Below are 144,179 nucleotides of genomic sequence, written 5' to 3'. Positions count from 1 at the left end.
CAAACCTTGAATATCCCTGCTCTGAGCTAGTTTATCTTCCCTCACAGAACTGGACTCCACAGAGGTATCAGGGACCTGGCTGGGGTGGTTTTAACAGATTAGCATTGGGGATGGTGCCCCTAGCTTATAGGAGAGGGGCAGGGTGAGGGCACTTCCTCTCCTTCTCAGGGCTGTGCTGGCTGAATTCACTGGGGAAGTAGGCTCTGGTTCCTTGTAATGCAGCTGAAGGGCCCAGGACATGTTTATTTGTCTTCCAAACAGAAACCCACCTGGAGACATAATTGCAATGCCTCTGCTCTGCCAAGTTTCCTGGCACCTCCTTCTTGCCACACCAAGTAGGTAGTGATAAAAATAAAAAATCAGCCCTGCTTGGCTTTCCAATCTTTCAGTGTATCTGGCCCCTGCTGGGCAGGGTTTCTGCTGAGGCTCCAACCAATCCAAATGTCCAAGTCCTCAGTGCTGTCAGATCAAGCCATATGAGCACAGATTTCAAACCCAGAGCCATTCCCCCTTGCTTGGAGTCACAGCAAGGAGGGGCAGACCCAGATGTTCTGTAGGTGGGTGGAGGGGCACCACCCATGTGTTAGAGTAGGCAAGACCGATCCTCTTTCCCAGTCCACCCTATCCAGCCCCTGACCTGCTCTCTGCCCAAAGTTCTTCCAGAAAATAAAGGGTCCCTCAGATTCAGTGCTGGGTGGACAGGTGAAACCCCTCCACCGATCCCTGAGTTGTGCCACCTGGTCTCTCTGACAGACACAGATCTGGGCAAGCCCCAAGTTGATGTTTTAACAAAGAACTCTTTGCCTGGGTTGGTGCAGTCTGAGTCTCCCACGTGGCCTGAAACACCACTGATCCCCACCTCCAGATCTTATGCTGGCTCCCCTTGCTGTCTCTGTTTCTCTGGTCTGAGAATCCCAGAAGGAGGCTCCACTGCCTCGCCTTCCCTCTGGCTTCGCAGCCATGCAGGTTCACAAGTTGGCTCACCCTCTCCATATTTCCTCCTGTCCCTTCTCCATACTCCCTGCTCACAAAATTTCAGGTTAACCACACTTCAACTGGTTTTTCAAGCCAAATGCACTGCAGCTCAGCTGCAGGTCCAGTCTTATGTTGGGAGCAAGCAGAGGAAGCTTCCAGCTACACAGCAGCCATCTTGGAATCTCCTTAATTCATTTCTTGGTCGCCCTTCTAATTTATACTGTTTTCACTCACTGTTCCTAGCATTTTGAACTTTAACAGAGAAGTATGAATAAGCAGGGGACTTTTAGGTAAGTGGCTATGAAACAACTAAAAGCAAAATTCTAACAAGGCAGAAAGCACAAAAATGTAAACTTTTTCTTCTGGCACAGGACATTTGCTATGGGTAAATGGAGGAACTGTTGAATGAAGGATTTCTAAAAAATGGGGAAAGTCAATAGAACTCAGCCTTGAAGTGAGCTCTTTCTTGCTTAAAACTAAGGATAAGTGAAAAAATAGGCTTTTTTTTTTCTCAGCAGACATTTGACAGAGAACCATCACAATGGTAAAGAATTATTCCCCACTGATCTTCATTGCTCAAATATGTTAAGATTCTAATCAGTTTATTAGGAGTTCAGAATAAAACCATTACTGAAGTAAAATTGGCATTCAAGAGCAGAAACTATGTTATAACCTATTTTCTCCCCTTTCTTCTCAGTGAATCCACTTAGCCCAAGATCCATTTCCAGAGGGCAGTCACAAGTTTTATTTCATGAATAAGAAAACAGATGAACTCCGAGAAGCTATCACATAGGCTTATCAAGGGCTTATAAAGTGGTTTACTGTAAATAGAAGAGCTGAGACACTTAAACTTCTTTGAACTAGGAATACAGAGATAATGAGGCAGTTGACTTTTCTTTGATGAGAGTTGAATCTTTCAAAATGCTGGGTAGGAGAGGGAATTTAGGGTGGACAAAATAAGCCATATGTAAACTAATTTGAATATGGACAGAAGCAGAAGATATGCAGTACAGAAAATATATAGAATAGAGGGTATAGAATCCTGTTGATACCAAAACAGGAAAAAAAAAAGCAGAACCCTGGAAAAGCTGAGTTGTACCAGTCAATCAACCCAAGAATACTAGTTAACACAGACTCCTGCTGCTGAAGTCTTTAGAGGATCCCTAGACTCAGAGTCCCTTACAGTCTAGTGCCAATGACACCTGCTCTGATTATAGCTTCTGGTTACCCACTATGCCCATTATCATGCTCCCTGAGTTTTTGTCTCCCTTATCACTCCATGTGTGTCCTTAGTAAATGGTTTGTTTAGTTGAACCATTTACTTCAGTGAGTTTCTAAAACTTGCAACCAAAAAACATAGTATTTTGTATTTTAGCCATGTTTTTGACCACATTAAAATATTAAATAGTATCACAGATTTAGCCCCTGAGCTCTCCTCACCCCTTTCTGGTAAACAAAGAAGGATGCTTCTGCTGGCTTCTAAAAAGCAACATAACAAACTTTTAACTAGAAATCCATGACAACTTTTTTCACTTTTTGCAAAGAAAAATCTTCATTTTGCCATTATTCTGAAAATTAGGCTCCATGGTTTCAAGTTTCTCTGTGAATTTTCTCAACTCTTGTTTTAGCTGGCTCATATATCATGTTACAATGGCTCAGAGACCCACTTTTCACAATGCCATCTTTCCTCATACAGTAGAGCAACACAGTGAGATCAAGTGCTGTTTTAGAACAGTAAACTTTAAAAGAAATGTGGGGTTTTTTGCCCTGCCAGGCATGGTTCAACAGTTGAGCATTGACCTAGGATCCAGGAGATCATGGTTCGATTCCTGGTCAGGGCACATGTCTGGGTTGTGAGCTCCATTCCCAGTCAGGGGCATGCAGGAGGCAGCTGATCAATGACTCTCTCATCATTGATATTTCTATTTCTCTCTCCTTCTCTTTCCCTCTATCTGAAATCAATAAAGTTGTATTTAAAAAATAATAAAATAAAATAAATATATTTTTAATTAATTAATTACTTAATTTATTTTTATTTTTGAAAGTATTACAGGTATCCCTCCCTTTTTCCTCCATTGACCCCTTCTACTTCACACTCACCCCTGCCTCAAGCCTTCACCACACTATTTGTCTGAGTCCATGGGTTATACATATATGTATATAAATTCTTGGTTAATCTTTCTCCACCCACCCACCCCAGCCTTCCTCTGAGATTTGTCAATCTGTTCCATGCTTCTGTGTCACTGAATCTATTTTGTTCATCAGTTTATTTTGTTCTTTAGACTACACCTAAAAGAAATGTCTTATATTTTTCTTATTATAAAAGTTACATATGCTTATTGGAAAAAAAATGAAGACAGAAAGAGTAAAAAGAAATAAAATCACCTATAATATCAAGAAAAAATCAATTAAAATTTATGTATGTTTTATCTTCATTTCTTGTACATGGTAAGAAATAGTTGAGCCCGGCTGGGCGTGGCTCAGCGGTTGAGCGTTGACCTAGGATCCAAGCGATCGGGGTTCGGTTCCCGGTCAGGGCACATGCCCGGGTTGCGGGCTTGATCAGTGACTCTCTCATCATTGATGTTTCTATCTCTCTCTCTCCCTCTCCTTTCCTCTCTCTGAAATCAATAAAGATATATTTAAAAAAAAAAAAAAGAAACAGTTGAGATCATATGGCACATACATTACTGAAACCTCATACTTGGTTTAGCACTATAATGTAAACATCTTACCATACTTTAAAAATAGTCTTAGTAAACATCATTTTCAAAAGTTGCATGATATTTCATCAAACGGAATTTCATCACATGCTTTACAACTAATAATTCCAGTGTTGAACGTTTGTTTATAATATTGGGCTAATATAAATAATTATGTAATGGGTATTTAGTACATGTCATGGATGATTGTATTCAGATGTATTTCTGAATGCGTGATCATTGGGAAAGTTGTTGTAGCATTTGTCAGCCCTTTAAAGGCTTTTCACAAATGTAGAGATGTTTGAGATGAAACATGTGTCCTCTGGAATCTATGAACTATCATGAATATTTGTTAGCTGGATAGATATCATGAAACCTAGATATCAGACATTCTGATGGTCAAGTTTGTTTCTTTGCTTACTAGCATTATGGTTTAGAAATATTACACAGGAGACTTCTGGTTAAGAAAATTGAGTAGGTAGACACTACGCTTATCTCCTCCCATGATCACATCAAAATTGTAACTAAATTACAAAACAACCATCATTAACAACCACCTGAAGACTAGATGAACAGAAATCCTATAACTAAGGATATAAGGAAGTCAGAGCAAGATGGGCAGGAGATGCAGTGAGACAGAACAGGGAGGTCCTACATCCATAATGTGGTGGTTAAGAAATGGGAAGAATATCTTGGCTGAAGATAACCCCCTGAGGAGCAAGGGATCCCAGCTCCACACCAGGCAGGCATTCCAGCCCAAGACTCCAATACAGGGAAAAGGAATTCCCAAAACATCTGGGAGTGAAAATCAGTGAGGATTATGGTTGAGTGAGATGTGGGACTTCTGGAGACCAAGCACTTCAAATCTTAAAGGAATGGTGCACACTCTCCAGCTCTGAGCTACAGTGCTGAAGTGGCAGCTCAAAAAACACCAAGAATTACAAGGAGGAGCTGAACTGACTGGCTTCAAGGTGAGGGCAGGAGGAGGGTCATCTGGGATAGAAACACTGGTAAATAGCAGATGCCATTTTTCCTTTATTGAGTCTTCTCCTTACCCAGCTGGCAGGCACAGAAGGTTGCCAAATCTGAGTCTCCATTAACTTAGCTAACACTGTTCACCCCACCCTGGTGATATTCTGAGAAACAGCCTCACCAAAATCATACACCTGGCCAAAACCTCTTTCAGTATATTTTTCACTCAAGTGGCCTGCCTCAACTCATGCTGTGGATTTTCCTAAAATCTCTCAAAGGTCTATAAATCTCAAGTAAACATCTTTTGGCCTTGGCATGCCTCTTACTCTTGCTAAGTGGCCCCAAGCTCTATGCTAGGGGCTGTCAGACTTGATATGTAGCTTAGCCTCTCTGAGGTACTCACAAGATTAGCACAGGCAGAAACCAACAACAGATCACTTTTTAGTTCTGATTAGGTGGCCCTGGGCTGGGCACAGGCAGCAGCTGAACTTGGCCTGCACCAGAGCCCTTTTTAAGAGGCCCCAGAAACCAACACATCCCAGTGTCAGGCTTCAGACAACACTAGAGCACCACCCAACCAACTCCCCAAAATGACACACACATAGGGTAGACACAGCAGGCCCCAGACCTTTGCTAAAATTAATCTTGCTCAGTGAGATCAGCACCTGCATAACAATTCATCTACTTTAGTCATGGCCATCCCTCATAGCCAAGTAATCTGAAGATCAATACTACCCACTAACATACCAACAAAAATGGAGACTCTAATTCAACAGGAAAGCACACAAAATCCACACAAGGGACACCCCTGGAGTACCCAGCTCAACTAACTAGTGAGATTGTGCCACTTGGACCCCCCCCACCAGAGCACCTACTATATAAGGCCAAGACTGTGAGAAATAGCAGATCTACCTAATACATAGAAATATACACAGGGAGGCATACAAAATGGGAAGGTAAAGTAATCTCTCCCAAATGAAAGAACAGGACAAGGCTCCAGAAAACCACAACTAAACAAAATGAAGACCAGCAATCTACTAGGTGCAGATTTCAAAACACTGGTTATAAGGATGCTCAATGAACTTAGGGGAACAATATATATACTCAGTGAGACTTCAAATGGATGAAAACCATAAAAAGGAGATAGAAAACATTTAAGAAACAAAAATAAAAAATATAATAATTAAAATAAAGAAGACATTAGATGGAATCAAAAGGAGACTAGATGAAGCAGAGAATCAAATCAGCAATCTGGAACACCAAGTAGCAAAGAATATCCAATCAGAACAGCAAAAATAAAAATAAAAGTAAAAGATAGTTTGAGGGGCCTCTGGGAAAACATCAAGCATACCAACATTTGCACTATACATGTAACAAAAGAATAAAGAGAGAGGAAGGGTTTGAAAATATGTTTGAAAAAATAATGACTGAAAACTTTCTTAAGCTGATGAAGATGTATAAGCCTAGGAAATACAGTATCTCAAACAAGACAAGTCCAAAGAGGCCCACACTGAGACACAACATGATTAAAATGCCAAAAATGAAAGACAAAGAGAGAATCTTAAAAGGAGCAGTAGTAAATCAGTTAGTTATGTTAGCTTATTTCTTAACAGTAAGAAAGGGTTGGCACAAAATATTTAAAGTGATAAAAAACAAAGATTTATAACCAGGTTTACTCTACTTAACAAGCTTATCTTGTTGTTGTTGTTAATCTTCACCTGGGGATACTTTTTTCATGGAATTTTTAGAGAGTGGAAAGGAAGGAGAGAGACAGAGAGAGAGAGAAAAAAAAAACATAGATGTGAGAAAGACACATCAATTGGTAACTTTCTGCACACACTCAGACTTGGGCCAGGGATTGAGTCTGCAACCAAGGTACGTGCCCTTGCCAAGAATCAAACCCAAGGCCCTTCAGTCTACAGGCTGATGCTCTAACCACTGAACAAAACTGGCTAAGGCAGCAAGGCTATCTTTTAGAATAAAAAAAGAATGAAGAGTTTCCCTGACAAAAAGAAAAAGAAAAAAACAACTAAACCAGTATTACAAGAAGTGCTAAAAGGACTACTTTAAGAAGAAAAGAAAAGATGAAAAGATAAGAAAATAGAGGAAAGAAAAAAATTATCACAGGAAGAGGAAAACATAATAAAAGCAGTGGGTCAAGCAACACTAAAGCTAGTAAATAGGTTAAAATGCAAAAGTAGGAAAATCACTTGTAAATGAAACAATAAATTAAGGGATACACACAAGCACAGACACAAATAAATAATAACAAATACATAAACATGGATAGAGTAAGTAAAAATGGTGTTCAAATTTAAAATGGTGTTCAACTTAAAATAGACTGCTTTAAAAATAGTTTGGTATATAGGAAACATATAGTAATTACAAGCAAAATATATACAACAGATATACAAGAAATAAAGATAAAAAGAATTCAGTACAACACTATAGAAAGTCATCAACATGCAGGAGAAGGGAGCAAGAGAATAAACAAGGAACAGAGAACTATAAAGCAATCAGAAAACAATTTTAAAATGGCAGCGAATACATACCAAACAAAAATTACTTCAAGTATAAATAAATCATCCAATCAAAAGACATAGGGTGGCTGAATGGATAAGAAACAAGACCCACACATATGCTGACTACAAAAGACCCACTTCAGATTGAAAGACACACAGAGATAGGAAGTAAAGAGGTAGAAAAATATATTTCGTGCCAATGGGAACAATAAGAAGTGGTGTAGCAATACTTATATAAGACAAAATATACTATTAAACAAAGGCTATAACAAGACACTGGGAAGAGCGTTTAATAATGATAAGGGATCAATTCAGCAAGAGGATATAATGCTCATAAACATTTACATACCCAATATAGGAAGAAATCAACCGTGATACAGTAATACTAGGGATATTTAATACCTCATTGAAATAAATGGATATACCATCCAAACAGAAAATAAACAAAGAAATAGAGGCTTTAAATGACATATTAGATATTATAGAATTAATATTTTTAAACATTTCACCCCATAGCAGCAGAATATATATTTTTTTCAAGTACACATGGAGCAATGTCCAGATTACACCACATGTTAGACCATATAACAAGTATCAATAAATTTAACAAGTTTGAAATCATATCAAGCACCTTCTCCAATCACAATGGTATGAAACTATAAATCGATTAACAGGAAGAGAACTGAAAAATAAACAACTGAAGGTTAAATTACATGCTACTAAACAATGAATGGGTTAACAACAGATCAAGGAAGAAATCAAAAGATACCTTGAGACAAGTGAAAATAAAAACACAACACAAAATCTATGGGACCCAGCCAAGCAGTTCTATGAGAGAAAATCACAGCAATACAGGCCTACCTCAAGAAACAAGAAAAATCTCAAATAAAAATCTAATCTTACGCCTAAGAGAACTAGAAAAAGTCGAACAAACTAGCCCCAAATGGTTAGAAGAAAAGAAATAATAAAGATCAGTGTGGAAATGAACAAAATAGAGTCCAAAAATCAGTATAAAAGATTAATAAAACCAAGAGCTAGCTCTTTGAAAAAATAAACAAAATTGATTAACCATTGAACATATTCATCAAGAAAAATAAGAGAGAAGACCCCCCCAAAAAAAATTTAGAAATAGAAGAGAAGTGATAACTAGTATAACAAATATACAAAGGATTATAAGTAAATACTATGAAAAATTATATACCAACAAATAGGACAACCTAGAAGAAGTAGATAAATTTCTAGAAACCTACCATCTTCCAAGGCTGTATCAAGAAGAAACAGAAAATCTGAACAAAACAACAACTACGATTGAAATCAAATCAGCACTCAGAAAACTCTGAACAAACAAAAGCCCTGTACCAGGTGTTTTCACAGGTGAATTTTATCAAACACCTAAAGAAAATTTAATATCCGTCTATCTTAAACTATTCCAAGAAATTGAAGAGAAGACAAGGCTCTCAAGCTCACTTTACAAGGCCAACTTTACCCTAATATCTAAACCAGACAAAGACACACAAAAACAAACAAAATTAAAGGCCAATATCCCTGAACATAGATGCAAAATTCCTCAAAAAATATAAGCAAAATGAATTGACCAACATTAAAAAGATATTACACCAAGGGTGTGTCAGTATCCACAAATCAATTAATGTTATATATCCTGTGAACAATATAAAATATAAAAATTATATGATCATAATAGATTAAGAAAGAGCATTTAACAAAGTTCAACATCCATTTATAATGAAAACTATCAGTAAAGAGGGGATAGAGGGAACATACATTTACATAATAAAGGACATATATAACAAAATCACAGCTAACATCTCACTCAACAGTGAAACGCTGAAAGCTTTTTCTTTAATATCAGAAACAAGACAAACATGTCCACCATTATCACTGTTCCTCAATATAGTATTGGAAGTCCTTGCCGTAGCAATTAGACAAGAAAAAGAAATAAAAGGCATACAAATTGGAAAGAAAGAAGTAAAACTGTCATTATTTTCAGATGACATTATACTATATAAAGAGAGCCCTAAAGATTCAACCAAAAAACTATTAGAATAAATAAATTCAATAAACTACCAGAATACAAAATTAATTTTCAGAAATAGGTCATATGTTGATACACAAATAACAAACCATTTGAAAGAGAAATTAAGGAAACAATCACATTTGCAATTGCATTAAAAATTACCTAGCAATAAACTTAACCAAGGAAGTAAAATACCTGTACTCAGAAAATTTTGAGACATCAAAGAAAGAAACAGAAGAGGATACAAATTAATAGAAGCATATATTGCACTCATGGATAGGAAGACTTTATATTTTTAAAATGTCCATACATGCCCGGCCAGGTGTGGGTCAGCGGTTGAGCGTCGACCTAGGATCCAGGCGATCGGGGTTGGATTCCCGGTCAGGGCACATACCTGGGTTGCGGGCTCGATCATTGATTCTCTCATCATTGATGTTTCTATCTCTCCCTCTCCTTTCCTCTCTCTGAAATCAATAAAGATATATATATTTAAAAAATGTCCATACTACTCAAAACAATTTAAAGATTCAATTCAATCCTTATCAAAATATCACTGCTATTTTTCACAGGACACAAATAAATAACTTAAAGATCATATAGAACCACAAAAGACCCCCAAATACACAAAGCAATCTTGAGAAAGAAAGACAAAATTGGAGATATCATGTTACCTGATATCAAACTATACTACAAGGCTAAAGTAATCAAAACAGAATGATATTGTCATAAAAACAGATACATAGATCAATGGAACAGAGTAGAGAACCCAAAAATAAATGCATATGTTTATGGTCAATTAATCTATCTCAAAGGAAGCAAAAATATACAATGTGGTAAACACAATCTCTTCAGTAAACAGTTTTGGGGAAGCTGGACAGACACATGCAAAAAAAACCCAAAAAACGTGAATCATTTTCTTACACCATACACAAAAATAAACTCAAAATGGATTAAAAAATTAAATGTAGAACCTGAAATCATAAAGCTCTTAGAATAAAGCACAGGCAGTAAACACTTTGACATCATTCATAATAGCATATATATGTGTATATATATATATTTTAATCCTCACCCGAGGACATTTTTTTCCATTGCTTATCAGAGAGAGTGGGAGGGAGAGAGCAAGAATGAGAGTGAGAGAGAGAGAGAGCGAGAGAGAGAGAGAAAGAAGCATCGATGTAAGAGAGACACATCAATTGGTTGCCTCCCACACCAGGACTGGAGATCAAGCCTGCAACCAAGATACATGCACTTGGCCAGAATTGAACACAGGACCCTTCAGTCCAGGGGTTGATGCTCTAACTACTGAGCCAAACTGGCTAAGGCCATAATAATAATGTTTTATGTGTTTCCTCTGGAAAGAGAAACAAAAGAAAAAAAGTAATGGAACAATATAAAACTAAAGAGTTTTTGTGCAATAAAGGAAACCATCAATAAAACCAAAAGGCAACCTACCAATGGGAGAAGATATTTGCCAATCATACATTCAATAAAGGGTTAATATCCAAAACATATAATAAACTCATACAACTTAACACCAAAAAGACAAACAATTGATTTAAACATGGGCAAAGGTGCCTGGCCAGGCATGGCTCAGCAGTTGAGCCTTGACCTATGATACAGGAGATTGAAGTTTGACTCCCAGTCAGGGCACATGCTCAGGTTGCAGGCTCAATCCCCAGCAGGGGGCATGCAGGAGGCGGCCAATCAATGGCTCTCTCATCATTGATGTTTCTATTTCTCTCTTTCTCTCTCCCGTCCTCTCTCTGAAATCAATGAAGATATATTTAAAATATAAAAAAATAGAAATAAAATAAAATAAAAATGAGCAGAGGACTTGAGTAGACATTTCTTCAAAGACTGCACATAGAAGACCAATACATATATGAAATAATGCTCAACATCACTAATAATCTGAGAAATGCAAATTAACACCACCTTATATGAGAAATCACCTCACACCTATCAGAATGACTATCATCAATAAATTGATGAAAAAATTGTTGGTGAGGATGTGGGGTAAATGGAACCCTTATGTATTGTTGATGGGATTGTAAACTGGTGTAATTACTATGGAAAATAGTATGAGTTTCCTCAAAAAATTAAAACTAGGACTACTTCATGATCCAGCAATTCCACATCTGGGGTTTCATCTGAAGAAATCCAAAACACTGATTTGAAAGATATATATATATACCTCTATGCTTATTGCAGTATTATTTCCAATAGCCACAGTATGGAAGCTACCTAAATGTCCATTGATAGATGATTGATTAAAGAAGATGTGGTACATATAAACAATGGAATATTACTCAGCCATAAAAATAATGAAATCTTACCATTTGATGGATTTAGAAAGTATTATGCTAAGTGAAATAAGTTAGGGGTGGTGGGATGGGTGAAAAAGGAGATAGGATTAAGAATTACAAATTGCCAGTTATAATAATAGTCATAAGATGTAAAGCACAGTATGGGCAATATAGTCAATAATATTTTAATAATTATTTATGGTGCCAGACAGGTACTAGAATTATTGGGATGGTCACTTTGTAAGTTCTATAAATGTCTAATCACTATGCTGCATATCTAAAAATAATATAATATTGTATGTCAGGTGTAATTAAAAAATAAAATAAAATTTATAAGAAAAACCCTCCAAAATGTCACACAGTATTAACCTGATTTTCTCCTCAGAACGTTTGACTAGATGTGTAGTCTTGGCTAACCTTAAATAGGAGTTCATTGGATTAGACCTCTGTGTTTGTCCTGAACAGATTGCTATCAAAAGTAAAAAATGTATCAAAACTATATACATACACATATACATATTTATAAAATACCTTCCTACTTCTTCAAGACCACCTGCTTGGCAGAAGAAGGGGATCTATAATTGAGATGCAAATGCTCATTCCACTCCAATCCCACTTCTGCTTCAACAAGAGGACCTTGCTTTATCTTCTATATATTTGATCTCTAGATAAACTACCTTTTAAAGAAATGTACTTGAAGTTTGGGGAAGGCAAGAATTCAAGAGCACCAATCTTGAGAATAATGGAGGTTTGCAAAAGAGAAACTGAAAAAGTTTAGACTCATTCTGAGTTTTATTATGGTAGCATGACTTTGTTGAAACACATTTTCAAACTATGTAAAAAATGTAACTTTATAAATAATAGGCTGTTTTGATATAAATAGTTGTTGAAATCATTGTGAAAAATACAACTTTTAATGTATGTATCAAAATCAATAAAGAGAAATATAAATGTTACCTGTCATTTAATTTTTTTCAATGCTCATGTTTAAATGACTTTTAAAAGATTCTGTGTTATACATATGGGCCCTTTAAATACATACCTCTAGAAATTCTAGAAATACTGAGCCATTGTGGTACTTGTAGTTCTAGAACTGTTCTTAAAACCAACCAACCAACCAACCAACCAACCAACCAACCAACTAAATCAGTGAATGTAAAATGAAACAAAACAATAAAAAATAGCAACAGCATGCCACAGAAAAAATATCACACAAGCTGAGATAGCTCATTGTTTCATTCAACAAGTCCATATAAAGATCTACTATGTATCATGTGCTCTACTAGATTTTGAGTATGCAATATTAACCAAGGCCCAGTTCCTGTGCTCTTGAATTTACAGCTTAATGAGGAAACAAGCACACCAAAAAGGCAGATACCACAGGGTGAGCCTTAAAATGAAGTCTGTGGAGTGTAATGAGAATTTTTTATAGAAGTCTAAGTCTCTTAGGGAGAAAATGGGAATAGCTATAGAGGAAGAGAAAACTGCGTTGAGGACAGCACCTACTTCATAAACATGTAAATGTTGCCCAGGTCCCTTATTTAGAAGGGCAATGTGCTTGGTTTAAAGTTCTACTGTTGCCATTTTGAAATTATTAATAACATTAAAAGAAGTTCATATTTTCATTTTACACTGGGCCCTGAAAATTGTGTAGCTGCTCATGGCTGAAGCCTTTGTCCAGTGAAATGGGAGAAGGCATTTCAGGCAAATATAATATAGTAGCATATTAAGAAATATGGATTTGAAAGAATAGGAATGTAAATTCTACTAAGCATTGTACAATTTGCAAAATTACATGTTGGGGTGGGGCTGTGGGGGTATATGTGAAAAGAAGGTAAAGAATCTTGAAGAGTCTTGAGTTTGTGGTGAGAGATTAACTTTATCCAATGGGTAATACAAAGTAATTAAAAATTTTGACTGAGAGCAGCAAGATGACATTTTTCTCTTTTAAATATGTTTTTATTGATTTCAGAGAGAAGGAGGGGGGAGAGAGAGAGAGAGAAACATTAATTATGAGAGAGTCATTGATCAGCTGCTTTCTAAATGCCACCCACTGGGGATCAAGCCCACAACCTGGGCATGTGCCCCAACTGGGAATCAAACTGTGACCTTCTGGTTCATAGGTTGATGCTCAACCACTGAGCCATGCCAGCTGGGCACAAGATGACATTTTCATATCTACATTGCCATTTAAGTGGTACAGTGGAGATAAATTGGAGAAGGGCAAATTAAAGGTAGGTGTATTGGTAAGAATTCTTTGGAACAATCACAGAAAATAGAAACCAAATAACAGTAGAGCTAGTCTTTAGAAGGCCTAGGAAGAGCATAGAATGAGCATAGAAAAAATGGAAGAAGATGGACACTGGTTGGACCTAGGAGTTAGAGAAGGAGAGAGAAGAATGATCACTGGATTTCTGACTTGAATCAATGGATAGATTAGGATATGGTCCCTTGAGATGGGAAATAGAAAAGATTAGCAGTTGCGAAATATAGATGATTAGCTCAGTTTTGAAATTATGTTAATTTTGAGGTAACCATGGACATCTAAAGTAGAATGATGTGCTGGTGTTCCATTAGGAATGTTTGAGATACTTCTTGCTACTTGAGGTAGGCCTATAATGCTATAAATATTCCTCCTAGAACTACATTTATTGTGTCACATAGATATTGGATTGTTGTGTTCTCATTTTTATTTCTTTAAAGGTATCTTATTTTCTTCCGTGATCTCATTGCTAACCCATTCATTGTTTAGTAACATGTCATTTTGTCTCCATGCATTTGTGTTTTTTTCAGTTCTTTTCCCCTTGTGGTTGATTTCTAGTTTCATACCATTATGGTCAGAGAAGATACTAGATATGATTGCTATCTTTTAAAATTTATTGCTATGTGTCCTAATTTGTGTTCTATCCTAGAATATGTTTTATGTAAACTTTATTTTTTTCCTTTTTATTGAATTTATTGGAGTGTCACTGGTTAATGAAATTATACAGGTTTCAGATGCACAATTCAACAACACAGTATTGTATTGTGTGTTGACTATCCCACGTCAATTCTCCATCCATCACTATTTGTCCTCCCTATCACCTCTTCGTTCTCCCTCCACCATCTTCTGCCTTGCAATCACCACATTGTGTCTATGAGGTTTTTTTCTTTTGGGCTCCTCCTTCCACCTACCCACCCAACTCCTTCCCCCCTGACAGCTCTCAACCTCCTCTCTATCTATGATTCTACTCTATTTTTCCTGCTAGTTTATTTAGTTCATTAGATTCCACATACAAGTGAAATAATATGGTACTTGTTTTTCTCTAACTGGCTTATTTCACTTAGCATAGTGTTCTCCAGGTTCATCCATACTGTCATAAAAATTAAGATTTTCTCCTTTTTTATGGTTGAGTAGTATTCCACTGTGTAAACCTAACAGATTTTTTATTCACTTATCTACTGATGACACTTGGGCTTCTTCCAAATCTTGGCTGATGTAAATAATGCTTCAATGAACATAGGGGAGTAAATATTATTTCAAATTAGTGTTTCAAGTTTCTTCAAATAAATACCTAGAAGTGGAATCACTGGGTTATAAGGTAATTTCATTTTTAATTGTTTGAGGTAACTCCATACTGCTCTCCGCAGTGGCTGCACCAATCTGCATTCCAAACAACCGTGCATGAGGGCTCCCTTTTCTCCACAACCTTGCCAACTCTTGTTTGTTGATTTATTATTGTTAACCATTCTTACAGGTGTGAGGTGATATCTCATTGTGGTTTTAACTTGCATTTCTCTAATTATTAGTGATGCTGAGCATCTTTTCATATGTTAATTGGCTATCTTTATGTCCTCTTTGAGAAGTGTGTATTCATGTCCTTTGCTCATTTTTAATTGGATAGATTTTTTTTTTTTTTTGGTTTTGAGTTTATTCTTGTGTATGGTGTAAGAAGGTGGTCTAGTTTCATTTTTCGTGCCTATCTGTCCAATATTCCCAATGACATTTTTTGAGTAGGCTCCCTTTAGTCTATTGTATATTTTTGCCTCCTTTGCCAAATATTAATTGACTATAAAGGTGTGGAATTATTTCTGGGCTCTCTTTCCTGTTCCATTGATCTATATGTCTGTTTTTATGCCAGTACCATGCTGTTTTAATTACTATGACCTTGTAGTATAGGTTAATATCAGATAGTATGATTCCTCCAAATGTTTTGTTCTTTCTCTAGAATGCTGTGGCTGTTCAGGATCATTTTTGGTTCCATACAAATTTTTTAGAATATTTGTTTTGGTTCTGTGAATTGTGAAGTTGGTATTTTGATATAACGCACATTGAATCTATAGATTGCTTTGGGTAGTATGGACATTTTGATTATGTTAATTCTTTGTGATCATGAACACAGTATATGCTACCCTTATTTGTACACTTTTCAATTTTTTTCTTCAGTGTCTCATAATTTTCTGAGTACGGGTCTTTTAAATGCTTTGTTGAATTTATTCCTTGGTATTTTTTTTTATGCGATTGTGAATGGGATTATTTTTTTAGTTTCCATTTCTGATAGTTTATGATTGGTGTATAAAAATGCAACTGATTTCTGGATATCTATATTGTATCTTGCTACTTTACTGCATTCATTTATCAGTTTTAGTAGTTTTTTGGTGGAATATTTAAGGTTCTCTATATAAAGTATCATGTTATCTGCAAATAATGACACTTTTACTTCTTCCTTTCCAATTGGATGCCTTTTATTTTTTTCCTGTTTGATTACTGTGTTTAGAACTTTCAGTACTACATTGAGTAAGAGTGGTAAAAACAGATATCCTGTTTTAATGCCTGATCTTAAGGTAAATGCTTGTAGATTTGCCCATTGTGTATGATTTTGGCTGTGGGCTTGCTATATATGGCCTTTATTATACAGAGGTATACTCCCTCTATTTTCACTGTGCTGAGGGTTTTTAGCATAAATGGGTGCTGAATTTTTTCAAATGCTTTTTCTATGTCTATTGATATGATCATGTGATTTTTTTCATTTTGTTTATGTGATGTATCACATTTATTGAGTTGCAGATATTGTACCAGCCTTGCATCCCTGATATAAATCCCACTTGATCATGGTGTATGATTTTTAAAATATATTACTGGATCTTGTTTGCTAATATTTTGTTGAGGATTTTAGCATGTATGTTCATCAGAGGTACTAGCCTATAATTTTCTTTCTTTGTCGTATCTTTATCTTTTTTCAAAATTAGGATAATTCTGGCCTTATAAAATGAGCTTGGAAGTCCTCCCTCTTTTTGAATTTTTGGGACTAGTTTGAGAAAAATGAGTGTTAGTTCTTTGAATGTTTGGTAAAATTTATCTCTGAAACCAATTGGTCCTGGACTTTGGTTTACTGGGAATTTTTTATTATTATTATTGCTTCAATTTCACTAGTTGAAATTTGTCTATTCAGATTCTTTGATTCTTCCTGATTCAGTTTTGGAAGATTGTAGGAATTTATCCATCTTTCCAGGTTGTCCAATTTATTGACTTAGAGTTGTTTGTAATATTTTCTTACAATCCTTTGTATTTCTTTGTTATCAGTGTTATTGTTCTTTCATTTCTGATTTTATGCATTTGCATTATTATTTTTTCTTTTCTTGATGAGTATTTAAAGTTTTATCAATCTTGTTTATCTTTTCAAAGAAACAGCTCTTGGTTTCATTTATCTTTTGTATACTTTTTAGACTCTATTTCTGCTCTGATCATTATTGTTTCCTTCCTTCTACTCACTATTTTGTTTGTGTGTTTGTTTTTATGAAGTTCTTTTAAGTGTGAAGATAGATTGTTTATTTGAGAGTTTTCTTGTTTCTTGTGGTAGGCCTGTAATGCTATGAATTTTCCTCTTAGGAATGCTGTTTTCATACTGTCCCATAGATTTTAGGTGGCTGTGTGTTCATTTTCATTTGTTTCAAAGTGTCTTTTGATTTCTTTCTTGATCTCATTTTTAGACCATTCATTGTTTGGTAACACGTTTTTTAGTCTCCATATTTTTGTGGGTTTTTTTTCCAGTTTATTTTCTTGAGATTTCTTTCTAGTTTCATACTGTTATAGTCAGAGGAGATGCTTGATATGATTTCAGTCTTTCTAACTTTATTGAGAATTGTTTTGTCTCCTAACTTGTAGTCTATCCTAGAAAATCTTACATGTGTACTTTAAAAGAATATATATTCTGCTGCTTTGGGGTGAAGTATTCTGAAGATATCAATTAAATATATTTGATCTAGTGTCTCGTCTTAGACCATTTTCCTTGTTTATTTTATGTCTGGAAGATCTACCCATTGATGTCAAAGGGGTGTTAAAATTTTCTACTATGATTGTATTGCTGTTGATGTCTTCCTTTATGTCCATCAATATTTGCTGTATATATTTAGATGCTTCTATGTTGGATGCATAAATGTTATATCTTCTTGAATTACCCTTATTTTTACCAAAAGTAAAAATATATTTGCAAAATATGTCTAGTTTTGATATATATGGCCTGATTATTTGTAGAAATATAACAAGAATAGTAACTAACCATATAAGCTCTTTTATATCTGCTTTGCTGGCATTTTTTTGTAGAAAATTTTCATATTGAACTTAAAAGACCTCATGAGACAAAAAAAAAAACAACAAAAAAACAAGGACATGCCATCAGGCTTTGCCTGCAGTATCTATAGATTTGGATATGTTCCTCTCTTCTTGAGGTCCCCAAACCATCCTGGGGTTCCTGCACCTGCCAAGAAGTGACATTCTTTACTCACATGGTAAAGTTGCTGAGAACCATGCAAACAAGGTGCTGAGCCAACATTTTTAAAGGTTTTTATTGTCTGTAACAATTCAATCATAATTTCTTAAATCTGTTTGTTCATATCTAAGTCTATGTATGTCTTTCTCAAATATGACATTTCAGTTAAAGCTTGATAATATATAACTTGTTTTTATTTGTATCCTGCTATAAAGAGAACTAAATTTTATTGAGCATATGCAAATAACAATAGTGCTATGAAAATGATAACATTCATTGTGAGTCTGAATTCTGGAGGGATCAAGTAGAGAAAAAAAGACTAATGTTTCAATTCTGCTTATAAGGCAAAATTTACCAAATTGCTCTAAGTCATAGTTAGGTTTAGATAAAATAACTAAAAAATTAAACAAAAAGCAATGTTTCCAACAAAAAGTCATAAAAATTGTAACCATTTCCAGTTTATTTTGTCTTGTATAATTAAACCTTTTATGTTTTAATCCAGTTTTTCCATTAGTTCTCTGGACCTTGCCTGATAATTGAAAGTGATAGGATCAGTGATAATTACAAGAAGTTTGCAAGGCTATCAGTCAAAGCTCATATAATTTGTTCAGTGAAGTGGCTGTCTTGATTACTAGAGATTGTGGAAGGTATATACCAACTGGAAAACACATGTTCTAAGATTTTTTTGCCACTGTGAGGGCATCAGCCTTGTGGCAAAGGAAAGCTTTAACTAATCCAGAAAACATACATATAATAAAAACATACTGATAACACAAACTAAGTGGCAGTTGAATGAATTATAGCTTAAGTGGACTGTGATAAAGGAATACAAAAACAAACAAACAAAATGTGGTTCACCAGGGTGCCATGAATAACAAAATGGCTGTCTTGAGGTTTTTCATAGCCTTAACTAATAACTTAATTTACAGTGAATTACCCATCTTAATTTTTCTGATTCAGGAGCAGATTCTTGCCATTATACAAGGATATCAAGACAGCAACAATTTGGAAATGAGGAGTCATTTTCTCAAAAATAGAATGGAATTTATCCATATGTTGCACAGTCTTATAATCAGGTTCAATCTTTTTTAGGGTGTGCCTCAATTTTGATGACAGACAACTTGTACCAGGACATCTCAGAATTCTAGAAATTTCACATAATTTCTTTAACACTTATATACAACATAAAGAATGCTCACAGTTATTATTTGACAATGCTTTTTATGTAATTTCAACACACCAAAATAAGCCTAATTAGTTTAAATTTTCTCTTTTGTAAGGAGAGAAAACATATCATTTGAAGTGTTCCAATGGCCCTTCTGGAATACCTCAGAGTTATTTCCAGGTCAAGACTCATCCTTTTTAGCAGAAAGAGAAAGCCAAACTCTAATTTGTCATTACTTTATTTTTGATATTTATATTCACTTACATTTATTTGTCTTATTAGGCTTGATCATATACAATATTTCCTTTCTCAATATTTTTTTTTTATAATCTCCTACAGCTCTATGTCCCTTTTAGTACACACTCTTGTTCTGTCACCCACTCATTAATAATCAGACAAAGTTACTTCACTTTCTTTAACAAAATCACATCTTCATATCTCATACTTTATTTGAGCCATATACTCATATTTTTCTTGTATATGCAGTTGTTTCCTTATTATTTTTCATTTCTGATGATTTAATTACATATATTAGGGTTCTTATTATTTAAAACCTTAATTTGTAGTGAAAACTAACAAGTAAACAATTGTGAATTGTCTGTTATAGCATTATTATTTATATTGATACATTTATAAATGCATTTAATAATTTTTAGAAATATACATTTTTTATAGCATAACTTTTCTAAAGTTGCACGAGATATGTTTACTACTCTATCACTAGAAGCAGAAAGTAGATAAACTCATGTTTAGTGGTTAATTATTTTATTTTATTTTATTTTAATTATTTTATTTTTTATTTTATTTTATTTGGAAATGGCCTAGACATTCAATGAATATCCATCATTTAATTTAGCTATCAAAAGTTTAGTTTTAAGTTATCAAAGTGATTTTAAAGGCCATTTTATGTAAACATGTTAATGGCAGAGTTGGACCTCAGTTCTTGAGTTTAGCTAAGAAAGAATTCAGAACCAAGAACTCTAATGAAAGAGAAAATTTATTTAGAAAGTAACAAAAGAGAAAGAAGGGAGCCAGCTGGGCTTTGTGGTCTCAGAAAATAAGTTACAGAGGCAAAAGAAGGGCTCTTGGAGTATAGGAGAAAGCAAGCAATAGTACATGGCTGAAAAAAGGATGGGGGAAAGACTTGAACATTCTCTAGAAAGAGAGAGCATGAACTTAGCCCCTTGCCTTAAGGGTTTTTATCTGTTTTCTAATAGCAGGAATTGAAAGGCAGGTCTCAGGGAAGAATTTCAATAAAATATTCATCAGCTTTCCCTGTGTGTCCTTTCAGGGTTGTGGCTACTGTTGATTGGTTGGTGCTAGGAGAGAGGGTCATTAGTCATTGCTCTTGGTCCTGATGTCAGCCATGGCATTGCTTCATCTAGTTTTGCTGATTTTCTGGGCCTGGATCTGAAATGCAACTGAAGCCTAAATGTTATCTCTAGTTTGCCCAAAACTCCATCTCTGTGGTAAACAAACCTGAGGTTTTGTTCTTAAGATTATTTAATGTAGGTCAGAACCTCATTGTCCTGAGGGCTTAATGCTTAAGGGAGTGGTCATACAGGGCTTGTATGGGAGTCATATGAAACTGTTCCTTGGCCCACTTGTTCATCCTCTAAGGGGGTCTAAAGAAATGTCACCCTGGGAATGAGTTCCTATCTTATAATAGTTGTCTGTAGTTTTGCTCATTGCTGGAAATCTGGGACTTTTTGCCATGGTGAAATTATGTACCTGGCCTATTGTTCCTGCTCTGCTCATGCCTAACTGCCTACTCTATCACAAAGACAATATAATTATTGTTAAAGAGTTAACCTAAAAGAAACTTTTTACTTTACTTACATTTATTTCATTTATTTGCTTTTAACAATTAAGTTTGGATTACCTATGAAAATTTCATCATACTAAATTAATTTTTTTCTGACAAATTTTTCAACAAAGATAACATGAACTTATTTAACTAATACCCCCAGCTGGCTAAAAATGTTATTTAATTCTAAAGATATGCTTATTTAACCAAACCAAACTCAATCCAGATTTAATATCAAATATTTATTAGATCACTTGATTCTAAAGAACACTTGGGTTAGTTTTTGTTATATTTTGGAAAATTTTTATATAAGCACTTATTTAAATCAATTAAACAGAGCTCTTTCTCTCTTCTTAATTAATTAACACTGTCTGCAAATAAAAAGTACTACACAATACACATGAGTATACAGACAGACACAGAGTTATTTGAGCCATGAGACAGGCACTGTACACAAACATCACTACTTCATGAAAGTACAGTTAAAATAAATTAAACTGATTTACTCAGATGGCGAAGATTCTTTTAAAAAAATAATTTCCTGAGAGAAGAAACAAGATGGAAGCATAGGAAACAGCTATACCCACCAATATTCCACAACCACATCAAAATTACAACTAGCCCTGGACGGCCATGGCTCAGCTGTTGAGCATCGACCTAGGACCAGGTGATCAGGGTTTGATTCCCAGTCAGGGCACATGCCTGGGTTGTGGGCTCAATCCCCAGTTGGGGCACGCAGGAAGCAGCCAATCAATGACTCTCTCATCATTGATGTTTCTCTCTCTCTCTCTCTCTCTCTCTCCTTTCCTCTTTCTGAAATCAATAAAGATATATTTTAAAAATATATAACTAAAATACAGAACAACCAACACTCAGAACCTCCTAAAATCTAGCTGAACAGAAGCCATACAAGGAGGGAGGTGAAGAAGCACCAAGACCGTAGGAAGGGCAGAGACATGGGCAGATTGGGGCTGAATCCTGGAGCTGTGGACACAGGCCCACACCTGGTGCCACAGTTTAAGCCTGGGAGGGATATCTCAGTGGTGGAGGTTTCTCGGAAGAGTGAGGGGTCCCAGCCCCACATCAGGCCCCCAGCCCAGTGTTCCAGGGCCAGAAAGAGGTGTCCCCACAGCTTCGAGGTGTGAAAACCAGTGGGGACTGTCGCTGAGGATCTCAGAGGGTGCGGGAGTCTCAGGCTTTCCTCTTTTTTTTTTTTTTTTAATATATCTTTATTGATTTCAGAGAGAGGAAAGGAGAGGGAGAGAGAGAGCTGGAAACATCAATGATGAGAGAGTCATTGATCGGCTGCAGCCCAAAACCCGGGCATGTGCCCTGACCGGAAATCGAACCCTGATCGCCTGGATCCTAGGTCGATGCTTAACCTCTGAGCCACGCCCGGCCAGGCAGGCTTTCCTCTTAAAGGGCCAGTGCACGGACTCACTCAGACACTCTTCCTCTAAGTCCCAGCCCCGGGCAGCAGTTTTGTGAAAGAAACCTGGGACGCTTGGGAAGGAACGAACTTGCCTGAAATTGGGGTGAGAGGTGGAGGGGCAGCTTTCTCCTAGGCAGAAGAGCTGGCTGAGGCCATTGATCCTTTGGCAAGCCTTCCCCCCACTAAACTGGCAGGCAGGCACCATAGTTGAATCACCAGCAGCCAATTCATACCTTTGGCCCTGCCCCAGTGATTTCTGGAGGCCTCCCCACTCCCTACCTGTAAGCTCATCCAAGCCATTTCCAATGGCTTTTCTATGCAAGTGACTTCTCAAGCTTCATGCTTAGGACTTTCCTAAAATCTCTCAAACAAGCAGCAGTGTGCCCCATATATCTTGATAAGTGGCCCCAGGCTTGACACTAGAGGCAGCCTGCATTGATTCATAGCTTGGCCTCTCCTGGACACCTCCAAGCCCAGTACAAGTAGCAGCCAACTACTGTTTGCTGTGGAGCTCATACTGGGTGGCCCTGGGCAAGGCACTCACAGAGGCTGACCTTGCACCTCCCCAGAAGCCCCAGAGATAGCACACCTTGTGGTCAGACTTGACCACACTGGATTACAACCCTACCACATCCATGAGTGACACACTCAAGGGGTGCACTTGGTGAACACCAAAGCTCTACTGAAGTAAATCATGCTCCATAAGGGTGTCTCCAGCACAGCAGCTCTTTAGCTGTAGTTGCACCTGGTCCTCACAAGTGTTTGGCCAGGGGTTCAATTGCTCCCAGTAATGCCAACAGCAACCAAGGCTCAGCTATAACAGGACAGTGCACACAGCCCACACAAGGGAGCACCTAGAAGGCCCAGCTCAGGTGACTGGGGAGGCTGAGCCACTGGACCCTACAGGACACCTACTACACAAAGCCACTCTACAAATTTCAGGAGACATAGCAGCTCTACCTAATACATAATACAAATACCTGGAAGCAGCCAAAATGTGCAGGCAAAGAAACATGGCGCAAAGGAAATAACAGAAGAAATCTCTAGAAGAAGATCCAAATAAAATAGAACCAAGCAACTTAACAGATACAGAGTTCAGAATTTTGTTTATAAAGATGCTCAACCATATTGGTAAGAATATTACAAAAGCAACTGAGAAAATTGATGACATAATAAAGTACCAATTAGAAATGAAGGTTACACTAACTGAAATGAAGAATAATTTATAAGGAATCAACAGTAGAGTAGAGGACGCTGAGAATCAAATCAGCAATTTGGAACATGAGGAAACAAAAAACACCCAACCAGAAGAGCAAAAAGAAAAAAGAATTCAGAAATATGAAGATAATATAAGGAGCCTCTGGGACAACTTCAAGAGGCCCAACATTCATATTATTTTGGTGCCAGAAGGAGAAGAAAGAGAGCAAGAAATTAAAAACCTATTTTAAAAAGTAATTACAGAAAACTTCCCTTACCTGGGGAAAGAAATTGACTTCTAAGTCCAGGAAGCAGAGAGGGTCCCAAACAAGAGGAACCTAAAGAGGCCCACAGCAAGATACATCATAATTAAAATGCCAGAGGTCAAAGACAAGGAGAGAATCTTAAAAGCAGTAAGAGAAAAGCAGTTAGTTCCCTACAAGGGATCACCCATAAGACTCTCGCCTGATTTCTCAACAGAAACTTTGCAGGCCAGAGGGAGTGGCAAAAAATATTCAAAGTGATGAAAAACATGGAACTACAGCCAAGATTGCTCTACCCAGCAAAGCTATCATTTAGAATAGAAGGTCAGATAAAGAGCTTTAGAAATAAGAAAAAGTTAAAGGAGTTCATCACCACCAAACCAGCACTACAGGAAATGTTGAAGGGTCTTCTTTAAGAAGAAGCTAATAAACAGAAGAATCTGATGAACTAAATAGATCAAGAGACATTGATGCATGCAACAGATGATCATATTTTGGATGAAAGAGGGAAGGGGGGTGGAGGGTGGGAAGAGATTAACCAAAGAAGTTATATGTGTATATGCATAACCCATGGACACAATCAATAATGGGGCAAAAGCCTGGGGAGAAGGTGGGAGTGAAGCAGAGGGGGTCAATTGGGGGAAAAAATGGGACACCTGTAGTACTTTCAACAATAAAGATAAATTAAAAAATAAAAAATAAAATAAAAATAAAGTAAAACAATAATAATAAAATAATAATAATAATAATTTTCTCCCTGAAATTTTTATTTTAAAGGATGGTCCAAATAAGAGTTCTTGAAGCAGCCCATGTATTTACATCTCAAAGCTACAGGAAATGCAAGTTCCTCATGGAAAAACTTTGGTTTCTTAAAGCCAGTATTTATGTCTTTTGAGGTGACTAGGGGTGATTTGAGGATGGTAAAAATAATTGGTGAGCTTTAATTTTTCCTGGAGCCACACCTCTGGTCCTATAAATATTAGATTTGTAAAACATTGACAACTGGCTGGTTTTTGATATCTCAAGAATTGGGTTGCCACCTAATAATGATAAAGGACAAATCCATCTACCCATTTTTGGAATGTTTCTTTTTCTGTGGGTACATTTACTATTGGGCTCTGACATTAACTTTTAATTTGGCCAAGTTTCCAATAAAAAATTATTAAATTCTTTCAACTATCTTATCAAGTTTTACCTGAGAATACTAAAAATTTCTGGCAATATAAACAACCCCATGGACGCAAGAAGGCACAAAGGTTTTGAGTCACACCCAAGAATTACCAGAAGAAATTGGTAAGAGACAATGTGAAATTTTACTTCCTCTGTCATTGACCTCCATTTTAGAATCTTCCCTGGGTTTAAAACATTCTAATTATGACTCTTAGGTCAATCTTAGAACTAGGACTAAAAAGCACCCAAGTAACCTCAGGTGGTTTTATATTAAAAATATAACTCTTCAATAGTAGTTTCAGAGTGAAAAGGCAGTTCAGACAGAAGATATTAAAATGGTTACTCAAATAAAGGAGGCTAGCGTAGAGAAGTAGGAGTTAGTAGTCAAGTCTGTCTTCTCATATTTTGTCTTAGGTACGTCTTATCTTTTAAATTTTGTATTAGCCCTTTTAAATAATATTTTAATAAAGCTACTTTGAAATTTTAAAATCTTTTGTAAGCATCTGTATGCCAATTAAAATAAGTATCTCATTCTGTTTGCTCAAATTGGGAACCCTTATGTTCAAGTGCACTTTTTAAATAAATTTTTTCTAATTGGAACATTCCTCAAAATAGCCATTGTAATTTTAGATTGCAATTTTCTTGATAGCTGGCAGCAGTTTGGTAAGACTCTAGCAGTAAATGGAGTTTAGCCTACATTTTTGTCTGGCCATATTTTGGAGTTTCCAAGCGGACATTTACCAAGCTGAATTCTTAGGACATAATATTTTTAGGATGTCTTTTAGTAAGATTTTGCCCATATTTTCCTTTTGTTTTCCTTAACTGCAGGACAATGGTACTTCCAATGTCCTGATTTTTATATTATTTGAAGGCAAATAGAAGGGGTGTCAGAGGATCTTGATTTTTGTTCTAATTTCTGTCCTATCTTATTAAGGGAATCTCAATGACTATTATAACAATATGAGAGTTCTCTAAAAATGTTATGTTTAATTAAGAAGGTTTTCAAATTAAAAGGATCCATCACCTGGTCTTAACAGTAGATTCTATAGCAACTCAAAGTAATAAGACTTTTATGGCTTAAACAAGGTAGCAAAAAAATAGAGAAAGCAAAGTCTTTTGTTGCACCAGCATTAAGAACAATGTAGCTTCAGTTTCCCATAAAAGTGTGAAATGCCTCCAGCTAGAGCCAGAAACACACTAATTCCTGGAACCAAACAGGTGCTATTGAAATAAGATTTTATTCAGAATAACAAGGGACAAATGTTGAGATGACAAATATACAGTATAGGATGGGCCTTTTATGAAAAACTCACCTGAGACTTGTCAAAGATAGCTAGACAAAGAGGACTGATAAACCTTTTTTTGGTTTAACAAAGGCTTGTAACTCCAGTTTTTTCAACTAGCCATCAGATGTTCTTCAGTGAGTGCACTTTCCAGATAGCGGACACCAAAGAAAATATTCTCACTGGTCATAAGGCTAAATAATTTCCTGTATAACAATGTTATCAGATAATTGAATTTCTCTGTCACTAGTGGGAGTGGTGTTCTTGGGGTGCCTCTGGAATGAGCACTTGTGGAGGCCCCCAAGGGATAATGAATAGTTTTTATTGGCATGGAATTATACTTCTTGAGTTGCAAAGACCCATGCCCCTTAACCCAGTCTTGAAAAAGATGCAGCTGGGGCTTCAGTAGAGTCAAAAGTAGAGCCACAGTCCAGAGTTTCAGTTCCATGTTGCAGCCAGCTACAGTTCAGCATCAAAGGGATTCAATCTATTATGCTATTGTGTGGAGTCCAAGAGAGCTAGAGGAACAAAAGCCAAGAGAGAGAAATTCCTTTGTCTAGGAATTTAAATATTTAGATTTTGCGTGTTTGCAGTGTCCATACCTATTCTGGCCACTGACTTCCAGGTGTGACGGAAGGGTAACCATCTTCCCACATCACCCACACCTTACTGGGCTTGCCTCTAAACTGCCTTTGTCCAGTCCTTCCCCCACTGATCTGTGGGTAACACACTTGGAGTGTATTAACTGCAGCTTCCTGGCAAAACTGTATAAATGGCATGCCTATATTATCTTGTCTTCCCTTTATTCCTTTCCAGTTAAATAATAACCAGATTATTACAAATGTAGTGGAAAAGACTCAGGCAGTCCACCGGAGGAGGCGAAGGGAGACCTTTATTAATGCATGTGGTCCCAGAGGAGGCAGTCTCCAAATTCTGGGCCCCTAACGAAGGGCTTGGGTCAGCTTTATAGGGTCAGAGGTCGGGCCTGCTTGTGGCGCGAAAATAGTGGGCAGGGTTACAGAGGTCAGATAAGGTTACATGTACATTCAGGCAGGTAATCTGAGACCTGAAATGGGGAATCTTCCTAAAATGGCTGTGGTTCCTGCCTCACAATAGTATCAACAAGATGAAAGGAGAGGTACCATATATAGAGAGAAAGAATTAACAAAACCCATGAGTACTCATACCAAAAAATAAGAGTCACAGGTCCAAGAAACTAGTTTCACAAATATTTTCTCTTGCCAATCAAAACCTGGAAGAGAGAAAAATATTCACATCACCTTTGCTTTTACCAAATTCTACAGAGATCTGGTAGTATGATGACATGGTAAGAACCATTACCTTCTGCTAGTCTATAACAGACATCCAAGGATCTCATCATCTGTAGCAGCTTCATGGGAAAGCATAAGATTCCAGCCAGTGAGTTTATCCTACTTACAGCATCTACTGTGCATGAAGAATCTTTCCTTTACCCTCAAGGTTCTTTCGGCTGGTCTAATAGCCCAACGGACATGAGACAGGTTAACAAGAGAAAATAACAAAATTTAATACATATATATGTATGGAAATGGTGGGGACTGAAAAATATATGTATTTCCTCCCCCCTCCTAAATTCTGGCTGGGTTAATCATCAAATTAACAGACACAGATTAAAAGGAGAAAATCAAGTTTTTAATACAAGCGCATTAGGAATTCACATAGGCATGAAAATTCCATGAAGACAGTGAAGCAACATTGGGTATATAAGACATTTTTAGACAAAGGAGAAAAGGGAGAAACAGGGTATTAGATTTCAGAAGTAAGAATGTTAAAAAAAGAGAAAAAAAAGAAAAGAAAAAGAACATCAACGGCAGGCAAATTCTTGCTAGGTAACTCAGAAACAAATGGGACATGGGGTATCTAGCTAATAGGCACCAGCCTGAAGCTTTCTTGTTTACCATAGTTAATTTAAATTATGCTAAGAGGATATCCTAAACTCCTTTCTGAAGCAGATTTCTCTGTTTGAATCTTTTGGGAAGAAAAGGGGGTGGGGGGAGAGTAAACCACTTCAAATTTTGTTTCTTAATAAACAGCTTTAAGTTAATATGTCAAACTGACAGCTTCAGTATGGCAACATTTTGATTTATTTCAGTACCCTGCATATACAGAGTCAGAGACCCCACATGTGTGAGAGATTCAGTGATAGAAAGGAAGATTTAAATGTATAAGACTTTGTGAGCTAGAGATGAAATAATGCACCTTGGGGGCTTCAAAGGTCACTGCAGGACAATAGAAAGAGCAGATGTTTAGTAAATAAGAGCTTGTCCTGCCCTATGAATAGGTCAAAGATATTATCTTAGATCATTTCTTATTATGAGTAATTCCCCTTATCTAAGTTCTTCTAGGTAGTTAAGGGAGGGGCAGAAGTTTCTGAGGAGCATGAGTTTAAAATTGCCTTTAGCTCAAAATAATCTGTATACCACAGAGGCACATTTTAGGGGGTGACTTGTTCTGAACTTCCACCACCTGGAACCAAGAATTAAACTTTAATTTTTGAGGTGATGCAGATTCAGATTTGTGAGACCTGAGTTTTATATAATTTTGAGTCATTTTAAAGAAAAAGTGCAAAATTATGACCATAAAATTATTAACATCTCTGTATGTGTTCTACTGTTATATCTTTAATTTAGATGTATTTAGTGAACACAAAATGACTCTGCCTTTTTCTTAGTATCTTTGCCTTATTTGATATTAAAACTGATCACTGTACCTTTGTTTTTCTTATACTAAGTATCTTTGCTTTAATTTGTAATTTTATCTTTGTCAGCTTTTCTTGTATTTATTGGAAAATGTAAAAACTGATAGGCTTTGCTTTGTGCTTTAAACTACTTCTAAAAGAGTTTTGTGTAGCCCCAAAATTAAGTTAATTCAAAACAAGTTTTCAATAGCTGCCATAGTATCTACAGAAATAATATTATAATAATAGCTAACTAACACTGAGTGCTTATGTGTGCCAAGCCTTGAGTTAATCACTTAATGTGTATTACCTTTAAGAAACAAACAAATATCATTTTTCATCCTTTTACTTTCAGACTATGTGTCTTTCTATCTAATGTGTCTCTTGTAGATAACAAATGTATGAATTTGTTTTCTTATTTATTCATCTACTGTCTGGTTATTTTTAAGTAAATTTATTGTGTTTACATTGGTTAAAAATGACATTATATAGGTTTTAAGTGTAAATTTCTGTGATACATGATCTGTATATTGCAACTTGTGCCTACCACCCAAAGTCACATCATCTTCATTCACCATATATTTGGCCTTCTTCACTTTTTACTGCCTACCACACTGCATTCTTCTGGTTACCACCATATTTTTGTCTGTGACTGTGAGTTTTTGTTTGTTTTTCTTGTTTATTCATTTGTTGCTTTCAGTTCTATATTCCTCATATGAGTGAAATCATATGGTTCTTAACTTTTTCTGCCTGACTTTTTTTAGTTAGCATGATATTCTTAAGGTTCATCCATTCGCAAATGGCAGTATTTCATCTTTTCTTATGGCTGAGTAGTATATATGTATCACATTTTTTATCCAATCATCTATCAAAGGAAACTTCAGTTGTTACCATGTCTTAGCCACAGTAAATAATGCTGCAATGAACATAGGGGTGCATATATTTTCAAATAAATATTTTCAAAATTTTCAGGTAGATACTCAGAAGATGGGTTGCTGGGTCATGTGGTAACTCTATTAATTTTCTAAGAAAACTCCATACTCTTTTCATAGTGGTTATACTAGTTTACATTCCCATCAGCAGTGAATGAGGATTCCTTTGTCTCCATAACTTACCAATACTTGTTATTACCTGTTTTGTGATAATAGCCATTCTTCTTTTTTTCTTTTCCAAAAAATGTATTAAACATGTCTTTTATTTTTTTTACTCTGATGCTTTCACATCTTTTTTTGGAGGGGGGGAGGGTGAGAAAAGGGGTTTTATTTTTAGCATGTATTTTCTTTTCTTTTTTTTTTTAATTTTTATTTTTGTTTAAAGTATTACAGATGTCCCTTTTTCTCCCCAATGACCCGCTCCCCCCCATTCCTTCGCCCTCCCCAGTCACTCTCCCCACCATTGTCCGTGACCTTGGGTTGTGCATATATGCATATAAATTCTTTGGTTACTCTCTCCCCCTCCACCCCACCGCCCCCTCCATCTCTCTGACATTCCTCAGTCTCAACCATGCTTCCATGTCATTGAGTCTGTTCTGCTCATCAGTTTATTAAGTTCTTTAGACTCCACGTATAAGCGAGATCATGTGATATTTGTCTTTCACTGCCTGGCTTATTTCACTTAGCATAATATTCTCCAGGACCATCCATACTGTCCCAAAGGGTACGAGCTTCTTCTTTACAGCTGCTTAGTATTCCATGGTGTAAATGTACCAAAGCACTTTAATCCACTCATCTACTGATAGGCACTTGGGCTGTTTCCAGATCTTAGGTACTGTAAACTGTGCTGCTATGAACATCGGGGTACATAGATCTTTTCTGATGAATGTTTCAGGATTCTTAGGATACATTCCTAGGAGTGGAATCACTGGGTCAAATGGCAGCTCCATTTTTAATTTATTGAGGAACCTCCAGACTGTTTTCCATAGTGGCTGCACCAGTCTGCATTCCCACCAACAGTGTACCAGGGTTCCCCTTTCTCCACACCCTTGCCAGCACATGTCATTTGTTGATTTGTTAATGGCAGCCATTCTGACAGGTGTGAAGTGATACCTCATTGTGGTTTTAATTTGCATCTCTCTGATGATTAGCCACATCGAGCATTTTCTCATGTGTCTCTTGGCCATCCATATGTCCTCTTTGGAGAAGTGTCTATTTAAGTCCTTTGCCCATTTCTTAATTGGGTTGTTTGTCTTTCTCTTGCTGAGTGCTATGAGTTCTTTGTACACTTTGGAAAGTAGCCCCTTATCTGATTCATCCTTGGCAAATGTGTTTTCCAAGGCCGTGGGATTCCTTTGTATTTTGAGGCTGTTTTCTTTTGCTGTGCAGAAGTTTTTAGTTTGACGTAGTCCCATATGTTTATTTTTTCCTTTGTTTCTCTTGCCCTAGGAGTTGTATCAGTGAAAAGTCCACTATGTGGGATGTCTGTGACTTTACTGCCTATGTTTTCTTCCAGGATTTTTATGGTTTTGTGGCTTACATTTAAGTCTTTTATCCATTTTGAGTTTATTTTTGTACATGGTGAAAGTTGGTGGTCTAGTTTCATTCTTTTGCATGTATCTGTCCAATTTTCCCAGCACCACTTATTGAAGAGACTGTCCTTACTCCACTGGAAACTCTTGCCTCCTTTGTCAAATATTAACTGACCATAATGGTGTGGGTCTATTTCTGGGGTCTCTGTTCTGTTCCATTGATCTATATGCCTGTTGTTGTACCAATACCAGGCCATTTTGATTACAGTGGCTTTGTAATACAGTTTGAAGTCTGGTAATGTGATCCCTCCCACTCTGTTCTTTTTTCTCAAGATGGCTGCAACTATTCGGGATCTTTTTTGGTTCCATATAAATTTTCAAAATGTTTGTTCTAGGTCTGTGAAATATGCTGTTGGTATTTTCATAGGAATTGCATTAAATCTATAAATTGCTTGGGGTAGTATAGACATTTTAATGATATTAATTCTTCCAATCCATGAGCATGGTATCTTCTTCCACTTGTTTAAATCTTCCTCTATTTCTTTTTTCAGTGTCACGTAGTTTTCTGAGTACAGGTCTTTTACATCTTTGGTTAAGTTTATTCCTGGGTATCTTATTTTTTTAGTTGCAATGGTAAATGGTATTGCTTTTTTAGTTTCTCTCTCTGAATGTTCATTGTTGGTGTATAAGAATGCCATTGATTTCCGGTTGTTGATTTTGTATCCAGCTACCTTGCCAAATTCGTTTATCAAATCTAGTAGTACTTTGATGGAGTCTCTACGGTTTTCTTTGTACAGTATCATGTCATCTGCAAATAATGACAGTTTTACTTCTTCCTTTCCAATTTGAGTACCTTTTATGTTTTCTTCCTGTCTGATGGCTATGGCTAGGACTTCGAGTACTATGTTGAACAAGAGTGGTGAAAGTGGACATCCCTGTCTTGTTCCGGTTTTCAATGGAAATGGTTTTAGTTTTTACCCATTGAGTATGATGTTGGCTGTAGGTCTGTCATATATGGCCTTTATTATGTTGAGGTATGATCCCTCTATTCCAACTTTGCTGAGAGTTTTTATCTGAAATGGGTGCTGGATTTTGTTGAATGCTTTTTCTGCATCTATTGATACGATCATATGATTTTTGTCCTTCGTTTTGTTTATGTGGTGTATCACATTTATTGATTTGCGGATGTTGTACCAGCCTTGCATCCCCAGAATAAATCCCACTTGGTCATAATGTATGATCTTTTTAACTTATTGCTGGATTTGGTTTGCTACTCTTTTAGTGAGGATTTTAGCATCTATGTTCATCAGGGATATTGGCCTGTAATTTTCTTTCTTTGTAGTATCTTTATCTGGTTTTGTAATTAGGGTGATGCTGGCCTCATAAAAAGAATTTGGGAGTTTTCCCTCTTCTTGAATTTTCTGGAATAGTTTGAAAAGAATAGGCGTTAATTCTTCTTTGAATGTTTGGTGAAACTCGCCTGTAAATCCATCTGATCCAGGACTTTTGTTTGCTGGGAGTTTTTTGATTACTGCTTCAATTTCATTAGTTGTTATTGGCCTATTCAGGTTTTCTGCCTCTTCTTGATTCAGCTTTGGAAGGTTGCATGTTTCTCGGAATTTGTCCATTTCCCCCATGGTGTCCAATTTGTTCGCATATAGTTGCTCATAATATTTTCTTACAATGCTTTGTATTTCTGTTGGGTCAGTTGTTATATTGCCTCTTTCATTTTTGATTTTATTTATTTGGGTCTTCTCTTTTTGTTTCTTAGTGAGTTTGGCTAAAGGTGCATCAATCTCCTTTACCCTTTCAAAGAACCAGCTCTTGGTTTCATTGATTTTTTGTATTGTTTTTTTAGTCTCTATGTCATTAATCTCAGCTCTGATTTTTATTATTTCCTTCCTTCTACTTCCTTGAGGCTTTTCTTGCTGTTCTCATTCTAGTTCTTTTAGTTGTTGTGTTAGATGGTTCATTAGATCTTTTTGTTGTTTCTTGAGATAGGCCTGTAATGATATGAATTTTCCTCTCAAGACTGCTTTCGCTGTGTCCCATATGTTTTGGGTTGTTGTCTGTTCATTTTCGTTGCTTTCCATGAAGTGTTTGATTTGTACCTTGATCTCCTTGGTAACCCATTCATTGTTTAATAACATGCTACTTAGCCTCCATGTGTTTGAATATATTTGAGTTTTTTTATAGTGGTTGATTTCTAGTTTCATGGCATTGTGATCTGAGAAGATGCTTGATATGATTTCAATCTTCTTATATTTGTAGAAACTTGCCTTGTGCCCTAACATGTGGTCTATTTTTGAGAATGTTCCATGTGCACTTGAGAAGAATGTGTATTCTGCTGCTTTGGGGTGAATTGTTCTATAAATGTCTATTAAATCCATGAGGTCTACAGATTCATTTGAGGTCTGCGTTTCCCTGTTGATTTTTTGTCCAATGCTGACAGTGGGGTGTTAAAGTCCCCCACTATGATTGTGTTGCTGTCAATCTCTCCTTTGAAGTCCCCCAAGAGATTTTTTATATATTTAGGTGCTCCTGTATTGGGTGCATAAATGTTTAGAAGGATTATTTCCTCTTGATGAATTGATCCCTTTGCTAATATGTAGTGACCATCTTTATCTCTTGTTATGGTCTTTATTTTGAAGTTTGTTTTGTCTGAAATAAGAATTGCTACTCCAGCTTTCCTTTCCTTTCCATTTGCATGGAATATTTTACTCCATCCCTTCACTTTTAGCCTGTGTGGGTCTTTTGCTCTCGGGTGGGTTTCTTGTAGCCAGCATATATTTTGGTCCTGTTTTCTTATCCATTCAGCTACCCTATGTCTTTTGATTGGACTGTTTATTCCACTTACATTTAACGTTACTATTGATATCACCTTATTTAATGCCATTTTCCCCCTTTATGCTGATGTACATTCTCTCATTATTCTTTCTTTTTCTTAAAGCAGTCCTTTTAGCATTTCTTGCAATGCTGGTTTAGTGGAACTGAACTCCTTTAGCATTTTTTTGTCTGGGAAGCTTTTTATTTCACCTTCAAATTTAAATGATAGCCTTGCTGGATAAAGCAATCTTGGTTGCATGTTCTTCCTTTTTATTACTTGCAGAACTTCATGCCACTCCCTTCTGGCCTGAAGCGTCTCTGTTGAGAAATCAGTTGTCAGCCTTATGGGGGTTTCCTTGTAGGTCACTGCTTGTCTCTCTCTTGAAGCCCTTAATATCTTCTCTTTGTCCTTGACATTTGCCATTTTAATTATGATGTGTCTTGGAGTGGGTCACTTTGGATCCCTCTTGTTTGGAACCCTCTGTGCTTCCTGAATTGTTGTGGCTTTCTCCTTCGCCAGCCTAGGGAAGTTTTCTATAATTATTTCCTCCACCAAATTCTCTATCCCTTGTTCTCTTTCCTCCCCCTCTGGCACTCCTATAATGCTTCACGTTGTCCCAAAGCTCCCTTAGACTATCCTCATGTTTTTTCAGTGTTTTTGCTTTTTGGGGCTCTGAGTGTGTGATTTTTTCTACCTTGTCTTCTAAGTCACTTACTCTATCCTCTGTTTCATTGAGCCTGCTTTAAGTTCCTTCCCGTGGGTTCTAGATATCAGATATAGCATTCTTTATCTCTGAGTTGTATGTATGGTATGTATCTCTTTTTTCATGTTTTCACTAAGGTTCTCAATCTTATCATCTATAGTCTTCTTAAGTTCCTTGAACATTTTCATCATCCATACTCTGAACTCCATTTCTGATAGCTTGCTTATCTCCAGCTCATCAAAGTCTTTTTCTGGCGATATTTCCTTGTCTTTAATTTGGGGTTGTTTCTTTGTTTCTCCATTTTGGTAGGTCTTAGTGTTTGTATCTATCTATTAGATATATTTGCTGACCCCCAGTCTTGTGAGATGGGATTTTGTCTTGTGGGTCCAGTGGAGCCCAGAGGTGTGTTTTCCTTATATCTCTGAGCTCTTTGCTCTAGTCGTGTCCCTCTTGTGGGTGCCCCTTTTGTGGTTTCTTTATGTTCTCCTGTTATGGTTGGGTCTAGATTGTTGTTGGTCAGTCCTTGGGAGGACCCTTCTCTCAGGTTGGCTAACTGTGTCTCAGCCTCAACCTCATTGTGTAAGCTATTGTACCAGTGCTGGCAAGGCAGGCCAATGCACAACTAAAATTCCAGGAAACAAGAGGTATTTTACAAAATATCTTGACAGTAACAATGAAAACCACTCATGTGAAAATAGAACTGGGAGAGTGAAGGGAGAACACAACACACCCATACCCACACACACACATACAGAGGGAAAAAAAAGAAAAAAAATATGCTTAGAAAAACAAACAAAAAAAAAAAGAGAAAAAGAAAAGTAACGCTTAGAGAGCGAGAGATGTATATAGTTGTTAATACAGGTGAAAACTTTGAAACTAATAATAAACTAAAATGTAAAAAATAGAGAAGCTACTGGGAGGTAACAGAAGCAGAGAAAAGATTCTGAAAGAAGGGTCAGCAAAGAATTAAGGGAGAGAATAGAAATAGGATAGTAGTTGAAAATGAGAAAACAAAAATACAATAAAGAGAATAGGAGAAACTAGCAATCAGATAGGAAGACAGAAGGGAGCATAATGAGAGAATGAAAGAAAAGTAGAAAAAGAAAAAAGAAACAGAAGAAAAAAGTTATGCTAATGGATTGAGAGGAGAGAGAGAGATAAAGCCCCTGTAGGGAGGGAGTCCAGTAAGAGATTTGGGAGGAACTATAGAGGGAAGCAGTAAACTTGGATATAATGATAAAGTCCCAGTGGTTGAGCAGGGATATCAAGAAAGTCTTGATATTATAAGCAAGGATACAAGAAAACAAAGCAACTATCCAAAACAAAACTGAAAAATAAGCAAAGCAAAACAAAATTCTTTTATAAAAAGGAGAAAAAGAAAAAAAAATTAGTTTAAAAAATGTAGAAAAAAAAATTATTATAAAATTTAAAAAAGAAGAAAAAACAAGTTTTCTCCCCTTTCTCTTCTTCCTAATGAAAAAAAGAGGAAAAAATAAACAAGCCCACAAACAAAAAACAAACAAACAAATCCCTAAAACCAAAAAAAACACAAAACCATACAAAAGAAAAAAACAGCAGAGATAAAAGGTAGTTGATCAGGTGAGTTTTTTCTGGGCAACTTATGCTGTCTGAGGGTCACTGTTTTGTGTGCTGATTTCAATTCTCCTGGGAGGTGTTTGTGTATAACCCCAATGTGAAGAGCTGTCTAGGTTTGGCTCTGGTGCCCTTAGGTAGATGGTTTATCTGAGGCTCTCCGTGGGCCACCTCCTCTTGTCAGCTATTTTACAACCTTGTAGTTGCCTGGCCTTGCTCCAGAGTCTTCTATAGAGTCTTTAAGGTGCAGGGTGGCTAGTGTAGCTCAGGGTATCACTCCCCCTAGAGATGTCGCTGTCAGGTGCTCACTCTGCGGGGGTTAGTCTCTGCTCCACCGTCAGCTCCTCAGTCCCTACCCTGTCCTCTGAGTCTAGTTCCCCAGGCTCTGGCCTGAGGCAGCTTCAGATTGATTTCAGCCTGTTGCCTTTTCTGTATGGGATGTTTCAGCAGCCTGGGCTCAGTGGGGCCGATTAAAAACACCTTCTGGTGAGCCCTTTGCCTGCCCGGCCTCCAGCAGGGGTTTTCAGTGTTTCTTCCAGTTCCCAAACAATAGTCCCTGAGAGTCTTATTCTTATAAAGTCCTCCAGTGAGCTGCTCTCCCTTCCCCCTCAGGGCTGTGCCCTGGGGGATGTCTGGGGCTTCAGTGAGTGGGACCCCCCCCTTTCCTGTTGGGGGGGTGCTCCCGGCTGCAGAAGAGGCCGGTGGGGTCCGCCCCTCCGTGCTCAGCTTTGGTTGGCTGGTCGAACCAGGCCCGCCCCTCAGATGTCTCCAGTGCAGACCCCAACCCCAGCTTGCCCTGCCAGCCAGGAAGGTGGGAACCAGTTAGGAGATCAAACTTGCAAGCGATCAAACTTGCAAACACACAAAGCAACACACAGGCAGAGAGTCTGCTCTGCAGGGTCCTGCCACCCTAGCTCCAAGGCACCCAGCGGGAGGGGACCCAAAGCTAGCTCCACACAGCTCCCTGAACCTCTGGTCTCAGCAAAGCTGGAGCAGCTTCAAGGGCCACCATGGCGCCCCTCAGGGCTGGTAGCAGGTGCCAGCCTCCCTGCACCTGGAGCTCAGGGCAGGAGGTCTCTTCCCCTCCCCCTGCACCATGCAGATTCTGCACTTTTGGGACTCAACACAATGCCCCTCAAGGAGGCAGAGGGTCCCCATGTTTGGGTGCTCAGTGCAGTCCTCTGGTCCCTTACCACTTGGGTGCCACAGCCCTTGGGACAGCCTTCCTTCTGGTCGGCACCCCGAGCACCAGACACTGGTCACAGCCACTGCTAGAGGCTTTGTTTCCTAGGAAGGTGCCATCCCCTCCCAGACTCACCGCTCCCCTGGGATCCTCTGCCCTGTGAGCGGGGTGCTCCTTCCCCTTGTCGCTCCGGGTGTGGGGTCCCCACTTTTGGATGCTGTCTGCACTCCCGAGGGGAGGGAGCTTTGCAGCCTCCAAGCCTCTGGGCTCCGAGCCCAGCACTGGCTTCATGGGGTCTCCCCCTTCCTATGCCCTCCCTCTTACCGGGCTCCGTGATGTGTCTTTAGTGCTCCCCACTCGCACTCTGTCCACTCAGGTGTGTTTCTCTGGTTTTTTCAAGCTGGTTATGTAGGATTTTAGGAGTAAATGGAGTCCGTGGCTGGGAGCAGGGGTGCTCTTCCGCTTCTCACAGTTCTGCCATCTTCAGGTCTCTGGATGCTTTTCGATAATAGCCATTCTAACATGTGTGAGGTGGTATCTCTTTGTAGTTTTGGTTTGCATTTTCCTTAGAACTAGTGAAGTTGAACATCTTTCCATATATCTGTTGTGCATTTATGAGTTTTCTTGGGAGAAGTGTCTTTTCAGGTCCTTTGTCTATTTATTAACTGGATTGTTTGTTTAGTGTTGATATATTTTGGCTATTAACCCCTCATCTGAGATGTTGTTTACAACTATCTTCTCCCATTCAGTTGGTTGCCTTTTTGTTTTGTCAGTGGTTTCTTTTGCTGTTCAGGTTTTTAGTCTGATATAGTCCCATTCATTTACTTTTGCTTTTACTTCCCTTGCCTTTGCAATCAAATTCATAAAATCTTCTCTAAGATTTTAGTACCTATATTTTCGTCTATGCAATTGATTGTTTCAGGTCTTATATTTAGGTCTTTGATCCATTTTGAACTAATTTTTGTGTTCATCATGTAATGCGGTTTCAGATTTAGCACCCACCTGTGCCTGCATGCTGTGTGAGTGGAGGGTTCAACACAGAGAAAATAGTGGCTCTCACCCTGAAGCCAAACAATTCAGCTTTTCCCATATGTCTCTGGTACCTTTTAAACTGTTGTTCCTTCACTGGCTCTTAGGATGTGTTTGTGAATGAGTAAGTTTGTGTACATGCACTTTAAGAGAATGTCTTGGTTTCCAGCAGCCCTTCATTTCACTGGGGTAGAATCCCTGCTGATTTTCACAGCCAGCTCTTGTGGAGGACTCCTCTTCCCAGCACTGGTTCTTAGGGCTGGGGATCCTGGTATGGGGCTGAGACCCCTTGCTTTTAAGGTAGGGACCTCTGCAGCTGAAAAATCCCTCCTGATTTTCAAATGCCACACGCTGGTATGGGACCAGCCCTTTTTGCATCTTCGTCCCTCCTATCAGTCTTGATGTGGAGTCTTTTTTATATCCTTAATTATAGGAGTTCTGTTCAGCTAGTCTTCAGATGGTTCTCCAGGCTGATTATTTTCTAATTTAGTTGCAATTTCAATGTGGTCCTTGGAGAAGGCATGAACAACATTTACCTATCCTGCCATCTTGACCAGAACATCCTCAAAACAGATATTATTATTATTATTATTATTATTATTATTATTATTTTAATATATCTTTATTGATTTCAGAGAGAGGAAAGGAGAGAGAAACATCAATGATGAGAGAGTCATTGATCAGCTACATCTCGCAACCCAGGCATGTGCCCTGACCTGGAATTGAACCCCGATTGCCTAGATCCTAAGTTGAAGCTCAACCACTGAGCCACACCCGGCCTGGCCAGATATTATTAATAACTGAGGCATGAAGTGTTAAGCAGCTTTGAGTGTGGAGTGAGTTTCTTATCTGTGCAGATTTCCAGTCTGTTCTCTTCACTGGATGTCTCCTTCCTGGTATCTTCAGGGAGAAGTCCAAGCCTGCCAGGACCATTTGGACAAAATCTACAGACTATAATGGAATATTTTGTATGAAATCATGGACATTTTAATGAGAAATGACAAATTTCACACCGGTAACTATTAGCATGATGCCATGTTATTCTAAAACATATTGAATTAAAAAAAAATTCTGTAATCTTTAAGAATCCAGGCTGGATGGGGGCTCAGAACACAAATCTGATCACCACTTTGGCAGCAATTCCACAGGGTAAGGCTCCTTTTGATAGGTGCTGAGACATATGGGTGCCTGAAAGTATCATCAGCAGTTCAACAGAAGGGGCATACAGTTTTGTAGTGTCCCCCTGAGGCCCAGAAAGGTGAGGCCCTTGAAGGCAAGGTTGAGGAAACACCAGTGTTGTGAAAGTTGACTAGCCTGCAGTGATTACTCTGGTGTGGGCTTAGGATAGATTCCCCTGGGCACAGTATTACTTAGAGGAAAAGGAAAATAAAGGTCTGGGTGTCTCTGAAGGGCTTCTGGGAGGAAAGGTGGTCTGAAAGAAGTGCCTGCACCATATCTAGGAAAGTCCTACCTCTGGCCATCCAGCCCCACAGTGTTTCAAGAATGGGCCCTGTTTAAAGAAAACCCATCTCCCCAGTGTTTTCTGTGAGGCTTTGACTATAGGAAGCAGGACGTTCTCTGGCCAGTTAGCTTGGTTTAAAGACACCCTGTGACAGGGTGGATCTGGGAAACAGAATTGGGTGCCATTCTCACTGGGGCTGCCCCCTAGGATCTTGCCCCTAACACCCCAAGTTTCCTTAGTTTCCTCTTGAGGGATTACCTGCTCTGGCCTCAAAAGGCCCCTCTCTGAAGAGTAAGTGTTTTCCAAACTGCCAGGCTGAGTTGCTAACCATCGCCTGTCAGGGGCACTTGAAAAGGCCTTCATTGTCTGCTTTGGTTAGCTTTCAACACCCCAAATCACGTGTGCCCATGCAGGGTGCTCTCCCAGGAAAGGGAACAGGATTTATTTAGAGGGGCATGGAGCACGCTGCTCTTGAAATGAATGGAGGCTTTGAAAAAAGTTCAGGTTCTCATTTGGCTTATTTCCTTTTGAAGTCTAATCAATGAATCCACATTAAGAGAATTTATTTAAGCATTTTAAAATACTTCGGATTTTCCTAGCCCATCTGTGAACACCAAAATGAACTCTGAAGCTCTCTTTTTCATTATGTCTCCTGAGGGTGCATCCTAGGATGCCAGACTGTCAGTGCTTCCCATCAGACAACTCTGTCTTGAGCCACCATTTAAAGCTATCCCCAAGGTTACTGTGTTCAACCTTTACTTAAAGATCATTTATATGAGTCATTCAGTTTCTGCTATTCCCTTGGGCTGTGCTTTACTGTTTATAGTTTTGAGCTGACAGCTATTTAAGAGCAAGAGATTTCAACTGCCACTTCTTCAGAGTTTTGCCATCAACTCATTTGCCAGAACTAGCTGGAACTTTGTGAAACACAATAAAAGTTTAATATGGCACAGGAGAAAGATTTTAGAATTTGGAGTTATTTTCCTGCTGATATCTTCTGTGTCCTCTGACACATTGGAATATGGAGGGTTATTATCAGTGGCATCTGTATGGCCTACAGTAATAACCATTTATTGATCATTCATCTGAGGTTCAGCTCTGTTGGAATCACTCACAATCTTGGCTTGGGTGACTGGGTAACTGCTTTCTTCTCTCTATACCTGTCAGCATGAAGAGGCTAGTGTTGGAGTGTTATCAGGGGGAAGGCAGAAGTACATCAGAAACTCTCATGGCATCTTGGGTCCTAGGCTCAGAACTGGGACACCTTCAAGTCCAAAGAATTCTATTTGCCACAGAAAGTCTCAAGGTCAGCTCGTTTTTAAGGCCTTGGGAAAGAAACTCAGAAAAGAATTATGAAGTTACAAGACAAAATGGATGGATATAGAGGGAGGGTTGAATTATCTGTACAATCAGTACAGTCTACCACAACTGTATGTGTGCCTGTTCCCTCTTCCCCAGAGTTCTTTAATTGTATCTTATTTACCATTCTGCCTGCCAGTTCCTAGGACAGCAGTTGCATGTAGTGAGTGCTAAGTTAGTAACCTTGTATTGGTTTGAGCACAGCTGTACTCAGAATAGGTGCTGATACTGCCAGGCCAGTGTGGCTCAGTGGTTGAGCATTGACCCATGAGCCTGGAGGTTACTGTTCAATTCCTGGTCAAGGCACATGCTGGGGTTATGGGCTTGATCCCCAGTAGGCAGTCTGTCAATGATTTTCTCTCATCATTAATATTTATATCTCTCTCTCCCTCTCCCTTCTCTCTCTCCAAAATCAATAAAAACATATTTGAAGAAAAAAGAATAGTCTCTGATACAATAATGGCATTTTAGCTTTTTCTTATAAAACACATCAGTACTAAACATGCCATATCAACCTCTAACCACACCTACTTCTGGTATTCCCTCTAAACATTTCCCTATGATGTGTCTAGATCTGAATTTTTAAAATTTATCTACTTGGTATCCAATAGGGCTTTTTATATACTTCCCAATTTAGAGAATATATTTAAATATTTTTTCTCTTTGACTATTTCTTCTCGACCATTCTATTCTTTCCCTCTGGGATGCTTATTAGGTATATGTTAGACTTTTCTCATTATATCCTTCATGTTCCTTAACTCCTCTTGTGTATATATCATCTCATTATCTCTTTTGTCTCTTCTGTCTCAAGCTATTAGTCTAGTTTGATTATTACTATTATTATTTATTTCTCTCTTCAGTTATGTCTAGTAATTTATTTAACAAAGTACTGGATGCATTTTAAAATCACTTCTAAGATGAAAACACATATCAGTGCCTGGGTCTGTCTCAGAGTTTCTGCTTTAATTTGGTTTGAGTCAGCAAATGGACACCAATAATTTTTTTAAAGCTTGAAAGTGACTATGATATATAACCAGAGTTAAGAATCATAGATGAAAACATTTTTTAGAATTTTTTACCAGTGATCATATCTTCATGTTCAGCACTTCTGCTGTTTTTTTAATCCAGGATCTTATTTCATAACCTCTATTTTTGTTTTATAAATACCATCCCTCCTTTAGAAAATTTTAAGCATTCATAATTTGAGTCTTATTTAAGTTGTTTCATAATTTGTAACCCCTAAAATGAAAATTCCCCCACTGGTGGCATCTGGTGACTGTCATGGTAGTAAACTTCCTCACCAGCTTTGTTATTTTTGACGGTAAGTTCATCGTACAACCTGTGCTTTAGGATATGAAGACATCCTAATGGGCTGTCTTTACACTTGCATTTGCTTGGTCCTGTGGATTTCACTGGCTCCAAGACAATTGCTATGTAAGTGTATCCTCTCAGGGTTTATACTGCACATACAGCTCAAATTCAGGGTCCATACCTAATCATACTTAGGCTTAGTGTTCTGAATTCACACATATTTCATATTCATTACCTAGAGCAGGAGGCTAATTTCTAGTCTGGCGGATAAGAATATCCGGGTTTTTATTTGTATACTTAAAATATATTCCTGGATTCCAGTTCACATGGGGAGCCCAGTTCTGTCTCCTTGGCTGGTATTTCTGTGGGGCATCTTTAGGCCCAAATCCTGGGCATAGATTTGGCCACATGTCTTCAGGTCCTGTGCATGACTATGAATTTTCTCTGCTTTCTCTCTTGTGGGGATTTCCTTTTCTCACTGTTAAGCTAGTACATATATTTTCTTAATAAATTTTTTATTTTATTACAGTTTTAGATTTAGGGATAATTGCAAAGATAGAACAGGGTTCCTATATACCCTAGTCCCATTCTCCCTATTGCTAACATTTTATATTAATATGGTGCATTTGTTATAATTAATAAACTAATACTGATACATTGTTAAATAGCTACAGTACACATTTTATTCAGATTTTCTTAGTTTTTACCCATGTCCTTTTTCTGTTCCAGAATCCCATTCACAATACCACATTACATTTAGCCACCATGTCTCCTTAGGCTCCTCTTCGCTGTGAGAGTTTCCCAGACATTTCTTGTTTTTGATGACTGTGACAGTTTTCAGGTGTATTGGTCAGATATTTTTATAGAATGTCCTTAATTGGTATTTGTCTGACGTTTTTCTCATAACTAGATGGGGTTATTTGTGTTTGGAAAGAAGACCAGAAATAGAAGTGGCATTCTTATCCCATCACATCAAGAGCACATTCTGTTAATATGACATATTGATATTGATGTTAACCTTGATCTCCATTTTGGGAAGTAAGTCATTATGCACAATGGACATTTAGGGAGTGGGGAGTTATGTTTAATCTCCTTGAGGGAGGAATATTTGCATAAATTTTCTGGAATCCTGAACAGAAAACTTTGTCTATTCTTCTCCATTTATTTATTTATCTATTCAATCAATCATTTTTTTTATGTCAGTATGCCCTCATAAATATTTTATACTTCTGGTTATAATCCAATACTATGTTACCTATTTTGTTGTTCTAAGTGCTATAGCTTTGACACCTTGAAGGTGTTTCAGTTGGCTCATGTGTTTCTTTGACATACCCCCATCATTGTGGGGTTTTTTTCTTTTTGAAGAAGTTATTCTCTTACACCACAGGATGCCCAGATTCATTTTATATATTTTCTGTCTAAGTCCTAGAATCAGCCATTTCCTCCAAAGATTCCTGCTTTCTTTTATTGGCAAATGATTCCAGAAGCAAGATCTGGGATGCTCAGTGTGCTTGTTGTTACCGGGGTTTTTGCTTTTAGGCCCTCTTAGCTAGTAGAGTGAGGAAATATATGTATATATACTATTCCATGTATATACATGTTTATAATTATTTCAATATGTATTCATCTTCTATATATTAAGCTAAACATGAGTTCATACTGAATGACTCCAACTCTCATCCATAGATCATTCTCGCCTCCTCTTGCATGTCTGTACCTCTTGCCTGACTCCAATCCACCATCCATTAACTTAATTTTACAATTTCAGTATACATGTATAGTGGTTTCAGAATTGTTAACCTGTAGCCCTATGGAAATAATTTCATCAACCCAAGTACAGTATATATATACAGTTCATTTAGCCTTTAACCTATGGTCTTCACTCATTTCCAAAGTTACATAGGTCAGCACCTTTTCCCTCATCCCCTTCAATGAAGTTAATTCATACCTTTATGGTAGAGTAAGATTCCTTTGGTACAATCTACATTCCATTCCCTGGATCTTAGACTTCCTAAATGATTAATTTTTTTTTTTCATACATGAAGATTTATTCTGTATTGTGAAGTTCTGTAGGTTTTGACAAATTTATGGAGCCATCTATCCACTGTTCTGTCATACAGAATACCTTACCATTCTAAAAACTTCCTTGTGCTTTACCTAGTCAATCTTCTCTTCCACCTTAGCTTCCACTACTGATCTGTTTACTGTGTCTATAGTTTTCCAGGATGTAATATAAATGGAATCATACAGTACGTAGCTTTCTCAGAGTGGCTTTTTTTCACTAATATACATTTAAGATTCATTCATATTTTTGTGTAGCTTGATGCACAAGTAAAAAATATGCTTCTATTGATGAATAGTACAGATACACCACAGTTTATTTTTCATTCACCTATTGAAGAACATTTTGTTTCCTTTCAGTTTTTGGCGATTATAAATAAAGTTCTTATAAACATTAGTGTGCAGGTTTTTGTCAGTATGTATCAAATACCTATCAGTATGTTTCAAAATCTATATAGATATATATTAGTTTTAATAACATTTTTATCTAAGTTTTTGAAATTTTAACCCATATTCAATCTAGCATCTTTATACAGAAGCCCCTGAGAATTAACCCAACATTCATATCTTGAAATCTTGAAAGAGTTTCATGGCTCATAACCAATTGGACCTAGAGTGACAGAGAATAAACAGTTTATATGTGGAGAGTTACACTCAGGGGTCAAAATCGCCATGTTCTTACCCATTTAAGTATGGTCATTTTGAGCAAACAGATCTGTATGCAGACAAGGCAGCTCTGTGGTGGGAGAATCATAGACATACAAAGAGAAGCAAGGTAAAGAAAGAAAAAAGTAGAGAGAGTATCTCTGTCTTAGTTCTGCTTAGTTTTCCAATTTTCACTTTATTTCCTGAGTTGTCCTGCTATCCTCTCTTTTTGATTCTATGAGATTCCTTTTCATTTGTTCAATAATATTTCTTTTTACTTGAGCTAAATTGTCTTCTTTGCAGTCAAAATGTCAAGCAAAACAAAACCATGAAAATAATAATTCTATTGGTTGTGTTCTTGAGAGAGAGAAAGAGAAAAAGGGAGGGGGGAAAGAGAGAGAGAAGGAGAGAGAGAGATTTACTAGAATACCAAATCCCTAAATTTTTACCACTTGCTGTCTGTGATTAGAGCTATATTATCAGATTCCAAAGACAAGCTCAAGATATTCCTCCAGGGACTCCAGGAACACTCAATAATAATGAGAGTACTGGCTTTGGATACTTCAGTGATACTTTTCTCTTGTTATCTAGATCAGGTTACTTTTGTACCCCAAGCATCTGATACACATATTTGCTATGCTCTGCTTCCTCTGACACCAAATTAGTCATTAGAACTTGTAAGGACAGAGAATCCTTCCCCAAGAAACCTTAACACACAGCTATATAAGATCAGCAGGAGTGATCAGCAAAAGCCAACAAAAGGAACCAAGAGGAAGATATTTTATTTTTTTATTGTTTTGAGTTTCCTATAGTAATCTTCAACCCTTGGACACATTTTATGTTATTATTTTATTTTCTATTGAGGAATAACTAACATAAAGTGTGCTAGTTTTAAGGGTACAGCTTGGCAAATTTTTACATATGTATACACTAATGTTATTACCACCCAGATTTACAAAATCATCATCACCAAAGAAAGTTCTCTGAACTTTATGTAAATGGAATCCTGTAGTATGTAAGATTTTGATATTTCATCTATATTGTTGCATATATCAATAGCTTGTTGCAACTTTGTTGACTGGGTAGTATTCCACTATATAAACTACCACAATGTATTTATCCATTCTTCTGTTATTATACATTTGACTATTACAAATAAAATCATTCTGAGTATTAATGTACAAGTCTTTTTTGTAAGCTTATGCAATACTTTCTTCTGTATTATTGGTGGAATTGTTGGGACATAGTGTATGTTTAATTTATTGCCAAACAGTTTTCTAAAGTGATTGTACCAGCCCGGCCAGGCGTGGCTCAGTGGTTAAGCATCGACCTAGGATCCAGGCGATCAGGGTTCGATTCCCGGTTAGGGCACATGCCCGGGTTGTGGGCTGCAGCCGATCAATGACTCTCATCATTGATGTTTCTGTCTTTCTCCCTCTCCTTTCCTCTCTCTGAAATCAATAAAGATATATTTTTAAAAAAATAAAAAAATAAAGTGATTGTACCAGTTTATATTCTACCATTGATGAGCAAGAGTTCTAATTGATCCACATCTTTGCCAATATTGGTACTGTAAGTCTCTTTAATTTTAAACATTCTAGTAGTTGTGGAGTGATATTCTTTCTCTTTTGTACTTAGTTTTCCATAAAGTTATCTGGTTTGGCAAATGGGGTTCTTTTTCTATGATAATTTTCTTAGATTAATGGTGGCTTCCTGGAATAGGTATTGGAAAGAGAGACATGATTAATTAATGATTTACCAGCTCAAAAGGAAAATCTTTGGAATACATACAAAATATTTATTGTCCTGAGATTAAAGTATGCCACTAACAAATTGTGAGGAACCATGATGTGATCTGTTCTTTTCTCCTTTGAAATGTTAAAGCACATAATGAGCTCTAAATCCATGAGATCTTGGATTAGTTAATAAGATATCTCAGGGATATATTCTATACTGTAGGAGTTGAATAATTAATAAATGAGTAAAGAATGATCTCTGCCATTTTCAGAACACTTATTGAAGAATATAATGTAATGCAGCCACTCATTATCTCTTGATGTTGTATATTAATTCTTCCTGTTAGAACAGAGCAAGTTTTCTCTATTGAACACAGTACTCTCAAACTGAAGCTGGATCATTATATTCAAAGATGAGTGCAAAATAATCAAATAAAAATAATGAAATTAATGCAGTTGTAATGATTAATTTTTTAAAAAATATGTATTAAGTGATCATGGCTTTTTTCTTCAAAATCTGGGTGATATTTTCAATGTGTATCTATTATGTGTGTCATTTTAGGTGTAACAGTAGGTGTAAATGAAGTAGTATACTATTGACCTTCAATATTCCTGATTAAACTCAAGGCTTTTCACAAATATGGAAATTAGTGACTTGGAAATATATAATTTGTAAATGTATTCAAATCACCCTCCATGAGGTTTTTTGCTTATATTCTCACAATATGAATAAACCACATTTTCACTTTGTGATAGAATTATTTGGGGGTGGGAGTTCACATCATGGTACAAAATTAGTATTATTTCACAAAATTGAGTGGAGAAAAGCCGGGTTCAGATGAATTGCTGGGTTCCTTCTTAATGTACTGCTCACTTATATGACCACCAAAAATATTCAAGTCCATGCTTCAGAAAAATTTTAATTATTAAACTTCCAGAAATGTTTGTTAAATGAAATAATGTAAGATATCTTGAGGGACTCCTGTCAATCTCAGACACAAACACCCTGAGATACCAAAACAGGCAACTTTATCCTGACCTCTTTCTTCCCCTGGCAGATTCACCATTTGGCAGTGATTCACACCTTCACAGACATAGCAGAATTCATCTTCTGACCATTGAACCACTTTCATTTGTAGAAGGTACTGCTATTTTAATCATATAACATTTCTACTGCATAGGGTTTGATGCATTTTTCTGTATATTTGTGATCTGAAATAATCCACCTCAAGCCTGAGGCAATCACTTACATCTTTATTATTAATATAGTCTATTATAATCTCCCCACAGCTTTTCTTGGCATAAATATCAGCTGGTTGCTTCATAAAGGCTCATTTTCCTCCAACTACCAACAAAACTAAGCTCTCTTCTGAGGGAATCTCGGCATACATGGCTCAAACAAGCACTCTAGATAGTGGTTACAATGTGCTAAGTTTTAAAAACACCTGTATAGTGGGTGGACTGTGATTTTTCCACTGATTTTATATAAAGTGCATTTGAATCATAGTTTGTTCATGTTTTAAAATTTTCTCTACCTATAATCTTTCTATTTGTTCTTTCATCTGTCAGTGTATCCATCCATCTATCTCTTCATTCGTGCATTGTTTAATTGTTTATTTAGTATTTTAAACATTTAATGAAAGTTTTACTGAGCAGCTAAAAAAACCTTGACAATGAGTTTGTGTGTGACTTTGGAGAAACTTTGAGTCTCAGTCTCCTTATTTATAAAATAAATAAAATAAGAATATTTATCTTCCAGGTTTGTTATAATGGCAAAATAAGAATGCATAGGTAAATGCAAGTAATGCCTCAACAAATGTTAATTTCTTTCAGCCCTTTCACTAAAGGACAATAAAACTTTATGAAGACACCTCAAATAGTGGTTCACATTTACTATTTAGTGTTATATATTTTCTTTTAGGTATTGATTAACTGCATCCCACAAATTTTAGTATGTTGTATATTAATTTTTGTTCACTTCAAAATATTGTCAAAATTTTCTTAGTCTTCTCTTTGACTCACAGATTATTTAGAATTGTTGTTTTATTTTCATATATTTGAAAATATTTTTCTGTTGTTGATTTCTAGTTTAAATCTTTTAAAGTAAGATAATATACTTTAAATGCTTTTAATTCTTTTATTTTTTAATTTATTTTTAAAAATTTACCTTTATTGTTGAAAGTATTACAGATGTCCCCCCTTTTTTTGTCACTGACCCCCTCCACCTGCTTCCATCCCCTCCCCAGGCCTTCCCAGCACTATTGTCTGTCTATGGACTGTGCATGTATGCATATAAGTTCTTTGGTTGATCTCTTCCTGCCACCCCCGCTTTTTCCCTCTAAAATTTGTCAGTCTACCTGGCTGGGTGTGGCTCAGTAGTTGAGCATTGACCTATATGTTTTTGATTATTGGACAGCACCCCACAGCATACACTGGGAAGGCTTATATTGGGGAGACAGATCATCAAAAGCTGGGTTTTGTGTCTAAATTTTGGAGAGTCTGAATTGAGCACCCTGTGAGTTCAGCCAGCCATAATTGGGAAATGAGGGGTGGAGCATGTCTACCTCTCCTGCAAGCTAGGAGCAGTGTCTTCAACAGGAAAGTGGCTGGTCGGCTCACTAAAGTCCAAGATACCCTTGCTGGGCACAGTTCAGTGGGGGAAAGGAAAACAAATCAGAGGAAAACATTAAAAAAGTAAGATTCTCCAGGACTATTGTTTGGGAATGGAAGGAAATGCTTAAAACCCGACCTGGGTGCTGGGCAGGCAATGTGCTCACTGGAGTCTCTTTTGATGAATCCCACTGAAGCCAAGCCAGTTGAAACTGCCCACAGAGAAAGGGCAACATATTGAATTCATTCTGAACCTGCATCAGGCCATTTTGAGTTGGAAGATTAATTTTCCCTCAGTAAGTGCCTGATAGTGAAATCTCTAAGTAAGGGACCTACTAGACCTAGTTACCCTAGCAAGCCTCCACCCTAAAGACTCTCTTCAGAAGATGCTAGAGTAAGACAAAGCAACCCCAGGAGGGAGGCAAAATAGCTGACAAGTGGAGGAGGTCTATAGAGAACCTCAGAACAACCAGCTACAGCAACAGGACATAGAGAGCCAAACAGACTGTTCTTGACATTGGCTGACACAAAAGTACCTCCCAGGAGGCCTGAAATAAGCATATAAAAGAGTGAGCCTCAGACAACATAGGCTGGCCAGACAAACTTTACTTGGTTGGCTTTAAAAAATAATAATAAAATAAATGCTTTTTTTATATTTTGTTTTGTTTTGCTATGCTTTTTTCCCCCTGTTCTTTTTTTCAATTTTTTATACTCTCTGCTTTATTGTTTTGATATTATTATTATAGTTATTAAGCTTATTTGTTTTTCTTTCATTTCTTCCATATCTCTTATTGGCTTCCTTCCTTAATCTATTTTGTTTTTTTTCTTTTTCCTCACTCCCCTCCTCCTTTTTCTTTTCTATTCTTCCTTTCTCTTTACCTTTCTCTCTCTTCTTATTACCTTGCCATACCTGTTTCTCCTTTATTTCTCCATCTTCCTGTCTTTTTTTAACCATTTTCCAATTCCTAGTCCCTACTCTTATTTTTTGCTCTCCTTTATTTACTTTCAGAATCCTTTTTCTGTCCTTTGTATCTTCCAGTGGCTTCTTTATTTTTATTTTTTTAATGTTAGCAATAATATCTTTTTATTTCTTTCTTTTTTGCCTTAGTATTTGTGTTTTCTCTTTGCCTTCCTAATTCTACTTTCTCTTGGGTTGTTTTCATTATGTCTGTCAGAATATTTTGTAAGTTCCTGTTTGTTTCCTATTGGTTTGGTTGTGTTTTGTTTGGCCCTGTCAACACCTGTACAACAGCTCACATGACATGGTTGTGGATGAGCCTCACAATTAGCCAGGCTGAGATGAAAGTCTTCTCATTATTGAGACAACAATAACTTAGACCCAATCACAATAGAGAGCCTAAATAACCCACAAAAGGGGAATGCTCAGAAGTATAAGGAAGAGACTCCTCTGGGTCCCACAGAACATTCACTACAAAAACCCATCCTACAAGACTGGAAGGCATAACAAATATATTTAATACATAGATACAAACACAAAGAGAAAAATAAAATGGGGAGACAAAGAAACAACCTCAAAATTAAAGAAAAGGAAGAATTTCCAGAAAAAGACCTTGATGAGATGGAGGTAAATGAGTTATTAGAAATAAAGTTCAGAGTAATGGTTATAAAGATACTCAAGGAAATTAGTGAGAACCACAAGACACTTAAAGGGAACCTCTAGGAACATAGTAATAAATACAAATAACTTAGTGAAAGCTACATCAATATGAAAAAATATATAGATATTATAAAAAAGAACCAGGCAGAAATGAAGAATATTATATCTGACATCAAGAATATGCTAGAAGGAATTAAAAGCAGGCTCAGAGAAGCAGAGGATAGAATAAGTGAATTAGAAGATAGAAAAAACAACAACACTCAATCAGAGCAGCAAAAAAAACCAAAAAACTTTAAAGCATGAAGACAGTTTAAGGGAACTTTGGGACAACATGAAACAAAACAACACCCACATCACAGGGGTACCAGAAGGGGCAGAAAGTGAGCAATGGAAAGAAAACCTGTTGGAATTAATAATGACAGAAAACTTCCCTAACCTGGTAAAGGGGAAAGCCACACAAGTTCAGGAAGCACAAAGGGTACCAAACAAGTGGAACCCAAAGAAACCCACTTCAGAACACAACATAATTAAAATGGCAAATGTTAAGTACAAAGAGAGAATTTTAAGGGCTGCAAGAGAGACAATCAGTGACTTACAAGGTATCCCCCATAAGGATGTCAGAAGATTTCTCCACAAAAACACTTCATGCTAGAAAGGATTGGCATGATGTTTCCAAAGTAATTAAAAGCAAGAACTTGCAACCAAGACTGCTCTATCCAGCAAGGTTATCATTTAAAATTGAAGGTGAAATAAAGAGCTTTCCAAACAAAGGAGGCTAAAGTCGTTCAGTACCACCAAGCCAGCATTGCACAAAATGCTAAAAGGACTGCTTTAAGAAGAAGAAATATGGAGAGAAAGATATGTAAACATAAAGGGAAAAACTGGTGTTAAATGAGCACATATGAAATACATATTAAATAAAAATGAATTAAATACTCCAATCAAAAGACAGGGTAGATGAATAGATAAGAAAACATGATCCATATTTATTCTATCTACAAGAGACTCACCTCAGAACAAAATATTCACACAGGCTGAAATTGAAGCGATGGAAAACAATATTCCATGCAAATGGGAACAAACAAAACCCTGATGTAACAATACTTATTTCTGACAAACTAGACTTTAAAATAAAGACCATAACAAGAGACAAAGAAGGTCACTATATAATAATAAAGGGATCTATCCAACAGGAGAATATAGTGCTTTTAAACATATATGCACCCAACATAGGATCATCTAAATACCTTAAAAAATTCTTGGTGGACTTTAAGTGTGAGGTCAACAGCAATACAATCATACTAGGTGACTTTAACACCCAACTGCCATCACTGGATAAATCATTCAGACAAAAATTCCACAAAGAAAAATAGACCTTAAATGACACATTAGATCTAATGGATTTAATTGACATTTCATCCCAAAGCAGCAGAGTATATATTCTTCTCAAGTGTACATGAAACATTCTCAAAGATAGACCATATTTTAGAACACAGAACAGGTCTCTACAAGTTCAAGAAGACTGAAATCATATCAAGCATCTTCTCAGATCAAAACGTCATGAAACTAGAAATGAGTCACGATAAAAAAACACCCTCAAAAATTCAAACACATGGAGGCTAAGTAGTGTGTTATTACACTATGAATGGATTACTAATGAGATCAAGGAAGAAATCAAAAACTTCCTGAAAACAAATGAAAATGAACACACAGCAACCCAAAATCTATGGGACACAGCAAACACAGTCTTGAGAGGAAAGTTCATAACATTATAGCATATCTCAAGAAACAAGAAAAAGCTCTAATGTACTATCTAACACTACAACTAAAAGAATTAGAAAGAGTACAGCAAGGAAAGCCTAGATGAAGTAGAAAGAAGGAAATAATAATGATCAATATAAAAATAAATGACATAGAGACTAAAAAAGCAATACAAAAGATCAATGAAACCAAGAGCTGGTTTTATGAAAAGATAAAAAATATTGATGAGCCTTTAGCCAGATTCACCAAGAAACAAAGAGAGAAGGCTGAAATAAATAAAATCAGAAACAGACAAAAAATAATAATATAACAACTGACACCACAGAAATACAAAGAGTAGTAAGAAAATATTACAAGCAATTATATACCAACAAACTGGGCAAATGGACAAATTCCTAAAAACATTCAATCTTCCAAAACTCAATCAAGAAGAATCAAAAAACCTGAAGAGTCTGATAGCAGCTAATGACATTGAAGCAGTAATAAAAAAAACTTCCAGCAAACCTATATCAGTTAGGGAAATAGCAAAGCTTAGAGAACCTGTTTGAAGAAATAATGGCAGAAAATTTCCCTAATCTGATGAAAGAAAAATCACACAAGTTCAGGAAGCACAGAGAGTCCTAAGAAACAAGAACCCTAAGAGGCCCACACCTGACATCATAATTAAAATGCCAAAATTGCAAGAAAAAGAAAAACTTTTAAAGGCAGCAAGAGAAAAGCAATCTGTTATCTACAAAGGAGCTCCCATAAGGCTGTCAACTGATTTCTCATCAGAAACTCTACAGGCCAGAAAGGAATGGCATGAAGTATTCAAGGTAATGAAAAGCAAGGATCTGAAATCAACAATACTCTATCCAGCAAGGCTATCATTCAAAATAGATGATGAAATAAATAGCTTTCAAGGCACACAAAAAAGGCTAAAAGAGTTTATCTCCACCAAACCAGCATTGCAAGAAATGTTAAAAGGGCTACTGTCATAAGATGTTGAAATAGAGAGAATGAGAAACATAGGCATAAAGAAATAAAATGGTAATAGATAAGTACCTATCAATAATAACCTTAAATATAAATGGAATAAATGCTTCAATCAAAAGACATAGGGTAGCTGAATAGATAAGAAAAGAAGACCAAAATACATGCTGTTTGCAAGAGACCAACCTCAGAAAAAAAAAAAGACTTACACAGGCAACTGAAAAAAAATCCAAGAAACTTCTGGAAGAGTTAAAAGGGAGAGATTAACAGCAATACAGTCATAGTAGTGGATTTAACACCCCACTGACTTTACTGGATAGATCTTCCAGACAAAAAAACAACAAGGAAACAGTGACTCACTAGATCAGGTAAATTTATTTGACATTTACAGAATAGTTCACCCCAAAGCTGCAGAATACACATTCTCCTCAAGTGTATATGGGACATTCTCAAAGATAGACTGCATGTTAGGACACAAAACAAGTTTCTACAAGTTCAAGGAAATTGAAATCATATCAAGCATCTTCTCAGACACTTACACCTTAGAATACTATGCAGCTATAGAAAAGAGGGATCCCTTCTCTTTGGGACAGCATGGATGGACCTGGAGAATATTATCTTAAATGAAATAAGCCAACCAAAAAAAGAAAAATATCACATGAACTCATTTATATGTGGAAATTAAGGAACAAAATAAATTGACAGACAAGATAGGACCACACAAATGGAAACATGAAATTGACAAATCTAAGAGGGATGGTGGGAAGAAGGGTGGGAAGAGATTAACCAATGAATTTATAAGCTATATGACTAGCCCTTGGACACAGATAAAAGATGAAGGCCTTGGGTGAGGTGGAAGATGGGTGAAGGGGAGCAAAGGGTGGAATATGGGGGACATCTGTAATACTCTCAACAATAAAATAAATTTTAAAAAAACTTATACAGCAAAAAAAGTTATTTTTGAAATAAGACTACTTCAGAATGCAAAATAACATCTGTAAATGACAGTCACATTAAACAGGACATTCTCAGTTTCTTTCCTAAATATGTAACTACTTGGAATCCAACTTTGATTTCACCACTTCACATTACCTCTATGCATTAAAACCATTCTATCCAAGGTTTCCTTTATATTGTGTAATGGGACAGAAATAAACATCATCATTATTTTATTAAATATAAAATATTATCTAAGTCTTATTGCATTTAAGTTCTTCTTTTACAAAGTCTTAGATTGATGTATGTTAAGAATATGCCACCTTATAGCCTAGAAATTTAAATATCCAACAAAATGTTTAAAAAGTACTTCAAATAAATTACTGTATCAGAGGACACAAAGAAACACTATAAAAATATACTTCTTTTGCCCACGTATTGTTTAATTAATCCTACTATAATTACTACTAATTGTCACTGTTAAGTAGTTCTTGTGTGTTTTTTGTTCAAATAATAGCATTTATGTAACAGTAAAGTAATACAAAATAATTTAGCATTTCAAATGAACACCAATTTTTATATTTTTATTAACCCTCTCCCCAAAGAAAAACACAGCCTAGTACTGGCACAAGAATAGGCATATAGATCAATGAAACAGAACAGAGAACCTAGAAATCATGTCAAGCTATTAATATTTGACAAAGGAGGAAAGAGCATACAGTGATGCAAAGACAGTCTCTTTAATAACTGGTGTTGGGTAAATCAGACAGGTACATGCAAAAAAAAAAAAAAAAAAAATGAAACTAAACCACCAACTTACACCATACACAAGAATAAGCTTAAAATGTACAAAAGGCTTAGACCGGCTGGGCGAGGCTCAGCGGTTGAGCGTTGACCTGGGATCCAGGCGATCCGGGTTCGATTCCCGGTCAGGGCACATGCCCGGGTTGCAGGCTCGATCAATGACTCTCTCATCATTGATGTTTCTCTCTCTCTCTCTCTCTCTCTCTCTGTCCCTTTCCTTTCCTCTCTCTGAAATCAATAAAGACATATTAAAAAAAAAAAATGGACAAAAGGCTTAAATGTAACCCATGAAACCATAAAAATCCTAGAAGAAAATGTAAGTAGCAAAATACCAGACATCTCAAGAAGTCAAGAAGCAGAATTTTCACTGATATAGCTCTTAGGGCAAGATAAACAAATGAAAAAATAAACAAATGGAACTACATAAAAATAAAAAGCTTCTGCACAGCAAAAGAAACAATCAACAAAATGAAAAGGGACCCCACTGTATGAAAGAACATATTTGCCAAGGTTACATCTGATAAGGGATTAATTTCCAAAGTATATACAAACTCATACAACTTAAAAAAGTAAGACAAGCATTCCAATTAAAAATGGAAAAGCACCTAAATACACACTTCTCCAAAGAGGACATAGAGACTGACAAGAGATATATGAAAAAATGCTCCAAGTCACTAATTCTTTTAAATTAAAGTCTGTTTTATGACGTACTATGTCATCTATCTTGGTAAGTTTTACATGTGCACTTAAAAAGAATGTATATCCTGCTATTATTGTTCTATAAACCCAAAAAGATGTAGTTGGTGAGGAGTGTTTATTATCTTCTATATCTTTGTAGATTTTCTACCTACTAGTGTTATCAATGACTGGAAAAGAAGTTTTGAAGTCTTTAATAACAAATCTGGATTTTTCTATTTTTAAGCTCTGTTGTTAGGTACATTCATGTTTAAAATTTTGAAGTTTCATTAGTAAATTGACCTTTTATCAATATGATGGTCTCTATTTCTGGTAATTTTCTTTGCTCTCAAGTTTAATTTGTCTGATATTAAAATAACTACTCAGTTTTCTTTTGGTTAGTGTTTTTATAGTATCCATTCTTTAACTTTTAACCTCTCTACATCATTATATGTGAAATGAGTTTCTTGTAAAGAGCATATAGTCATCCTGACAAACTGTCTTTTAAGTGGTATGTTTTGAACATTTACATTTAATCTAATTATTATGTTTAGATCTAAGTATTCTGTTGTAATATTTTCTTTCATGAATGATTGTTCTGTTCTTTAAATACTTAAAAATTAGTATATCAAATCCTTCTAGATTCAATGGTTTCTTTAAGAAACAGTCTTTCAAATGTTATTCTATAAATAATACATTATATTTTTGGCTGTTTTTGAGATATTTCTTTCTCTTTAATTTTCGCTGATTTGATTATAATATGTCTGGGCATAATATTTTGTATATTTGTGGTTTATACTGTGTGGGGTTTATTCAGCTTCTTGAATCTTTGTATTTATATCAATCAACAAATGTAAGAGGTTTTAAGTCATTATATATTTATATAATTTTATGTACTGTGCTCTTTCTCCTCTACTTCTGGAACTCCAATGCCACAAGTACTACCATTTTTGGTGTTTTTCTACATCTCTCTGGGGCTTTGTCAATCTTTACCCCATATTTATTTTTTCTTTGGTGTTGTTCAGATTGGATTGCTTCTATTGGTCTATTTTCAAATTCACTATTTTTTTTTGTCATCTCCATTTCATCAAGTCAGGTTATTTTGATTAGTGTCTTCTTCAGTTAATATTTATTTTGATTCTCCCTTATATATTTAATTTCTTTGCTGAAACTTTTTATCTTTCCATTAATTTTATTACTTCTTTGAGCATTTTTATAGGCCCTTGTCAGGTAATATCAACATCTGTGTCTTAGTGTTGGTATCTGTTGACTGTTTTTTACCACGAGGTGAGCTTTCCTTGATTATTTTTATGATGAGTAATTTTGGATTTTATCCTGCACAGTTTTGATATTAAGAGACACTGGGCTTTATTTAATCTTATGGAGAATGGCATGTGTTTTTTTGTTTTTGTTTGGTTTTTTGGGAAATCAACTTTGTTTTGTTTAGGTAGAGAGTTATGATAGACCTCTGTGGATTGTGATTTTAATGTTAGCTGTGTCTCAAGTGCGTGTCAATCATTGACTACTCTGGGTTCTGTGTGCTGAGCTATCCCTTAGTGCAGTTCTCAGAGTATTTGGTATGCTGTTTAATATCAGATTCACACATGCACAATTCTGAAGTGATCCCAGGAATTTATGAAAACGTTATGGTGTTCTTTCTCTCCACTCTCTCTCTGGTGCTTTCTCATTCCATGAGACTCCCTCCAAAAAGCTGGGATTTTAGTTTCATTATTCTGATATATACTCTCTATAATTATATCCATGCCCAGTGTCAAGCAGCAGGAGGACACACAGAGAGAAATAGCAATGAATTTGCCAGACCCTCTTGGAACCATAACTCTTCTGATCAAAAGAAAATGATCTTCTTCTTTTGATATGTAGGACTTTCTAGGCTCCTGCTGTTATTGCTATTGCTGCCACTATTGCCATGGGAACTGGAAGGTGATAAAATAAAGGGGGGGAGGGAAACTTGAGAGAAAACAGTTCCCCCCTGCACACTCTCCATGTTTTAGAAGTTCCCTTTCAACTTCTCAAAGCAAAACAAGTAGACAAACATCACATGATCTCGCTTATACATGGAATCTAAAGAACTTAATAAACTGATGAAAAGAATAGATTCAATGACATGGAAGCATAGATGAGACTGACAAATGCCAGAGGGATGGAGGAGGGTGGGTGGGTGGAGGGGGAGAGAGTAACTAAAGAATTTATATGCATATATGCACACCCAAGGACATGGACAATGGTGGGGAGAGGAACTGGGGAGAGGGATGGGACTGGGGAGAGGGTGGAATGGGTAATTGGGGAGAAAAAGGGACATCTGTAATATTTTAAACAAAAATAAAATTTAAAAACAACAACAAAAAACAAACAAACAGTAGACTTCTCCTGGAGTTCTATTAGGACCTTGGTACCCACCACTCTGGTACTCACTTCCAAGTTTTGGGCTATGTTGAGGTCAGCTTGTGGGATATTGGAGGAAAGAAAAATATGTTAGACTCACTGCTAGTTCAGGTTTTATAGTTGCATTCATTGTGAATAAGTGGGCAATGTGTCTTTTCCACTTTACCCTGAAGAAATGCCTGATTTATTTTGTCAGCCCTCCTATGTCCCTACAGGCATTGGTTAGGTAGCTCATCAATGAGCAACTGGGAAGAAGCCCAGGCCTCCCCTCTTCTGATTGTGAGGGGCTTAGCAATACCAGCATTAGTGACAGATAGCAGTGATGGCAATTTATGCCTTTATTTTTAGCCTTTCTCAAAAACTTTGTTCAAATGCGTCAGTTGTGTACATTACATACATGGGTCATGTTTTGTGAATCAGATTGTAAAATTTTTTAAAATTGTTTAAAACTTATCCACTTATGTTGATACAAAATGTTAAAGCATATTACACATAGTATGCAACATATTACATTATTCTTCCACTTTTTCCTTAATTTTTGTTTTAATTTTAGATTTATTACTAAATATATTAAGTGCTCATCATTGTATTTTGCCAAATTATTCCCATTGATCTTTCTGGTAAATGAAACATCCTCTAGTAGATTGTGCAAGAAGGGCTCAGGGTTACAGAATTCACCAAGTCCTTGCATATTTTAAATTGTTTATCTTGACACTTAGCATATACCTGACTGGATATAAAATTCTTGATTCATACTTTATTTATTTCAAGTTTTTTAGTGTATAATTTAATGTCTTATTTGTGTGTCCTTCTATGAGGAGGATTTGAGGTTGTTTTTTTAATTTAAAATCTAATGGTTTTACCAGGATATACCTAGGAATTGATCTTTTGGGGCTAATTATCCCTCATACATGGTGGGTTCTACAATATGTTGGTATATGGTTTTGTAAATTTGCATAATATTTCTTCTAAATATTACTTTTTTATTGTTTTGTTTTTCCTCTTCAGGGTCTTGAATTATACATAAATTGGATTTTTTTTCTTTGTCTTATACTTCAGACATTTTATCTATGAACCGCTTTGCTTTTCTTATTTTATGTTCATCTTTTGTTATGTTTCTCTTTTGTTTAAATATCCCTTATTAAATACTCACTGAAATTCATCTTTGGGGGCACCATATAATTTCTTTATTATTTAATATGATATTGTATTTAACTAATATATTTTTTATGAATTAATCAGATCTTATTTCCTTAATTCTTTTAGTGTACCTATTTCCTTGATTTTTAAATATCTGATTCAAGGTAAGATTTTTTTTTTTTTTTTACATATTCCCAAATGCTTATTAGAAAGTATTTAATTCAGTTTGAAGTGTTTGTTGCAGTTTTCTTTTCCTTTATTTTTATTATTATTTATTTTAAATTTTTTTACAAATAACACCAAATATATACATTTATAAATATATAAATTTAACAAAGGACTTATAAGATCTCTACACAGAAAACTATAAAATATTCTTGAAAGAAATTAAAGAAGACATAAATAATGGAGTGACATGCTATGCTCTTGTACTGAGAAAGGTTCACCAGCTGAAAAGTTTTGATTCTCGTTTCTATTATATTTCATTCTGTTTTGATTCTAATTTCTTTTTATATTAGTTTTATATACATGAATATTGCTTATGTATCTGCATTTTGAGTTCAGATCTGTTAGCACTGAGTAATTACTAAGATTACTAGTTCAAAGGTCACCTTCTTTTGCCAGAATAGCAAAACATGGCTTACTTACTTAATTGTTTGCTTGGTAGAGGAAGGGAATGTCTCTATGTCCATATTTTGATATTATTTTGTTTTTCAGAATCCTAAATTTTACTCATTCACTGCTTCTTTTACTCATTCATTGCAAAGCTTCTAATGAGCCTCTGTTGCAGTCATTTTACCCTTGCATTTGCACAACTGCTTCTTTGAGATTTTTAAGCCTCTTTTCCTGTAGTCTGTACTCATGAATCAGTATTATTTTTCAATCTTAACACACTTAAGGTGCACTTTCTCTGATGTTAGTAATTTTGTATCAGTCTTGGGCTTCTCACTATATTTTGTCTTATTTCTTTTGTAGAGTTTCTCCAATTGCCCTTGATCTCCAGTGAAGCTCACAATTGGAATGTTAGAGACAGCTTATAGAGATTTGGTGTTTATATTTATATTTAAAGGTAATTTGAAATGTGGATGCTTCCGCTCTTTTTCTTATTCTTAGGGTAGGTTTATATAGTTTTTTCTTAATTTTTTTCCCCTAGAGAATATCGCCCCCCCCCAAATTTGAATTTATACAGCGTCTCTAACCTTGGTGATTCAGATTTCCTTACTCCATACATGGTGGTGAATATTAAACATTTTTTTCATAAAAGTATAAAACAAAGTACGAATATTCACTCTACTACTACAAGAGGATCTCCAATGCAATAAAGTAATACATAGAATTGAAAGTAATATAACTGCAAAGGAACAAGCAAACTGACTTTTTATATAAAAAGACTAAGAAATACTCAAAATTAAAGCCAATACATAAAACTCAACTGTATATCCATATACTAGGAGCAAACACTTAGAAAATAAAATAAAAAGACAATTCAATTTACATTAAAAATACATTTATAAATACTTAAATTTAACTAAAGCATAAGAGTCCTACATAGAAAACTATAAATTATTTCAGAGGTAAATGATAAAAGAAACAAGTAATGATAGAATATCATATTTTTGTACTGGAAAACCTGTTTAGATATCATTTCTCCTCTAATTGATCAATAAATCTAAAGCAATAGCAATCACAAATCTCAATGCATTTGTGGTAAAAATTAACAAATTAATTCTAAAATTTATATAAAAATGCAAAGAATCTAGAGTATCCAAAACAAGCTTGATAAATAAAAACAGAATTGCAGGATTAATTATACCTGATTTTGGATTTTAATTTCTGATAAAGCAATAGTAATAAGACATTATGCTAATGACTTAAGGCTAGATAAAGCAAAAGTACAAGAATAGGAAATTCAGAAATAAATTTACACAGATAATTTTAAAATATTGCTTATTTATCTATTTTACATTCAATGTTATTTTTTATTAGTTTCAAGTGTACTGAAAAGTGGTTAGATAATCATATACTTTACAAAGTATTCCCCTTAATACTTCCAGTACTCACCCAGTATTATACATAATTATTGCAATGATATGAACTATATTACTAATGCTGTACTTTACATCACCATGACTATTTTGTAACTACCAAACTACTTCTCAATCCCTTCACCTTTTTCACCTAGTCCCCAAACGTGCCCCACTCTGTCAACCAGCAGTTTGTTCTCTGTATTTATGAAACTGTTGCTATTTTGTTTGTATGTTTATCTTGTCCTCTAGATTCCACATAAAAGTGAAATCATATGGTATTTGTCTTTCTCTGGCTTATTACACTTAACATAATACCATATAGGTCCATGCAGGCTGTCACAAATTATAAAATTTCATTCTTTTTATGGCTAAGTAATATTCCTCTTCATATACATACTGTGACTTTTTCATCCACTCATCTATTGATGGGCACTTGGGTTGCTTCCATATCTTGGCTATTGTAAATAATGTTGCAGCGAACATAGGAATGCATAAGTCCTTTTAAAATAGTGTTTTGGGTTTCTTTAGATATATACACAGAAGTGGAAATGCTGGGTTATTTTTAATTTTTTAAGAACCCTCTATAATGTTTTCCATAGTGGCTGCACCAATCTGCATTCCCACCAACAGTGTGTGAGGGTTTACTTTTCTCCACATCCTCACCAACACTTTTTATATATTGATTTATTGATGACAGTCCTTCTGAAAGGTGTGAAGTGATATTTCATTGTGGTTTTAATTTGCATTTTCCTGATGATTAGTGAATTGAACATCTTTTCATATGTCAATTGGCTATCTGTATATCCCCTTAAGAAAAGGCTCAATTCAGGTCTTCTACCCTTTTTAATTTATTATTTATTATTTGTTATTTATTGTTTTCATTTTATTATTTCTCTTATATTTATTGTTGAAAGTATTGCAGGTGTCCCATTTGCCCCCCCATTGACCTCCTCCACCCTACTCCCACCCCCTCCCCAGGCCTTCACCCCATTATTGTCTGTGTCCATGGGTTATGCATATATGCATATAATTTCTTGGGTTAATCTCTTCCTACTTCTCACCCCCAAACCCCTTTCCCTCTTCCCTCTTAAATATAACAGTCTGTTGCATGCATCAATGTCTCTGGGTCTATTTTGTCATTTTATTTTGTTCACTAACTTCCTTTTAAAGAAGACCTTTCAACACTTCATGTAATACTAGTTTTGTGGTGATGAACTCCTTTAGCTTTTTCTTATCTGTGAGGCTCTTTATATGACCTTCAATTCTAAATGATAGTTTTGTGGGGACTGTAATCTTGGTTGTAGGTCCTTGCTTTTCATCATTTTGAATATTTCTTGACACTCCCTCTGGCCCGCAAAGTTTCTGTTGAGAAATCAGCTGACAGTCATAAAGATGCTCCCTTGTAAGTAACTAATTGCTTTTCTCTTGCTGCTTTTAAGATTCTCTCTTTGTCTTTAACCTTTTGCATTTTAATTATGATGTGTCTTGGTGTGGGCCTCTTTGGGTTTCTCTTGTTTGGGACTCTCTGTGCTTCTTGGACTTGTAAGTCTATTTCTTTCACCAGGTAGGGGAATTTTTCTGCCACTCTACCAATTCCAGGAGATATAGCAATTCTACACAGTACATAGAAAGAAACACCGGTAAGCAGCCAAAATGTGGAGGCAAAGAAACACGTCACAAATGAAAGAACAGAAGAAATCTCCAGAAAAAGAACTGAAGGAAATGGAAGCAAGCAAACTACTAGATACAGAGTTCAAAACAATGCTTATAAGGGTGATTCTACCCTTTTTTAAATTGGATTTTTTTTTTTTTGTGGTGTTCAGTTGTATGAGTTCTTTATAAATTTTGAATATTAATCCCTGATCAGTTGTATCATTGGCAAATATCTCTTCCATTCAGTAGTTTTTCTTTTTGTTGCTGATCATTTCCTTTGCTATGCAAACACTTTTTAGTTTAGTAGTTCCATTTGTTTATATTTTTTTTTGTGACTCTTGCCTGGGGATATATATGAGAAAAATATATTAGTAAGAGAAATGTTAGAGATTTTACTCCCTATGTTTTCTTCCAAATGGTTTATGTTCTTGAGTCTTACGTTTGAGTCTTTATAATCCATTTTGAGTTTATTCTTGTACATGATGTAAGAAGGTGATCTAGTTTTATTTTCCCAACACCATTTATCGAATAGACTGTTTTTACACCATTGTATGTTCTTGCAGCCTTTGTCATATATTAATTGGCCTTATAGGCACAGGTTTATTTCTGAGCTTTCTATTCTGTTCCATTGACTGATGTGTCAGTTTTTATGCTAGTCTGATGCTGTTTTGATTATTATGGTCTTGTAGTATAGTTTGATATCAAGTAGCAAACTTCTTTCTTCTTTCTCAAGATTACTTTGGCTATTCAGGGTCTTTTGAGATTTCATACTAATTATTGGGTTATTTGTTCTAGTTCTGTAAAAAATGCCATTGGTATTTTTATAGTATTTGCATTACATCTATAGATTGCTTTGGGTAGTATGGGCATATTAATGATATTAATTCTTCTTATTCATGAACACTGTATATTCTTGCATTATTTGTATCTTCTTAAATTTCTTTCTTTAGTGTCTTATAATTTTTTCAGTATAGGTCTCTTACTGCCTTGGTTAAATTTATTCTAGGTGTTTTTTTTTAATACAATTATAATTAAATTATTTTTTTAGTTTTCATTTTGATAGTTCATTATTGGTACATAAATATGCAACTGATTTCTGAGTATAGATTTTGCATCCTACTATTTTACTGAATTCATTTATCAGTTCTAAAAGATTTTTTGGTGGAATATTTAGGGTTCTGTATATACAGTGTTATGTAACCTACCAATAATGAAATTTTTACTTTTCCCTTTCTAATTTGGATGTATTTTATATCTTCTTGTCTTATTGATGTGTCTAGGATTTCCAGTACTATGTTGAATAAGGGTAGTGAAAGTGTGCATCCCTGTATTGTTCCTGATCTTAAGGGAAATACTTTTAGTTTTTTCTTGTTGAATATACAGTTAGCTGTGGGTTTCTCATATGTTGCTTTTGTTATGTTAAGGTATGTTTCTTTTATTCTGACTTTGTTAATTTTTTTTTTTCCCATAAATGGGTGCTGGATTTGTCAAATACTTTTTCTGCATCTACTGATAGGTTCATATGATGTTTGTTTGTTTGTTTTTTAATGTGGTGTATCATTCTAATTGATTTGTCAATATTATAGCAAACTTACATCTCTGAAATAAATTCCTCTTTATCCTGGTGTGTAGTCTTTTTAACATATTGCTGCATTTGGTTGCTAATATTTGTTGAGAATTTTTGCATCAATGTTCATCAAGGACATTGGCTAATAATTTTCTTTTTTTTGTAGTGTATTTATCTGGTTTTGGAATTAGGAAAATGCCTGCATCATAAAATGAGCTTGAGGATTTTTTTCCCTCTTGAATTTTTTGAAATAGTTTGAGAAGAATAAGTGTTATTTCTTTTTTGAATGTTGGTAAAATTTACCTGTGAAGCCTTGAGGTCCAGGACTTTAATCTGTTGGGAGTTTTGTGATTACTGCTTATGTAACCCCACAAAAAATGGAGGTTTGGCTGCCCATTGTAATGAAAGGCAAACTCATGAAGCAGGTGCTGGTGCAAAAGAAAAGGAGGTTTTATTCAGGTGTTGCATGATATGGGATAATGGTGGACTCCTGTCTCAAAACCCATCTCTCCTTCCTGCTCAAGCCTGCAGTTCTTGCAGGGATGGGGAGGGTAGGGCTTTTCCTCTATCCAATTATCATGCTAGCTTTTGGCTCCCGTGGGTCTTCTTCATTCATCTCTCTAGCTTTTGGCCTTATCAGGCCCTATCCATTTATACATTGAGCTTTTGATGCACTTAATGTAAGAACCTCCACTCAGGGCATTTTGGCCAATGGGGGAGACTCTCCCTGGGCTCTGAGTGATTGTCAACAGTAACACTTATATTTTCTTAGTTGGAATAAGTCTGTTTAGATTTTTTTGCTTTTTCTATATTCATTGCAGAACATTATATGTTTTTAGAAATTTATCACTTTTTTCCCAATTTTTCAATTTGTTGGAATCTGATTGTAATATTATTTTTTTAATACTTTGTATTTTTGTGGTGACACATGTTACTTCTCTTTCATTTCTGATTTTATTTGTATTGTTCCTCTTTTTTCCTTGGTGAGTCTGGTTAAAGGTTTACTAATCTTTTTTTATATTTTAAAAGAACCAGCTTTTGGATTTATTGATTTTGGTATTGCTTTTTTAGACTCTATTTATTTCCTCTCTGATCCTTATTACTTTTTGTTCTTCTACTCACTTTGGTTTTTTTAAAAAAATCATCATCCCAGGATATGTTCTTATTGATTTTAGAAAGGGAGGAAGGGAGAGAGAAACATCAATGTGAAAGAGAAACTTTGATCAGTTCCCTCCTGTACGTGCGCAGACCAGGAATTAAACCCACAACCTGGGTATGTGCCTTGACCAGCAATCAGATCCACAACATTTTGGTACAAGGGATGACACTCCAACCAACTGAGCCACCTGGCCAGGGTTCACTTTGAGTTTTGTTTATGTTTTGTTCTAGTTCCTTTAGGTGTAAAAATAGATTATTTCATTGTGTTCTTGTTTCTTGAAGTAAATCTCTAGTGATATAAAATTTCCTCTTAGTACTGCTTTCAATGTATCCCATGAATTTGGAGTTGCTGTGTTTTCATTTTCATTTTCTTCAAGGTATCTTAATTTTTTCCATGATATCATTGTTTAGTAACATATTATATGGACTCTGTGTGTTTGTAAATTCTTCAGCTTTTTTTCATGTATTTGATTTATATTTTTATACCTTTGTAGTCAGAGAAATGCTTGATATGATTTCAGTGTTCTTAAATTTATTATCTTGTTTTGTGTTCTAACTTGTAGTTTATTCTGGAAATGTTCCATGTGCACTTGAAAGAATATATATTCTTCTGCTTTGTGAAATACTCTGAAAATGTCAACTAAATCCATCTGGTCTAATGTGTAATTTAAGGCCACTGTTTTATTGTTGATTGTCTGTCTGAAGATTTACTCATTAATGTAACTGGGGTGCTAATGTCCCCTACTATGACTGTATTATTGTGAATCTCTTTTTGTCCATTGATATTTGCTTTATATATGTAGGTTTCTTATGTTGGATGCATAGATATTTCAAGTGTTATATTCTCTTCTGGGTTTGATGCCTTTATCCTTATGTAATGACTGTCTTTGTCCCTATTATAGCCTTTGTTTTAAAATTTATTTTTTTAAATATTTGTTATTCAGGGTATTTTTTTTAAATTTCCATTTGCATGAAATATCTTTTTCCATTCACTTACTTTCAGTCTGTAACTTTTTTTTTCAATCTTAAGTGAATCACATGTAGAAAACACATATATGGGTCTTGTTTTCTTATCCATTCAGTTAACCATGTTTTGATTATTGGAACATTTAATCAATTTACATTTAAAGTGATTAATGATACATAGTATTTATTTTTATTTTATTACACTTATTTATGTTTCTTTTTTTTCCCCTTTCTTCTTTTTAAAAAGTCATTTTAGCATTTCTTGTAATACTGGCTTGGTGGTGATAAACTTCTTTAGATTTTTCTTGTCTATGAAGCTCTATATTTGTCCTTCGATTCCAAATGACAGATTTGCTTGGTAGAGTAATCTTGGCTGTAGGTCCTTGCTTCTCATCACTTTGAATATATCATGCCAATTCTTTCTGGCCGATATGTTTCTGTTGATAATTCAGCTGACAGTCTTATAGGAGCTCTCTTGTAGGTAATTCACTGTCTTTTTCTTGCTGCTTTTAAGATTATCTCTTTGTCTATAACCTTTTGCATTTTAATTATGTGTCTTGGTGTGGACATCTTTGGGTTCATCTTATTTTGTACTCTCTTCACTTCCTAGACATGTGTGTATTTTTCTACATTAGGAAAGGGAAGTGTTCATTCATTGTTTTTTTAAATAAGTTCTCAATCTTTTGTTCTTTCTCATTTCCCCTGGCACCCCTACAATGTGCATGTTGTTATTTTTAATGTTATCTCAGAGGTTGCTTGAAGTATCTTCTTTTTTTTTCTTTTATCTTTTTTCTCTTTTTCTTCCTGCTTTGACTGAATATTTTTGCTACTTTGTCTTCAAAACCACTGATTATATTTTTTCCATCATCTAGTAAGCTGTTGATTCCTTTTAGTCTATAATGAATTTCTGATATTATATTCTTCATTTCTGATTTTTTAATGATTTCCATGTCCTTTTTTATGCCTGCCATCCCTTTGCTGATATTTTCACTGAATTCATTTATTGGTCCCCTAATTTTTTTGAGCATCTTATTAATTTTATTTTATTTTTATTTTTAATTTTTTTAAAATTATTGATTTGAGAGAGAGAGGAAAAGAGAGGAATATTTTTGTTCCATTTATTTATGTATTCATTGGTTGATTCCTTTTAAATTAATTAATTAACTTTTAAATTTTAAAAAAAAATTTAATTTACCATTATTGTTGAAAATACTACAGGGTGAAAAGACAAGATCCAAGATGGCAACAGACTGAGTGGAAGGTACACTGACACTTTCCTGGGACTAATCTGTATTTACAACTAAAGCATAAAAAAACCATCCTGAAATCCAACTAAAGACTACCTGAAGAGCATCCTCATAACCAGAGAAAAAGTGGAGACCGTACAGAGACTGGTAGGAAGTGCAGATGTGAGAGGCCTTGCTTTGCTCCCACAGGCAGCAGCTAAAGGCCCCAAGGGATATCTCAGCTGTGAGGAGTTCCCACTATGATCTCTGGTGCCTAAATCCCAGGCTGGGCTTCCCAGCCAAGAGCACCAGAACTGAGAAAGGTGCCCACATAACATCTGGCTGTGAAAAGAAGCTGGATTTCTGTCTGACAAGAAGAGGCAGAAGAACTGCAGGCACCCTCTTAAAGAACCAATGCACAACAGTGGCTGTTTCCTGTACAGCCACTCACCTTGAGAACTCATGGAAGGGGAGTGGAGTGGACTGGAGCAGTGTGGGGAGAGCCTGGAGAGAGTCATTCCCCCAGACTCTGAGGGACAACTTCCTCAGGAGGAAAATTTTCAGCTTTGCCTGAGGTGAAGGCAATTGCACCACCCTGCTGGAGAGCCTCTCACCCTGCCTAGAGGAGTTTCTACAGCCTGAGGCTTGTTAAGAGACTGATAACAACCAGCCGTCCCACCCTGTGGAGCCTCTACAGCCTGAGCTCATTAAGAGAATCAGATTAACCAGTCTGCTGACTGAGGCAGACCTCAGGGTGCTTTAAGTCTTTGTGTAATCTGTTTTGGGACCCCAGCCTTAGAAAAGCAGATGTTGATGTGCATCTCAGTCCTGTCCAAACACATCCAGCCCCAGCAGTGGAGACCTCAAGCCTGGGGTTTATAGCCCCAAACAAGGTACTTAGGGCCAGTCACAAACTGAGTCTGACATTGGCCTGTACCAGACCCTCCAAAAAGACTGAGAATCTTAGCAGATCTACCTAATACTTAAAAGCAAACCCCAAAAAAGTAGTCAAAATGGGGAGACCAAAAATGAAAGAACAAGACAAGTCTCCAGAAAAAGAGCCAAATGAAACAGCGATAAGAAATCTCTCAGATATAGAGTTCAGAATACTGATTGTAAGGATGCTCAACAGCATGAAAAAAGATTTAGAGACTATGATAAATGACCAGTCAGAAATGAAGAATGACATAGCACAAATGAAGAATACATTAGAAGTAATAAGCAGCAAATTAGAGGAATTTAGGATTGGATCAGTGAATTAAAAGACAGGGTAGAAAAAGTCATTCAATCAGAGACTCGAGAAAAAGCAACAATTAAAAAACAGGAGGACAGTCTAAGGGAGCTGTGGGACAGCATAAAATGTAAAAATAATATTCATATTATAAGAGGGCCAGAGGAGGTTGAAAGTGAGCAGGGGTTAGAGAAACTGTTTGATGAAATAATGGCAGAAAACTTTCCTAACCTGGTCAAGGAAAAAGGCACACAAGCTCTGGAGTCAGAGAGAGCCCCAAGCAAGAAGAATCCAAAGAGCCCCAAGCCCAGACACACCATAATTAAAATGTCAGGAACCCAAGACAAAGAGAGAATCTTAAATGAAGCAAGAAAAAAACAATCTGTTACCTACAAAGGATCTCCCGTGAGGATGTCATCTGACTTCTCATCAGAAACTCTACAGGCCAGAAGGGAATGGCATGAAGTATTCAAGGTAATGCAAAACAAGGATCTGAAACCAAGACTGGATGGGAAAATAAAGAGCTTCCCAGACAAAAAAAAAAAGGTTAAAAGATTTTATCACTAAAAAAACAGCATTAGAGGAAATGTTAAAGGGACTGCTATAATTAGAAGTAGAAATAAAGAGAATGAGAAACATAGCTATAAAGAAACAACATGGTAGTAGATAAGTATCTTTCAATAATAACATTAAATGTAAATGAATTAAATGCCCCAGTTAAAAGATATAAGGTGGCTGAATGGATAAGGAAACATGACTCAAACATATGCTGTCTGTAAGAGACCCACCTAAGAAGAAAAGATTCATACAGGATGAGAGTGAAGGGATGGAAAAACTTTTTCCATGCAAATAGAACTCAAAAAAAGTTGAAGTAGCAATACTTATATTGGACAAAATAGACTACAAAATGAAGGCCATAACAAGAGACAAGAAAAGCCATTGCATAACACAAAAGGGGGGTCAATCTAGCAAGAGGTTATAACCCTGATATACATATGTACATCCAATATAAGAGCACATAAATTTATAAAAAAACTTCTAAAGGACTTTAAGGAAGTAATCAACAACAATACAGTCATACTTGGGGACATTAATACCCCACTGACTTCGTTAATAGGTCTCCCAGACAAATAATAAACAAAGAAAAAGTGACCCTACATTACACACTAGATCAGATAGATTTAATTGATATTTACAGAACATTCTACCACAAAGCTGCAAAATATACATTTTTCTCAAGTGTACATGAGACATTCTCAAAGATAGACCACATGTTAGGACAAAAAACATGTCTCTATAAGTTCAAGAAGATTGAAATCATATCAAGCATCATCTTGAATCATGATGGCATGAAATTAGGAATCAACTACAATAAAAACACTAAAAGACATTTAAATACATGGAGACTGAAAAGCATGTTTTTAAACAATGAATGGGTTACCAGAGAGATTAAGAAAGAAATAAAAAACTTCCTGGAAACAAATGAAAATTAACACACAACTCCAAATCTATGGGACATAATGAAAGCAGTCCTGAGAGGGAAGCTCATAGCACTACAAACCTACCTCAAAAAACAAGAAAAACTTCTAATAGACTGTTTAACCCTAAAACTTAAAAACTTAGAAAGAGAACAAGAAAAGCTCAAAGTAGAAGGAAAGAAATAATAAAGATCAGAGCAGAAATAAATGGCATAGAGATTTTAAAAAAATACAAAACTTCAATGAAACAGAGAGCTGGTTCTTTGAAAAGATAAACGAGATTGATGAACTTTTAGCCAGACTCATCAAGAAACAAAGAGAAAGAAAAGACCCAAGTAAGCAAAATCAGAGACATAAGAGGTGAAATAACAACTGACCCAACAGAAATGCAAAAGACTGTAAGAGAATATTGTGAACAACTATATGCCACCAAGTTGGACAACCTGAGTGAAATGGATAAATTTCTAGAAAAATACAAACTTTTAAAACTCAATCAGGAAAAGTCAGAAGGTCTAAATAGGCCAATAATTGCTGATGAAGTTGAAGCAGTAATCAAAGGGTTCCAAGCACACAAAAGCCCTGGACCAGATGGCTTCATAAGGGAGTTTTACCAAACATTCAAGGAAGAATTAACACCTTTCCTCCTCAAACTATTTCAAAAAATCCAGGAGGAAGATACACTTCCAAACTATTTTTACAAGACCAGCATTAGCCTAATTCCAAAATCAGATAAAGGCACTAAAAGAAAGAATGTCAGGCAAATATTCCTGATGAACATAGAGGCTAAAATCCCCAACAAAATATTAGCAAATCAGATCCAGCAATATATTAAAAAGATCATACACCATGACCAAGTGGGATTTATTTCAGGGATGCAAGACTGGTACAATTTTCACAAATCAATAAATGTGATATATCACATAAACAAATTGAAAGACAAAAATCACATGATCATATCAATAGAAGCAGAAAAAGCATCCCATAAAATCCAACACCAATTTTTAATAAAAACTCTCAGCAAAGTGGGAATAGAGGGATCATACTTGAATATATGATAAAGGCCATATATGACAAACCTACAGCCAACATCATACTCAATGGGCAAAATCTAAAACCATTTTTTCTAAAACAGAAACAAGACAGAGGTGTCCACTTTCACCACTCTTATTTAACATAGTACTGGAAGTCCTAGCCACAGCTATCAGACAAGAAGAAAACTTAAAAGGCATTCAAATTGGAAAGGAGGAAGTAAAACTGTCATTATTTGCAGATGGCAAGATATTATACATAGAGAATACTAAAGACTCCACCAGAAAACTACTGGATTTTATAAATGAATTAAACAAGGTAGCAGGATACAAAATTAACACAGAGAAATCAATGGCATTTTTATGCACCAATAATGAACTCTCAAAAAGAGAAACTAAAAAAAAAAAAAAAAAAATCCCATTTACCATTGCTACTAAAAAAATAGGATACCTAGAAATAAACTTAACCAAAGATGTAAAAAACCTTCACTCGGAAAACCACAGGACAGTGAAAAATTAAATAGAAGAAGATATAAACAAAAGAAAAAATATGCCATGTTCATGGATTGGAAGAATTAAAATCATTAAAATGTCCATATTACCCAGAAAAACCTATAAATTTAATGCAATCCCTATTAAAATATCAACAGTATATTTCACAGATCTAGAACAAACAATTCAAAAATTTGTATGGAACCAAAAAACACCCTGAATTGCCATGGCAATCCTGAGAAAGAAGAACAAAGTTGGAGGGATCACAATACCAGATATCAAGTTATACTACAAAGCCACTGTAATCAAAACAGCCTGGTACTGGCACAAGAACAGAAATATTTATCAGTGGAACAGAACAGAGAACCCAGAAATTGATTCATACCATTATGGTCAATTAATATTTGATAAAGGAGGCAAGAACATATGATGGAGTAAAGAGAGTCTTTTCAATAAATAGTGTTGGAAAAATTGGACAGGCACATGCAAAAAAAAAAAAAAAGAAAGAAATTAGGCCACCAATTTACACCATACACAAATGTAAATTCAAAAATGGATAAAAGACTTAAATGTAATACATGAAACCATAATAACAGAGGAAAAGGGCAGTTAAATCTCAGACACCTCTCATAGCAATGTTTGCTAATACACCTCCTAGGACAAGAGAAACTAAAGAGAAAATAAGCCAATGGGACTGCATCAAAATAAAAAGCTTCTGCACAGCAAAAGAAACCATCAACAAAATGAAAAGGAAGCCCACTGTACGGGAGAACATACATGCCAATGCACATCGGATAAAGGTTTAATATACAAAATATATAAGGAACTTATACAACTTAACAAAAGGAAGATGAACAATCCAATTAAAAAGTGGGCAAAAGACCTAAATAGACACTTCTCCAAAGAGGACATACAAATGGCTAAGAGACATATGAAAAAATGCTCAATGTCACTAATCATCAGAGAGATGCAAATTAAAACCACAATGAGGTATCACTTCACACCTGTCAGAATGGCTACCATCAACAAGTCAATGAATACAGTTCCTGGGAAGGGTGTGGAGAAAAGGACACCCTGGTGGGAATGCAGACTGGTGCAGCTACTATGGAAAGCAGTATGGAGTTTTCTCAAAAGATTAAAAACTGACCTGCCATTTGACCCAATGATACCACTTCTAGGAATATATCCTAAGGAACCCTAAAAAACAACCACAAAGAACGTATGCACCCTTATGTTAATAGCAGCACAATTTACAATAGTTAAGATCTGGAAACAGCCCAAGTGCCCATCAGTAGATGAGTGGATAAAAAAGCTGTGGCACATTTACACCATGGAATACTATGCGGTTGTAAAGAGGAAGGGCCTTTTAGCCTCAACAATAAAAATAAAGAAACATTTTAATAAATAAATAAATAAATAAATAAATAAATAAATAAATAAATAAATAAATAAATAATAGAAGTAAAAAAAGAGAGAGAAAGGCTTGAAAGCAAAACTGGAAAAAAAAAGAAAAAAAGAAAAAAAATACTACAGATGTCCCACTTTTCCCCATTAACCCCTTCCAAACCCCACCCACTGCCCATCCCAGTGTTCACCACATTGTTGTCTTTATCCATGGGTTATGTATATATACATATAAATTCTTTGTTTAATCTCTCACCACCCACCCCACCTTCCCACTGAGATTCATCAATCTGTTTCATGCTTCTATGTCACTGAATCTATTTTGTTCATCAGTTTAATATGTTTTTTTAGATTCCACGTATAAGTGAGGTCATGTGATATTTGTCTTTCTCTGCCTTGCTTATTTTGCTTAGCATGATATTCTCCAGGTCCATTCATATTATCCCCAAGAGTACAAGATCATTCTTCTTTATAGCTGCATGGTATAAATGTACCACAGCATTTTTATCCGCTCATCTACTGATGGGCACTTGGGCTGTTTCTAAGTCTTAGCTATTGTCAGTTGCGCTGCTATTAACATAGGGTTGCATATATTCTTTCTGATTAGTGTTTCAGGATTCTTAGGATGTATTCCTAGAGGTAGGATCCCTGGGTCAAAAGGCAGTTCAATTTTTAATTTTTTGAGGAACCTCCATATGGTTTTCCATAGTGGCTGTAAGAGTCTGCATTCCCACCAGCAGTGTACCAAGGTTCCCCTTTCTTCACATACTGGCCAGCACTTGACATTTGTTGATTTGTTGATGGTAGCCATTCTGAGAAGTGTGAAGTGATACCTCACTGTGGTTTTAATTTGCATCTCTCTGATGATTAGCCATGTTGAGCATTTCGTCATATGTCTTTTGGCCATCTCTACATCCTCTTTGGAGAAGTGTCTATTCAGGTTTTTTGCCCATTTTTTAATTGGATTGTTTTTCTTCCTCTTGTTGAGTTGTATGAGTTCTTTATACACTTTTGTAATTAGTCCCTTATAGATGTATCCTTGGCAAATATGTTTTCCTTAACTATGGGGTTCATTTGTATTTTGTGGATGTTTCCTTTGGTGGTGCTGAAGTTTTTGTTTGATGTAGTCCTATTTGTTTATTTTTCCTTTGTTTTTCTTGCCCTAGGAGATGTGTCAGTGAAAATTCCACTATGTGAGATGTTTGTGGCTTTACTGCCTTTGTTTTCTTCCAGGATATTTATGGTTTCAAAACTTACATTTAAATAATTTACCCATTTTGAATTTATTCTTATGTATTGGCTAAATTGGGGGTTCTCATTTTATGCTTGTACCTGTTCAATTTTCCCAACACCAGTTGTTGAAGAGACTGTCTTTACTCTATTGTATGTTCTTGCCTACTTTGTCAAATATTAATTGACCATATTGGCTTGGGTGGATTCCTGGGGTTTCTGTTCTGTTCCAGTGATCTATATGTCTGTGCTTGTACCACTACCAGGCTGTTTTGATTACAATGGTTTTTTAGTATAGTTTGATATTCACTAAAGTGATCCCTCCAACTCTGTACTTCTTTCTCAAAATGACTGTGGCTATTTGGGCCTTTCTGGTTCCATATAAATTTTTTGAATATTTGTTCTAGCTTTGTGAAATATGCTGTGGATTTTAATAGGGATTGTATTGAATCTATAGATTGCTTTGGGTAGTATGGACATTTTAATGATATTAATTCTTCCAACCCATGAACATGATATGTTCTTCCACTTGATTATATCCTCCTCTATTTTTTTCAGTGTCCTGTAGTTTTCCAAGTTCAGATCTTTTAAATCGTTGGCTAAGTTTATCGTTAGGTACTTATTGTTTTAGTTGCAGTGGTAAATGGTATCGTTTCTGTAGTTTCTCTTTCTCTTTATTTCATTGTTAGTGTATAAAATTGCCATCAATTTTCAGATGTTAATTTTGTTTTCAGTTACCTTGTCCATTTCATTTATCAAATCTAGTAGTACTTTCTCGGAGTCTTTAGGCTTTTCTATGTACAATATCATGTCATCTGAGAATAATGACAGTTTTACTTCCTCCTTTCCAATTTGGATACATTTTATGTTTCCTTCCTGTCTGATCACTATGACAAGGACTTCCAGTACTATGTTGAGTAATAGTGGTGAAAGTGGATAATCCTATCTTGTTCCTGTTTTTAGGCACATGGTTTTAGTTTTTGACCATTGAGTATGATGTTGGCTGTAGGTTTGCCATATATGGCCTTTATTATGTTGAGGTATATTCCCTCTATCCCCACTTTGCTGAGACTTTTTATTAAAAATGGTTGCTGGATTTTGTGGAATACTTTTCCTGCATCTATTGATATGATCATATGATTTTTGTCCTTCATTTTCTTTATATGATGTTCATATTTATTAATATGCTAATATTATACCAGCCTTGAAACCTTGGAGTGAATCTCACTTGGTCGTGGTGTATGATATTTTTAATGTATTGCTGTATCTGGCTTGCTAATATTTTGTTGAGGATTTTAGCATCTGTATTTATCAGGGATATTTGTCTGTAATTTTCTTTGTTTGTATTGTCTTTGGTGTTTGGATTAAGATAATTCTGGCCTCATGAAAGGAGCTTGGGAGTCTTGAATTTTCTGGAATAGTTTGAGGAGAATATGTGTTACTTCCTCTTTGAGTGTTTGGTAAAACTTGCCTGTAAATCCTTCTGGTCCTGGACTTTTATTTGCAGGGAATTTTTTGATTACTACTTTAACTTCATTAGCAGTTATTGACCTATTCAGGTTTTCTGACTCTTCCTGATTCACCTTTGGAGGGTTGTATGTTTCTAGGAATTTGTGCATTAAGCCTAGGTTGTCCAGTTTTTTGGCACGTAATTGTTCATTGTATTTGTATTTCTACAGGTTCAGTTGTTATATTGCTTCTTTCATTTCTGATTTTGCTTAGTTGGGTCCTCTCTCTTTGTTTCTTGGTAAGTCTGGCTAAATGTGGATCAATCTTGTTTAGTTTTTAAAGAACAAGCTCTTGGTTTCATTGATCATTTGCATTGCTTTTTAGTCTCTATGTCATTTATTTCTGCTCTGGTCTTTAGTATTTCTTTCCTCCTACTAAATTTGGGCTTTTTTTGTTGTTTGTTGTTTTCTTTCTAAGTCTTTAAGTTTTAGGGTTGGATAATTTATTAAAAGTTTTTTTTGTTTGTTTTTTTTTTGAGGTGGGCCTGTAGTGCTATGAATTTCCCTTTCAGGACTTTTTTCGTTTTGTCATATACATATTGATTTTTTTTTTGTTCATTTTTCTTTGTTTCCAAGAAACTTTTGATTTCTTCCTTGATCTCTTTGATGACCAATTTATTGTTTAAAAACATGTTATTTAGCCTCCATGTTTTGAATGTTTGAAAGTTTTTTAATGTTTTTATTGTAGTTGATTTCTAATTTCCTGCCATTGTGATCTGAGATGCTTGATATGATTTCAATCTTCTTGAAGTTCTAGACACTTTCTTTGCTTCCTAACATGTGGTCTATATTTGAGAATGTCTTGTATGCACTTGAGAGGAATGTATATTCTGTATGTTTGGGGTAGAATGTTCAGTAAGTGTCAGCTAATTTTATCTGACTTAGTATGTCATTTAAGATCACTGTGTCCTTGTTGAATTTCTGTCTAGAAGATCTATTCAGTGATGTTTGTGGAGTGTTAAAATCTCCTACTATGATTGTATTGCTGTCATTCCCTCCCTTAAAGTCCTCTAGAAGCTTTTTATATATCTGGGTGCTCCTATATTGGGTGCATATACGTTATCAAAGTTATATCATCTTGTTGGATCAATTCTTTTAGTATTATGTAGTGACCCTCATTGTCTCTCATTATGATCTTCATTTTGAAGTTTATTTTGTAAGATATGAGTATTGCTACCCCTGCTTTTTTTTTCATTTCCATTTGTGTGGAAATTTTTTTCCATCCCTTCACTTTTATTCTGTATGAGTCCTTTGTTTAGATGTATGTCTCTTGTAGGCAGCATATATATGGATCATGTTTTCTCACCCATTCAGTTACCTTATGTTTTATTGGAGTATTTAAGCTGTTTACATATAACGTTATTATTGATAGGTACTTATTTATTGCCATTCTTTCTTTATGTCGTTGTTTCTCTCTCTTCTTCTTCTTCTTCTTCTTCTTCTTCTTCTTCTTCTTCTTCTTCTTCTTCTTCTTCTTCTTCTTCTTTGTCTTCTTCTTCTTCTTTAATATTTCTTGTAGTGCTGGTTTGGCAGTAATGAACTTCTTTAACCTTTTTTTCTGTGAAGCTCTTTATTTAACCTTCAGTATTGAACAATAGCTTTGCTGGATAGAGTAGTATTGGGTTCAGCCCCTTATTTTTCATTAGTCTGAATACTTCATGCCATTCCCTTCTGGTCTGAAGTGTTTCTGTTGAGAAATCAGTTGTCAGTCTAATGGATGCTCGCTTGTGGATAACTTTGTGTTTCTCTCTTGCCACTTTTATGATTCTTTCTTTATCTTTAATGTTTGCAATTTTAATTATGATGTGTCCAGGTGTGGGTCTTTTTGGGTTAATTTTGACTGGGACTCTTTGTGTTTCCTGAACTTGAGTGACTTTTTCTTTCACCAGATAAGGGAAGTTTTCTGTCATTATTTTTTCAAATGCATTCTCTAATTCTTGCTTGGCTTATTCTCCTTCTGGGACCCTATGATTTGAATATTGTTACATTTCATGTTGACCCAAAGCTCCCTTAAACTGTCTTCCTGCTTATTTATTAATTCTTTTCTGATTGGATGTTTTTTTCTATCCTGGTCTCTTCATTTGCTGATTCTGTCCTCAGCTTCTTCTAATCTAGTGTTGATTCCTTCCAGAGTATTCTTTTTTTCAGCTATATCATTCTTCATTTCCAATTGATTCTTATGCAGGCTTTTGAAGTTATTAAGTTGCTTGAGCATCCTTATAACCATTATTTTGAACTCTATATCTAATAAATTGCTTCTCTCTATTTCATCTAGGTTTTTTTTTTCTGGAAATTTCTCCTTTTCTTTCATTTGGGTGTGGTGTCTTTTTCTCCCCATGTTATTGTGCTGGTTGTCCTGAAGTACCAGGTCAAGGATGCAGGGCATGAACAGGGCCTCATTTCTGGTAATCCCAGGATCCTGGGTCCTTCAGCAGGTCCTGATCACAGGCATATGTGTTTGGTAGGCTTTGGGTCACAATGGCAAGGCCAGGTGCAGCACATCAAGGCTGTAAGCCAGGTAGGCAGGCAGTCAGGTAGGCTATGCACCCTGGTCAAGGAGGTGGGCAGCTAGCAGTGTGACACTGTTAAGAAGGTAGGAAGGCAAGCAGGTTGGCTGGCTGTAGGAACTCCATCAGGGAGGCCCTCCTGGCATGGAAGCAGACAGGTCAGCCTGCTGACCCCCATCACAGAGGCTGGCAAGTAGGCAGGCAGGATGTTTTCACTGAATTCAATTATTGATTCCCTAAATTTTTTGAGCTCTTAATTTTACTTTATTTTTATTTTTTTATTTTTTTTTATTTGGGTGGGAGAGATTTGTTGTTCCATTTATTTATATATTCATTGGTTGCTTTTTAAATTAATTTATTAATTAATTTTTATTGATTTTAAATGTATCCTTATTGTTGAAAGTATTACAGATGTCCCCTTTTTTCCCCATTGACCTCTTCCACCTCACATCCACTCCCTAGTCCAGGCCTTCACCACACTATTGTCTGTATCCATGGGTTATGCATATAAGCATATAAATTCTTTGGTTGCTTCTTGTATGTGCTCTGACCAGAGTTTGAATCCACAACCTTGGCCTATTGGGATGACACTCTAACCAATTGAGCTACCTGACCAGGGCTAGTTTTGAGCATCCTTATAACCACTGTTTCAAACTCTGTCTTGTAAACCGTTTGCCTCCATTTCATTTAGTTTTGTTTTCTCTTTCTTTTCTTTGATATGCTTGGATTTTTTCCCCCAGTTTATTTTGTAGTGGTTTCTGTTGTACAATTTAGTGGTTAGACAATCATAGACTTTACATAGTGTTTTCTTTGATATTTCCAGTACTTCAACTAGCACCATACATAGATATCTCAATATTATGGACTATATTCTCTATGTTTACATCTCCGTGACTATTTTGTAACTACCAATTTATACTTCCTAAACTCTTCACATTTTTCACCCAGTCCCCCAACACATCCTCTCTCTGGCAACTACCTGTTTGCTCTCTGTGTTTATGAGTCTGCTTCAATTTTCTTTCTTTGTTTATTTTGTTCTTTAGATTTCACATGTAAGTGTAATCATATGGCAATTGTCCTTCTCTGAATGACTCATTTCACTAGGCATAATACTCTCTAGGTCCACTCATGCTGTCACAAATGGTGAAATTTATTTCCTTTTCATGGCCAAGTAATATTGCATTGTATATGTGTACCACAACATTTTTATTCATTTGTCTTTTGGTGGGCCATTGGGTTGCTTCCATATTTTGGCTATTTGAAATAATGGTACAGTGAACATAAGGGTGCATATATACTTTCAAATTAGTGTTTTGGGTTTCTGTGGATATAAACCAATTAGTGGAAGTACTGGGTCATAAGGTAGTATCAATTTTATTTTTTTGAGGAAACTTTATACTGTTTTCTATAGTAGTTGCACCAATCTGCATTCCCACCAGCAGTGCTAAAGTGTTCCCTTTTCTCCCAATCGTCATCATCAGTTGTCATTTGTGAATTTACTGATGCTAGACATTCTGATAGGTTTAAGGTGATACCTCATGGTTTTAACTTGCATTTTTTTGACAATTAATGAAGTTGAGTATCTTTTCCTGTCAATTGGCCAACTTTATGGCCACTTTGGAAAAGCATTTGTTCAGGTCCTCTGCTCATTTTTTATTGGATTGTTTGTATTTTTGTTGTGGAGTTATATGAGTTATTTTTTTATTTAAAAAATATTTTATTGACTTTTAAAGAGAGAAAAAGGGAGAGCAAGAGAGAGAAACATTGATGTCAGAGAATAACATTGATTGGCTACCTCCTACACAACCCCCACTAGGGACTGAGCCTACAACCGAAGCATGTGATCTGGCTGGGAATTGAACCATCAACCTTTGGGTGTATGGGATGATGTCCAACTAACTGAGCCACACTGGCCTTGCTTATATGAGGTCCTTTTAAATTTTGATATTATCTTATCTGTGGTGCCATTGACAAATATATTCTCCCTTTCAGTGAGTTGTCTTTATAATTTGTTGATGGTTTTCTTTGCTGTACAAATTTTTTAGTTTGATGTAGTCCCTTTTGTTTATTATTATTATTATTATTATTATTATTATTATTATTATTTTGTCTCCCTTGCTCAAAGAGCTATATCAGAAAAGATATTGCCAAGAAAAATGTCAGAAAATTTACTGTCTTTGTTTGTGTATAGAAGTTTTATGGTTTTGAGTCTCACATCCATTTTTAGTCTTTAATCCATTTTGAGTTTATTTTTTATATCATGTAAGAAGGTGATCTAGTGTCATTCTTTTGCAAGTATTTGTCCAATTTTTTCAGCACCATTTATTGAACAGACCATTTTTTGCCCATTCTATGCTCAAGCCTCCTTGTCAAATATTAATTGATCATATAGACTTAGGTTTATTTCTAGGCTGTATATTCTGTTCCACAGATCTATGTGTCTGCTTTTATAGCATTATCATGTTGTTTTAATAACTATGGCTTAGTATATTTGCATAATACCTCCAGCTTGATTTTACTTCTGCAAAATTGCTGAGGCTATTCATTTTGTTGTTGTTGTTATTTTGTGGATCTATATAAATTTTTGGATTATTTATTCTAGTTCTGTGAAGTATGCAATTGATATTTTGTTAGCAATTGCATTGAATCTATAGATTGCTTTGGGTAGTACGGACATTTTAATTATGTTAAGTTAATTCTATTCACAAACACAGTATATGCTTCTATTTATTTATATATTTTTCCATTTGTTTCTTCAGTGTCTTATAATATTCCAAGTATGTGTTTTATACTTTCATTTAGGTTTTATTTTTTGAGAGGCTGTTTCTCCTTTTCTTTTATTTGGGAAATTTTTCTTTGTCTCTCCATTTTGGCTGTCTCTTTGTATTTGTTTCTGTCTTAGGTAGATCTGCTATGTTTCCCAGTCTTGGTATAGTGTTCTTATGTTGTATGTGTCCTACTGTGCTCAGTAGTTCTATGTCCCTTATCACCTTAGTTAGGTGCTCCACAAGCATCTCTTGTGTAGGTTATGTGAACTCTCCTGTTGTAGTTAAGTCTTGATTTCTTTTTGCTCATCCATGGGCTTGTGATTGACCCCTAGGCTAGCTAAATGTGAGTATCGACCCCACCTGTAGTGTATAAGCTGCTGTATGGGGGCTGACTCCAGGAAGCAGAATTTGCTTTAACAGGGTCTGGGGTCTGCCAAGATCTCCCTTTGAGTTTTCCACTTGTGGAATAGGATCTGATATATTCTGAAGCTTACCCCCAGGTGTGCTTCAGGGATCTCTTGGGAGGGACTCAAATTGAGGTTAATTTCAGACACTTCCTGGTGGGCCTTGGGTTACTTTTTAAGAGCTCCAAAGAAATTCATGATTTGTGGCTCCCTCTGCTGGGCTTGGGTGTGCATGGGAGTGGCCAAGCTGCATACCAAAGCCAGTTTTCAACAGTATTGAGTCTGAGCAAGTGAGTAAAAAAACCTAAGGCACCCCAAGATCTGCCTCTGCCTGCTGACTTCCTGTTAAGCTCAGTCACTGAAAGAGCTTCCAGTGGTATTCGAGTTGCATGAGGTAGGTTCTAAGTGATTTATCATGTAGTGGCATGTGGTGTTTACCAGGTTAACAGAGATTCAAACTCAGCACTAGTGCTAGGTCTGTAGCTACTCAGCAAAAGTCTCAGGATCAATGCCAGTACCACCCACCTGGGGCTTACAGGCTTATGTGGTAGGGTGATGACTCAGGGAGTTGTCAGAGTGAAGTCAGTAGAATTCATCAAGTTAAAATAGATTAAGATGCCCTGCCAAGCGTGGCTCAGCAGTTGAGCATCGACCTAGGATCCAGGAGATTGGGGTTCAGGGCACATGCCCAGATTGCGGGCTAAGCAGCCGATCAATGACTTTCTCATCATTGATGTTTCTATCTCTCTCTCTCCCCTTCTTTTCCTCTCTCTGAAATCAATAAAGATATGTTAAAAAAATAAATTAAATTAAATAGATTAAGATTTGGTCTTTTGGAGAGCAGATTCTGTACAGCAATAGTGGTGCTGGCCGGGGGAAGTGGGGGAAAAATGTTCCTTGTCCCAGAGTCACACAACTCAGTCTTTCACTGTGTGTCTCTGACTTCCCCTGACTCTGCTCAGACCTCCTTGTGAACCTTCCAAAAAAGGATGCAGTGGGACCAGGCTGTCCTCAACTAACTGATTTCTTGCAGCCTGTGAGCTTGTTAGGGAGAAGTCACAGGTGTTGGAAGGGTGTGGTTAGTGGATATCCCCAGGTTGATTTTGTGGGGCAGGGGGTGGCACTGGTTGACATGAGAGGAAAACTGACCCCTGCCCCAGAACCACACAATTCAGTCTCTCCTTGTGCATCTCAGCCTTCTCAGACCTCCTCATGAGCCTTCAAAGAAGGGCTGCTGTGGATCCACTCTTCCCGCAGCTAGCTGATTCTTTGACTGGAGCAAGCTTGGCAGGGAAGGATCACTGGGAGTCAGGAGGGTGGGACTAGTGAATATCTTCAGGATGACTCTGTATGGAGGGTAAGGCTCACCCTATTAAAGATGGTGTCTGTGAGTGGTGTGGGACTCAGCACAAGGACTATGTCCGCTGACTATCTAGCCCTCTCTCTGAAGCCACAGAACCCAATCTCTTCCTATATAATTCCAGTCCACTCTGAGCCACTATCTCTCCACCAAAAAGTGGAGTGTATCTCAAATGTGATTTTCTGTACTGGTCTTTTACAAAGGTTCTTGGGTTTCTAGCCAACTACTGTCTCTCCCTGGTGGGTGGAATCCCCACTGATTTTCACAGCCTGGTGTAATGTGAACTCCTGTTCCCAATTCTGGTGCTCTGGTATGAGGAGTCCAAAATGGGTTTAAGACTCCTCACTCCTCAGGGGTTACCTCTGCAGCCAAGATAATCCTCTGGCTTTTCAACCACAGCACAAGGGTAAAGGGCTAGTCCTTTTCCCATCTCTGCCCCTCTTACCAGTCTTTTGGCGGCTTCCTCTGTATGTCTTTAGTTATAAGACTTCTGTTCATCTAGTCTTCAGTTAGTTTATTTGAGTTCATTGTTATTTAATTTTGTTGTAATTCCAATGTGGTTCTGAGAGGAGGTGTCACCTTCACCTACTCTGCTACCGTCTTTGATCATACCTCCTCACAGATATTTTCAAATAATTGTTGACAAGACACTAGGGAATTTAAATTTGGTAAGGAAAGTCTTTACAATAAGTGAATAAATGTAAAGGAAAAAAAATTACCTGGCACATGCTTCATACCTCAACCAAAAATTCATTAAAGAAGGATCACAAACCTATATGTAAAATCTAAATTTATAAAGCTTCTGGAAAAAATATATGAGAATAACTCAATGACCTTGGGGAAAGAAAAGATATCTTTTAGAGGACACAAAATGCAGTACATTTTTAATAATTTAATAAACTGGACTTTATGAAAATTAACAATTTCTGCTCAACAAAATATAGAATTAAAAAGATGAATAAGAAAGTCACAAAGTGAGGGGAAATTAATCTTAAGACATATATATATATTTAAAACAATAATCATATATAAAATACATCAATAACTCTTAAAAATTAATAACAAAAACAAACACCTCAATTAAAAATGGACAGTGCACAAAGAAGAGATAAAAATGGCCAATAGGTAAATGAAAATGTGCTCAATATTATAGTCATTAGCAATACAAGTTAAAACTATGAGACACTACTTTCCATCCACTACAATGGCTAAAATTAAAGACTGGCAACACCTGTTTGGAGTGTACAGCTACTCTGGAAAATTCTTTGGCTGATTTTATTTGGTTAAACATATAACTACATTAAAAAATAGTAACTCCACTCTTAAGAATTTATCCAAGATAAATGAGACTTTTATGTAAGCTTTAACCATAAAATCCCAGAAGTGGAAATAACCCAAATGTGACTCAACAGAAAAAAATGGATACATGATGTATTGTACGTTCATATAATGGAATACTAGTGAGCAATACAGAGGGATGAAGTATATTGTTACTTGTCACACTGATAAATTTCACATACTGTTGACTGAAGGAAGCCAGGCACATAATAATACATAGAGTACAATTCCATTTATATTAAGGCTACACATAGATAAAACTAATCTAAGATGATAATTAGAACTGTGGCTGCTTATGGGAGGTGAGGATTGCCTGGGAAGGACATGGGGACTTTTAGACCTGCTCTCATGTCCAGGCCTCACATGCACTCTATGTACTAATTAGAACACCAGTCATTTAGTTTCTCAGGTTCCAGTTGTAATGTCCTTTCCTTTAGGAAGTCTTCTCTGACAACCTCAGTTTGAATTGTTTGCTCAAATTCCTTCCTGTTTGCTCTCTTAGCCACATATGTTTTCTTTTTCATATCAGTTATCATAGCCCACTTAAAAGTATTTTATTCAGACTCAATTGTAAGCAATTGAAGTTAGAGACCATGCCTGTTTTCTTTATTGTTCTTGGCACTTGGTAGGTATATTCTGCAATTTCATAGAAAGAGGGGTTGAATTTAATGAAATGTCTCTCATGGGTATTACTTTATCATCAGGATTAGAACACACACACTTGGAGGGAATTTGGAGAAGAGAGAGGATTTGATGTGATGAAGAGAGAGAAGTGACTTTTATAGAATACCTATCTTTGCCAGACTGCTTGCAAGATACTTTACACATCTTGCCTACTTATTTTTTACAGCAACCTTTAGAAATCATCTAATCCAACTTTTCACAAATGAGAAACTGGAGAGAAACACGAAAAGCCCTTACTTATGTATGTCTGTATATATTCACACCTTGTTGAATTACACTTAGGGCTTTTGTTGCTTCCTTGTCCGGTATGCCCTTCATATATATCATTTACAAAGTTCACCTTATCCCTCAAAATCCATTCAAACATTTCCTCTACCTTAAATCTTCCTATGAGAAGCCCCTCTACTGCACCACCAATCTTTTCCATCAGAATTAAGGGTTGTTTCTTTTGAACTCTTTTGAACCAGAATTTCTATCAGATGTATGAATACAGTTGTTCAACACAGGGGCTTTGCATTCAAACTTCCTGAGTTTAAATATTCCTCCCCCATGCATTAACTCTATGACTGTGAGCAAATTACTTAACTTCTCTGGCTTTGTTTATTCACTTATTGTATCAGTCAAGGTTCAACCAGAGAAACAGAGCAAATATGAAATATAAAGAGAATTACTACAAGGAATTGGAATATGTGATTGTGAGGTTTGGCTACCTTAATTTTAAATCTATAAGGCAAGGCCATCAGGAAAGGCAGTCTGAAACTCTGGAACACCAGCTAAAGCTGGTGATGAATTTCTTTTCATCAGGGAAGTGTCAGTTCTGCTCTTAAAATCTTTCAACTGATTCAATCAGATTTACCCAGATTGTATAGGATATTCTTTCTTTCTTTCTTTTTAAAGATATTTTTATTGATTTCAGAGAGAGGAAAGGAGAGGGATAGAGAGAAACATCAGTGATGAGAGAGTCATTGATCGGCTGCCTCCTGCACACCCCTGACTGGGGATCGAGCCCTCAACCCAGGCATGTGCCCTGACCGGGAATCGAACCGCGATCTCCTGGATCTTAGGTCGATTCTCAACCACTGAGCCATGCCCAGCCGGGCAAGGATATTATTTCTTAAAGTCAACTGATCATAAGCTTTAACCATATCTACAAAATATCACAATAACAATACCTGAATTAGTGTTTGATTAAATAACTGGAGACTATAGCCTAGTAAAGTTGACACATCAAAAATTCATCAGTGGTGTGAGGAGAGGGAGGAATAACAATAGAACCTACCTCATAGGGCCAATATAGAGCTTAAATATGTTTACCCATATCATCCATGTAGAATATTGTTTAGTAAGTGATAGGGCCTCAATAAATGTTGACAATATATTCTTTATTATATTATTATCTTCACATGTATGCTTTTTCTACTAGACTTTGAATTCTTTTATTTATGTGTGTACCCAAAGCTTTATATTGAGCCTGATTTACAGTAGGCAGTGATTAAATTTTTTGAGTGAATAGTTAATTTTATTTCAGTTTTTAAATGGCTCATGGACAACCTAGAAGAATGCTATATGAAGGATCCACATGGCAAGAGATTAGTGGACACAGCTCCTCTTATGAAATTTTCCTCTTGCATAGGAGACCAAGAGGATATAACATATTGGGCTACTTTCAGAAAAAGAAAAGGCATGATGTTATTTACTAACTGAGTTTCACAACTCCCTTTTTAATACTAGTTTTTAATAGTGTCACAGAGCATGTTAGAGTTTGATAGCAGGCCAGATAAGAGAAGGTTCACCCAATGACCTAGGGATTTGAAAATGTATTAAGCCTAAGAAAAGAAGTTATTTGATTTTCTACAGAGTTATTTATTATGTAAAGATTATGCAAAGACCTAAGCAAAAATTGTTTTACTTTCCTTTGTGTTCCAGAAAGAAATTTATTTCACCCATATATTATACCATGATGAAGGATTTTTATTACACAAATATTTAAATAATGACTAAGGGCTAAATTAATATATCTCCAAGATAAGAAAATTAAGATAAAATTCATAGAGATGCCCAAAACTTGTGGAGTATCATTTCTTGTATCTACTCTACATCCTGAAGGTAGAACTGTTTGACACAATGTAACCTAATAAATAAAGTAGGAGGTTGAAATTCATCAGTAATCTCTTGTTTTGTGTGGCAAAGATGTTGCAATATCTAAAATCCAAAAAAGTATGTTGCAGTATAGAGGATTCACATTAATTTTTCATTTTCTTTGCATTTTTCATCTGTAGAAGTTTCATATGTAGTATTTGTGTGTGAATATCACCCTTAAGCACAGTTGCAAAGAAAGTTTTCTGGGGTGTCTTTAGAATGATACTATTTGGAAGAATAAATATAAGTAGTGTTAGAGATTTAAGAAATGAGGATCAGCTTCAGATGCTGGTAAACAGTTTGTGGGCTTATTGTGCTAAAAGATCAGATAAAAGTATACAGTTAACTTTTTATTATTCAACAGTTTACAGCACTTCAGATAGCATGTATATGTTCCATACCAATTTAGCAATGCATTTTCACTAAAGTACTGAAACTACACATCAGTTGCTTTTATCCAACTCATGTGCAAACTCCATTGCTCACAAAATCTTTGCATATTATATGTCTATAAATAGCAAACACATAAAGTAAGTGTGATATAATTCTAAATTTCCTTTGTTTTAAGACTAAAACATTTGCTTTTGACCAAAACATTTTCAAAGTAGCCAGGTTTACATTAAAATTTTTGAGAAAAAGCATTCATAAAGAATGTAAATTTGATACTAACTTGATGAACAAATAGAAATTCCAGTCTAGGCTCCAGTTGGGTAACTCAGTTGATTAGAACATTGTCCCAATACACCAAGGGTGCAGGTTCAATCCCTGGTCAGGGCACATACAAGAATCAACCAATGAATGCATAAATAAGTGTAACAACAAATTTCTCTCTCTCTCTCTCTCTCTCTCTCTCTCTCTCTCTCTCTCTCTCTTTCCCTTCTTCCCTCTCTCTAAAATTGATAAATACAGTCTAGTAGACAAGTTTTCTAAATAGCCTTAGGTAAGGATGGGGTACCAGGGGACAGCATTACAGGGGTGCTCAAACTCAAAATATTATATAGAAAACCTTCTTGGAGGAAATAACATCTACACTGAGACATGAATGTGTGGGAATTATAAGCAAGTTCAAGTGCAGGCAGAGAGAACAGAATATGTGAGGGTTTTGTGGCCAGTAGAAGCGTGGCACATTCCATTGTTCTGTATTTACTAGAACTGAAATATAAAATATTACTGGCATGCTTGTTACAGGAGGGGGCAGGGGAGCTGTATGGCAAGAAGACTTAAGAAGTAAAAATCTAACAAAGGATGGATTGGTGGTAGACAGATTCAAGAGCTGTTTAAGAGGTATATTTCAGAATTTTATTAAAGATAGGATTTCAATGGTGAGGGGAAGGTTGAATCATGGATGGCACTCAGAGTTCTAGTGTGAGTAAGTAGGTAGATGTTGGTGTTATTTACTTAATAAGAAAAAAGTAAAGTCAAAAACAAGCTCAAAAGGAGGCAAAGTTTTCAGAGAAAGGTGACAAAATTGGATTTTTTAATTTGAAGTGCCTGAGGGATATCAACTGGAAAGGTCTAGTAGATAGACATCATTCTGACCTTTAGTAGCTCCCACTAGAGAAACACATTTGAGATTCATCATCATAGAGGCTAGGGTTTTTCATCTTGACACTTTTGAAATTTGGAATCAGATAATTATTTGTCATGGGGTCATCCTGTGCACTGCAAGATGTTTAGCAACATCCCTGACCTCTACCTATTAGTGCTAATAGCATATCCTCCAAATTATTACAATGCAGTAAATGTTTCCAGATGTTGGCAAGTGTCCCTTGGGGGACAGAATCACCCCCAGCTTAGAACCACTGATATGGATGGTACTTAATCCATGAGGGCGGAAAATGTAGAAAGTAAGAGAAGAAGAGGCTCAGGATAGGACAATATGCCATTTAGGGACCAAAAGGAGACAGAAAACTCCCTAAAGGACACTGAGGGAGTGGTCAGAGAAATAGGAGAAAAAACACAGAAGCCAAAGGAAAAAAATATTTCCATAAGGAAGATATGATTCCTAAGGACAAATGTGACTGAGATTAAAATAAAGCCTAAAAAGTTGTGTCTGTTTAGCAGCTAGAATGTCATTGACACCCTCAGTAAAAATCATTTTTGCAGAGATCAGAGGGCAGTGGGGTGAAAAGCAAATAAATTTATATTGCATTGTTGTATTATTTTATCTGGCCAGGCAGGAAAGACCAAGCAAGAGAACACAGTCCATTAAAAAGATCTTGGTTTGTGGTTTTGAAAAAGGGTTCAAGGGACAGTAGAGTGGCAAATGGAAACTGATGATATTGACAAGAGTATGAGTGAAGTGAAAGATCATGGAATGTAAACTGGATAGTAAAAGAAATGAATACAAGAGAAAGTTGACATAAGAGAGAATTGAACAGAAGAGAGAAAGTAGAGAGTTTACATTCAAGGTTTTTATCAGTATAAGGGATGGGTAAAGTAAGAATTACTGAGGGGAATATTTGAATTATGCTTCAGTAGAATAATTAATAACCAAATTAGGCCTCGTTTTCTTTTATCTCTAAGTTCAGGGAGTTAACCTAGACACCCCCCAATATCCCTTCAAACTTGATTGATATAGAGCAATAAGAATCTTTCTGATTATTATGTGATAGAAATGTGACTGTAGGAAATGAAAGATATGTGTATATCAAGTTTATGTCTATAAAACTTATTGATATCAAGTTTTTTTTAGGTTTCTCTTCGATTTGAGGTTATCCTTATTTTGATGCAATAAATTTAATAACTTAAGGTATTTTATTCCCACCAATTAGGTCTAATCGACTTTGATAGATTCTTTAATTTATAAGAGGAAACCTTAGGTACATGAGAAAGTTTTGAGTAGTTCAATACCTTTACTTTGGAGAGAAGCATACATTCTGAAGAAATACAAAGATCAGAGAACCTTGGTTTTTGTGGGTTTTCTTCCCTATTAGCCTACTTTTCTTTTGTGTAATATCGATTTATCCACTATGATCCTTTCTGATAGGTTAGCAGTAATAAAGGATTAAATGTTTGTGCCTCAAAGGAAAATGAGAAGGCTATAAAACAAGGTTAGACAATATGAAGGACATATATATCTGCCTTGCCTTCTGACACTCCTAGCAGACATCACTAATTGAATTCTGTGCTCCCTCTAGAAGTTGGACATGCGCTTACAGCCAAGATTCTTACCTCTGGCTGAGAATCAGAATCACCTGTGGAGATTAAAAAAGATAAAAGTAGTTTCTCAGGCTTCATCCTAGATTTACTCAAACAGCATCTTCTGGGTTTCTGATGTGTTTCGCCTAAGATGAATTTTTTACACATGGCTCCAACGTTGGATTTGGCACCTGAAATAAGAAATACATGATCTCGGCTGACAAATACCTTCCAGTTCTCACCCTCTTCTTTCTTCCCTGTATTTCCACTTTCCAAAGTGGAGATGTATCTTCAAAAATTTGCCAATTCTTGCCCAGCCGGGCGTGGCTCAGCGGATGAGTCTCAACCTAGGATCCATGCGATCGGGGTTTGATTCCTGGTCAGGGCACATGCCCGGGTTGTGGGCTCGGTCAATGGCTCTCTCATCATTGATGTTTCTATCTCTCTCTCTCTCCCTCTCTTTTCCTCTCTCTGAAGTCAATAAAGATATATTTTTTAAAAAATTGCCAATTCTGAATTAGAACAAAACAATCAATAAAAGAGCTACATCAAGACTGAAAACATTCTAGCCAAACCCTCTCCCACCTAGTTATTATCCTTAAGGTAATAGTATCAACCAGATCATGAGAGAATTATTCCATTGACAGTCATTAATTAATTTATTCCAGAAACATTTATTAAGAGCGAGTATACTTTAAAGATGGAATACATTCAGGTTGCAAGCAGAATAAATGACAATGAGATGTATAGACAAAATTAATTATCTCCTGTTTACTTGTGCTTTCCCAAGAAGACAACAAAACTTTAAATCACAAGACCAATCACTGAAGTTTCCTTAATGAACATAGAAAAGCAAGAGCAAGAAATGTGATAAAGTCAGTGTATCTGAAGTTGTGTTCCAAGAAGACTTTCCCAATGATGCCATGTCCATGATTCTAACAGAGTAGCCCTAAGAGAAGTCAGGATGGGAGCAGATGAGTCTTTTTGGTTCCTTAGTTAGACTTCTCCAGCATGGTGTCTGTCTTTTTGCTTGGAGGGATTAGAATTTCCAGTGCTCTGCCATGCAGAAGCCAGTGTTCATTTCTTAGTGAATTTTTTTCACTTTTTGGGGGGCTTTAATTTGTACCATCCTCCAAATCTTTGACTACATTTTTGCTAAATTGACAATATAAGATCTCGTTCCTAGCAAATGTTTCCTCTGAGATAAGAGGTTATCTCATGTTAGTGTTTTGCCTTATTTCTGGAAAGAGAAAGCTGAGGTAGATTTGACAAATGGTTGTTGGCTGCTCTGTAGACCTGCATGAGTCAGGGCAGTGTTGAAGCCTCAAGGGTGAGCCTAAAAGAAAGAAGCAGAAAGGACTGGGGCTCCCCACCATCACTTCACGGAAACAAGCTCTGGCTTGTATTTTACCTATTAATATTTCAAATAATTGTGAATAAGTATTTTCTCTCTTCAAAATGTATGAAAATAACAACAATGAAACTGGAATCCTGAAGGTAAAGAGAATATAAAACAGTGGTTATCCAACTTTAGCTGCATCAGAATCACCAGAGAGCTTGTTAAAACATGAGTGAACCACCAATAAATTTTCCAATTTAGTAGGAGTGAGGCCCAAGAATTTGCATTTTCACTAGTTCCCAGATGAGGTACTGATGATTCTGGTTCTTTGAAGAACCTTGCTTTAGAAATATGAAGCTATAAACGGTATTGGTCTTGTGACCCTGTTGTTTCAATAAGATATTTCTTTTAGTGCCATTTGAGATCATTATATGCAAAGACATAATAACTTTACATAACACTGCCCTCAGTCCTCTCAACCAGATGTTACAAATTTATTTGCCAAATGACAGTTGTTCATCTTTTAAAATTAGATACCACAAAGTTCTCAGGGAGATTTCACATTTAAATTTGGATTTCCAGCTTTTGAAAAAAAACCCAGAATAACTGGTACCACTGGGCTTGCATTGCCACCAGGCAGTCCTCTGCTGGAGATGAGGTAGCTGCTGCCCTCCTCACCTCAGCTTCTCCCTCAGGTTCCCTAAATTCTCAAGAAATCAGACACACTTGTTTCAAATCTCATTTTTGAAGTTTACAACTAATAATTTAGGATTATCCCTTCCTTATTGCCATTGTTGAAAGGCCTCTGAATATAGAATGATGAAAGAAAGGCATTTCGTTTTGTGTTTGTTATCTATATATAATATATCATAGTGTTAAACATGAATATATTTTCAAGAAATTAAGCTTACTATAATATACATAAAAATATTATTTTTCTAGATGGAAACAATACCCTAAGAGAGTCTATTGCTCCATTGACTCTGTGATATTCCTCTAAATTATTTGGGGCAAAGTCTTAGCCCCCGGATCTTTCAAACAGGGATTTGCACTAAAACTAATATTTCTAGTCCATGATTCTCATCAGAGTCAGAGTCTGCCTTTTCCATTGAGATCCCTTAATATTCACAATCATTTCACACTTTAATTGGGACTGTTACCTTAAATTCAAAGGCAGAAAGTCCAGTAGAATTTGATTTGATTAACAAAGGAGGTTTTCTTCCCCAAATCCCCCTGGCTTTGGTGATGTGGAAAATCTTATTAGCCAGGTGAAAGAAAAAAAAATTCCTCCACCAACTCTGGAACTCGGACAGCTATTTGGAGGCTTGTGAAGGGCAAGGACCCAATTAGCAGCTCAGCTGCCCAGTCCCTAGTGTAGCCTGGCAGACCCAGAGTGCCCTCGTATACCTCATCCAACTCTGCCTGGCTGAGCTGTCTTTAAGCTTTCTGTCAAAATGGCATGAGTCTGAGTGATTGGTTTCCCAGCCATAAGACACCTGCATAAAGCGAATGCAGGCTGAAAGTAGCCAGATCAGCAAGGTGTGACTCTGATATCTAAACAGAGATTTAGATGGAGCCAAGGCAGGCTAAAAAAACTTTCTCATAACAAAACAGAACAGCTAAAAGGAGCAGCAAAAGCATTTTCTATTACTCTAATTGTCTTTAGTTTCAAGAGCAACAAATATGTTCTATTTTCTTTGCTAAAACTCTTGAGAGAAAAAAATGACCCTTACCTCCATGAATAGTGCTTACAAATCTTTTACAGGTTTGCTGAATATGCAGAGGAATCAGGAATTTTAAGATGTCCCTTTTTGGAGGACCCAACCAGGAGGGGTCCACTTCACACAAGATCAGTGACAACTTGGAATATTGAAAACTAAGGTGAGACAATTGAGGCTACAGCCTGAGCTGATTAAACCATAGATTTCCCAAGTGATTCCTATGTGCTAGTGTATTTTATTTTTGTTTTTAACATTTTACAAGATATTTTAGAAGCAGAACCATACAATACTTTATTAAAATTTATGTTATCCCTACCCATGTGAAAGAGTTTCACCAACTTAATTTAAATCAAAGTCCATTTCTCATGAAAAGCAAACTTCTGGACCAAATCAAAAGTAAATAATGTTATAAATATTAGTTATTAATAACTATAGGTTTGGAGAGATCCTGATTTATATGAGTATTGATTTTAATAAGTCATTTAATTTCCATTTATTATATGCTTTTCTATGGTCTTCTGTCTTGAATGGATTCATGGAATAATTTCTATGTCTGCATTCTGTCTTTGACTTGACATTTTAGTACCTATCATATGTCAAATAACGTATTAAGTACTCTGAAGCAAACAAAACCAGGTGTGTGTGTGTTTTCATGTGCATGTTTTGCTTTGTATTATTTTTTTCTTCAAAGGTATTATAATTTAGCTAGGGAAATGAATCTAACACAGAAACTATTAAGAAAATTTATAGGAAGATAGGGTTCACTTTTACATTGTAATGTAATTTAAAATTTTACCCTTAACCTCTTTCTCTACTTATTTACCACTGTTCTTGTAAGCTCTTATATGTACCTGCACATGTACTCTATATCACTATTTCCAACCTAAAAGTTTCTCCACACATATACATGTTTATTTTGGACACCCTTCTGGAAATCACCCCTGAGTTTCCCACAAATAGTTAAAATCCAACCTATGCAGAAACTGTCTGGTCTTTTTCTACTACAAGCCTGTTCTTCCTCAGGTGTTGCTTACTGTAATGGCATTGCCATGGATGCAGCTGACCAAGCGGAGACTTGAGAATTATTCTAAGCTCCTGCTTTTATCATGTTCATATAATCACCAAGTGTTGTCAATTAAATGACTAACCATATCAATTTCCTCTCTGTTCCTACCTATCTTATTTCAGTTTCTTAGCATCAATGAATACTCTCATTCACTTCAGTGGGTTAAATTATCATCTAAATGTTAGACTTCTCAGATCTTTACTTTCATTTCAGATCTCATTCTTGAGCTCTACTCATATATTCAATGCTTCTTGGTCTGTTCTTTTCGGATACGTTACATGTAATTTTTGGCAGGGGCTGCTGATTGTCTACCCAAAATTCTTAACAGCCAGTTTTGTTCAGGATGATATTTTCAAAAAGCTCACTTTTCCAGATTCCCTTGTAGCCAGGGAGATGGCATGAACCAATTCTGGCAAAAAAGATGTAAGTGAAGTTTACATGTTGGGGTTTCTTTTCTTAAAATAATTTATAATTTTTCAATTATAGTGCACATGCAATATTATATTAGTTTTAGGTGTACAACATAGTGATTAGGCATTATATAACTTATAAAAATGATCACCCTCATAAATCTAGTACCCATCTGACACCATTCATAGTTATTATAGTATTATTGACTACGTTTCCTATGCTATACTTTCCACCTCACGAGTATTTTATAACTACAAATTTGCACTTCTTTTGTTTTAAGGTTTTAAATTGATTTTTAGAGAGAGAGGGAGAGAGAGAGAAACATTGATGTGAGAACAAAATACGGATTGGCTCCCTCCTGCACATCCCCTACCAGGGATTGAACCAGCAACTCAGGCATGCTCCCTGACTGGAAATAAAACCTGCAACCTTTTGGTGCATGGAAGGAACCCAACCAACTGAGCCACACTAGCCAGGGATCCATTTGGACTTCTTAATCCCTTCCCCTCTCTCAACTTCCCTCCCATCTAACAACCATAAAAATGTTCTCTGTATCTATGAATTTGTTTCTATTTTGTTTGCTTGCTTATTTTGTTTTTTAGAGTCCACATATAATTAAAATCATTTGTCTTTCATTCATTTTATGAATAAATCATATTCCATTTATATATGCATTACATTTTGGAGCACATACAGTTTATTTGTTTAGAAAGCATTGTTCCATTTCACAGACTTCAAAAAGAGGGAAAAAATGTCAGTGGACAAATGAAGCTTTTATTACAAGAATATTTTTTCTAGTTCAAAAACACTTCTTCAAACAAGTAGAATTAGGAACAAGACATTAAAAGTAATACAGATTCTCTGCATCAGAATTTCTATTTCATGAAATTTAACAAGATAGATACAAACCAGAAAATTTTCCATTTGAAACAAAAACTAGAGCTTGCTAGAAATTAAAAGAATAATAAATCACATCCACCTAGAGAAACAAAAATATTTGCTCAAAAAACCTCCTCAAACTATAACCATGCAGAAACTCCACTTTTTTTTTTTTTTTTTTTAACATGACCCTTTCTCCTTTCTGTCTACTCCCTTCCTTAATCATTAAGCCTTTAGGAGATCAGATTCTGGTCAGTATCAAGCTGCCTTAATGACAAATCCTCATGTCTGTTGACCACAGAAACAGAGTTTCAGTCAATCTAATGATAACATCTTGACCACAGTTGAGTTTCAACCACAGGCTCATAAAAGAAAAACAACCCTACAGACCACCCCTCGTAAAACTGGACAGAACAATGCCATGGCTGATATCAGGACCATTGATTAACTACTCCCTACCCTGGCCCCAACCAATCAGTGGAACTCACCTTCCCAATTGCTTTAACCACCATGATTAATGATTTTTTCCACTACATAACCTATCCTGTGGAAGCCACTGGGGAGCCAGATCTTTGAGCATTAGGTTACCTCTGACTGTGGGCTTACTGCCATTTCCTCAACTAATAAACTCTTCCTTATTTTCTTGGCTCCAAACTCTGGTTTGTATTTGATTGGGATTTGATTCATGAAGTCAAATAGACACCTTTAGTCTGATAACAAAATTTATCAAACAAAAGATGAGATTATTTGAACAAGGAAGAGTTGGAGAACTATATTTGAAGTACATATAGGTTAATAAGCATCTCCTCACATTCTCCTGAATAGTATAACACAAGAAAGGGCTTTTTCAGTAGCTAGAAAATTTGCACCCAAAAAAAAAAATTACAATTTTATAACGACAATTTTATGTATATTTTTTAAATCACTAATTTTAAAAAGAGCAAATAATTTTACTTTCAATTATTCATAATTGGATTATTTGTTTAGTTTTTACTTTAAATGTTTTATTAATTTAAATGTTAATGACATTTAAAATAAAGATGTATATTTAACAATCATATTTTTCATTTATTTTTGTATTTAAGTATTGTAGGAAGAAAATTTATATTAGTTTTGGGTGTACAATATAGTGACTCAACATTTTTATATCTTACAATGTGATCACCCTACTAATTCTAGTAATCATTTGTCACCCTGTAAACTTATTACAATACTATTGACTATATTACTCTTCCACTTTTCAGTCAAGTTCCAATTCCTCCCTTCTGGTAACCATCCCTTTGGTCTCTGTTTCTTTGAGTCTGTTTTCACTTTGTTTGTTATGTTTTTAGATTCCACTTATAAGTGAAACAATATGGTAAATGTCTTTCTCTGCTTGACTTATTTCCCTTAGCATAATACCCTCTAGATCCATCTATGTTGTCACAAATGGCAAGATTTTATTCTTTTTTATTGCTGCATAATATTTCATTATATATATATACACACACATTCATCTATCCATGGATATCTAGGTTGCTTCCATATCTTGGTTATTGTTGATAATGCTGCAGTAAAAATAGGGTTGCATATATCTTTACGAATTAGTGTTCTTGTTTTCTTCAAATGAATACCCAGAAGTGAAATTTGTAGGTTGTATGGTATATTTATTTTTCGTTTTTTTTTGAGGAATTTTCATACTCTTTTTCGTAGTAGCTGCACCAATTTGTAATCCCACCAACAGTGCAAGAGGGTTTCCTTTTTCACACATCCTGGCCAACACTTGTTTGTTGATATTGTGATAATAACCTTTTTCACCCTCTGAAGGGTGTGAGGTGATATCTTACTGTTGTTTTAATTTTCATTTCTTTGATGACTAGTGATGTTGAAAATCTTTTTATATGTCTACTGGCCATCTGTATCTCTCTTTAAAAAGTGTCTATTTAGGTTATCTGCCCATTTTTAAGTTAGATTGCTTTGGAGTTAAGATGTATGAGTTTCTCATAAATTTTGGATATTAACCCTTTATTTGAAGTATCATTGGCGAATATCTTATATTCAGAATGTTGTCTTTTCGTTTTGTTGATAATTACCTTTGCTGTGCAAAAACTTTTTAGTTTGGTCTAGTTTCATTTATTCATTTATTCTTGTGTTTCCCCTTGCCTAAGCAGACAGATCCAAAAATATATTACTAAGAGCAATGTTAGAAAGTTTATTGGTTGTGTTTTCTTCTAAAAGTTTTATGGTTTGAAGCCTTACTTTTAAGTCTTTAACCCATTTGGTTTATTTTTCTGTATGGTGTAATAAGTGGTTCAGTTTTATTTATTTATTTCTCATGCATGTGTCCAGTTTTGCCAACTCCACTTGTTGAAGAGACTATCATTACTCCAGCATATATTTTTTATCTCCTTTGTTATAGATTAGTTGACCATTTAAGTGATGGTTTATTTCTGGGTTCAGTCATCTTTCGTCTCCTTTTATGCTAGTACCATACTGTTTTCATTATTATAGCTTTGTAGTATAGTTTGAGATTAGGGAGTGTAATACCTCCAACTTCCTTCTTCTTTCTCAAGATTGCTTTGGCTATTTGGGGTCTTTTGTGGTTCCATATAACTTTTAGAATTATTTGTTCTAGTTCTGAGAAGAAAGAGATTGGTATTTTGATAAGAATTGCATTGAATCTGTAAATTGCTTTGGGTAGTATGTTCATTTTAACTATTCATTCCTAACCATGAGCACAGTATATCCTTCCATTTATTTGTGTTCTCTTCAAATTCTTTCTTCAATGTCTTAAAATTTTTAGAATATAGGTCTTTCACCTCCTTGTTTAAATTTATTCCTAGGTATTTCATTCTTCTTAATACAATTGTGAATAGCATTGTCTTTATTTCTCCTTCTGATTGTTCATTTTTAGTGTATAGAAACACGAAATATTCCTGAATATTAATTTTGGATATTAACCCCTTATTTGATGTATCATTGGTGAATATCTTATATTACTGAATTCTTTTACTAATTTTAAGTGGATTCTTTAGGTTTTTCTGTATATAGTATCATGACATCTGCAAATAATGACAGTTTTACTTCTTCCTTTTCTATTTATATGCCTTTTATTTCTTTTTCTTTTCTGATTGTAGTGATTAAGACTTCCAGTACTATGTTGAATAATAGTGATGAAAATGGGCATCCTTGTCTTGTTCCTGATTTTAGAGGAAAATCTTTCAGTTTTTCATCATTGAGTATGATGTTAGCTGTGGGCTTGTAAGAAAGATATAGCTGTCATCAAGTTGAGTTAAGATTCTTCTATAAGAATCTTAAAAACTTTTTTGAAAGTTTTTTAAAATCATAAATGGAAGTTGAATTTTGTCAAGCACTTTTTCTGCAACTTTTGAAATAATCATAATTTTTATTGTTGGCTTTGTTGATGTGATGCATCACATTAATTGTTTTGCAGATGTTGAACCACACTTATATACTAGTATAAATCCCACTTGATCATGCTGTGTAATTCTTTAAATGTATACTGTTAAATTCAGTTTACTAGTATTTTGTTGACAATTTTTGTCTCTATAATCATAGAAATATGGCCTGGAATTCTCTTTCTTTATAGTGTCTTTGTCTGGTTTTGGTATCAAAGTAATTCTGACTCATAGAATGAGTTTGGAAGTATTTATTCCTCTTCAATTTTTTGGAATAGTATGAAAAGAATAGGTAATAATTTTTCTTTAAGTGTTTGTTAGAATTCACCTATGAAGCCATCTGGTCCTGATCTCTTAGTTTTTTCATTACTGCTTCAAATTACCACTTCTTATCCATTCATCTATTTATGAACACTTAGGTTGCTTTCATATCTTGGTTATTGTAAATGATGTTGCAGTGAACAAATGGATGCATATGACTTTTCGAATCAATGTTTTGGGTTTCTTCAGATAAATGCCCAGAAGTGGAATTGCTGAATTCTTTTTTGCCTATTGTTATAGACTTTGTTTAAAGTCTATTTTACCTTGTATAAGTATTGTGACCCCAGCATTCTTTTAGATTTCATTTTCTTAAAATATGTTTTTCCATCCCCTTCAGTCTGTGTGTGTCTTATAGACATCAGTTGTAAGGGTCTTGTTTTCTTATTCATTCTGCCACCCTATGTTTTTTTTTATTGTGGCATTTAATCTATTTACATTTAAAGTTGGTAGATATGTGTTTATTGCTATTTTATTATTTCCATTTTTTAATCTTTTCCCCCTTTTTTTTTCTTAAATAATTCCCTTTAACATTTCTTGTAACACTGGTTTGGTATGAACTCCTTTAATGTTTTCTTGTCTGGGAACCTCTTTATCTGTGTTTGATTCTAAATGATAGCCTTGCTGGGTAGAGTAATCTTGGTTGTAGGTCTTTCCTTTTTATCACTTTGAATATTTTGTGTCAATTAATCCTGGCTTGCAACATTTATGTTGATAAAGCTCCCTTTTAGGTAACTGCTTTTCTCTTTCTGCTTTTAAGATTCTCTCTTTGTCTTTAACCTTTGGCATTTTAATTATTATGTGTCTTGGTGTGGGTCTGTTTGAATCATCTTGTTTGAGACTCTCTGTGCCTCCTGAACTTGTGCATTTATTTCCTTTCCCAGGTTAGAAAAAATTTCCATCATTATTTCTTCAAATAAGTGTTCAATTAATTCCTTGCTCTTTTTCTTCTTTTGGTGCCCTTGTGATGTAAATGTTGGCAAGTTTGATGTTATCCCAGAAGCCCCTTAAACTATCCCCTTTTTTGTTTATTCTTTTTTCTATTTGGTGCCCTGATTGTTTCAAATAACAGATTCATTTAATCTATTGTTGATCCTTTCTAGTGTATTCTTTATTTCAATATTGTATTCTTCATTTCTGGCTAGTTGTTTTTTATGTTTTGATCTCCATTTGTTTCCTATCCTTTTGTCTCTCACTGAGATCATCGAGCATCCTTATAGCTATTGTTTTGGACTCCGCATCCTGCAGATTGCTTGTCTCCATTGTATTTAGTTCACTCTCTGGATTTTTGTTGTTGTTGTTGTTCTCATATTTGGGACATGTTATTTTGTCTCCTAATTTTGGCTGCCTCCCCATGTTTGTTTCTATGGATTGGATAGAGCTGCCACATCTTCCAGTCTTGATAGAGTGGCCTTATGTAGTAGGTGTACTGTAAGACTTAGTGGTGCAGTCTCCCTGGTCACCTGAGCCAGATGCTCCAGCTGGGTCCTTTGTGTGGGTTGTGTGTATCCCCCTGTTGTATTTGAACCTTGATTGCTGTTGGCACATCATTGGGAGAGATTGACCCACAAGCTAGCTGAGTGTGAGGACTGGCTGTGACTACAGTGGAGAAGCTGTTATGCAGGGGCTGACTCTATGGAGTAGGATTCACTTTAGGAGGACTCTGGTGCCAGCCCAGACTGCTCTTTGAGTGTGTTATTTATGGATGTGGCTGGATGGTGCTCTGGTGTGCCTGAAACTGGCCACTGGGTGTGTTGAATCTGAGGCCTCTTGGGAGGTGTAGGCCACGGTCAGACACTGCCTGGGGCTACGAGGTATGAGCTACAAAGTGATATGCAGATGGTTGCCACTTTTGCAGGGGTTAGAGGTGCCTGAGAGAGGCTAAGAAATGAACTGAGGCTGGCTGCTGCTAGTGCTGGCCTTGGGAATGCTTAGCAAGAGGTATGGGGCATGCCAACATCAGATGCTACTTGTTTGGGGTTTGCAAACCTATGAGAGATTTTAGGTAATTCCACAGCATAAAGCAAGACTGACCATTTCTTTGGAAAAGCCACTTGAACCATCTTTGGTGGGCCTGAAAGTTGGGTGGGGTGGGCTCTCAGGGAACCACAGTGTTAACCACATTGATGGAGACTCAGACATGATGCACACCCGTGCCTCCAGGAGGAGGCCTCAGCAAAAGAACAATGGCTTCTGTCAATACTGCTGCCTGGAAGAAAGCTGTCTTTCACATTAAAGCCAGACAATTCAATTCCTCCATATATATATATATATATACCTGGTGCCTTCTGAATTGCTGCTACCTTGCTGAAACTCAGAGGAGTGACTCCATGAGCAAGTAAGGTCCCTGCACAGTCCCTTTTAGATGAATGCCTGGGACTCCAGTAGCGTTTTGTCTCATTCAGCCACACTCTTTTCTGGTTTTGTCAGAAGTTGTGGGGACTTCTCTTTCAAGCACTGGAATTCTGGGCTGAGGAGCCTGGTGTAGAGCTAGGACTGTTCACTCTTAAGGGGCACTTCCACAACTGAGATATTCCTCCCAATTATTAACTGTCTGTGGGTGTGGGACCAGCCCATTGTACATCTCCACCTTTCTAACCAGTCTTGACTTGGCCTGTTATGCAAATGGTTAATTATGACTTATTTTTAGCTAGATTTCAGATGGTTCTCAATAATGGTTTTTCTATAGTTTAGTTGTAATTTTTATGTGGTCATTGAAGGAAGCAAATACAGCATTTACCTATTCCACCCTCTTGACCGGAAGCCCACATGGTGGGACTTCTGAAAACAATTTATAAAAGGCAAACCCAATTAGGTACTTCAGTCCCTTGTCCTTTGCCTTCTTTACTTTCTCCTCTTTCTGTCTGTAATCACTGTGTAGAATAAGCATAATTAGTGAGGTAATCAAAGTAAAACAGTTTTTTCTTCTCTCGCTACTTCTATAATATTTAGTCAACTTGGTAATCTTCTCCTGCATTTTATTTTTCAGTGAATGGTGCCAATATTTACCCAATTGTTCAATATTTATGACTTGCTTATCATCCCATGATTTCTCCTTTTCCCCTCACAAATATAGTCATTTTCTGTTTTGTTTCTACTACCTTCTTATTTTCCTTTGAATCAATCCCTTTTCCCACTGCCTATTCCCAGGTACACCAACCCTCACCTCTTACTTAGATTACAGCTCCAACCTCCAAACTGCTCTTCTGGCCACCAGTTCTTCCTGCTTCAATTCTATGGCCATTCTACAGCCAGAGGAATTTTTTCTAAACTGCTATTCTGGTCAAGCCATTCACCTAGTTAAAACCCTGCAACAACTTCCCATTTATTTTAGGATAAGTCTTAAAATCTGTAAAACTATTTCAAGACATTTCACAATTTGGACTCTTCTTACTTCTTCACTTCACTTTTAGCCACTCAATGGGCTTCCACCCCTTCCATTCTGTAGTCATATTGAACTTCCATTAGGTCCTCAAATGTATCTCTTTTTTTTCTTTTTTTAATTAAATTTATTGGGGTGTCATTGGTTAATTAGATCATATAGGCTTAAAGTGTATATTTCTATGATACATGATATATATATTGCATTGTGTGTCTACCATCTACAGTCAAATCATCTTCTGTCATCATATATTTGGCCCCCTTTAATCTTTACTATCCTCTACCCTCTTCCTTCTGATAACTACCATACTGTTGTCTGTGTCTATAAGTTTCAGATTTATATCACACATATGAGTGAAATCATATGGTTCTTAGCTTTTTCTGACTGACTTATTTCCCTTAGCATAATATGCTCAAGATCCATCCATGTTGTCACAAATACCAGTATTTAATCTTTTCTTATGGCTAAGTAGTATTTCATTGTATATATGTACTACATCTTCTTTATCCAGTCCTCTACTGATGAAGACTTTAGTTGTCTCCTTATCTTGGCCACCTCGAATAATGCTGCAGTAAACATAGGGGTGCATATATCTTTGTGAATAAATGTTCTTTAATTATTTGGATAAATAACCAGAAAAGGGATTGCTGAGTCATATAGTAACTCTATTCTTAATTTTTTAGAGGAACTGCCATACTGTTTTCCACAGTGGTTGTGCCAGTTTACATTCCTCAAGTGTATCTTAATGTCACTCTGTCTCATTTACACCAGCTGCTTCCAGTTTGTTGAATAATTTCCTCCTCCCTTCCTTGGACTTAGTATCAATTATTCAACTTTTAAAGCATATATATAAGCTTCTCTCAGAAGATTTTCTTGATCTTATTCTACTTGGGTCATGAGGAGTGATCTAAGTTTTCTCATATTTTTTACACCATGACCATGTCATAGCACGTTTTATTTTGTATAGATAGCAGTTGTTTACTTGTAAATAAGCTCATACTCTAAAGCTCTCTATTTTATCCCCCATAAACACATAAGCAGCAATAGATAACATACTGTTTTAAATTGAAACACATTGTTGAACTCAAAAACAAGATTAATATCTCCATGAATCTGAAATAAATAAAAAATACATATCAGTAAGTATAAGCAGAAGTCATGAACCTCTTGGGGCCTGAAACAGGTATGGTTCATTGAGATTTTACACATTCTCTGATCTTGAAAAATGTTGCTACATTCCAGGATTAGAGCTGATGTCAAGCTGCACATTTAAGGAAGCAGAGGATTTTGTGCACCCTGAGGAGAGAGATGGACCTCCTCTCAAAACGTGGTTCAACATTAAGACTGATGACATACACACCAAGAGGTTTTTCAAGGACAGCAAGATGGGCCTCACAACCTGGTCTGAGAAGTGGCTGGAGAGTATAAAGAAAAGATACTGGGTTTTAAGGTGGTTAGATTGTGGGGTTGGGATGAGTATTCTAGAGGGAGATCAGAGTCTTCAAGATTAGAACTTTTCGCCCGGCCGGGCATGGCTCAGAGTTTGAACATTGACCTGGGATCCAGGCGATTAGGGTTCGATTCCAGGTCAGGGCACATGCTTGGGTTGCGGGCTTGATCAATGACTTTGTCATCATTGATGTTTCTATCTCTCTCTCTCCCTCTCTTTTCCTCTCTCTAAAATCAATAAAGATATATTAAAAAAAAAAAAAAAAGATTAGAATTTTTCACTAGCACCAAAGGAGAAAGCACCTGGGCTTTCTTATCAGCTTGCCCAAATGAAGAACAGACGGAAGAAATACTGGTGAGACTTACACACATCAGCAAACATTAAGAAAATTTAGTTAGACTCTTTATTACACAGAGACAATGGCAAAACTCAAACACAGGTCAAGACAACTATTAACGTAGTACTAAAATCTGCAATATCTCTACGGAATAATTTTTCTGAGAGAAAATATAATATTATGTTGGTGCTGTGAGAGAGTAGCTTCAGGGAAAAACCCAGTTTCCTATAAGGAGTGGTTAATAGGACAAGAAATGAGAAGTGCAGAGAAGAGGGTGAAGATAGAGGTATTTCTTCAAAAGTTAAGTTTGCAAGCTAAAATTCCAAATACAAACAGCTGTACTCTATTTTTCTGATGCTCACAACAATTTCTGCTACCCCTTTCTTGGAGAGCATCTGCTCCTTAGATTTAGACATGACCACATGAGCAGAAATGACTTTCACATTGAAGAGGTTATGTGAGATTTTAATGGTTTTTTTCCCCCCCTCTTCTTTTTATGGCAAACATTGAAGAGTAGTATTGGGTGGCAGTGTCATAAGACAGTTGTGGAGTTCAAAAACCCAGATGTTTGAGTGACTAACTACAATGGGAAGAATTCCTCTGCTGATATATATAAAAGAGAAAATATACCTTTTGGTTGTTTTAAATAAGAATACATGGAGTTTTTTGCTACTTCAGTTTTCAAATAGAAGAATAATAACCTCTTAACAGTTCTGATATCCCCCAGATAGACAAGGTGAAGTCGCACTATATGGAGTGTGGGGGTTCCTTGACCAGGCCCTGAGTCTGTGTTGAAAGGAATTACTTTATCCACTGTTTTCCGTGGTTCCTTCTTCCACAATCAGGGAGATTGCTGTTTTCTCAGGGTTTTCCTTAGCCACATCTGGGGTGGCAATCGTGGAGCATGCCTGCTGTCCTTGGTAGATATATAGACCCTGAAAATGCCTCCTGTTAATGGAAGATTGAGAGTGAGAGCAAGGGTTAATTTAAAACTTGAACATTAATTGACTTGAATATAAAACTTGAACAGTTTTACCAGGTTTGTGGTAAATTTGATAATTCAGTTTCCTCAAACCTTAGAAAGCTTCTGACCTGTTTGCTTCTGGTTTACTTCATATACAATAACACACCTACCACTCTTAAGGATATCAGTCTCAAATCTGTTGTCTTTGTTCTATTAACTCCATTCCTCTATCACCTGATTTAATGACAGCCAACTTAAGATCAGACAAAACCAAAATCATCATACTACATTCTGTTTCCCATTTCTTACATTAGAATACTAGTTAAGTAGATACTTTTCTTTCCATGTTATAATAAGAAAAAGGTTCATTGATGTTTAGTCAGTGCTTACTATCAATCTATATCTGTACAGCCTTCAATAGTGGTATGTGCTGCCAGAATTCTTCATAGATTAGACCTTTTAAATTAAGAACAGAGACAGAACATTTCCCCAGAAAATAAGGGTATATAGCTATTAGGATTAAACATTAAATAAAAATTCCTTAGTATAGGAAGAAAGCATAGCTGCCAAAGTTTCATACTGAATCTGGCTGCCTATATGTCTCACAATTCAAAATGTCTCCTGACTGTAAGTGATAATAATAATAAGAAACTTATATCGGATTGGTAAAACATTTTCCAATTTATGAAGAGCTTTTGTACAAATTAAACACAACTTTTTAGAATTAATACACCATGTTTTTAGAAAAGCTTCAAGTTTACAGAAAAGCCAAAAGAAAGTAGAATTCTTAGATAGCTCCTCAACCCCTCCAGTTTTTCCTATTAACACCTTGGTTCAGTTATTATAATTGATGAGTTAATATTGAAAAAGTATTACAGTATTAACTAAAGCCCATAGTTTACATTAGGTATCTCTGTGTGTTGTACATTCTAGGATTTTGACAAAGGTATAATGATATGCTTCTATCATGACAGTGTCATACAGAATAATTTCACTGTCTTCAAAACTCCCTGTGTTCCATCTATTTATCCTTCTATCCTTCCCCTCTAGACCTCTGGCTAAAAAACTTAACAATAAATAAAATAAATTAATTTTATGTTACATACAATAAAGTATCAAATATTTAGTGCAGAGCTTGATAAATATTTACATGTCATATTTAGGTTAATTGGAATTATTCAAATAATACATAATGGTGAAAAGTTGAAATTGAAATCACCTAATTTTACACCATTGAGCTGAATATTAATAATAATTTGCTTATCACTGTCCCAGACATTTCTTTCTATATAAATGTATTTTATGCACTTACACATATAAATACATGTTTACATTAATGGGATTACAAGATATATGCTATTCTCCACCTTGCTATTTAAAAGGGTATGTTTTGTATCATCATCTAGATGAGGTTATATGGGTGTAATAAACATTCATGTATGTGTGTGTGTGTCTATGATAGAAAATTATTTGAAAGCATTCATCCTGTTAGTCTACATTTTATTCTAAAATAATTCTGTATAGCTGTGTCAATTTTCTATTGTTGCTTAAACAAATTACCACAAATTTAGTGACTTAAAATAAACAAATTTTGTCTTACACTTCTAGAGTCCAGAAATCTAAAATAGGTCTCACTGGGTTAAAATCAAGGTGTCAATGGGGTTACATTTCTTTTGGAGATCCTTAAGGGAGAGTTTATTCCATATCTTTTTCATCTTTTTGAGGCTATATGTGTGTATTTATCTACCTCTGCTTCTACTGTAACACCTTCACTAACTCCCTTGTTCTCCTCTCTCCATTTTAAGGGCTTTAGTGATTATATTGGACACATCTGAATAACCTAGAATCATTTCTAAATCTCAAAATATTTTATTTAATTACATCTGTCAAGTCCCTTTTGTCATGTAGGGTAAGATATCCCATGTAGGAAAAAGTCAGCAAACGAACTCTTAAGGAGTTGGGTAGCAAGCTTCCCAGAATTGCAGATGTCCCCTTGAAAACGAGGGAGACATTTCTGCCAGGAACTGAAAACAGATACTTATCGATCTGGGAAGCTTGCCCCCAGGAGAGTTATGGCTTAAGGAAAAATGTGAAGCATATAGCTCTAAACAAAGCCACTTGTTCTTGCACATTTTATGGTTTCTGTTGATCACTATCTTTTCTGTGGCTCACAATAAAAATTGCTGAATGGTGAGGGGGGTGGTTGCAGTGCCTCCAGAGCCTCAACCCTCTGAATCTCCACCTAAATTCTACATTCTCCGTGTCTTGAGTTTTCTTTGCGTCCCGCTAGCACAACAATCCCAGCTTCATCCATGTTGTTGCACAAAGTAAGATTTCCTTCTTTTTCACAGCTGTGTAGTATTTTGTTGTGTAAATGTGCCACAGCTTCTTTATCCACTTATCTGCTGATGAGCACTTAGAATGTTTTCAGATTTTGGCTGTTATAAATAACACTGCAATGAACATAGGGGTGCATATATTCTTTTAAAGTAGTGTTTTAAGATTCTTAATATATATTCCCAGCATATACTATGTTCATGGATTAGAAGAATTAACATTATTAAAATATCCATACTACCCAAAGCAATCTATAGATTCAATGCAATTCTTATTAAAATACCAATGGCATATTTCACAGATCTAGAGCAAGTATTCAAAAAAATTATATGGATCCCAAAATGATCTTGAATAGCCTCAGCAATCTGGAGGAAGAAGAACAAAATTGGAGGGATCATAATACCTGATGCCAGCATAAGAACAGGGATATAGGTAAGTGGAACATTAACAGAGGACCCAGAAATATGCTCAGCTAATATTTGACATAAGAGACAAGAGCACACAATGGATAAAAGCAGTCTTTTCAATAAATGGAGTTGGGAAAATTGGACAGTACATACAAAAAATGAAACTAGACCACCTTCTTACACCATATACAAGAATAAACTCAAAATGGATTAAAGACTTAAATGTAAGTCTTCAAACCATAAAAAGCCTAGAAGAAAACAGTAAAATCTCAGACATCTGTCTTAGCAATATTTTTCTGATATATTTCCTAAGGTATGGAAATAAAAGAAAAAATAAACAAATGGGAATACATCAAACTAAAAATCTTTTGCACAGCAAAAGAAAATATCAACAAAATAAAATGGGAACCCACTGTATGGGAGTACATATTTGCCAATGATACATCTGATAAGGAGTTACTTTTTAAAATACACAAAGGACTTATAGAACTCAACACCATGAAGACAAACAATCTAATTTAAAAACAGGCAAAGGACCTGAATAGACACTTTCCAAAAAGGACATATAGATGGCCAATAGATATATGAAAAAATGCTCAACGTCACTGATCATCAGAGAGATGCATACATAGGGTGTCCCAAAAAATGTATACAGACATTTTGAGTAATTATAAAGGCAGTGTTTATTAAAATACATTTCATTTTCAAATCAAGCTATCAGATGTTAAAACGTGTATAAATTTTTTGGGCACCTTCTATATGATTTTTTTCTTTTTAAAAAACTAAGCACTCAAATCTCTGATTTGTGTTCACTTTAATACTCTAAAAATAGAAAAGCAAATTAAATACAAAGCAAGCAGTAAGATTAAATCAATAAAAATCAGTGTAGATATAAGTGAGATTAAAAACAAAAATACAATAAACAATCATAACAAGAGCAAAAACTGGTTTTTAGAACATATAAAGAATGTTGCTAAACTTCTAACCAGACTGATCAGAAAAGAGAGAAGACATAATTACTAATATCATAAATGAAACATCACTACAGATACAATAGGTGAAAAAAGAATATTAATGGAATATTATGAACATCATCTCATCAATGAGTATAACTGAAATTGATAAACTTCTTGAGAGACACTGTATACCAAAGCCTGATCAAGAAGAAATAGATAATCTGAATGATACTATTTTTTATTAAATAAATAGAGTGTAGAGTTAAAAGCTTTCTCATAAGATAGATAAGTACATAGAGAAAATTAAAATCACAGGCTGAGATAACTACACACATGATTAAATAAAACATTTAAATAATAATATCTAATCTATACATGTTTTCTAGAAAATTAGAAGGGATAAAACTTCTCAAATTATTTTGTGATGTCAGCATTACATAAATAACAAAATAAAACAAAGATGCTTTAAGAAAACAAAAATACAGATCGATACCCTTCCTGAACATGCATGCAAAAATTTTTAGCCAAATATTAGGAAGTTGAATCAAACATTGTATAGAAAGTATAATAAATCATCACCAAGTGGCTAATCTTACATTAGCCAAGAAATGTAAGATTGATTAAACATTAAAAAATAAATCATTATAATTCACCTCATCAGTAATATATGTGTTCGTGTGTAAAATTATTCAACATCCATTTATGAAAACTAGAGATATAAACTAGAAACAGAAAGAAACTTATTCAACCTGACAACATCTATAAAATAACACACTAACTTTGTATTTCATGCTTTTCTCCTTCAACACTCCTACTCAAAGTTTTACTTGAGCTCTACCTAATGCAATATGAAAGTTAACACACACACAAAAACCCCTACATATATATTTGAAAGGAAGAAGCAAATTTTCATTACTTGAAAATGACATGATAATGTATGTAAGAAGTACTAAGTAGTCAACCAAAACACAACTCATGCTAATAAGTGAATTTAGCAAGTTTTGTATGCTAAAACTCTATTGCACCTCCCTGTACCAGCAACAAACAATTGAAAGTTAAACTTTAGAAATAAATTCCATTTAAAAATGTCTCGCCCAGCCAGGTATGGCTCAGCGGTTGAGTATCAACCTAGGATCCAGGTGATCAGGGTTTGATTCCCTGTCAGGACACATGCCTGGGTTGTGGGCTCGATCCCCAGTTGGGGGTGTGCAGGAGGCAGCCAATTAATGACTCTCTCATCATTGATGTTTCTATCTCTCCCTCTCCTTTCCTCCATCTGAAATCAATAAAGATATATATTGCTTAAAATGTTTAAAATATGAAATACTTAGGAATAAATTTAACTAAAGATGGGCAATATTGCTATACTTAAGACTAAAAAACATTGCTGAGAAAAATTAGAGGAGATAAAATAACTAGAATAATATATTATGTTTATAATTTGAAAGCCTCACATGACACAGATGTCAATTCTCCCTCCAAATAATCTATAGATTCAACATAGCCCCAGTAAGAATTTTATTTTTAGAAATAAGAAATATTTAATTGATAAGCAAAACTAAAAATTTGCATGGATAAACAAAATCCTGAAAAAGGATAACAGACTTCTGGACACATACTATTCAATTTCATGGCTTTCTATAAAGCTACATATTAACATAAAGGTAGATATAAAGATCTGCCTCTGCCTGCTGACTTCCTGTTAGGCTCAGTCACTGAAGGAGCTGCTGGTGGTATGCAAGTTGCATGAATAGGATAGAATAAAAGAGTCCAGAAATAAACATACACATATATGATCAATTGATTTTTGACAAAAGAGCTAAGGTAATTTAATGGTTAAAGAATAATTTTTTCAACAAATGGTACTGGGGTAATTGGATATTTACATGCAAAAAGATAAAATTCAATACATACCTCACAGCATTCAAAAAATAACTCATATTAATCATAGACTTAACTGTAAAACTTAAACTACAACTTTTCTAGAAGAAAATATTAGACAAAAATCTCCATGGTTTTGTGCCTAGGCAAAGTTTCCTAGATAAAAGCATAAACTATGACATGATTAACAAAAGGATTGATTTCATTAAAATTTAAAACATCTTCTCTTTCAAACACTGTTAAGAAAATGAAAAGAAACCTGGGCAGGTAGCTCAGTTGGTTAGAGCATCTTTCCTATATGCCAAGGTTGTGGATTTGATCCCATCAGGGTGCATTTAAGAGTCAATCAATAGATCCAGTGACATAGAAGCATGGAACAGACTGATGAATCTCAGAGGGAAGGCAAGGTGGGGTGTGAGAGGGGAAAGATTAACCAAAGAATTTATATGCATAAATCCATAACCCATGGACACAGACAATAGTGTGGTGAAAGCCTGGAGTGGGGATGATAGAAGAGTCAATGGGGAACAAAAGGGGATGTCTGTAATTCTTTCAACAATAAAGATAAATTTAAAAATAAATAAATACATAATAAATAATAAATAAATTAAAAATAATCCTTTCTTATTAAAAAATAGTTAACCAATGGATGCATGAATTGATGGAACAACAAGTTGATGTTTCTCTCTTTCTCTCTCTCCCCCTCCCTATCTCTCTCTCTTCTCCTTTCTCTCTCTCTGTCTTTCAAATCAATCAATAAAAATATTTTTTAAAAGAAAATGGAAAGATAAGCCACAGACTGGAATAAATACTTGCAAAATGCATATTTGTTAAAGAAGTTGTCTTAAAAATGTAACATAAACCCTCACAGCTCCATAAAAAGACAAGTGACCAGATTTTTTTAATGGAAAAAAACAATGGCAAAGTCATTTACCAAAATAGATATATAGATGGCAAATAAGCACATGAGACAAATATCAAAGCTGCTTGACATTAGAAAAATGCAAAATAAAACTACAAGGATATAGCACTATATATCTACTAGAATTGATAAAATTAATACAACGCATAGTACTGAGTTTTGGTAAGTGTACAGTACAATTGAAAATTTATACATTGCTGGTGGGAATGCAAAATGATAAAACCATGTTGCAACACAGTTTGTCATTTTCTTATAAAATTAAATATTCACTTAGCACATGACAAACATTTTGTTCCTAGGTATTTATCACCTCCAAAAATGAAAATATATGTCCACACAAAGACCTGTACATGAATGTTTATAGCAGCACTTTTTACAGTAAAAATCTCAAAATAACTTTGTCCATTAACTGGTGAATAGGTAAATAAATTGTAGTGCATCCATAAAATGGAATAATATTTAGTAAAATAGTAAGAACTACTGATACATGTAAAACATGTATGAATCTCAAATATGTTAAGTGAAAGAATCCAGATACAAAAGTCTATGTGATGTATTATTCAACTTATATGACATTCTGCAAAATGTGAAGCTATAGGAACAGAAAATAGATCAATGGTTACTAGGGACTGGGAGTGGAAAGAAGGGAATATCTACCAATGGCCATGATTCAAGAGGGCCCTTTTTTCAAGTGATGGAAATGTTCTATATCTTGATTTTGGTACTGGTTACATGCCACTTTACATTTGTCAAAATTTAACAAACATCTGTACACTTAAAATGTGTGAATTTTATTGGTTATATATTATACCTCCATATATTTGACTTTAAAAAAAGCAAGGGAACAATAAACCCAAAATTCATTTGACAGCATCCATCATTCTATCCAGTTAAGTAACTTCTCACCTATGTTTTCTTGCTCTAAAGTACTCAAACCTAAAACAAAGAAATGTGTTGTGCTAAGATTATTACTAAAGTAATACATGGGTCTGAGAACATGATGAGAAATTCTAATAGAATGAATGAATTTAAACTAATCCTATTTTAAGTGTAAATTTCTGGGAAAAAAAAGTGCAATCTTTCTCTCTAAATTGCAAATGGATGGAAAATGATAAAACAATTGAAACTGCGAAATATTCATGGAGAAAACTGATGATTAGAAACTCAGGTTATTGAAAATTACTAGGATTTTTATAATTGTGTGTATGAGCTTGGCAAAGTAAATTTGGTCCACCTTTCCTGGCATGTGGGTATCAGGCAAAAAGGTTATCTCATGGGAGAGTGGGTCAGAGAGAACTTTGGGTAAAACCAAGGAACTATAAAAGGTGGGGGTATATACAGAGGTAAAAAGATAGCAAGGGTAGGATGTTCTCAATAGAAGACAAGAAGGAGGTGCAGAGATTTAATAATTAGAAAAAGTTCTATAAAAACAAGATAATAAAGACAGAATTCTCTAAAGACCAATAACGTATGATTTTAATGCAATGAGGATTACCTTGTCCAGAAAATTAGATTAAATCTATTTTTAAAAAATTTTTTAAACTTTGGATTTTATCTTGAAAACTCACGAACTGGTTTTTGTTTTTTTTTTTGTCTTTTTTTTTTTGGTATGGAAAGCGTACATCAGCAAACCACAAAGTTTTTAAAGAGGAGTTTGGATAACTTAGCTTCTTTTCTGAAGTACAAATATATCTAAAAAAATCTCTTTACTGGGAAAATTAAAAACTGAGATGAATAAATGTAAAAATTTTAAATACTTTTATAAAGACAGGTAGAATTAAGTTGTGTATGGAAAAAGTGACTCATCTTAATTATTTATGCTTTTCTGAAAAAAATATTCTCTTACATAACCACAAAATCATTCTCACACCCAGTAATAATTTTTATTAAGATATAATTGGCATAATATTGTGTAAGTTTAAGGTATATAATGAGCTGATTTGACAAATTTATATATTTGCAATATGATAGCCATCATAGCACTAACATTTTTATTGTGTCACATTAATTTTTTTGTGGTGAGAACAATTAAGATCTAGATTTTTAGCCACTTTGAAGTTTAATACAGTATCATTGGGTAAATTCCCTGTACTGCATATTAGATCTCCAAAACATTTATCTAATAGTTACAAGTTTGTATCCTTAAACAACATCTCCCCAATCACCAAACCCTTAGTAACCACCATTCTGCTCTGCTTTTATGAGTTCAGCTTTTTCAGATACCATATTTAAATAATATCATACAGCATTTGTCTTTTGCTGTGTGACTTATCTCAATTAACATAATGCCCTCAAGGTCCATCCATGTTGTCACAAATGGTAGGATTTCCTTCTTTCTCATGGCAGAATATTGTATGCCACATCTTTATTCATTTTTCCATTAAAATATACTTAAGTTGCTTCCAAAACTTGACTATTGTGAATAATGCTGCAATAAACACCGGAGTACAGATATATTTTTGATATCCTGTTTTTATTTCCTTTGGATATATACCCAGATTGTGATCACTGAATCATATGATAGTTCTATTTTTAACCTCCATACTATTTTCCATAGTGGTTGAATCAATTTACATTTCCACCAACAGTGCACAAGAGTTTCTTTTCCTACACATCCTCACCTACACATTTTTTTCATTTCTTGTTTTTTCAGTAATAGCCATTCTCATATTTATGAGGTGATATCTCATTGTGGTTTTGATTTGCCTACTGATGGTGATTAGCATATTGAGCATCTTTTCATGTACTTGTTGGCCATTTGGGTGTCTTTTTAGAAAATGTCTATTTAGTTCTTCTGCCCATTAAAAAAAAAATCTTGATTATTGAAAGTATTATGAATATCCCCCCTTTCCCCCATTGATTGCCTCCATCCCACACACCCAGGCCATCACCATACTACCGTCTGTGTCCATAGGCCATGCACACGTGCATACAAGTTCTTAGGCTATTCTCTCCCCATCACACTTACACCCCTGCCTTCCCTCTGAGACTCGTCAGTCTGTTCCAAGCTTCTATCTCTCTGGATATATTTTGTTCATTGGTTTATCCTGTTCACTAGATTCCACATATGAGTAAGATCATGTGGTACTTGCCTTTCTCTGACTGGCCCACATCACCCAGCATAATACTCTCCAGGTCCCACCATGCTGTACCAAAGGGTAAGGGATCCCTCTTTTTCACAGCTGCATAGTATTCCACGGTGTAAATGTCCAAGAAGATGCTTAATATTTCAATCTTCTTGAAATTGAAGAGACTTGTTTTGTGTCCTAACATGTGTTCTATTTTTTAGAATGTCCCATGTGCACTTGAGGAGAATATGTATTCTGCAGCTTAGGGGTGAAATGTTCTGTAAATGTCAATCAAATCCATCTGATCTAGTCTGTCATTTAGTGTCACTGTTTATTTGTTGATTTGATTTTTTGTCTGGAAGACATATCCAGTAAAGCCAGTGTGGTATTAAATTCTGCTACTATGATTGTATTGCTGTAGATCTCTCCTTTAAAGTCCTCCAGAAGTTGTTTTGTTTTTTTCAGCCTGTGTCAGTCTTTTGTTCTAAGATGGAACTCTTGTAGACTGTGTATATTTGGCTCTTGTTTTCTTATCCATTCAGCTACCCTATGTCTTTTGATTGAAGCATTTAATACATTTATATTTAAGACTATTATTGATAAGTACTTATCTATTACCATTTTATTTCTTTACCCCTATGTTTCTCTTTCTTTCTATTTCAACTTCTTATTATAGCAGTCCCTTTAACATTTCTTGCAATGCTGGTTTGGTGGTGATAAACTCCTTTAGCTTTTTGCTGTCTTGGAAGCTCTTTATTTCACTATATGTTTTGAATGTTAGCCTTGCTGGATAGAGTACTGTTGGTTTCTGATCCTTGCTTTTCATTACCTTGAATACTTCATGCCATTCATTTCTTTCTTTTTTTTCTTAAATTTTATTTTTGTTTAAAATATTACAGATGTCCCTTTTTCTCCCCAGTGACCTGTTCCCCCGCTTTCCTTTCCCCTCCCCAGTCCCTCTCCCCACCATTGTCCATGTCCTTGGGTAGTGCAAATATGCATATAAATTCTTTGGTTACTCTCTCCCCCTCCACCCACCCACCCTCCTCCATCCCTCTAACATTCATCAGTCTCATCTATGCTTCCAAGTCATTGAATCTATTCTGCTCCTCAGTTTATTAAGTTCTTTAGATTCCACGCATAAGCGAGATCATGTGATATTTGACTTTCGCTGCCTGGCTTATTTCACTTAGCATAATATTCTCCAGGTCCATCCATACTGTCCCAAAGGGTACGAGATTCTTCTTCTTTACACTTGTGTAGTACTCCATGGTGTAAATGTCCCACAGCTTTTTAATCCACTCATCTACTGATGGGCACTTGGTCTGTTTCCAGATCTTAGCTATTGTAAAATGTGCTGCTATGAACATCGGGGTACATAGATCCTTTCTGATGAATGTTTCAGGATTCTTAGGATACATTCCTAGGAGTGGAATCACTGGCTCAAACGGCAGCTCCATTTCTAATTTTTTGAGGAACGTCCATACTGTTTTCCATAGTGGTTGCACCAGTCTGCATTCCCACCAGCAGTGTACTAGGGTTCCCCTTTCTCCACACCCTCGCCAGCACAGGTTGTTTGTTGATTTGTTGATTGCAGCCATTCTGACAGGTGTGAAGTGATACCTCATTGTGGTTTTAATTTGCATCTCTCTGATGATTAGCGACGTTGAGCATTTTCTCATGTGTCTTTTGGCCATTCGAATGTCCTCTTTGGAGAAGTGTCTATTTAAGTCCTTTGCCCATTTCTTACTTGGGTTGTTTGTCTTCCTATTGCTGAGTGCTATGAGTTCTTTGTACACTTTGGAAATTAGCCCTTTATCAGATTCATCCTTGGCAAATATGTTTTCCCAGACTGTGGGGTTGCTTTGTATTTTGAGGCAGTTTTCTTTTGCTGTGCAGAAGCTTTTTAGTTTGATGTAGTCCCATATGTTTATTTTTTCCTTTGTTTCTCTTGTCCTAGGAGATGTATCAGTGAAAAGTCCACTATGTGGGATGTCTGTGACTTTACTGCCTATGTTTTCTTCCAGGATTTTTATGGTTTTGTGGCTTACATATAAGTCTTTTATTCATTTTAAGTTTATTTTTGTGTATGGTGAAAGTTAGTGGTCTAGTTTCATTCTGTTGCATGTATCTGTCCAATTTTCCCAGCACCACTTATTGAAGAGACTTTCCTTACTCCATTGGATACTCTTGCCTTCTTTGTCAAATATTAATTGACCATAACAGTGTGGGTCTATTTCTGGGGTCTCTGTTCTGTTCCATTGATGTATATGCCTGTTGTTGTACCAGTACCAGGCCATTTTGATTACAGTGGCTTTGTAATACAGTTTGAAGTCTGGTAATGTGATTCCTCCCACTCTGTTCTTTTTTCTCACGATGGCTGCAGCTATTCGGGGTCTGTTTTGGTTCCATATAAATTTTTGAAATGTTTGTTCTAGGTCTGTGAAATATGCTGTTGGTATTTTCATAGGAATTGCATTAAATTTATAAATTGCTTGGGGTAGTATAGACATTTTAATGATATTAATTCTTCCAATCCAAGAGCATGGTATCTTCTTCCACTTGTTTAAATCTTCCTCTATTTCTTTTTTTCAGTGTCACGTAGTTTTCTGAGTACAGGTCTTTTACATCCTTGGTTAAGTTTATTCCTGGGTATCTTATTTTTTTAGTTGCAATGGTAAATGGTATTGCTTTTTTAGTTTCTCTCTCTGAAAGTTCATTGTTGGTGTATAAGAATGCCTGGTACAACATCTGCAAATCAATAAATGTGATACATCACATAAACAAAATGAAGCACAAAAATCATATGATCATATCAATAGACGCAGAAAAAGCATTCGACAAAATCCAGCACCCATTTCTGATAAAAACTCTCAGCAGAGTGTGAATAGAGGGATCATACCTCAACATAATAAAGGCCATATATGACAGACCTACAGCCAACATCATACTCAATGGGCAAAAACTAAAACCATTTCCATTAAAAACTGGAACAAGACAGGGATGTCCACTTTCACCAGTCTTATTCAACATAGTACTGGAAGCCCTCGCTATAACCATCAGACAGGAAGAAAACATAAAAGGTATCCAAACTGGAAAGGAGGAAGTAAAACTGTCATTATTTGCAGATGACATGATACTGTACATAGAAAACCCTAGATACTCCATCAAAGTACTACTAGGTTTGATAAACGAATTTGGCAAGGTAGCTGGATACAAAATCAACATCCAGAAATCAATGGCATTTTTATACGCCATTCATTTCTGACCTGTAGAATTTCTGATGGGAAGTAAGCTGACAGCCTTTTTGGAGCTCGTTGGAGGTAACAGGTTGCTTTTCTCTAGCTTTCTTTAAGGTTCTCTCTTTGGCTGGGTGTGACTCAGCAGTTGAGTATCGACCTAGGATCTAGGAGATCGTTGTTTGATTCCTTGTCAGGGCACATGCCAGGAAAAAGAAAACAGAAAACATTCTCTCTTTGTCTTGCATTTTTGGCATTTTAATTATGATGTGTCTGGGTGTGGGCTTCTTTGGGTTCTTGTTGCTTGGGACTCTCTGTGCCTCCTGAACTTGTGGGACTTTCTCCTTCACCAGGTTAGGGAAATTTTCTGCCATTATTTCTTCAAACAGGTTCTCTAACCCTTGCTTACTTTCTACATCTTCTGGTACTCCTATGATGTGAATATTGTTACATTCATGTTGTCCCACAGCTCCCTTAGACTGTCCTCCTGTTTTTTGGGTTTTTTCTTTTTGGTTCTCGGATTGACTAATTTTTTTTCTATCCTGTCTTCTAATTCACTTATCTGATCCTCATATTCCTCTAATCTAGTGTTTATTCCTTCCAATGCATTATTTCTACTATGTCATTTTTAATTTCCTTCATAGTTTCTGTATCCTTTTTCATGCTATTGAGCATCCTTACAATCAGTGTTCTGAACTCTATATCCAAGAGATTGCTTATCTCCATTTCATTTAGCTCTTTTGCTGGAGACTTCTCCTGTTCTTTCATTTGGGGCTTGTTTTTTGTCTCCCTATTTTGGCTGCCTGTTTGAGTTTGTTTCTATGTATGAGGTTGATCTACTAGTGTTTTGGATGGTCTCTGATGCAGGCCGATGTCATATGCTGTTTGTGACTGGGCTTGAGTACACTTTTTGAAGCTTTCCCCACTCCACAGATTGTTGTTCCCTCTGCTAGGGCTGGGTGCACTTAGACAGGACCAAGAAGGACACCAAGGTTTGTTTATCCAAGCCTTGGGTCCAGAAGCAAATCAGGCAAAGACTCATTTTCCCCAATTTTTAATAATATTTTTTAAGATCTTCACCCAAGGACATGCTTAGAGAGAGAGAAAGGGAAGGAAGGGAGAGAAAGAGACATTGATGTAAGAGAGGAACATTGGCTGGAGGTCAAACTCGAAACCCAGGAATGTGCCCTTACTGGGAATAGAACTGTCAACCCTTTGGTGCACAGGATGACACTCAACCAACTGAACCACTTCAGCTAGGTTTTATTCAGGTTTTTAGTTTGTTACTTAGTTGTATGCTTTCTTTATATATTTTAGGTGTTAATCTCTTATCCAATGCACAGTTTGCAAATATTTTCTCCCATTTTGTAGGTTTCCTTTCATTCTGGAATTTGTTGTTGTTGTTGTGTGTTTTGTGTTTTTGTTTTTGTTTTTTTGTTGTTTTTTTTGCTGTGCAGAAGCTTTGTAGCTTGATGTAGTCTCTCTTATTGATTTTTGCATTTGTTGCTGGTGCTTTTGGTATCATATCCAAAAATCATTGCCAAGACCCGTGTCAAGGAGCTTCTTTCCAAGTTTTCTAGTAGTTATATGGATGGTATGGTGTCTTACATGTAAATCATTGATCCATTTCAAGTTAATTTTTATCATTGGTGTAGATAGGGTTCCAACTTCATTGTTCTTCCTGTGGTTATCCAGTTTTCCCAACACCATTTGTTGAAGAGACTATCCTTTTCACACTGTGTGTTCTTGGTGCCCTTTTCAAATATTAGTTGATTGTACATGTGGGGTTTTTTTCTATGTTCTCTATTCTGCTCTTTTGATCTTTGTGTCTATTTTTATATTAATCTACATTGTTCTAATTACTATAGATTACTAGTCTAGTTTGAAATTACTTAAGGTGAAACGTCCTGCTTTGTTCTTCTTTCTCAAGATTGTTTTGGTAATTTAGGGTCTTTATGGTTTCATACAAATTTTTGGATTGTTTCTTCTATTTCTATAAGTGGTTTTATGTAAACTCAGAACCATAATAGCCTTAAAATAGAATGGGTTTAATAATAATAAAATAAATAAGATGCTATTTGAATTTTGATAGAAAATGCATTGAATCTGTAGATGGCTTTGGGTAGTATGGACATTTAAAAAATATTAATTCTTCCACTCCATAGACAGAATATTTTTCCATTTGTTTCTGTCTTCAATTTTTCTCATGTTTAATTTTTTTGGTTAAATTTATTGCTAGGTATTTTATCCTTTATAATGCTGTTGTGAATGGAACAATTTATTTCATTTTCAGATATTTTATTGTTAGTTAATTGATTTTACTAAATTGATTTTTATATTGATTTTATATCCTGAAACTTTACTGAATTTTTTTATTACTTTTAACAATTTTTGGTTGAATGTAAGATTTTATATATATAAGATTTCATCATTTGCAAATAACAAAAAATTTACTTCTTTTTTTCTGACTTGAATGTGTTATATTTCTTTGTATTTTCTAATTACTTTAGCTAGAACTTTCAGTACTATGTTGAATAAGAGTGGTGAGTGTGGGCATGCTTTTTTTTCCTCTTTTTTCAGTTTTCAATCTTTTACCAGTTATTGTGGTATTAGCTGTAGCTTTGTTGTACATGGTATTTATTATGTTTAGGTATTCCTTCTGTACCCAATTTTTTGAGAGTTTTTTATTATGAAAGGATGTTGTATTTTGCCTAATGCATTTTATGTCTATTGAGATGATCATATGATTTGTATCTTTCATTCTAATAATGTGGTGAATCACATCCCACATCCCAGGATAAATCTCACTTTTTCACTCCTTTTAATTTGTAGTTGAATTCCATTCACTAGTATTTTATTGATAATTTCTGCACCTATATTTATCAGGGATATTTTTCTACAGCTTTGTTTTGTTTATTATAGTGTTCTTATCTAGCTTTGTTCTCAGGATAATGTTGGTTTTGTAATATAAGTTTAAAAGTATTCCCTACTCTTCAATTTTGGAAGTGTGTGAAAAATATCAGCATTAATTACTTTTTAAATATTTGATAGAATTTACCTGTGAAAACTTCTGGTCCTGGGCTTTTCTGTGCTGAAAGATTTTGATTACTGAATCAATCTCCTTACTCATTATTACTCTGTTCATATTTTCTATTTCTTCTGATTCAGTCTTAGTATGCATTATGTTTCTAGTAATTTATTTCTTCTGAGTTTTCAATTAATTGACACATAATTGTTCATAGTAGTCTCAGGATCCTATGCATTTCTGTAGTTTCAGTTGTAATGTCTCATCTTTCATTTTTTATTTTATTTATTTGAGTCTTCTCTCTTTTTTTTAAGTTAGCATAGTTAAAGGTTCATACCCAGTAATTTTAATTTTGATATAATAATATGATCCAACAGAGTCCATATTCAATTTCCCAATATTCCCCTAATATACTTTTTTGTTGTTTTTTTTCCCCTTTCTTTTTAAGATCATGAATCCAACCAGAAATTGTCCATGTCTTGGATTATCATGTTCTTTTCATCTTCTTTACTTTAGAATATTTCCTTCTATTTGTTTGTTTACATGGCATTGATACTTTTGAGGAGTCTAGGAATGTCATCTTGTGGAATGTGCCATAACCTGGATTTGATTAGTTATTGTCTCATAGTAAGTCTCAAGTTAAATATTTTGGCATGCATACTAAAATGCAGATGTTATATATGTTTCATTTGTTCTGGTCACTAAGAACCCAATCAACTAAATGTCAATATAGTTACTTCTTTGAACTATCTTAAAATTCATGCAAATGATCTCAGCATTAATCCTACCAACATCAAACCTACTAAACAAATTTCCAGATTTTTTTGTTCCTAAAATATATCTTATAAAAGGTGTAGAATCAGATTACCATTAATTCTTTTTTTTGTGGTGGTGTTTGGTTGTCCATTTGATATTGATTTGAGTCTGCAGAATTTACTCTTAATAATTTTATTACATTTTTGAATATGTAAATTTTTAAGTGGTTTAAATTCAAAATTATATCAAAAGATATACTAAAAAATATCTGGCTCTTTCCTATTTATTTCACCTCATTTTCACCCACCTCCTACTGGTAAAAAGTTTCATTAGTATCTGCTTTATCCTTTCCATGTTTATTTGTCAAAAATGTATGTATCTGCATGCGTGGCATTTATATTTATATATTTATTTTATGTAAAATTTTAAAAAATATGCAATGTATATACCTTTCATAAAAGATACTATATTGTATATATTATTTTACACATAAAGTTTTTTCCCTCAACAGTATATCTTTCTATTTTTCCATAACACTGCATAGAGATTTCCCTCACTGTTCTTTATGGGTACTTAGTACTCCACTGTGTCTATGTAACTTTGCTTATTTAACATCATAAAGACAGACATTTAGGATACCCAAAATTTTCTGATTAAGAATAATGCCACAACAAATAATATTGTATGATGTGTGGACAGTCTTCTAATAATGACTAAAAATCCATTACCAATAAAAAATACACTCAAATCACATAAAAATAAAGTAAAAAACTTTAGCATGTCAAAACAAATGAGCAAGGACCAATTGGTAGAAAAATATATACAATCTACAACGCACATATGGACATAATCTCTCTAATATGTAACTAATTCTTATCATTTAGGGAAAATAGGAGCATTAAATAGAAAACTAGCCAAAATAAATAAAAAGAAAGCTTATAGAAAATGATGTACAAATGGCCCTTAAACATATGTAAAGATGTTTCCAGCCTGTCTTATACCAAGTGTAATGTAAACTGAAACTACACTGATAAATAATTTTTCACATATCTAGCAGGCAAAACTTCAGAAGCTTTACAATACACGCTGAAGAGACATTGTGGGAAGATTGATCTTTTCATACATTCTTCATGGGAGAGCACAATGACATATATTTTCCTGAGGGAACATAACAATAATTAACAAAATATGTGCATTTGCCCCTTGACCCATCATCAATTTATCCTGAAGTTTCATCTCTACAAACATGTTAATAAATTTAAAAAACACTAATTAGTTATTATTACAAATAATATTACATTTAAATCATGTGAGATGAATACCATGATTCCTTTGAATGAGTGTTGGGTTTTATTGTCTTTAAGTTAAAACACTGGGAGAAAATGTTGATTTCTGAAATAAATAATGAAAAACAAATATGTTCAACTTCCTTTGAAAACATCAGTTTAGTTTCATCAACTAATAAGGAGAATAAGTTTAAAATACTAGATTGACATGTACATTTTTAAAAAAATCTATCTTTATTGATTTCAGAGAAAAGAAAGGAGAGGGAGAGAGAGATAGAAACATCAATGATGAGAGAGTCATTGATTGGCTGCCTCCTGCACGTCCCTGACTGGGGATTGAGCCCGCAACCCGGGCATGTGCCTTGACCGGGAATCGAACCTCGATCACCTAGATCCTAGGTCGATGCTCAACTGTTGAGCCACTCCAGGCCAGGCAGCATGTACATTTTGAGGGCTGCTGCCAACCACCTTGGGGAATGTTGCATCCTTTTAGTGAGAGCATCTCTTTAGGCTCATTCTTCAAGGACCATGGGTCACTTGGATAGAGAGGCATTTAACTGATTGTAGTCTGTTGTATCACTTTTCAGAAAATACTTTTATAATGTTGTTCCCATTTAAAATATATTTTCCTCAAAGATATTTTAATGAGAAGAGGGAACCAAATTAATCTTTCCAAAGTTTGTTGTGATGCCCAAACTATGACCATTTTGGTTATCTCTTACATCTATGTAACAAGCCATCCTAAAATTTAATGGTTCAAAAGACTAACAATTGCCCTAGCTGGTTTGGCTCAGTGGTTAGAATGTTGGCTTGCAGACTAAAGGGTCCCAAGTTTGATTCCAGCCAAGGGTACATACCAGTTGTAGGCTCATCAGCAGCCCCTGGGATCAGTTGGGGTGAATGTAAGAGGAAACCAGTCAATGTGTCTCTCTCACATCAATGCTTATCTCTCTCTTTTCCACTCTTTCTGAAAAAGCAATGGAAAAAATATCTTCTGATGAGAATAAATAATAAATAAATAAATAAATAAATAAATAAATAAATAAGTGAAAAACTCGTGAGATTAAAGATGGCAGTGGACTGAGTGGAAGCTACACTGACACTCTCTTGGGAACAAACTGGAATTACAACTAAAATATAGAAAAACCATCCTGAATAATCAGCTGCAACTGAAGATGAGCTGAAGAGCATCATCATAAACAAGGAGGAAAAGTAGAGACCCATAGAGACTGGGAGAGACAGTTGGAACTGTAGGCATCCCGTTAAAGAGCCAACACACAAAGTTTCATGTGCAGCCACTCTCCCTGGGCTCCAGCAGAGGGAGGGAAGAGTGGACTGGAGCTGTGTGAGGAGAATCTATGGTTGTGGGCCCTGGAGATTGAGATCAGAAGGCACCAGTTTGTATTCCACTGTGAAATCATTCCTCCATACTTTAGAGGACATCTTTCTAAGGCAGTCAATTTGCTGCTTTTGCCTGAGGGGAGATGCAGTTGACCCACCCTGCTCGAAAACCTCTTGCCCTACCCAGAGGATTTTCAGTAGCTTGAGGTTCATTAAGACAATCAGATTTACCAGCCTGCAGGCAGAGGCAGACCTCACAGAGATTTGACGCTTTGCCTAATCTTCTTTGGGAATCAGGCTTTGGAAAAGCAGACTTTGGTGTGCATCTTGGTCTTGTCCAACTGCACTCAGCCCCAGCAGAGGAGACTTCAAGCTGAGGGTTGTTGAAAGCTCCAAACAAGGTACTAACGACCGGTCACAAACAGTGTTTGACATTGATTTGCACCAGAAAACCTAAAAAACAACAACCTGACAGTCTTAGAAGATCTACCTAACACATTGAAACAAACCCAAACAGGTAGCCAAATGGGGAAACAAAAAAGCAAGCCCCAAATGAAAGAACAAGAGAAGTATCCAGAAAAAGAGCTAAATGAAATGGAAATAAGCAATCTATCAGATATAGAGTCCAGAATACTGATTTTAGGATGCTCAGCAGGACAAAAAAGATATAGAAACTATGAAGAAAATTAAGAGTGGCAGAGCAGAAAAATAGAATACGTTGGAAGGAATAAACAGCAGATTAGAGGAAGCTGAGGATCAGATCAGTGAATTAGAAGACAGGGTAGAAAAAAACACACTCAATCAGATACCCAAAAACAAAACAAAAAATTAAAAAATAAGAGCACAGTACAAGGGATGAAATTGTTTAAATGAAATGTAACAATATTCACATTATTGGAGTGCCAGAGAAGGTCTAAAGTAAGCAAAGGTTAGAGAACATGTTTGAAGAAATAATGGCAGAAAACATCCCTAACCTGATGAAGAAAAAAATTATACAAGTTCAGGAGGCACAGAGAATCTCAAGCAAAAAGCATTTAAAGATGCATACACCCAGACACATCATAATTAAAATGCCAAGAATTCAAGACAAAGAGAGAATCTTAAAGGAAGCTAGAGAAAAGCAATCTGTTACCTGCAAAGGAGCTGCCATAAGGCTGTCAGCTTATTTCTCATAAGAAACTCTATAGGCCAGAAATGAATGGAATGAAGTATTCAAGGTAATGGAAAACAAGGATGTGAGACCAAGAGTACTTTATCCCCCAAGTCTATCATTCAACATAGATGGTGAAAAAATATATAGAGAGAGAAACATAAGCATAAAGAATTAAAATGACAATAGATAAGTATCTTTCAATAATAATCTTAATTGTAAATGGATTAAATGCCCCAATAAAGACATATAGGGAGGCTGAATGTATAAGGAAATATGACCCAAATATATGCTGTCTACAAGAGACCCATCTCAGAACAAAAGACTCACACAGGATGACAGTGAAGGGATGGAAAAAATTTCCATGCAAATGGAAATGAAAAAAAGCTGGGGTAGCAATACTCATATCTGACTAAATAGACTTCAAAATGAAGACAATAACAAGAGACAAGAAAGGTCATTACATAATACTAAAGGGATTGATACAACATCAGGATATAATCTTGATAAACGTATATGCACTCAATGAAGGAGCACCTAAATTAATAAAAATAAACTTCTAGAGGACTTTAAGGAAGAGATCGACAGCAATATAGTCATACAAGGAGGACTTTAACACCTCACTGACTTCACTGAATAGGTTTCCCGACAAAAAATAAAGAAGATAGCAGTGACTCTAAATGACACACTGGTTCAAATGGATTTAATTTACATTTACAGAACATTCCACCTCAAAGATGCAGAGTATACATTTTTCTCAAGTGCACATGGTACATTCTCAAATATAGATCACATGTTAGGTCACAAAACAAGTCTCTACAAGTTCAAGAAGACTGAAATCAGATCAAGCATCTTCTTGGACCAGAGTGGCATGAAATTAGAAATCAATTACAATAAAAACACTGAAATCATTCAAACACATGGAGGCTAAATAGCATGTTTTTAAACAACAAGTGGATTACCAAAGGGATGAAAAAAGAAATAAAAATCTTTCTGGAAACAAATAAAAATGAACACACAACCCCAAATCTATGGGACACAATGAAAGCAGTCTTGAGAGGGAAGTTCACAGAATTACAAATCTATCTCAAAAAACAAGAAAAGCTTCTAATAGACTCTGTAATACTATACCTTATAAACTTAGAAAGAGAACAACAAGAAAAGTCTGAAGTAGAAGGAAGGAAATAAAGATCAGAGTAGAAATAAATGACATTGAGACTAAAAAAACAATACAAAGATCAATGGAATCAAGAGCTGGTTCTTTGAAAAGATAAACAAGATTGATAGACCTTTAGCCAGAATCCTCAAGAAACAAAGAGCGAGGACCCAAATAAATAGAATCAGAAACAAAAGAGTTGAAATAACAACTGACCCAACAGAAATACAAAGGATTGTAAAAAAGTACTATGAACAACTCTCCCCCAAGAAGCTGGATAACCTGGATGAAATGGACAAATTCTTCAAAAAATACAACCTTCCAAAACTCAGTCAGGAAGATTCAGAAAACCTGAATAGGCTGATAACTGCTGATGAAGTAGAGGCAGTGATCAAAGGCCTCATAGCACACAAAATCCTTGGCCCAGATTGCTTCACAGAGGAGTTTTATCAAACATTCAAAGAACTAAAACCTATGCTCTCAAACTATTTCAAAAAATTCAAGAGGAAAGAATACTTCCAAGATCTTTTTAGGAGGCCAGCATTCATGTAATTTCAAATCCAGATTAAAACACTGCAAAGAAAGAGAATTACAGGCCAATATCATTGATGAAAATAGATGCTAAAATCTTCAACAAAATATTAGCAAATTGGAGCCAGCAATATATCAAAAAAATCATACACCATAACCAAGTAGGATTTATTTGAGAGATGCAAATCAATAAACATGATCAATCACATAAACAAACTGAAAGACAAAAAAATTACATGATCATATTAATAAGTGCAGAAAAAACATTTGAAAAATCTAACACTTATTTTTGTTGTTGTTTAAAATATTACAGTTGTCCCTTTTTCTCCCCAATGACCCATTCCACCTCATCCCATCTCCCTATTCAGTCTCTCTCCTTACCATTGTCCAGGTCCTTGGGTTGTGCATATATGCATATAAATTCTTTGGTTAATCTCTCCCCCTCCACCCACCCACCCTCTTCCATCTCTCTGACATTCGTCAGTCTGATCTATGCTTCCATGTCATTGAATCTATTCTGTTCATCAGTTTATTAAGTTCTTTAGATTCCACATATAAGCGAGATCATGTGATGTTTATCTTTCTCTGTCTGGCTTATTTAACTTAGCATAATACTCTTCAGGTCCATCCATACTGTTGAAAGGGCACGAAATCCTTCTTCTTTACAGCTGCATTGTATTTCATGGTGTAAATGTCCCACAGCTCTTTTACCCACGCATCTACTGATGGGCACTTCGGCTGTTTCCAGATCTTCGCTATTGTAAATTGTGCTGCTATGAACATAGAGGTGCATATATTCTTTCTGATTAGTGTTTCAGGATTCTCAGGATATATTCCTAGAAGTGGGATCACTGGGTCAAAAGGCAGCTCCATTTTAATTTTTTTGAGGAAATTCCATTCTGCTTTCCATAATGGTTGCACCAGTCTGCATTCCCACCAGCAGTGTACTAGGGTTCCCCTTTCTCCACATCCTCACCAGCACAAGTCATTTGTTGATTTGTTGATTGCAGCCATTCTGACAGGTGTGAAGTGATACCTCATTGTGGTTTTAATTTACATCTCTCTGATGATTAGCAATGTTGAGCATTTTCTCATATGTATCTTGGCCATCTGTATGTCCTTTTTGGAGAAGTGTCTATTCAGGTCCAACACCCATTTTTGATAGAAGCTCTCAGCAAAATGGAAATAGAGGGATCATACCTCAATAAAGACCATATATGACAAACCTAAAGCCAATATCATGCTCAATGGGCAAAAACTAAAACCATTTCCCCTAAGATTAGGAACAAAACAGGGATGTCTACTATCACCGCTCTTATTCAACATAATACTGGAAGTTCTAGCCACAGTGATCAGATAAGAAGAAAACATAAAGGCCTCCAAATTGGAAAGTATAAAGTGAAACTCATTATTTACAGATGACATGATATTGTATGTTAAAAATCCTAAAGACTCCACCAAAAAATACTAGATTCAATAAATGAATTCAGCAAGGTAGTAGTATAACAAAATTAACACCCAGAAATCAATGTCATTTTTATACACCAATAATGTACTCTCAGAAAAAGAATCTAAAAAAACAATACCACTTATGATTGTGACAAAAAATTTAGATACTTAGGGATAAACTTAACCAAGAAGGTAAAATATCTCTACATAGAAAACTATAGGATGATGCAAAAAGAGGTAGAGAAAGATATAAACAAGTGGAAGAATATACTGTGTTCATGGATTGGAAGAATTAACATCATTAAAATGTCAACATTACCCAAAGCAATGTATAAATTCAATGCAATCCCTATTAAAATACCAACAGCGTATTTCACAGATCTAGAACAAACACTTCGGAAATTTATATGGAACCAAAAAACACCTCAAATAGCCACAGCAATCTTGAGAAAGAACAAAGTTAGAGGGATCACAATATCAGATATCAAGTTATATTACAAAGCCACTGTAACCAAAACAGCCTGGTACTGGCATAAGAACAGACACATAGATCAGTGGAATAGAACAGAGAACCCAGAAATAGACCCACACAATTATGGTCAATTAATATTTGACAAAGTAGGCAAGAACATACAATAGCGTAAAGACAGTCTCTTCAATAAATGGTGTTGATAAAATTGGACAAGTACATGCTAAAAAATAAAACTAGACCACCAACATACACCATACACAAAAATAAACTCAAAATGGATAAAAGATTTAAATGTAAGACATGAAACCATAAAAATCTTAGAACTAAACGTAGGCAGCAAAATCTCAGAAATCTCTCATATCAATGTTTTCTGATACATCTCCTAGGGAAAGAGATGTATTGGTCAAAGAAAGTCACAGGGCAATCCAGAGCCTACATGAGAGGGGATATGGACACCATCACTTGGTGAAATGAGTAGCAAAGAAATGTGGTCATCCACCATAGTTATTAAGTTTTATCAGCCTTAGGAAACAACTCTATGATACATGGTTTATCTGCCATAAAGTGATGATCTGTATAAAAGGAAAGGCTGAATTCTCTAGTCATCCAATCTCAAAATCAGTTGCTCCCCTAACTCTGAGTTAAACACCTAGTTCATAACCTATTACTGAGCAGCCTCTTGTTAACCTTTCCCTGCCATACTCCTTACACTCATGCATTTCCCCCTCTCTCTCAACTCCCACCATGGTTTCACTTCAGATCACTTCCTAAAAGCCTCTGGGAAACCAAAATTAAAAACCACATCAAAATATTATATGCCCATGATGAGGAATGTAGTTGGATAAAGGTGTGGAAACCAATGGCCATGTAAATACACATTGATCAATCATAGCAAATTTTATTTCACCTAACTCTGATTTTAATAATTATATGCAAATACTATGCTGTAATTTACCTGGCTATATCACTAAGATTATGTAAATAGTAGAGGAAATATTTGATACAAGTAGTAGAAAAAGGTGTGTGATACAAAACTTTTTAACATAGCCCAAAGCAATCATTAACATTTATGCTTTTAAGAAATTACTAATCAGCCCAGCCAGCTTGGCTCAGTGGTTGAGTATCAGCCTATGATCTAAGAGATTGCAGTTTGACTCTTGGTCAGGGCACATGCCCAGGTTGCAGTCTTGATCCCCAGTCGGAAGCATGGAGGAGACAGCACATCAATGACTCTCTCTCATCATTGATGTTTCTCTCTCTCTCCTTCTCCTTTCTTCTCTCTCTGAAATCAACAAAAATATATTTTAAAAAAATTGCTAATCAGTTTAATGACAAAATAACTAATTAGTTAGATTAATTATTTAATTACTTATTAGTCAAGAGAATTTTAAAATTACTCATTATTTATTAATTAATTAGTCAAACTAATTAGTATATAATTACCAATGAATTAAACATTTAACAACTAATTTCTTGGAAGATAAGAAATAGGGTGCAATTTGTGCATAGGCTGGAATTCAGATGTGGAATGAGAAATGAGGTAGGTTTAGATAAAGGGTAAGGATAAGACAAGGATAAGGGGACACTCATATATCTCCCCTTCTCTCTCAACTCCCACCATGGTTTCACTTCAGGCACAAGGATGAGGTAATAAGTGAGAAAGAATATTCAGGAAAAGCTGAGATTCAAATATAAGATAAGAATCAAAGAAAGTTATGCAAATTACCATGTACTAGATTATCATTATCATCATCATTATTTACATTTTTGTCACAGTGTTAAAAAAGCAACACTGAGAAACTCATCAGAGCAGCTATAAAAATGCTCTTCTACTGCCCACTGGTTCTATTTCCCGAGGTCAGGGTACATGCCCTGGTTTCAGGCTCGATCTCTAGCAGGGGGCATGCAGGAGGCAGCCAATAGATATTTCTCTCTCATCCATGTTTCTCTCTCTCTCCCTCTCCCTGCCTGTCTCTCTAAAAAAATCAATAGAAACATTTTTTTAAAAGAAGAAGCAAAAACAATTAAAAATTTAAACCCATACTCAGAAGTCCTGAATTCTTGTCCTATCTTTCTCATTTACAGTCTTTGTGAATATTAATCACTCTTGACATCTCACTTTTTCTCTTTTCAGTTTGTCAGTATACATATCTTGGCTCCCCTACTGGGATGCATTACTGATAAAACATGGTGATGACTATGGAAAGACTTTGAAACTCTGAAACCTTACTTATTTTCATGTCGCTTGAGGGCAAAAACCTTTTTTCACTCAACTTTGTGTCCCCAAATTCCTAACACAGTACAAGATATACAATGTGGATTCTATAAAAGTTATTTGAATTTAATTTACATGCAGTAAATGCCTCAGGTTTTCTAATTCTCCTTAGTTATTTAAATGCACCTAAGTCTGAGCCAAAAAGTAGGTCTTCAACAAGCTTCTGTCATTCATAGTTTAATTTCCAAACCACTAGCCAAACCATCTCAGCAACAACATCCCAAATGCCCTCGGTCTTTCTTATTATCAGCTACCTTTGTTACTTTTCTTATATTTAGGGCTTCATTTTGCTCCTCAAACCAGAAACTTGAACCTGTTTTACTTAGTACAACCTCAATATTCTTCCTTGCATATAATTCAGACATATTTTTATGTAGGAGACCTATCTCATGCTGCCTCTTACCTCAATGTAGATAGTAGCCTTAATTTGGGTTTTCCCAGAAGGAGACCTAGAAATAATGATGGGAGGTGATATTAGGACTAGTGGGAAATAAAGAAGTGACAAAGAAAAGTGTATGTTCTCAAGTTAAGTGCCACCGTGGTTGATGGGAGCTTAACATCAGAAGAGAACCCTGGGAAAAGAGGTGGGGCACCATTCTCAGAGTTATCCCACCTTAGGGCTTTGTGAATTGGAGATGTATTTGTTCCCTCTCTTTAGTCATTTGTGGAAAGATGCTGGGGGTGGGTGTTGATATTTTCTGGAACGTCCAGCTTTTTGTGCCCCTTGGTAGGTTCTAGCTGCTAGAGAAAGCTCCCAGACAGTTGAAACTTAAATTGTTGTGCAGTTGTGTATAATGGAATTCAAGTGGGTCACATCTTGCTCCCATGGCATTCCCTCCCTCCGCTATGTCCCTGGACTTTGAGAAATCCTGTTTAAATGGTATATATTTCTTCTCATTTCAAAACCTGATTAATGCTGCCCATCTAAATCTTAGACAGTCATACTGTTATATCACCTTCCTTTGCTCAAACATAGGATTTCCCCAATAGATAATCCTCAAAAGAACCAGTTGCACTAACGACCAGTATGGAAATGTATGTTTGCGTTGAGCTTTAGATGGAGTAAATGGCAGCACACTCTAGCAGAAAAACAAGAAGCTGTACTACCAACAGTCTGTTTTTCTTCTCAAGCATAATAAAAATTAAGCACTTCTGTTTTCCTCTTCTACTAAATATTTTTCTCCAGTCACAGTATCATTCTTGCTCTTTTGTAGGTCTCTTTCTGTCAAGAATTTCCACATGTTTTGTAAGAAGACTGTCTCAACCAACTCCACTCCAACAAGCACAGCTTATTTGCCATACTGAAGTATGTCTTTAGTCATCATTTTCTCTTGGGATGAACACCTCAATGTCAGCCATTTTTCTTTTCCACACATTTGACTAGCTTTCCCCCATCATGTCCTACTTTGTTTACCTCACATGGCCTTGTTGACCACCCAAGGTCTCCCTCCTCCCATTCTTTCTAACTCCAATCATATATTTCTGTCCTATAACCAATGCATATATCATGGCATAGTCCTTAAAGCAGGGGTCAGAAACATTTTTTTGTAAAGAACAAGATAGTAAATCTTTTCATTGTGGCTCATACAGTCTCTACTGCAACTACTTAGCTCTACCATTTTAAAGCAAAAGCAGCCATGGACAGCACATAAAGGACTGAATTTAGCTGTGTTACAATAAAATTGGTTTTATAAATACAGACAGTGGTTAAGCTATGGCCTCAAAGGCATAATTTATCCACTTCAGCCTTATCAACAACACAAAAAGTAACAACTTTCTTTTAGAGTACCTGGTATATATATGCTTAATATTTATTAAAATATTTTGAGACATATACAGAAAATAAATTACTATCTTTATCTCAACTGAGATATTTGGTGAAAAAAGTAGATTTTCATACCAATACATGAAGGAATTCACATAATATTTCCTCCATTTCAATAAACAACTAACACACTACATTATTAAACTAAAGAAATAAAAAACAAAATTTTAAATCAGATAAATATTAAAATATAAATTTGAGAAACAAAGTAAGGTTTTAAATTTTTATTTTTAGTTGCTGTTTTTGAAGTTCAGACAATAGTAGATCAGTAAAATAATAGAGTGTTTTTTAAGACTTAATGTCTTAGAGAAGATTTAGGTTTACAATGAAATTAAGAAGGAGGTACAGAGATTTCCCACATGTCTCCTGCCCTCACACATGCGTAGCCTCCCTCATTATCAACATCACTCACCAGAATGGTACATTTTACCTACATTGGCACATCTTAATTATCCAAAGTCCATTTTACCTCTTATTCACTCTTGATATTGCACATTCTATGGGTTTGGACAAATGTATAATAACATATATCTATCACTGTAATAAGAGTATTTTCACTGCCCTAAAAATTTGTACTCTGTCCATTCATTTTTTCCCCCAGATACCAAACCCTGACAATTAGTGATCTTTTTATTGTTTTCACAATTTTGCCTTTTCCAGAATGTCATAGAGTTGGAATCATACTGTACATACCCTTCAGACTGGCTTCTTTCACATAGTAATATACATTTAAATTTTCTTCATGTCTTTTCATGGCTTGATAGATCATTTGTTTTTAATGCTGAATAATATTCCATTCTAAAGATCTACCACAGTGTGTTTATTTATTCACTTTCTGAGAAACATTTTAGTTGCTTACAAGTTTGGCCAATTATTGATGAAGCTGCTATAAACATCCTTCTGCAGGTTTTTATGTGGACATAAGTCTTTAACTCTTTGGGGTAAATATCAAGTAGCATGAGTGTCAGTTTATATGGTAAGGGTATGTTTAGTTTTACAAGAAGACGCCAGAAACTGTCTTTAAAAGTGATTGTACCATTTTGCGTTCCCACCAGCAAAGTATGAGAGTTCCTGTTGCTCCATCCACATTCTCACCAGCATTTGTCATTGTCAGTGATCTGGATTTTGGTCATTCTAATTGGTGTGCCATGCTATCTCATTGTTTTAATTTACATTTTCCTGATGACATATGAAGTGGAATATCTTTTCATATGCTTATTTGACATCCTAATATCTGCTTTTAGTGAGGTGTCTGTTAAGGCCTTTGCCTTATTTTTAAAATAGGTTGTTTTCTTGTTGAGTTTTAAGAGTTCTTTGTATATTTTGGATAATAGCATTTTATCATATCTGTCTTTTTCAAGTATTTTCACCCAGTCTGTGGCTTGTCTTCTGCTTCTCTTAATTTTGTCTTTTGCAGAAAAGACAGTTTTAATTTTAATAAAGTCTATTTTATCAGTTAGTTCTCTCTTGGATTATCACTTTAGTGTTTTACCTAAAAGGCATCACCATGCCCAAGGTTGTTTAAGTTTTTTCCATGTTATCTTCTAGGAGTTTTATAGTTTTCTGTTTTAGATTTAGGCTTATGATCTATTTTAAGTTAATTTTTGTGAAGGGTATAAAGTCTGTGTCTAGATCAATTTTTTTGCATGTGAATGTTTCGTTGTTCTAGCACCATATGTTAAAATGACTGTTTTCTCCATTGTATTGTTTTTACTCCTCTGTTACAGATCAGTTTACTTGTTATATCTCTATTATGTTCTATTGATCTATTTGTATATTCTTTCATCAATACTGAACTCTCTTGATTACTGTAGCTTTATAACTCTTGAAGTTGGGTCCTGTCAGTCCCTCACTTTTTTCGTTCTTGTTGGACAGGACTTTTAATAAAATGTTTTTGTTTAGCCCTGGCTGGTGTGGCTCAGTTGGTTAAGCTTCATCCCAAGCAGCAAAAGGTTGTTGGTACAATTCCTGGTCAGGGCACATGCCCTGATGTGGGCTTGATCCCCAGTAGGGGGCATGCAGGAGGCAGCTGATCTATGTATTGCTCTCACATCAATGTTGTTGTTGTTTTCTCTCTCTCCCACCCCTCTTCCTTCTTCTCTCTTTAAAAATTAATAAAAATATTTTTTAAATGTGTTTGTAAAAAGGAAGAAAAAGAAAGAGATCCTTGAAAATACTAAAACTCAAGGAAATCTTACATTTTCATTTTGGCATATGTACATTTTACCCATTTTTCTCCCTCTTCTCTTTGCATTGCTGAGATATATTCATGGTTGTAATCAAGTATTAGTTCATTCAACACATATTCACTGAGGTACAATTATGTGCCAAGTTATGGGGATTTCATAGTGAACAGAGTAGATAAAATCCTGTCCTCATGGAGCTTACATGAAAGAAGGTGGTACATATTAAGTTGGACAAAGAACCAAAACAGTAAAAATGGGAGATCAAGGAGTGCTACTATGAGGTGTGGGGGAGTCAAAGTATACTCCTCTGGTAGTACAGCATTTCAGAAAAGACTTGAAGGGAGGAAAAAGAGGGACTCATGTAAATACCAGGGGAAAGACTTTTGTAAAATGAGAGAACAGTAAATGCCAAGGTTCTTGGTAGGTGTGATGGTTAATTTTATATGTCAACTTCACTGGGCTATGGGGCATCCATATTTTTGGTCCATGTTAATTTGGGTGTTTCAGTGAGGATTTTGGATGAGATTCACCTTTAAATTGGCAGATTTCCCATCCTGTTTGTGAACCTCATCTAATCAGTTGAAGGCCTGAATGAAATAAAAGGCTCACTCTCTCCAGAACAAGAAAGAATTCTCTACCTGACAGGCTTTGAATTGGAACATGAGCTCTTCTTGGTTCTACAGTAGCCTACTGGCCTTTGGATTAAAACTGGAACATGGACTCTACAGATTTTGACCTTTCCAGCAACCATAATTGCATGAGTCAATTACTTCTACTAAATAGATATATAGATATGATAGATGATGATAGATAGATAGATAGATAGAGATAATAGATAGATGATAGATAGATGATAGATGATAGATAGATAGATGATAGATGATAGATAGATGATAGATAGATAGATGATAGATAGATAGATAGATAGATAGATAGATAGATAGATAGATGATAGATAGATAGATAGATAGATAGATGATAGATAGATAGATGATGATAGATGATAGATAGATAGATATAGATAGATGATAGATAGATATAGATAGATGATAGATAGATAGATGATAGATGATAGATGATAGATAGATAGATAGATAGATGATAGATGATAGATAGATAGATGATAGATGATAGATAGATATAGATAGATGATAGATGATAGATAGATAGATAGATAGATAGATAGATAGATAGATAGATAGATAGATAGATAGATAGATAGATGATAGATAGATAGATAGATGATAGATAGATAGATGATAGATGATAGATAGATAGATGATAGATAGATAGATGATAGATGATAGATAGATAGATGATAGATAGATATAGATAGATGATAGATAGATGATAGATAGATATAGATAGATGATGATAGATAGATAGATGATAGATAGATAGATAGATGATAGATAGATGATAGATGATAGATAGATGATTGATAGATATAAATAGATGATGATAGATAGGTGATAGATAGATGATGATAGATAAATGATAGATAGATGATGATAGATAGATGATTGATAGATATAAAAAGATGATAGATAGATAGATGATAGATGATAGATAGATAGATGATGATGGATGATAAATAGATAGATAGATGATAAATAGATAGATGATAGATAGATAGATAGATGATAGATAGATAGATGATAGATAGATATAGATAGATATAGATAGATGATAGATAGATGATAGATAGATAGATGATAGATAGATATAGATAGATAGATAGATAGATGATAGATAGATATAGATGATAGATAGATAGATGATAGATAGATATAGATGATAGATAGATAGATGATAGATAGATGATAGATAGATAGATAGATGATGATGATAGATAGATAGATAGATAGATGATAGATAGATAGATGATAGATGATAGATAGATATAGATAGATAGATAGATAGATGATAGATAGATAATAGATAGATAGATAGATAGATAGATAGATAGATAGATAGATATAGATAGATAGAGATAGATAGATAGATGGTAGATAGATGATGATAGATAGATAGATAGATAGATAGATAGATAGATGATAGATGATAGATAGATAGATGATAGATGATAGATAGATAGATGATTGATGATAGATAGATGATAGATATAGATAGATGATAGATAGATGATAGATAGATATAGATAGATAGATAGATAGATATAGATAGATAGATAGATGATGATAGATAGATATAGATGAGAGATAGATATAGATGATAGATAGATGATAGATAGATGATAGATAGATAGATGATAGATGATAGATAGATAGATGATAGATGATAGATAGATAGATAGATAGATAGATAGATAGATAGATAGATAGATGATAGATAGATGATAGATAGATGATAGATAGATAGATGATAGATGATAGATAGATAGATAGATAGATAGATAGATAGATAGATAGATAGATAGATGATAGATGATAGATAGATAGATAGATGATAGATGATAGATAGATAGATGATAGATGATAGATAGATGATAGATATAGATAGATGATAGATAGATGATAGATAGATATAGATAGATAGATAGATAGATATAGATAGATAGATAGATGATGATAGATGATAGATAGATAGATAGATAGATAGATAGATAGATGATAGATAGATATAGATGATAGATAGATGATAGATAGATGATAGATAGATGATGATAGATAGATATAGATAGATGATAGATAGATAGATGATAGATGATAGATGATAGATAGATAGATAGATAGATGATAGATAGATGATAGATAGATGATAGATAGATGATAGATAGATAGATGATAGATAGATAGATATAAATAGATGACGATAGATAGATGATAGATAGATGATGATAGATAGATAGATAGATAGATGATAGGTAGATGATAGATAGATGATTGATAGATAGATATAAAAAGATGATAGCTAGATGATAGATGATAGATAGATGATGATAGATGATAGATAGATGATAGATAGATAGATGATAGATAGACAGATAGATTAGATAGATAGATGGATAGATAGATAGATGATAGATAGATAGATAGATAGATAGATAGATAGATAGATGATAGATAGATGATGATAGATAGATGATGATAGATAGATGATAGATAGATATAGATAGATAGATAGATATAGATAGATAGATAGATGATAGATAGATAGAGATAGATATAGATGATAGATAGATAGATAGATAGATAGATAGATAGATAGATAGATAGATAGATAGATGATAGATAGATGATAGATAGATAGATAGATGATAGATAGATAGATAGATAGAGATAGATAGATAGATAGATAGATAGATAGATAGATAGATAGATAGATGATAGATAGATAGATAGATGATAGATAGATGATGATAGATAGATGATAGATAGATGATGATAGATAGATGATAGATAGATGATGATAGATAGATAGATAGATATAGATAGATAGATAGATGATAGATAGATGATAGATAGATAGATATAGATAGATATAGATAGATAGATAGATAGATAGATAGATAGATGATAGATAGATAGATGATAGATAGATGATAGATAGATAGATGATAGATAGATGATAGATAGATAGATGATAGATAGATGATAGATAGATAGATGATAGATAGATGATAGATAGATAGATAGATTAGATAGATAGATGGATAGATAGATAGATGATAGATAGATAGATAGATAGATAGATAGATAGATAGATAGATAGATGATAGATAGATGATGATAGATAGATGATGATAGATAGATGATAGATAGATATAGATAGATAGATAGATATAGATAGATAGATAGATGATAGATAGATGATAGATAGATAGAGATAGATATAGATAGATAGATAGATGATAGATAGATAGATAGATAGATAGATAGATAGATATAGATAGATAGATAGATAGATAGATGATAGATAGATAGATGATAGATAGATGATAGATAGATGATAGATAGATAGATGATAGATAGATAGATATAGATAGATAGATGATAGATAGATAGATAGATAGATGATAGATAGATAGATAGATAGATGATAGATAGATGATGATAGATAGATGATAGATAGATAGATAGATGATAGATAGATGATGATAGATGATAGATAGATGATGATAGATAGATGATAGATAGATGATGATAGATAGATAGATAGATATAGATAGATAGATAGATAGATGATAGATAGATGATAGATAGATAGAGATAGATATAGATAGATAGATAGATAGATGATAGATAGATAGATAGATAGATGATAGATAGATAGATGATAGATAGATGATAGATAGATAGATGATAGATAGATGATAGATAGATAGATGATAGATAGATGATAGATAGATAGATAGATTAGATAGATAGATGATAGATAGATGATAGATAGATAGATAGATAGATAGATAGATGATAGATAGATAGATAGATAGATAGATAGATAGATAGATAGATGATAGATAGATAGATATAGATAGATGATGGATCTGTTTCTCTGGAGAACCCTGATTAATAATACAGTAGGGGAGTGATTGAATGTTAGGCTGTTATACAAAGAAGATGGAAGAAAGAAAATTAAAGAAAGACTAGGAGGGCCAAAGCATGTAGGATCTTTTAGGTTATTGTAAGAACTTACTATTTATTCCAAACAGGAAGCTTTTGGATGGTTTTGATCTGAAGGTGACTTACTTTTTAAGGGGGTGATTCTGTTTGCTATGTGAAGAATACGCTGGAGGGGGGAAATAAGAGAATAAAAAAGGCAAGTTCAGAGGCTATTTAAAGAATCTAGATGTTACGGTAACTAGAATTATAGTGTTTTATGGGGAGGTGGTGAAAATTTGCCCGATTTTGAATATAATTTAAAGAGACCTGACAGGAATGTGGGCTGTAAAACAGAAAAATTAAAGTATACTTCAAAATTCTTGTCATACCAATTAGAAGAAGGGCATTTCCATTCATTGAGTTGCACAAGAATGTAGAAAAAGCAGGTTTGAGGCACAGGGTGTTTCAGAAATTTGAGTTGAGTGACGTTAAGTTTGAGAATTTGATTAGACATCCAAACCAAACAGAGATATGCAGTTATTCAATTATATATACAAATATGAAATTATGGGAAGAGATCTCAAAGATATATTTGGAGGCACCAGAATGTAAGTGGTGTTTATTACCATGAAACTAGATGAGATCACCATGAAAGTAGCTGATTGTTGAGCATTCCAATATTTATAGGTCAGAAAAAAGAGATTCTGTAGATAAGTAGGAGAATGTGCTATTAGTGAAGTAAAAGGAGAACCAAAATGGCATATAATCCCCAAATCCATGTGTCAAATTTTCTTTAAAGCAACTCATAAATAAAATGATTTTTATTCAAGTGAATATTTTTGCTTTTCTCTTTTTAACGATATTTTAAGTAAAGACAGGCATTCAGAGAATAATAGCCAAACCAGCACAAACAGATGAAATCTTCAGTTTTCAGATTTTTATTTAAATGATGAAAGGAATTAAAAACAAAGATAATCCTCCATTGTCATTGGTAATTGCATCTACATACTAGAAATGTCAGGGAATATAGTTAGCAGAAAGGAAGGTAAATAAGACTTCTGAGAAGGAGCAGTTGCCTGGGAATTAATCAAAGAAGACACTAAGGAAACTGTCTATGGTGCTCTACCTATTTCAACAAAATGAGAGCTAGAGGTGAGAAAGGACTTTGGGGTGTTTGGAGCCCTCTGCCACCTGGAAGTCATGGATGTATTGGAGTCCACGTTAGCTGGGTGGTTAGGGCATGAGGGAGAACAAGGAAAGGGCATGTTCTCCCCCCATTGTTCATTCCTGTCATTTGAACTTTGCTAAAGGGAAAGACCATTATTAGGAGAGCTTGTGTCCATACTGGTGTTGTTTCAAATACAGTGAAGAAATGTCAGAATCAAAGTACTCTGGGATTGTCAAGCCTGTCTACCCTGTTCCCTATGTTTGCTGGATCTCTGTAAGATAATGCAAAAGTACAGTAAATGTCTTTTTAAAAATTTTGGATTCAAAATTTTAGTAAGGCTCTTTTCCCATTCTTGAGATAACTATAACTCATGTTTAACTATAAACCAATACGTAAAGATGAGCAAAACGAGAAAAACCACCTCTTTTAAAAAGCATTGTGTGACAATGAAAAAAATATTCTTGGGAAACCAGAGTAACTTGCTGCTAGGTACAAAAAGAAGATTTAGAGAAGTTCTCATGCTCAATTCTAAATTATTGAAGAAGACACTTTATCTTTGAAACAAATTTGAGCAGTTATAAATAGGGCTAAGGGGAGTCTGAGTAAAGCATAAAAATATAGGCTGGTTGAGGAATTATAAACAAAAAAAAGTACAGTCTGATAGGTTAGCTTTGTAAAAATCACATTCAAAAAATAGTACACATACATGAGAAATTTAAAAATTACATGGGGAATATGAGAAGAGCAAAACAGTAAATAATAGTTAACTTGTCCAAGTAATTGCCTATACTGCTGTTGGGTGATATATACCAACAGTGCTACTAAGCAATTCTGTCCCATTGAATGATTCAAAACTCATTCTGAAATAAAAGGAATAGTAGGTACAAGAGTACTTCAACTTCAGACCAGACTCTGGATAACTTTTTGGCAGAGGTGTAGGTCTGAATGATATAGATTAATATCCTTATGTGGCTCTTGATCAAGGTATGATAAAGAATTTAACTATAGATCACACACGCAA

Source organism: Miniopterus schreibersii, assembly GCF_964146895.1.
Source record: "Miniopterus schreibersii genome assembly, chromosome: 9".
In the NCBI taxonomy this organism is placed as follows: Eukaryota; Metazoa; Chordata; class Mammalia; order Chiroptera; family Miniopteridae; genus Miniopterus; species Miniopterus schreibersii.
Note: the sequence above shows the minus strand (reverse complement) of the source record.